This window comes from Notamacropus eugenii, chromosome 4, assembly GCF_028372415.1.
Source record: "Notamacropus eugenii isolate mMacEug1 chromosome 4, mMacEug1.pri_v2, whole genome shotgun sequence".
Lineage (NCBI taxonomy): Eukaryota > Metazoa > Chordata > Mammalia > Diprotodontia > Macropodidae > Notamacropus > Notamacropus eugenii.
In genome coordinates this window covers 299,369,669-299,513,847 of record NC_092875.1, presented here as the reverse complement: position 1 = coordinate 299,513,847, position 144,179 = coordinate 299,369,669, and the positions used below count along the sequence as shown (strand labels likewise).

At 36.0% G+C, this 144,179-nt stretch overlaps 2 long non-coding RNA genes and 1 pseudogene across 2 annotated transcripts; 1 reads left to right on the top strand and 2 right to left on the bottom strand.

Moving 5' to 3' along the window:
• Positions 1-38,024: 38,024 nt before the first annotated feature.
• LOC140501375 (uncharacterized) lies at positions 38,025-63,546 on the bottom strand. Its single transcript, XR_011966161.1, has 3 exons — positions 60,958-63,546; positions 44,851-45,050; positions 38,025-38,548 (listed from the first exon to the last, which is right to left on the bottom strand). It is a non-coding gene; the product is annotated as an uncharacterized lncRNA (long non-coding RNA).
• Positions 63,547-75,813: 12,267 nt separating this feature from the next.
• Positions 75,814-81,084, top strand: LOC140502515 (B-cell CLL/lymphoma 7 protein family member A pseudogene; annotated as a pseudogene).
• Positions 81,085-97,246: 16,162 nt separating this feature from the next.
• Positions 97,247-113,747, bottom strand: LOC140501374 (uncharacterized). The gene is made up of 3 exons (XR_011966160.1): positions 113,562-113,747; positions 113,049-113,116; positions 97,247-109,897 (listed from the first exon to the last, which is right to left on the bottom strand). It is a non-coding gene; the product is annotated as an uncharacterized lncRNA (long non-coding RNA).
• Positions 113,748-144,179: the final 30,432 nt, after the last annotated feature.

Here is a 144,179-nt window from a genome sequence, read left to right as displayed (position 1 = left end):
CCATAATTTTTAAATTGTCTCTCCTGGATCTATTTTCCAGGTCAGTTGTTTTTCCAATGAGATAGTTCACATTATCTTTCATTTTTTCATTCTTTTGGTTTTTTTTTGTGATTTTTTGGTTTCTCATAAAGTCATTAGCCTCCATCTGTTCAATTCTAATTTTGAAAGAACTATTTTCTTCAGTGAGCTTTTGAACCTCCTTTTCCATTTGGCTAATTCTGCTTTTGAAAGCATTCTTCTCCTCATTGGCTTTTTGAACCTCTTTTGCCAATTGAGTTAGCCTATTTCTCAAGGTGTTATTTTCTTCAGCATGTTTTTGGGTCTCCTTTAGAAAGGTGTTGATCTGCTTTTCATGCTTTCCTTGCATCTCTCATTTCTCTTCCCAGTTTTTCCTCCACCTCTCTAACTTGATTTTTGAAATCCTTTTTGAGCTCTTTCATGGCCTGAGCCCATTGAATATTTATTTTGCCTGTTTGGGATACAGAAGTCTTGATTTCTATGTCTTTCCCTGATGGTAAGCATTGTTCTTCCTCATTTGAAAGAAAGGGAGGAGATATAAGTTCACCAAGAAAGTAGCCTTCTTTGGTCTTATTTTTTTTTCCCCTTTCTGGGCATCTTCCCAGTAGGTTACTTGACTTCTGAGTGTCCTCTCCACCCCCACCTCGCCTCCAGATCCATCCAGCCTCCACCCAGCCAGTGCTTGGGGTCTGAGATTCAAATGCTGCTTCCCAGCCTTAGGGCTTTGGGAGGTGGGGCTGCTATTCAGTGTGAGATTAAGTTCAGGTGCTAGGGTGGGGGCAGGGCCACCACAAACTTCCCTCAGGGAGTTTATGTGGAGACCTTCAACAATGGATCCGAGCTCCTGCCTGCTCTGGGAGCCCTGTCTGCTGCTGCCTCAGCTGCTGCTTCCCAAGGGGGCCTGAGTTATGGGGGCACCCCACTCCCCTCTCTGGGAACTGAAAAGCCCCTCTCACTGACCTTTGCCACCTGTGGGTGGAGGGACCTGCTTGGCCACTGGATATTCTGTCCCTGAAGGCTGCTCGGATCCGCTCCTCTCAGCGCCCTGCGGCCAAGCCAGGGCTGAGCTCTGCTCCAGGTCCAGTGTGCGCGGGACCTTTTGGGTCAGTTTTTCAGGTCTCTCTGTAACAGAAATCTCCTCTGCACCATTGTTGTGTGGTTTCTGCTGCTCCCGAATTTGTTGGGAGTTCTTTTTTATAGGTATTTTGTGGGCTCTGGGTTTGGAGCTAACATATGTGTATCTTTCTACTCCACCATCTTGGCTCCTCCCCCACACAATTCTTTATAACAAAATATTAATCCTGATAACATCCACTTTTGCTAACATAGTAACCATGAAATAACCCATAAAATGCAGGGGAGAGGAGAGGTGATGCCTTACCTGACAGGTAAGGGCAGGGGTGGCAATGTCAGAAGAACCTCAAGGGAAAAGAGAAGCCATCATCTCTATTCCACTCCATGGTTAAATTGTTCCCAGATGAAAAGTACATGAGTCCCTGGTCCCAGATCTAAGCTCAGAACTCCAAGCCCAGCTGGATTTGTCCAACAGGCCTTTGTGCTCCAATCTGCACAGCACTGAATAGGATACTGAGGATTCCAGCTGCCAGGACAGCAGAGAGGCTACACTGTTCAGCAGTGGCAAGAGGGTGGGGATGAGCACCACTACATTTACCACAACTTTAGTTGCTTTTCCATTTTATAAATTCCTTTATTATACACTTAAGAGTGTACTGTAGCACTTTGTGGAGTGGATTATTGAACACTTTTATGAATGACTTCTTCCTTTTTGCAGACAGAAATTTGCCATATTCCACCTCAATTTTTTTCCCCTATACTTTGCATAGCTAGGAATCTGCACAGTTGCTAATTCAAAAGTGAAAATTAAGTTACTAATAAAATCATGTGAATGCTTGAAGTTGTAAAAAATAAATATGGAATGTCGAGGATTGACTCTTATCTACCTTTGGCAAATAGATTGGATTAGAAGCACACAAAGGGCAGAGGACTATTATCCAGTTAATTCACTTTGTGTGATATTGTACAAAGATAAACACTTAGTCTTCTAGATGAACTTTGGTATCCAAGCCTTAGCTTCAGCTCACTTCCCTTGATTTTCCAATTTCTATCAAAGGACATAATATTATTAGATAAATTGTTCATGAAAGCTTTGTGTATTCTGAGCATTTATTGATCTATATTTTGATAGTACAAACAAGCTCTTAAATCAATATACTGTAGTCATTTGAATGATATATGTGAGGTTGGAATTTATACTAGCTATTAACTAACCATTAAATTAACACAAATATTGAGTATGTTTCGGCTTGCTGTATCTAAGGCACTTGAACATCTTTTTTATTATTTTACAAGTGTATCTGAACACCTTTCCACAATGTTATCAAAGGGAATTACAATAGACTTTAGAACTCATACTCATCCTTTGCGGCTATTGAAAGTACATGCCTATAAACAAACATCTCTATTTGACTTTAATTCATCAAATTTTTTATTTATCAAATTATTTATCAAATAATCATTTATTTATCAAAAAGTTTGCAGCTTTTTTTAAAAAAGATCTTTAAAAAAGATTTTAAAAATTAAAAAAAAAAATGACGGACTATAATTTCATCTCTATACATAATGTCAAGGGAGGAAATTCTTTCTACCAGTGAAGGGTGGTACCTTTGTAATGTATACTCTTAGAGATATGGCCAGAGCACTGAGAAGTGAAAAGATTGTCCTTAAATCAGAGAGTCAATACGTGTAATGAACAAGATTTTGAACTAGGTTTTCCTGGTTTCAAGGTGAGCTCACCATCCATTATGTCATGTTGTCTCTCACAATAAAATAGCACTATTCTTTTTCTGTCTATTTTTTCTTCCATTTTAGTCAATATACTCAAAGAAGTTTAACCCATTGTACCCAGTGCTTCAAATCCTAGGTTTGCCTGGATCAAGCTTGATTTGGGGTTGTGCACCTAAATCTTACTAACTCACTGTAGCATTGTGTCCCTACCCAGAGTTGGTCTGGGGAAATTCCATAGTGAGGCTTGTGCCTGGATTGAAATACATAACGGCAAATGGGGTTACTGGCTCCTGAACAAGTATTAAAACTGACTAATTCTTTTATCAGGAATAGAATAGCTTTTATTTTTCCTCTAGGAACTGCAGAAGACACAAAGGGAATTATAAAAACGCTATCATTTTTATATGATCATTGGATCATAGAAGTAGAGCTAGAAGATATCCAAGAACATATAGTCCAACCCTCAGATTTTATAGGTAAACAAAGTGAGACCCAGGGAAGTTTAGTGAAAAGTTTTTTAGGTCACAGATTAAATTTTCCCCTTAAGATTTCTAAAAATTCATGGCATAAAATGCTGTAGTGAATAGAAAGTTGGACTAGGAGTCAGGAAAATATCAGACAAAATATTGCCTCAGATAATTACTAATTAGCCAGCTAAGAAAATCAATCAACCTCCTTGATCCTCAATTTCTCCATCTATAAAATGGGATTAACAACAATACCCACTTATTGTTGTAAGAAAAAATTGAGATAATATGTATTAAGAATGTTGCAAACCTTAAAGCATTGTATAAACGTCTACAGAACATAAATTGCCTAAAGGCAAAGTGTGTTGAAATATTCCTTTTTATATCCATAATACCTTGGACAGTGCCAGTAAATGGAAGGCATAAATGTCTTTCCATTTTGGTGCCTCCCTTTGTAAAACTACCTTTGCGCATATTGGTTTATATGCACATGTATACATAGATGGGAAAACATATGCCTCTGTTTGTGTTTTCTTCCCCATGGTAATGCAAGCTCCTAGAAGACAGATACAAATTTCCCTTCCCTTCCAAAGTGCCAAGTTTTCTCCTTCTCCCTCACTTGCTCCCTCCCCAAGATGGCATGCCATCTGATATCGGCCCTATGTATACTTTCACACTAAAAACATTTTTACATTAGTCATGTTGTGAAGAATTATAACCAATGGAGAAAATCATGAGAAAAAAGAAACAAAATAAAACAAAGAAGAGAGAGTAAATAGTATGCTACAATCTTCATTCAGACTCCATAATTTTTTCTCTAGGTGCGGAAAGCATTTTCCATCACAAAGCTTTTGGAAGTGTCTTAAAACTGCTTTGCTGGGAAGAGTCATGTTTATCAAAGTCAGTCAGCATATAATGTGGCTGTAATTGAATAATTGTTCTGCTCTCTTCACTAAGCATCAGTTCATGTAAGTCTTTCCAGGTTTTTCTGAAGTCTTCCTGCTCATCATTTCTTATAGCACAATAGCATTCCATTACATTCATATAGCACATTTTGTTCAGACATGGCCCAACTGCTTGGCGTCCTTTCAATTTTCAATTCTTTTTTTTTTTAATTAATTAATTAATTTTTAGTTTTTAACAGCTACATTATGTGATGACTGACTTTGATAGGCATTGTTTATTAGTAACACAAGGATCTAAGACAGCTCCAAAAGATTCATGATGGAAAATGCTGTCTACACCCAGAAAAAGAACTATGAAGTCTGAATGCAGATTGAAACATATTATTTGCTCTTACCCCCCCCCTCTCTTTCTCTCTCTCTTTTTCTCTTTCTCCTTTCTCCTGCTTTCTCCCATTGGTTCTAATACTTCTTTACATATTACATGCTGTCTTGGGGTGGGGGAACAGGAAAAATGGAAAAAAATTTGGAACTTACAATCTTATGGAAGTGAAGGTTGAAAACTAAAAATGAATGAATGATTAAATTAATGCATGAATAAATCAATAAATAAAAATAGCTCATTTATTAGCAAATTTTACAAACTTCTTCTGCCACTTAGTATACAGAAACTCAAATCTTCAACCTGAGTTTGTTTATAAAGCTTGTAGAGTGGGACATTTTGAAACAACAACAGCACATACATGAAATAAGGCTACAGTATTACAGAACAGAAAGTGCATTTGGGAGGATTTTTTAGAAAATCAGATGGACAGTATTGTCCATCATTGTTTCTATGTCTACTTACCAGGGGTGAGTTAATTTTAATGCAACAGAGTCAGTGTTACAGAAGGAGCACTAACTTGGGTGTTAAGACCTGTGGGTATGTTTGTCAAAGCTATGGCAGTAACTAGCAGTTTTCTGTCAGTTCATAAAATGAGAGGACTTGACTAGATGATATTTAAAGCTGTTTTCAGTTGTAAAATTCTATAATTAAGTTAGAATGTGGAGATACTTGTGAAGACAAATGAAAAGGGAAGGAGGATCCTGCAAAGAAATTCTAGGGATTTAGAACCTGTGGTGAGAAATTGAAGGAAAATTTAGCTGCATTAGCAGTTCCTTCATCAGGAATACCATTTGAAAGTAAGGACTTATGAGAAAACAGGCTCTGTTAAAAAAACATCTGGCTAAGAATAGAGTGCTTGGTCTATTGGATCATGGGGATATTTGTGTGTGCTTATGTGTATACACACATATAGACATACATATATGGAAGTATACACATATATGTGTATGTGTCTATATGCATATGTAAAAAATAGACTCTTACCCAAGTATAGAATACATCTGGTGAGGTGATTTTGGGAATAGGAAGAGCAGCACTTGTAGTGGCAGATGCCCAGTTACATCTCTACATTGTTTGCCCAGACAATTGCTTTGGAGGCTAGGCTAGAAGCAGAGCTGCTCTTCTCTAGAGAAGCTGCTATTTCCAGGGATCTTGGGTTCAGAGGGTTGGTCATTTCTACTAGTGAGTAAGAGGAGATAGTGATCAAGATGATAGTAGGAATTTGACCTGCCTGACACATACCACCTCTTGTCTCTCCATCAAGGACTTCCTGTTTCAGTTATACTCACCACAGTGGTGCCAGTTGGTTCATAATTGGTTTAATTTCAAGGATGAAGGGTCCCTTCTCCATAAGAGTTGCCCCCATTCCTTTAGATGGTATCCATGACTAAGATACTGCTTATCCAGCTAAAACTTCATTTTCCCAATACAAATAGTTGAAGCTTCAGATTAGAAGCAGTGATGGGTTCTTGCAGTAGTCTAGCCTGCTTCTAGATTCTAGTTCCCTGAAACCTGTTCACCTCCAAGAAGTCTTGAGACCCCAAGGCAATATTATTTCACCCTAATGTAGTCAAGAAGAATAGGTTTATTTGAAGAGATGACATAGCTTCCGCAGCAGCAGCAGCAGCAGCAGCAGCAGCAGCAGTTTGATACCCAAAAACTGATTGGGGGAGCTAAAGTAGAAAACATTTTGGTAAGAATCAGTAGACAGACTAAGAGAGGACATGTACTGGGAGGAGGCCACTAAGTTAGGTTGGATAATTCAGATTTTAAGTTTCTGAGCCATATTTGACTGATATGAACTCAGGAAAAAGCCATGAGGATCAAGACTAGCATTGCAAAATTCAAGAGATCTGAGTGCAAATTCTAAATTGAACAATCATTAACTGAGTGAAGATTAAGACTTTATCTCTCTGAAGTTTTTCTCATTAATAAAATGGATAGAATAGTACATTATTTCACTGGGTTATAAAAAAGGCACCTTATGGACTTTGAAGTGGCAGATAAATGTAAATTATTATTGTGGTTAATTTCAGCTACTTAAACATTTGTTTGAGACATATGTTGCCAAAAGCAGAGTAGCTGATAAGTATTTGACTTGCCTTGAATATTTTTTTGTCTTTTAGAAGAGGGAGAGAATGACCGAAAAATTGCTATGGTGGACCTAATTTTAATCAATAACAAACACCTCATTGGCAAAGTAGACATGCCCAGAATCTTGAAGTGTAGTGATTTTCACTGGTGATGACTATACTAACTGGATGGGGAGAAACACAGAATCTAATGTATTTTCCCTGAAACTTAGGTGAGATTATTTCAAAGAATCCATAGATGGGCTACAGAAGATCTCATGACATTTGATTAAAGAAGGATTGGAAAGGTCTTAAGAAAAATAAAATTCAGTTTAAATTACAAAAAAAACCCCAAAAAACCAAAGGTATAGGATGGCTTTCAACAAAGACTGATGTGGCTGATGGGGAGTTCACTTACAGTGAAATTGTAAAAGAGTGTGGAGAAAAGATAAAGTGAGAAGGAATTTTGAGGTCTAAAATTCCCAACTTTTCTCCCTTTCTGACTCCTTTTCTGAATAGATGTCAGTGTCAAAACACCTCAGACTTGCTCAGTCCAAGATGTGGTAGCCACAGGAAAGGTGAAGATTCCCTACAGAAGTTCGTAGCAAATGCAAACATGCATGTGGTCACACAGCCAAAGAGGAGAGTCCTAGATATGGTGTTGCCTGATGAATAACACAAAGTTTGAGGTCCTCTAAATTCAGGCGTTGTAACTTTCCTGGAGAAAGAAAAGTTCAATTCCTTCATTTATTCTGGACAATTATGTTTACTGAATGAGATCCAGTGACTCCCTATTTACTTCTGGATCAAATATAATCTCAGTTTGACATTTAAAATTCTGTATTACCTGATCTCCTATTAAGTCTAGGCTTCTTACACTTTACTCCTCTCCACTTACTCTAGTCCCAATAATACTGGTCTACTTGTTATTCTTAATCATGACACTCCTTATCCCATCAACATTACTTCGCATTGGCTGTCCCGTCAACCTGGAATGCTCTGCCTCTTCACCTCTGCAGCTTAGTTACCCAGAATTCCTTCAAAAATCAGTTTAAATTTCATGTTCTACAAGAAGCTGTAAAGGCAAACACCCAGACATACACAGGAAGGTGTGCTGTACAGGTTCTTTGCTCTACTTTTCTAAAAGGAAAGGAACTTTTGAGGTGTCAACAATCACTTTAATCAAATACATACCAACGGAGAAAATACAAGTAGAGAAATAAAGACCAACAGACAGAGTTTCCAACTGTCTGACAATAAGTAATGCATACATCACAGTTAATAGAGAGATTCAACTGCCTGATCATTACATTCATCCATAGGGTGTGTTCAGGGAGTACCTTTGGTGTGATGGCTGCTGAGCCTTTTTTCAGGGCTGCTTTCTATCTTTGGTGTTCATCTGTTCCACCCAGCTCTCACCTGTGGCTCTAAGAAGCTGCAGTATGAGCAGAGGCCACAACTTGGTAAACTGTTTTGGCAGATGAGCCAAACCAGGTTGAGGGTAATCAAGGTGTCTCAAATCCATTGGTGAGTTAGTGGGGTGCCTACCCCAAGCATGTGAAGACCTCCCCTGGTGGAATGGGTGGATGAGAACATTTTGTTCCAACAGCCATGAAGGCAGCTGAAGCAAGCAATCAGGAGTGCTTAGAGCTTGGTTAAACATTGAAGATGTCATAGTCTTCCAGTGCATCCTGAGCCATCACAAGTCATCTTGATTCTGCCCTGCCATTGGACTATGATGACTCTGGAGAAGAGAATGAGTCTGACAACTTCATGCAACTCTGCCTCACTTAAATACAATTTATACACAAATCAAAAGACATCACCCATACCATTTTGCTATTATGCCTCAAAGTCCTGTGACAATAGGCAAGTGATGAAGCAGTAAGTGCTGATACACTAGGAACTGTAGGCACAACCCTGTACATAGGCATCCCAGGCCATAGGGTCATTTCTCACTGGAAGCATCAGTTGGATTCAGCAGCCCCCTAGGTGTCTGAGCAGCCTTTTAAGAATTATATTGCTCACCTCTTGGTGTGAGGAAGGGGGCTAGAAAAGGTGCCCAAAAATTGTCTGCTTACCTAACCCTGGCTTGATTACTGCAGCAGATGGGGAATCCCACCCTGTGTTCAAAACACAAAAAGAAATGTACAAAGTGTACAAAAATATCGGCAAATATGATTCCATTCACTACAGGTACATGGAATGTGCACACACTTATAGACAACACAAAATTCAGTAGACCTGAAAGATGAACTGGCCTTGTTGCAAGAGAACTCAACAGGTATCACATCCAAATAACAGCCCTGAGTGAAACAAGGCTGGCAAATACTGAAGTTGGATCTGGATACACATTTTTCTGGTGTGGCCAGTGAAAGGGAGCACCATGAAGCTGGCATAGGTTTTGGAATCAAAAGTAATTTAGTCAGCAAGTTGGTATGCCTGCCAAAAGGAGTGAATGACAGGCTCATGAAAATGGGATTGCCACTCACAGGAAAACATCATGCCACTGTCACCAGTGCTCCCACCATGAAGAACCCTGATGAGGTCAAAAAAAACTTTTATAAAGACATAGCGACCCTTATCATCAATGTGCCAAAAGAGGACAACCTTATAATTCTGGGTAACTTTAATGCTAGAATAGGCTTAGACTTTCAGACTTGGCAGAATATCCTATGAAGGAAGAGCTGGAAACAGCAAAAGCAATGGTCATTCCCTTCTGAAGACTTGTGCACATGACCTTCTCATCACCAACACTGTTTTCTGTTTACCTAAACACAATAAAACTTCATGGATACACCCTCACAGCAAACATTGGCATCTAGTAGACTATATGAGTATAAGGGGAAGAGACAGGCAAGATGTGAGAATGACAAAGGCCATGTGTCATATAGAGTGCTGGACTGACCATAGACTTACCCTTTCCAAGCATAAATATTTGCACTCATCAAAAGTGCCACTGCTAAGGCAAAATGACTACCAGAAGAATTAATGTCAACAAAGTAGAGCTCTTATCTGAGCATGAACAATTTGTTGCTAAATTCGAGGGAAAGTTGAGTCAACACACAGTTGGCAACAGTGGAGCAGAAAAAAAGTGGGCAGCTTTCAGAGATTTGGTGTACAGCACTACAGTTGTTCATCTGGGTCAGAACACTCGCAAACATCAAAACTGGTTTGATGAAAATGATAAGAAAATTCAGAAGCTGGGGGGCGGAGCCAAGATGGCGGAGTAGAAAGACGCACATACACATAGCTCTGAACCCACAACCCATAGAATGGCTACAGGGAAGTAACTCACGGCGAATTCCGCACCCAGAGGCCACGGAACATAGGAGCGAGGGAGATTTCTGTTCCAGAGAGACCTGCAAACCTCTTGCGGGGGGTCCTTCGCGCCGCGGACTGGGCGCCGGGACTGGGAGCTGAGTGCAGCCCTGCCGCGGCCGCGGCACCGAGAGGAAAAGATCCGAGCAGGCTTCACAGACAGGATCTCCAGCGGCCACGCGGGTCCCTCCACCCACAGAGGGATCTGCAAACCTCTCGCAAAAGGTCCGTCGCGCTGCAGACACAAAGCCCAGCCCAGACCTGCTGCGGCCACGGCTGCGGCACCGAGAGAAAGAGATCTGAGCAGGCTTCAGGGTCGGGATCTCCAGCGGCCGCACAAGTCCCTCCACCCACAGGTGACAGGGGTGGGTGAGAGAGTCTCTTTGGCGGGTCGAGAGGGGAGTGGGGTGCCCCCATAATTCAGGCCCCCCCCGGGAGGTAGAAGCTGAGAGGCGGCTGCAGACAGGGGCTCCCCAAGCGGACGGGAGCTTGAATCCATTGCAGAAGGTCTGCGCATAAACCCCCTGAGGGAACTGAGCCTGAGAGGTGGCCCTGCCCCGATCTCAGCACCAGATCATAATCTCATACTGAATAGCAGCCCTGCCCCCGCCAAAAGCCCTGAGGCTGGAAGCAGCATTTGAATCTCAGACCACAAACACGGGCTGGGAGGATCAGGAGGTGAGGTGGGTGTGAGGAAAATATTCAGAGGTCAAGTCACTGGCTGGGAAAATGCCCAGAAAAGGGAAAAGAAATAAGACTATAGAAGGTTACTTTCTTGGCAAACAGGCATTTCCTCCCTTCCTTTCTGATGAGGAAGAACAATGCTTACCATCAGGCAAAGACACAGAAATCAAGGCTTCTGTGTCCCAGCCCACCCAATGGGCTCAGGCCATGGAAGAGCTCAAAAAGAATTTTGAAAATCAAGTTAGAGAGGTGGAGGAAAAGCTGGGAAGAGAAATGAGAGACATGAAGTCAAAGCATGAACAGCAGATCAGCTCCCTGCTAAGGGAGACCCAAAAAAATGTTGAAGAAATTAACACCTTGAAAACTAGCCTAACTCAATTGGCAAAAGAGGTTCAAAAAGCCAATGAGGAGAAGAATGCTTTCAAAAGCAGAATTAGCCAAATGGAAAAGGAGATTCAAAAGCTCACTGAAGAAAATAGTTCTTTCAAAATTAGAATGGCACAGATGGAGGCTAATGACTTTATGCAAAACCAAGAAATCACAGAACAAAGAGAGAAGAATGGAAAAATGGAAGATAATGTGAAATATCTCATTGGAAAAACAACAGACCTGGAAAATAGATCCAGGAGAGATAATTTAAAAATTATGGGACTACCTGAAAGCCATGATCAAAAGAAGAGCCTAGACATCATCTTTCATGAAATTATCAAGGAAAACTGCCCTGAGATTCTAGAACCAGAGGGCAAAATAAATATTCAAGGAATCCACAGAACACCGCCTGAAAGAGATCCAAAAAGAGAAACTCCTAGGAACATTGTGGCCAAATTCCAGAGTTCCCAGGTCAAGGAGAAAATACTGCAGGCAGCTAGAAAGAAACAATTCAAGTATTGTGGAAATACAATCAGGATAACACAAGATCTAGCAGCCTCTACATTAAGGGATCGAAGGGCATGGAACAGTATATTCCAGAAGTCAAAGGAACTAGGACTAAAACCAAGAATCACCTACCCAGGAAAACTGACTATAATACTTCAGGGGAAAAAATGGTCTTTCAATGAAATAGAGGATTTTCAAGTATTCTTGATGAAAAGACCAGAGCTGAAAAGAAAATTTGACTTTCAAACACAAGAATGAAGAGAACCATGAAAAGGTGAACAGCAAAGTGAAGTCATAAGGGACTTACTAAAGCTGAACTGTTTACATTCCTACATGGAAAGACAATATTTGTAACTCTTGAAACATTTCAGTATCTGGGTACTGGGTGGGATTACACATGCACACACGCTCACATACACAGAGACAGAGTGCACAGAGTGAATTGAATAGGATGGGATCATATCTTTAAAACAAAATGAAATCAAGCAGTGAGAGAGAAATATATTGGGAAGAGAAAGGGAGAAATTGAATGGGGCAAATTATCTCTCATAAAAGAGGCAATCAAAAGACTCATTAGTGGAGGGATAAAGAGGGGAGGTGAGAGAAAAACATGAAGTCTACTCTCATCACATTCCACTAAAGAAAAGAATAAAGTACACACTCATTTTGGTAGGAAAACCTATCTCACAATACAGGAAAGTGGGGGATAAGGGGACAAGCAGGGTGGGGGGGATGATAGAAGGGAGGGCATGAAGAGGAGAGTGCAATTCGAGGTCGACACTCATGGGGAGGGATAGGATCAAAAGAGAATAGAAGTAATGGGGGACAGGATAGGTTGGAGGGAAATATAGTTAGTCCTATACAGCACAACTATTATGGAAGTCATTTGCAAAACTACACAGATTTGGCCTATATTGAATTGCTTGCCTTCCAAAGGGAAGGGGTGGAGAGGGAGGGAGGTAAAGAAGGTGGAACTCAAAGTGTTAGGATCAACTGTCGAGTAATGTTCTTGCCACTAGGAAATAAGAAAAACAGGTAAAGGGGTATAGAAAGCTATCTGCCCCTACAGGACAAAAGAGAAGATGGAGACAAGGGCAGAGAGGGATGATAGAAGAGAGAGCAGATTGGTCATAGGGGCAATTAGAATGCTTGGTGTTTGGGGGGGAGGGGATAAAAGGGGAGAAAATTTGTAACCCAAAATTTTGTGAAAATGAATGTTAAAAGTTAAATAAATAAATTTAATAATAAATAAAAAAAAAAGAAGAAAAAAAAAAAAAGAAAATTCAGAAGCTGCTAAATGAAAAGAACTCCACAGAATTTACCAACAGGATAGTTCCTCCATCTCCAAGAAGGCAGCATTTAATTTCATCAAAAGTAAAGTACAAGCAAAGCTTAGAGAGATGCAGGATTCCTGGCTCTGTAAGAAGGCAAATGAAATTCAGCTTTATGCTGATAGTAACAATAGTAACAATCCAAAGCTTTTAAGATTCCCTGGAAGCTATTGATGGATCAAAAACTTGGTGTGCATCACAGCTACTTAGTGCTGATGGAGCCACATTTCTTAGTGAAAAGGATGTGATCTTAGAGAGATGGGCTAAACACTTCCAATCAATGCTGAGACCATTGACCTTTTACCTCAGGTTGAAGTCAATCTCTCCTTAGCTGAAATTCCAACTGAAGAAGAGATTTTGAGGGCCATTAGGCTCCTTTATGTGGCAAAGCACCTGGTGGTGATTCTATTCCAGCTGAGATTTACAAGGTAGGGGGACCATTGCTCACACAAAGTTGACTGAAATTTTCCAGGTTATATGGCAAGAGGAGGTTATCCCTCAGGAATTCAAGGATACCTCCACTGTTCATCTCCATAAAGGTAAAGAGAATAGATTGTTCTGCGACAATCACAGGGGGTTCTCTCTCTTATTCATTCCTGGCAAGATTCCTTCTAGAGTCCTCCTAAATAGGTTGATCCTTTACCTGGAACATGGTCATCTACCTGAGAGCCAGTGTGGCTTCGGAATTGGCTGAAGAAAAGTTGGTATGGTTTTTGCTGCCTGACAACTTCAGGAGAAATGCCAGGAGCAGAATAGAGGTCTATGCACAATGTTTGTAGATCTGACTAAGGCCTTTGACACTGTTAGTCATGAGGGCTTATGGAAAATTATGTCAAAATCTGATTGCCCAAACAAGTTCATCAGTATTGTACATCAATTTCATGGTGGCATATTTTGCCTGGGTTCTAGATAGTGGATAATTCTCTTGTGCCTTCCCAGTCACTAATGGAGTGAAATAGGGCTGTGTACTTGCTCCCATGCTTTTTGGCATGATGTTTTTAGCCATGTTGTCAAAAGCTTTCAATGAGGATGAACAAAGCATCCAGGTCAACTACCGTAATGATAGTAAACTCTTCAATTTGAAAAGGCCAATACCAAAGTGGAGGCAATGTTGATGCATGATTTTCTGGTTGCAGATAATCATGCACTCCATGCAGCCTCTGAAGCTGAAGTGCAACAAAGTGTGGATCAATTCTCTGTTGCCTATTCTAATTTTGGCCTAATAATTAACACCAAGGAAACGCAGGTGCTCCATCAGCCACCACCACACCATCCATATGTGGAATCATCCATTATAAATGGAAAACACTGTGGATAACTTCACTTACCTTGGTAGATTATTTATACTTTCTAGGGATGTACATATTGATAAGGAAGCTGAAGTAAAAATTGCCAGAGCTAACTCCATGTTTGTGAGGGTCCAAATAAAAGTATGGGAGAGAAGAGGTATTAGACTGACTACCAAACTGAAAGTCTACAGAGTTGTGCTGACCTCATTGTTGTATGCCTGTGAAACATGGACAGTCTATCAGTGCCATGTCAGAAAACTTAATTTCTTCCATTTAAACTGTCTTAGGAAGATTCTCAAGATCACCTGGCAGGATATGGTACCAGACACTGAGGTCCTTGCTTGAACTAATTATCAAGCATTCAATCAGAGAGTGCAACTTTGATGGGCTGGCCACGTTGTTGGAATGCAAAATGTATGCTTTCCAAAAAGACTATTTTATGGAGAACTCATATGGGGCAGGTAATCACGTAATGATCAGAAGAAGTGATACAAAGGCACTCTCAAGAACTTTGGATTTGGTTGTGTGACATGGGAGACACTGGCACAGGATCACTTGACATGACATGCCCACATCAGAAAGGGTGCTGTGCTCTATGAGCAAAGCAGAATTGAGACAGCACAAAGTAAGCATAGGGTGCACAAATTTGGAGTATCCACCCTAAATTTTCACAGGGACTATCTGTGCACAATCTGCAGTAGAGCATTTCAAGCTCATATTGGTCTGATCAACCACAGTTAGACACATTGAAACTTGAGTTTATCATGGTGATGTCATTTTGGTCCTCTTCAAGAAAGAAGGACAGCAACCAACCAACATAGTTACCAGAGAGAGAATCACCAACATATGAGTTTTCAAAGTTGGGAGGGTTCCTTAACAGTTACACGGAGTCTCATCTGGCCAAAAAATCACTTCCAATGAGTAAGCCCCAGTGGAAATCCTCACCTCAGAGTATTTATACACTCTTCAGAGTTGGAGGGCAGGACCCTGACTCAGTGCCTCAATAGAACTTAACAAAGGGTATTGAAGCCTATTAATAGGCAGGGAAGATCTCTAACTCTTTCCCACCCACTGTAAACCTTACATTGACATTACAGAAGTATGTTCTATTCCACCCACCTGCTTGTACTTTGCCTTCCCATTTTACTTTCTATGCACTTAGTATGATTTTATATGTACCTAGCTATTTGCATGTCACTTCTCCCATTGACTTATGAGCTCCTTAAGGACAGGTATCGTATTTCTGCCTTTATTTATATGTCTGGTGCATAGCACAGTGCCTGACACATAGAGAATACTTAAGACATACTTTTAAATTAATCAAAATATTATATATTTATTTGAAGACAAGGAAGCTTAATAATTTTCTAAAATTAAAGTACTGGCTGCAATAAGTCTTTCAATTCCATGAATGTATTATTGATTGGCTTTTATTTTTAATAGTATTTTGTATTATTTAATTATATATGAAAGCAATTTTTTACATTCTTTTATTGGCAAAATTTTGAATTCCGAATTTTCTCCTTCTTTCTCTCTTCTACTCCCTCACTAAGATGGTAAATAATTTGATACAGATGCAGTAATTATATTAGAAATGTTTTATAAACATTTCTATGTTAGTCATGCTGAGAAAGAAAAATTTAGAAAAAAATGGGAAAAATCATGAAAGAATAAAGTAAAAATAGTATCCTTCAAACTGCTTTCAGACTCCATCAGCTCTCTGTATGTGAACAGAATTTTCTGTCATCAGTCTTTTGAGATTGTCTTGGAACACTGTATTGTTGAAAAGACCTATATCAATCATAGTTGATCATTGTACAATGTTGTTGTTATTACCTAAGATGTACTCCTGGTTCTACTTGCTTCAGTTTGCATCAGTTCCTGAAAATCTTTCCAGGTTTTTTTCTGAAATCCACCTGCTCATCACTTCTAATAGCACAATAATATTCCATTACATTCATATACCACATTTTGTTCATCTACTCCCCTTTGATGAGCATCCCTTCAGTTTCCAAGACTTTTCCACTACTAAAAGACCTGCTAAACATATTTTTGTACATGTCGGTACTTTTCCCTTTTTTATGATCTCTTAGGGATAAAAACCTAATAGTGGTCTTAAGGATGAAAAAGTATGCAAAATTTAATTGACCTTTGGGTACAGTTCCAAATTGCTCTCCAGAATAGTTGGATCAGTTCCCAACCTTACCAACAGTGCTTTCATTCTATAAGAGTTCATTCCATTTGCATATATGGTTATTATTACTGTGTATTCCCCCTCCTGTACTATTTTCCTACTGTTTATACTTTTCTCTCTCCATCTCTCTCCCATTTCATCCTGTCTCTAAGATAGAATCCTTCAGAGTTATAAGTATCATCTTCTAGTTTAAGGATGTAAACAGCTTAATCTTGTTTAACAACATGTATTTTCTTTCCTGTTTGCCTTTTTATGCTTCTCTTGAGTCTTGTGTTTTAAAATTAAATTTTTTGTTCAGCTCTGTTCCCATCAGGATTGTTTGAAAGTTTCCTATCTAATTGAAAGTTCATTTTCCTTCTGAAAGATCATGTTCAGTTTTCCTGGGTAGGTGATTTTTGTTTGGAAAATTATTTGCCTTCTGGAATAAAGACCTCTAATCCTTTAATGTAGAAGCTACTAAATACTATATAATCCTGACTGTGATTTCTCAATATCTTTCCAGCTTCTTATTTGTCTATAATATTGCTGGTAGTTTTTGTTTTGGAATATTTCTCAAGAGGTGATTGGTGTATTCTTTCAATTACTATTTTACACTATTTTTTTCTAGGAAATCAGGGCTGTTTTCCTTGATAATTTCTTGAAAGATGCTATCCAAGCTCATTTTTTTTAATCATGGCTTTCAGGTAGTTCAGTAATTCTTTAATTATCTCTCCTAGATCTATTTTCCAAGTCAGTTGTTTGTACAATGAGGTAGTTTACATTTTCTCACATTTTTTTTCATTCTTTTGATTTCATTTGATTGATTCTTGATGTCTTCTAAAGTCATTGGTTTCCACTTGCCCAATTCTAAGTTTTAAGAAATTATTTCCCTCAGTTATTTTTTGTGTCTCCTTTGTCATCTGGCCAATTCTTTTTAAGTTCTTTTCTTTGGTGAATTTTTCTACCTCCTTTTCCATTTGATCAATTCTACTTTGTAAGGAGCTGTTTTCTTCAATCAATTTTTGTACAACTTTTTTGTATTTTTCTTTGTGCTTCCTTTACACCAGACAACTTTCTATTTTTTCTCTGCCATCCTGCCTCCACCTCCAATTTTGTTCTTGAAATTAAGAACTGTAATAAAAAAAATTGCCATATAGTTACTTGAAAGACAATAAAAAAGTGTGTGGGGGAAACAACAACCTTTCCCATGGCTCCACCTACATTTGATGAAATTCTTTTCTTAAGGTTAAAATTCTGAGGTTCTGGGCATCAAGTATTTTCTTTACCTGTATTTTATGTAAAAAATACGGGTTTACACACCAGAGACATGCTAACAGGGAAATTAAGCAACTGTTCTATCTTATAGATCTATAGGCACTGGAAAATTTTTCAGTGAGCTCACTTGGCAAGCTAAGTTCAAAGGGCTCTTCTGGGGCCATCAGATCTTTGCACTAGAAGGTACCTTGAAAATATTTTCTTCAATGGCCTCCTTTCATTAGTGAGGAAGCTAAAACCCAGAGAACTTAAATGAATTTCCTAAGGTCGTATTACTAGCAAGTGTCTGAGGACTGAAACATATTTCCTAGCTTCCTACTACATCATGTCTAAGAAAATACAATTGTCTACTACTTCTTTCTGTTATAGAAAGACATTGAGATATAATGGATAGAGTACTTGGATTTAAGATCTGACTTCAAATCCTACCTCTGAGACTTACTACTTGCATGGCCTTGGGAATCTCACCTCTAGCTCAAAACCTATGATCATCTCATTTTGAAAAATGGCATGACCCTATCATTCCATGAGCTTTCAGCCTACGTGATCTTATTGTAATTTCTCTTTCTGACGGAGGTCCCTGAAGGCTAGCGAGTTCCGTTCAGGATGATACCAGCAATCAATACATGTGAGGAGCTATGCCACATGGCTGACACAGCATATTAGCAACAACTGATTCTTACTGTTCTTCTCCCTAGAAATTTTGATTGTAAACCTAGAGACTTCAACTTGACATTAGTATCAACCATGACTAAGTCCTAAGAAAGGTGACGCTATGATTTTATATAAAGAGGTTAAAAAATGTCACCCATTTCCAGTAAAGCTGAGGTTGATTTCTTGGTTGAAGTTTATACTGAGTAATTCTAGGCAATTAAGTTGGTTCAGAATTTTAGTTTCTCTTGATTAAGAAAACTGAAAATATTCTCCCTGGGAAATCCATCACTAGGGGAGTGACAAACCAGCTCAATTTTCCAGAATCCTTCTTGTTTTCCATAGATAAACCTTAAGATCAGGGTTCAGGCACCATCATTGGATTAGATACACAGAGCAGAGGTAGAGTTCTGCTAAAATTCTTTTTTTGTCGCTGTTAAGTGTATCCTAATGCCATCTAGCTATAGTGAATTGATGAATACCCAACAGAATCAGGACTTGATGGGAATGGGAAATTAGGTAGTAGCCAACAGGCAGAGGTTCAGTCTGAAAGACAGTATCAGTAAAGTTTGTTTCCAGACAACTAATTACAAGTGGCATTTATGCTTAATGTTTCAGAAGTGCTGTATAAATATTATCTTATTTGAACCTCCCAACAACCCTGTTCCATGGGGAATCTATGTTCCTTGAGAGCAGAGACTGTTTTTGCTTTCCATTGCACATTATTAAGAAATATTATTACTTTCATTTTACAGATGAGGAAACTGAGACTAAGACAGGTTACTTGCCTATGATCACATAACTAGTTAATTCCACAGGCAGAATTTGCAATGAGGCCATCTTAGGGACAGCAAGGTAGTACAGTGGATAGAGCAACTGACCTGTAAACAAGAAAACCTGAGTTTGAATCTACCTGAGACACTTACTAACTGTGCCAGCCTGGTCCAGTTCTGTGACCTTTGTCTGCTTCAGTCTCCTCAAATATAAAAGAGGGAAAATACTAGTGCCTACCTCCTGGGATTGTTCTGGTTATAAAATGAGATATTTGTAAAGTGATTTGAAAACCTTAACCTGCTTTATCATCATCACCATCATCATCATCATCATCATCATCATCAATTATTATCATTATTATCCTTGATTCTAGTTCCAGCTCTCTAGCCACTACACAACGCTGTTCCTACAGATATAAGCAAAACAATGCTCTGGTCCCAAAGGAAATGAAACAGCCAGGCAGAGCTTAGAGAAAGGGACTTAAGCACAGAGGAACAAGATAGGAATCCAGGTACTAGAAATTGAGTGGAAGGATGGGATCAGCTGCAAAGGTGATGATGCTGAACCACCAAAGCTATGAATCGATGGGTCCCTCTATTCACTTCCCCCACCTAAGGGCCAGATTGGTTCCAGAGCCTGGGGCACAGGCTGTCAGTAAGTGTGGGTTAAGTGGCCCCAGCTGTGAGGACTACAAGTTTGCAGGGGCAGGGAGCCAGGAGAGTCATTATACTTCCACTGCCTTTGAGGAACAACGGAATGCTGTACTACTGCCTCTCTCAAGGGATGCCTGTTTTAAAAAATGAATTCTGATTTAATCAGTTTTATGCATTGACTGCCTAAATAGAGTTCTTTCACATATCAGATTCTATTTGGATTTTAATGAATAGTCACATGCAGTAAACAAGGGGCAGGCCATTGAACATGTTAAAAAGTACACCTGATGAGCCCATCCTATTGAATATATACATATATATATATATATAGACACACATGCACGTATACACTTAAAAGTATACATATATGTATATGTGTATATGCATTTGTATTTAAAGGAAAAGGTTTACCTGAAAAGGAGTACAGATTAGACTACCTAAATATATACCAATGTAATTTTCTGTGTGTGTGTGTGTGTGTGTGTGTGTGAGCATGTGCATGTGATTAAGAATTATAATGGCATGTCAGAAAATGACAGAGTTAAAAGTCCAGCATTCAAATCCTTCAATAACTGTGTGATTTGGGGTAATCATATATCCTCAATCTTCAGGTGTGCTTCCTCATTTGGAAAGGGAGAAAATTGGATTAGATGGTCTTTTTCTTTTGCTAAACTTGCATAATTCAATAATGAGAATCACTTATTTGATGAAGTTCACCTTAAAATACCCATTAAATTAGAATAATTAAGGCAGTGCTCAAATAATTACTTTTGTTTGAAAATGGATTACTTTTAGAAGTGATGTACTTAATTGTAAGGGATATGTATTTGTGTTCCTAATTAAGATTTTAGGAAATTGTGATTTTTTTTTTCCATTAGAAAACGTATACCACCCAGAAAAATTATGTTGTAATGATATCAAAGAAATATCACAATATTAGTTCTTATAATAATTTAATTATTTTAGACAGTTGTTGAGGTATTTTATATGACATTTGCAAAGGGTCCCAGCGTCTTTCGTTCAACTTAATTTAATTGAATAGACAAAGTTGATTCTGACTTTTGCATTAGAAAATAAATGACAAATTATGTTAAATTTGAGGAATACAGTTGAATATACAGATAACCATTTGATTTCACTGGACATGTCAATGAATGTTTAGAAAACCAATTTTGAAGGAATATATATATTGCTCTAAGTAATGCTATGCTGTATGAGGCATGTGAGGTTGAAGAGTCAATATACCTAAATATCTAGAGTTTTCAGTGGTTGTGTATCTTGGTCTTCATTGACAAAGGGAAAAGAGAGTACCATGTTTTTCTCCTTAATAATGATCTAGGACCTCTTAAAATTAAGAGGTTAGAGAGAATAAACCCAATTCAACTAATGAATTCCATAATTATTAGATTAAACTTAAGATTTCCAAAATATGTTTACAGTTTTAATTGTGATCTTCACTGCTTAAGATGTTCGGAGGTAAAAGATACTAGGTTATATTTATATCTGAATCTTAAGAACATAGACTTAGAAATGAAAGAATTTTAGAGATCATAAGTCCAATGTTATAGATCAGAAAGAAGTCCAGAGAGCTTAAATGACTTACCTACAGTCCCACAAAATAAAAAGCAAAGCTAGAATATGAACACCAATTCTCTTACTACAAAAATAGCATTCTTTACACTGTACTGTGGGTCATTCAGTTAATTATTGGTGGGTTTTTTTTAACAACAATGTATGTGTACATACATATGTGTATGTGTATATATGTATATATAAATATATATATATATATGTATATACCTGTGCTAAGTATCCTTAGACTTGGCTCATAAGTTGGAAGATAACTGGTAGGTACTATATAGCATACATACACATATACGTGAATATACATATATGCATTCGTATATACGTACATTGAGTGACTACAAGAATTGGAGAGATATAAAATAGCAATTAAAGAAAATTAATTTTTAAGAAGAATTCATTGTGTTTCAAGAAAAATTAAGGAAAACAATTTTAGAGAAGAAAAATTTAAGAACCTGCTTAACTAAGTTAAAGAATATTAGAAAAAATAACAGCCAAGAGTAGGGTAATTTATAGATTTTCTCATGAGTCTTATGAAGTTTTAAGCAATCAAAGCTGTATAATTGAATTGACTAAATAAGTGATTGCCCCAAAATGCTGGTGGTTTGGGTCAAAACAAGCTTGTTGAGACAGAGAAATATTAACTGAAGCACCAATGTCAAGAAAATACAGAGAAAATGCACCGAAATAGTTAACTTGACTAGCTAAAAAGAAATTACATATGCCATACCCAGGAGATGCAGTTTTGTAACTTTTTTAGTTGGTTATATTGGTTTTATGATATCATGAAACCCCCTTGTATTCAATCCACCTATATGGAATTCTCAGATCTATCAATCAAATTTAAAAGTCTGGCCTCAAATCCCCCAGGCCCAATGTTAAATTTCTCCACATTTGTCAAACCCGCTTATATTGAATTCCCACCTATATCAATCTATTAGTTTCACCAGCTATGGAGTGTTCTTAAATGACTTTACATCACTTCCTGGTGCCTCAGAGAGGACTGAGAGCAATGAGGGGGAGTAGATACTACCTAAGTGGTTTCCTACATATATCATATTACCAGTTATATCAAAATTTCCACCTGGTCCCTGGAAATTAGATATATGGTAAATGATTTTACTTTCTATAAAGTTACACTGAAGTTGAGCTGAAATGTTGATGATACCACACTAGATGAAGTGACTATTTAAAATACGTTGCTTCCTGAATTAGGAAATTTAAATAAAACCCACTTTTTTATTATGGAATGGGGGAGAGAGGGAGGAGTTCAGAATACTTTTTCTACTCATGTAATAAGAGCATTGGTTGAATGGGGATATGTATGAATACCTTTGTGTGTCCTAACAAGAGATCAAATATAGGTAAACATGGTCGGCTGTGTCCTAATACTCAGTACATCTTATACATGCTTTAATTTTCATAGCCCTGTGATATAAGGAGGTCAGGTACTAGTGACATTTTATATTTGAGAAAGCATTTAATTTAGTAGAGCAGATGTTGCCTTAATGATAGCCCCAGGTATATGTCAAAATCATGCACGATTCCTAGAAATATACAGAATCAAATATGGCTTTTTACTATGACCCCTTGATCATTTATAGCAAGTGAGACATAATAGAGACATGTATGCTCACCAAAGGTGTTTGCTACCATCATAGGACAGTCTCCACACAGAGATAGTATATAAGAAGGGTCAAATAAATTGACATGTAAATCACTTTGGAAACCATAAAGCCCTATATAAAATATCATCATCATCATCATCTTTATTTCACCTAAATGGCAGTTCTTGAGAGAAATGATTATTAAATAAATAATTGTTAAAATAGAGGAAACCCAAGATTTTTCCCTTCTTAGATCTTCATTCTCTTCTAGGACATGCCAGCATCTGAAGGACAGTATTGATGGATGAGGCTGCTCAAATCCCCAGGGTGCTTGCCTTTTGATCCTGGATGGAAGTTGTTGCTCCACCCAAATAGAGAATTTAATCTAAAGTGAATTTTGGCCCATTGTGTTTTGCTGTGGCAAGTTTGGGCAGGGTTGGGGGAGGGGAGGGTAAATCCTTCTGTCTAGATTATTGTAGAGGGTTGATAGGTTTAGAGAAGTCTCATTGACCAAGACTAAATGATCAGACTCATGTCCCCCAGCCCCTCATTTGAATAGGTTCACCTTTCATTACAGTATTCGTTCCACTATTAACCAGTCAAGGCTGACTGCCACCCTCAGGAGCACCCACTCTCCCTAGAGCATATAAGCACTGAGTGGGTTCCATGTCTTTGGCATTAGATATTTTCACTGATACCCCCTATTAATTATTGCTAGAATGATGAATAAAATTATTAATCACCCAGAAACTATATCTTTCAGACTTTTGATATATCACAGTACCTCCAGATTTTCGTGTTTGCAGATGATATGCTTCTAATTGCTTCAGAATGTGAAATACTACTGACCCTCTTACATGAAATATGTGATAGCTCAAAATTATCTGTTCTAACTTCAAATAAGTGTAACATTGGGTGATGGATTAGAACAAATATGGAGTAGTGGGTAGAAAGTTAGTCTTGGTCCCAGGAAGATCTAAATTCAAGTGCTACTTCTGACACAAGCTGGCTGCAAAACCCTAGACATGTCAGAACTTCTCAGTGCCCTAGCAACTCCCTAACATAGGATTTGTTAAAAATTGCCAAAGTGAATCAATAGGGAAAGTTTCTTTATCTGGGAGTTCCCATTCCAAAGAAATCCCAGATCAAGTGCCTACCTCCAAAGGGTGCTAAGGTAAGTCCCCTGATCTGCCAAAATGATACATATCCTGTGGAGCTGTGTAGTCATGCTTTAGCATCACAGGCAAAAAGAGACATCTGCTCTGGCTCAGCAGAGAAGGAGTGATCTTTAGGATGGTTCACCAATCCATTATTCATCTCCATAGTTTCTGCAACTGAGGGCAATGTTGAGGATGAATTGGGACTGAATAGGAAGAGTATCCTACTCTAGTTTTAAAAGAAGAAAATGCTCTCTCCTATTTCCTACTTTGGGACTGCTAGATAGTAGGGTGGCTACAACTCTGGCCTGGAGTTAGGAACACCTGAGTTCAAATCCAGGCTCAGACCAGTATTATCTGTGTGATCCTGGGCAAGTCATCTAACCCAGTTTGCCTCAGTTTCTTCATCTATAAAATGAGCTGAAAAAGGAAATAACAAAGTGCTCAACTATCTTTGCCATTTTCAGCATAGGGAGCCCCAAGTGCTGACTGTGCCCAAGGGAGGGGGAGGTAGGAAAGGATGCCCCATCCCACTCCCAGCAGATGTTGATAGGAGACAGGATCCTTCAGGCAGAAGGCATAGCCAGCACCATGCCATGAAGTCAGGGAACACACCCAAGTGGTAAATATGGAAGGAAGGGGTGGTACCAACCCACTGCACCCCATCAGTTGTAGGAAGTCAGGGAGCCAGAGGCCTCCTTCCCCTTCTCAACCTCACCAATGATCTCTATGATGTCAGCGCGGGGCTAGCATTCATTCCCTTTCTCAGTGCCTCAGCTTCCTCATCTGTAAAATTATGCACTAAAAACACCAAATGGGGTCAGTTGGACACAAATGAATAACAACAATTTCCTGTTTCATGCATATAGAATTGAGTGCACATCTTTCTCTAGTAGGAAAGAGTCCCCTCATTCCTCTCCTGCTTTGGGATTTTTTCCCTGAGTACAGGTGACAAAACAGTGATCCTGGGAGATGGATGCTCCTAGCTTTGGCACCTACCTACCAAAGAAGTGTGAATAATTGAGAGATCACATGTTAGTTGCTTATAAGGAGGTTTTCCCTGAGGTTACACCCTTCTCAGAGAAGTCAACCAGCAGCAGCCAAGCATGTTTGGGTGGCCAGTATACAGGGACCTTGGGTGGATTTTTATTTGAATAGCCCATATTGTGAAAGGAAAATCAACCTAGTAGTCTCACAAGTCTGCCAGTAATCTTTGGCTTGTGAAAAAAGTATAATGTAATGGGCTTCTATGAATCTCATTATAGTCTCATGTGTATTATTCTACATGTTATGGGCCCTTCTATGTTATTTGTTATGGACTCTTGTTTCACATTTTAAGTATTTGTGAATGTGTGCTTATGGGTCTTTTTCTTTTAAGCAATTCTTGTGGGATGGAGCAAATTAATAGCTGTCCTACAACTGTACTTTGAATATCAAATAACTTCCTAGAAAGGATTATAATAACGTTTCAGGGGAGCCACTAGGCATAAACCACCTCTAAATTTTTACTTGAGAGATTTTCACCCAGGTTTCTAGAGTGGGTACATTTAGATCTAATGACCTCTATGATGGTAGGAAAGAAGGAAGGTAGAAAGGGAGGAGAGAAGGAAGGAAGGGAGGAAGGAAGGAAGGAAAGAAGGAAGGAAGGAAGGAAGGAAGGAAGGAAGGAAGGAAGGAAGGAAGGAAGGAAGGAAGGAAGGAAGGAAGGAAGGTAGGAAGGAAGGAAGGAAGGAAGGAAGGAAGGAAGGAAGGAAGGAAGGAAGGAAGGAAGGAAGGAATTCTTAATTCCCTTTTTTGCTTTCAGACTTCTCCAGGATTGAAAGAGATCTATGTGAGTCCAGCATAGGAGCTTATTTCTTTATATGTCTGTTTGTTTATTTTTTTGCGGGGGGAAGGGAATGTGAGGGGAGAGGGGATAAGGCCTGATCTTACAAGAGGGAAAACAAACAAAGTAAATGAATGAATGGGATGACATATAATTAGAGGAAGCTCATGCCCATCATTATAGATATAGATACCATAAATGATCGATAATTTTTACTCAAAATTGAACTAGAGGAAGAAAGCAGACTGGATCGCCTTTGGAAAAATTTTCAATACTTTTAATAGTCTAATATTTCTCTTAGAAACCAAGGCCTGTTTCTTTAGTGTATATTTTTCTGGGCATTATGTGTAGTTACAAATCATGAAATACTACAGTCTCTTAAAATTTACTAAAGTAGGACATTCAAAGGATAATGGAGAAGCCCAAGATGGGGGAGAGCTGGCTGAAACACATTACCAATATGTCTATACACATCAAATAATTATACAAATTAACATGAAGAAGTTCACAAGAGAAACAAGATCAATGTAAAGGATTTCATAAGAATGATACATAAACAGAAAACAAGCTAGACAAGCCATGTGATTGATAAACAGCCCATATACTCCTTTGAGATTCCTGCCATATTTAGTTCTCTAGTGGAAGGTTCATGGTCCCCCAGAGGGAGGATTAAAGAAAAACTTGAACAAGATTTATGTGGGATTAGAAGGCATAGGTGGTTTGAGATCTGTATCTCTGAATTATGTCACACAGCTTTATTTTTTTTTTAATGAGAAGAATGGACAAGTCAACTGTTCCTCAGACCTCAAGAACTAGGACACCATAAAAGCAAGCAGAGAAAATCAAATGATTATTCTCACTTAAACCTGAGACATAATTACATTTCTTATTGGAAAGATGTGACAATTAATTGTCCTAAAGTTAGTAAAGTCTCCCCTTTGTTCTCTTTACATCATTGTCCCCAGTAATTTAAAGTTGGAGCTTCCCTAGGAGACAGCTCCCTAATGCCAGCTCCTTTTCTTATTCCTATCTACCTCAACCAACCTTTCTCTTCCTTCTGCTTCCATCGCACACTCCAAAAACCTAAGATAATATTACAAATTGTCTTATAACAACCTTCTTATTGGACCTTTTGTACTTATTCTGATTTCTTAAACTCAGATTCCTGACTCCCTCCAACACCAAAAGATAACTCATCCGAAGATACTATAACAGGGACTGATTTCTTACCCTGGTACCTCACATATGAACACTATAGTAGGTCAAGAGAAATAGAAATACATGATCTTTGTTCCTTGTAGTCACTTCCATTTCCTCTCCCTGGATCCATCTCCTACAACTCAATTCACTTCAATTCATTTCAATTTAATTCACCCAATTCTATTTGACAACAATTTGTAGTCATTATGGGCCTGGCACTATGCTAAATGCTAAAGATATAAAGAAAGACAAAAACATGAGACCTTCTCTCAAGGAACTCACATTCTAATGAGTGGAGGGAAAATCCCCAGGAATAATTGAAAATATACACAATTGTGCAGTTTAAATGGAGGTGATTTTAGAGGAAATGCATTATAGTAGGAAGTGGAGTTGAGGAGAGAAGGCAGGAAGTGAGAACTAACCTGAGTTTTCAAAGAATCCTGGATGCAAAGACAAGGAGGGAGAAGATGGCAAAAGGAAGCCAGTGAAGATGAGTGGATATGAGAAATATAGTGGTAAGTGAGAACAGCAGTTAGGCTGGTATAACTGGATCATAGAATAAGTACAAAAAGGGACAGTAAAATGTAAGAAAACTAGCAAAGTAAGGATAGGTCAACTTCTGAAGGACTTAAAATGTAAAATAGGATGTTATTTTTGATCCTGGTGGTAATAAGTCACTTTAATTCATTGCCATGAATTGTACTTTAGGAAGAACATTTTGGCAGCTGAGAGGAGGATGGGGACAGACTGGAATGAGGAGAGACTTGAATCAGGTAGACTAACCAGAATGCTATTGTGATAGTCCAGCATGAGGTGATGAACGTCTGCTCCAGGATAGATAGCTATATGAATAGAAAGAAGGAGATATGGCAGGGAGATGTGAAGGGAGAAATAACAAGATTTGATAATAAAATGACCACATGATATAAGTGTAAATGAGGAATTGAAGATGACATTGAGATTGGGAGTCTGGGTAATTGGTAGGATGTTGGTGCCCTTGAGAGTAACAGGGACATTTAGTTTCTTCCAAATGGTTGGTGGTTTGCGGGGAAAAGTAAGTTTAGTAACTGACTAATGGCCACTGTCTGCCCATCCTTAATCTCATACTTGGGGACTTCAATTTCCATGTTCATATCCTTTTAAAACATCATGACTTTACTTGATCAACCTCCAATATTTCCATGACCTATAACTTTATTCCATCTTAGTTGAATGCCAAACTGATTATACCCTTGATTTCATCATTATTCAAATGCATCCTACCTCTCTCATCCATAATTCTAAAATATTTATTGATGTGCCCTAGATAAGATCCAGACTGGACTGAAGTGAGTTATAGAGATTGTGTAGGCTGGGAGACAGTAGGATATTTGGACAAACAATTCCCAGATTTCTACATTTTCCAATTCCTTTATCCATGGAGACACTTCTTTCTATCTAGGTTTTTTGTCAGGTTGAGATGGAAAAGGCAGAATGAGAAGAATCTCCAACCTCCAAGCCTGTCCTGCCACACACAGAAAAGAGGAAAAGACAAGTATGCTGCCTCTTCAGACCAAGTACAAGGAGATACAAAACAAAACCTAAGATATCTTTGTGGGAACATCCATGGAATTGTGAAGGCAAGAAAAGACAAACAATGATGACTTGGGCCAGGAGAAGACTGAAAACTGCTGTAGGAAATGGAGAGCAGCCAAGTTCAAGAATGTGCTTAATACTAGATCAGAACAAAATTAATAATTATGGTTGCTGAAGTCAAACAGACTAATCCATAAATTCTTTCTTCTCCAGTTTCTTCAGAAGACATTCTCAGAAAGCTACTTCTTCTTTTTTAATCTATCCAGTATATTTTCTTTTTTTTCCTTTTCAGACAAGTTGGAATTAGAGGTAGTGGAAAAAGATAATTAAATCAAGATTCCACATGTTTTTTGAAATATTTCATTTTTTATTTGAGTTTCCCATGCTATATTTAATAGCAATTTAATTGGAAAGATCTTTCTCATTCATTCATAGGCCTATATGACCTGCTTAAATCACCTAGAAGCCTGAGTCACACATGGTGGGAGGAGCTTTCTGAATAGGCAGAACAGGAAGAGTGGAGCAGAGGTAGGACAAAGTGAGTCAGGGCAGAAAAGAAAGGATGCAGGCAGTCAGGCAGAAGCAGCAAGGCTTAGGCTCTGAGTGTTTGCTTGTGAGAAGGCACCAGCAGATCAGGACAGGCTTGGGAATGGCTTTGTCCCCTGAGGTGATCATGTTTATTAACTTCTTAGTCACCATGACAGATTTAGCTTTCTGGTTCTGGAATTTGGCTTTCTGGTGTCTAAATAAATGTTTTTCATCTGCTTTCCGTACAGAGAATCTTTTATACTTTGCAATTGAGAACTACACTGGCATATTCAGTCACCACCAGTGCTGTGAATATTGCCTTGGTGATACACTATCTAATTATGTTAGCCATAGGATCACTACCAGTTACTTGTGAAATCCTACAATACAGGCATTAAGCAGGGTGAATTCAAACCATAGAAAGATGGGAACTTGAGGCAGATGAAGGTGCTGATATCACTGCTTTTATTATCATATCCAACTCTTTATGACCTTATTTAGGGGTTTCTTGGGAAAGAAAAACCCAAAATGGAATCATAAAGAATCAGACATGACTGAAGCAACACAATAACAACAAATGGCAAAGACATTGGAGTGGTTTGCCATTTTTTTCCAATTTTTAAAAGTGTTATTTTCTTCAGCATTTTTTGGAGTTTCCCTTAGCAAGCTGTTGACTTATTTTTTGTCATTTTCTTGCATCAGTTTCAGTTTTCTTCCTGATTTTTCCTCTACTTCTCTAACTTGATTTTCAAGATCCTTTTTGAGCTCTTCCATGGCCTGAGAAAAATTCATATTTTTCTTGAAGGATTTGGATGGAGGACTTTTACTCTGTTTCTTTCTTCTGGTTGTGGGTTTTGATCATCCCTGTCACTAACAACACTGGAAAATACCTCTTTATCTAGAAAGTAAGAATACATAGTCTATATCTTTTTCTCCTCTTTGTTTATTTTCCCAGCTATCACCTAACTCCTGAGCTCCTTGTTAAGTGGAGGCCTCCAGTAGCAGCCTCCACTTCAGCAGGGCTAGGGCTAGGGCCAGACCTGGGGCTGGACCACACTACCCTCTTGGTCAGGTGAGAGACCCTTGCCACTGACCTTTAAAGCTGTCTTTAGTGTTTGTGAGTTGAGAAGGCTGGAAACAATAGCAGCCACCAGCGATTCAGTCTCCTAAGACCTGCTCTAGCTCTGTCCACACTGTTGGCCCATGCTGAACTGTGTTCCACTCCCAACCCAGTGTGATAGATCCTTCCCGTTGAACTTCCAGATAGTCTTGGACTGAAAATTTGCTTCAGTCTTTCATTTTTTGGCTTCTGTTGCTCTAGAATTTGTTTAGAGCCATTTTTACAGGTTTTTTTAGTGGTTTCAGGGGAAAGTTCTAGCAGATCCCTGCTTCTATTTTGCCATCTTGGCTCCACCCTGCCATTTTTTTCTCCAGCTCATTTGGCAGATGAGGAAATTGAGGTAGTTAAGGGAGATTAAGTGACATGCCCAGGGTTACACAGCTAGTAGTTTCTGAGGCCAGATTTGATCTCAGGTAGATGAGTCTTTCTGACTCCAGGCATAGCATTCTATTCTCTGGCTGTCCCTGCTGATATCACTAAGTAGATCTTAATCACTGCATTTGATTGACCACAATCCTTATTAAATGACCATAATCTTGTGTGACTTTTACTGACTTTTTGCCCAGACAACTGTTAGTACATAATTACCTTGTATGCGTATGTACAGATATGAGCCTTGCATATTTAAATGGTTTATACTGTCTTCTGGGAGAATGTGTAAGCTCCTTGAGGGCAAGGACTGTGATTCTGTCATTTTTTGAACAGAACCTATCCTAGTGGCTGGTACACAGTTGTCCCTAAATAAATACTCACTGAATTAAAGCATCAAAATATAACTGTGGGCCTAGGGTGATGACACAGCCATAACTGTTCTACTGACTCCAGTACAAGTATTCTTCTTCCTAAATTAAAACATTTTATGTTTCATTCTGATCTAGTCTTAAGCACATTCTGGAACTTGGCTGTTCTCCATTACCCACAGCAGTCTCCAGTCTTCTCTTGGTCCAATTCATCATTGTATGTCTTTTCTTGCCTTCACAAATTCATGGAAGACTTCACAAAGCTATCTTAGGTCTTGCTTTGTATCTTACCTCACAGGGTAAAAGGTAAAGGAGAGACATAGAGTGAGTTCAGGTAGCTTGTAGCACATTTCTACCTATGACTCATGCTCACAGGACATCATTCAATACTGGAAAAGAAAATAGGACAGTAATATAATTGGTGGATGAGGTAGACAACCCACATGCTACATCGATATGCAGGAAATGTAAAGAGGTACAGAAGCCCCTGCACCATCCTACCTTAGGTACTGCTGTGGAGTATCAAGGAATTCAGGGTCACAAAATTTTGCAATACATATCTGAGTGATGGATGGCTAGGCTATTCAATGTACTGATTCTACAAGGTCGATAATTATATGTACTACCTGCCTCCAGAGAGGTGATGAACCCAGGATAAAATATGAGCCATATATATTTTGACGTGGTGACTGTGGGATTTTGTTTTGCTTGACTCTGTTAGAAGGGCTTTGTTTTCTTTTTGCCTCACAGCCCATGGGGCAAAAAGATTTTTCCTAATTGAACAAAACCAATTAATTTTTTAAAAAGCTGTCTAAGGTGGGGCCATGTGAAGCCACTGGCCAGTGGGCTGTTGTGGTTTTCTTCTAAGGCCAGAGTTTTAGGCCTTCCTATGGGATCATCCATAATGAAAGAGAAAAGCTCTTGCTGTTGCCTTATTTGACCTTACTGAGTGTATATATGTTGTATGTTTCACATTATCTTCATTTTGTAGGAGGGAACTATGCAAGAGATTTAGTGTTTTTGGAATTTAGTTGGAATTATACCTTAGGACTATAGATAACACAAATGAAAATAGGCTCATGGAGTTAAACTTGTAAAAGATTATGATGAACAATATGGCATGTCTTAATTTATCTGTATCTTTTAAGTAAAATAGCCAAGATGCAAAATGGTAAATTAGGGTCAATATAGATAAATGTGATTTACCCTTATAAGGAATTAAAAGCAAGATAATTTCAGAAAATATATCTTTGAAATGCACTAAAGCTTTACTAATTCTAGGTAATTGGAGAGAAGGCTAAGTCAAATTAATAAAATTCTTAGTGGGTTTTTAAAGGAATTTGAACTAGCCAAGGAACATCAGCTTCTAGGAATAGATTTTTTAAGTATCTGTAATTATAAAATCGTTTTGGGTATCAAAACTTGTCCTTTTAGAGTGCTTGAAAGTTCTCCTTTTTCTTACAAAGACTACTTGTTTCATATATATATATATATATGTATGTATGTATTTCTTGAAATTTTATTGTTAATTACTTCCTTTTCCTTTTATTCTCTTCCCCAGTGCTTACAACAATATTTTTTTTGGATGAAGGGGTATTTAATCTTATGATTTCATTAATATGCAGAGTATCATACTCAAATAGAAAGGGATCCCTGCTGGGCCGCAGATTGACTTAGAAAACCATAAATCAACATTATCCATGTTTTATTGTGTTTTTATTTATTTTGTTACATATTTCTCAATTTAATTTCAATCTGGTTCAAGCTGAACACTGGAGCTGTATTTTGTTTTTGCTGGCCCCCAGGGGCTGGCTGACAACTATTCCACTCTAGATCACCACTGTTATGCAATTTGAGAGTTTCAGATGGTTAACTATGGGCACTAAGGAGTTAAGTTACTTGTCCCATTGGCCAGTCAGATTTTGTCAGAGGTGAGACTTCGATGCTGGCTTTTTTGATTCCTAGACTATTCACTGTGCACAATGTTCTTCATATGTTCTTCACAAAGAGATCAGTAAATATGTGCTGAATTGAATTGTATAGAACTCTTATGATCTATATAAAATATTACTTTGATATTATTCAGTCTGATTATTTTCGGTGTTCAGGGAGAACTAACATCTCCGTTAGGAGGGTTCTTTGAGCCCTTTACAAGACTGCTCCTCTACCTTTGGTGTCCACCTGTCACTGAACTCTTACTGGAGGTTTTAGCAAGCTGAAGCATGTGCAGTAGCCACACTATGGTAGAACCCTCTCAAAAAATGAGCTGAATCAAATTGAAGGTAACAGACAGGCCTCAAATTCATCAGTGAGTTAGGGGAATGTTTATCCTAAGCATGTGAAGACTTCCCCTGGCAGAATGGCCAGGTGAGAACAATTTATTCTAAAGGTCATGAAAATGGCAGAAGCAGGTTCTGTGGAATAGTGAGAGCTTGGTCACATATAGAAGATGTCAAGGTCATCCATTACATTCCAGGTCATAGGCAATAGTCTTGACTTTTGTCTTGTCACTAGACTTCAATGACTCTAGAAGAAAGAGTGAGACTGATGACTTCATGCAACTCTGCCTCACTTAAATCCAATTCCTGCATGAGTCAAGACATTACCTCATGATGTCATCAGTACTCTTAAAAATGAAAAGCAAACAACAGTACATAGTTCCCCTCAATCACCCCCATTAGATGAGATCCCTTCAAGGCAAGGAATGTAACCTTTTTCACCTCTGAATTTCTCACCTGCTGTATTAGCCTGTACATATTTGCCATTAAAAAATGTTTGCAGAATTGAACTGAAATCTTCTATTCAGCTATGAGACTACTTAATTTGTTTCAAGATTAATTTCTTAATCATTTTTTCCATGACTTGAAAGAACTGTGGTATTTTTAAATGGATTCTTCAGTCATTAAACAAGTATTTATTAAGTGCTTATTATGTGTTAGATATTTTGCACAACGCTGATGATGCATTCATTAAAAAGACAAAGAAGGAGAAGAAAAAGAAAACAAGGCGGAGGAAGAGACAAAGAAGGAAAAAAAGAAAAAGGAGGAGAAAAGAAAAACAAAATTCTTATAACAAATATGCATTTTTCACACAAAACAAATCCCTGCATTTTCCATTTCCAAAAAAATTATTTTTTATTTGAACCCTTAGTCCATCAGCATTTACAGAGTGAGTATATATCATATTTCATCATCAGTCCTCTGGAATTGCATGAAGTTATTGCATTGGTAAGAGTTCTTAAACATTTCGAAGGTGCTCATTTTTTAAATTTTGTATAAATTCCTCTCCTGTTTCTGATTACATCACTCTGCATCAACCCATGCAATTCTTCCCAGGTTTCTCTGAATCCACCCATTTCATCATTTCTTATTGTCCAGTAGTATGCTATTATAATCATATGCCATAACTTAGTTCATCAATCGCTAATTGATAGGCACCCCCTTGGTTTGCCACTAAAAAATAAACAAGTAAACAAAAAAATCTTACTATAAACATTTGTGTCAATATCTTTTTTCTCTCTCTTTGATGTCTTTGGGAGTGTAGGTCTAAATGGGAAAAAAGAGGCATTAACAATTTAGCAAAATTGCGGGGCAACATAGTTCGAAACTGCTTTCTAGAAGAGCCAGATCAATTCACAGCAAGGAGCTTACGTTCTGGTGAGGAAGAGAAGAAAAAATCAAATATATAATTAGTTACATACACAGGAGATAGACAGGAATAAGAGGGAAGCAGAATATCTTCTAGGGAATTTAGAAAGGACTTCTGCAGAAGATGGGATTTAAAGTGAGTCTTGAAAGAAGCTAAAGGAAACTAGGAGGTGGAGATAAAGATCACAATGTTCCTGTCATGGATGACAACCTGTACAAATATGTGCAGGCAAAAGATGGAGTGTCTTGCTGAAGAGCAAGTCAGATACTGTAGGGTCTATGGAATACAATACTATTAAAGGTCAGGAAAGTTAGGAACCAGGTTATGGAGAACTTTAAATGCCAGGAAGAGTTGATATTTGATTCTGTAAGTAATAAAGAGTCAGCAGAGCACCCTGAGCACAGGAGTATCATGGTCAGATCGAAGTTTTAGAGAAATTACCTTGTCAGCTGAATCAAGGATGGATTGGGGCAATGGGAGACAGGGACTCCAGAGAGGAAGCTATTTCAATCTTCTTGGTGTGAGATGTTGAGGGCTTGAACAAAGATTGTGGCTGTGTGAATGGAGAGAAGGAACATATATGAGAGACGTAAAGGTAGAAAAGACAAACTTTGGTGACTGATTGGATATGTGGGTGAGAATGAGAAGTAGAGGATGACACTGAAGTTGTGACCTGGTAGATTGGAAGGATAACATTATCTTATAATATAATAATGATAATAATGAAAATCAGAAGAGGGGAGAATTTGGGAAAAATACAGTTTTATATTTTGGATATTTTAAATTCAACAAACATTTACTGAGTGCCTACTGTGTACCAGGCACTGTGCCAAGCACTGGTGATACAGATAAGACAGATAATCTCTACCTTCAAAATGCTTACAATCTAGATAATACACAAAAGGAAGCTGGAATGGGGAGGCAATAGGTGGTACCTGACACTGGACCATTATATTCTATGGAGTTTAAACCAAGCAGAGCCACTGATGGAATATGGAGTGTTAGCTGACACATATTGAGATTAGGAATCCTATGGTACAGGTAGATTTCCCTGAATTTTGTAATATTAGAGGAAATTGATGGCTGTTAATGATATACACACATACATATACATACATGCATAATTATAGACAGATGAAAGGAGGGAGGAAGAGAGAGACAAAGACAGAATAGGAGAGAGAGAGACAGAGAGAGAGAGAGAGATCTAAAAACCATCTGCATAGAGATAATTGAATTTATGAGAAATGATTGAGATAGCACAGAGTAAAAACAGGTATCTTGTCCAGTGAAGACTTGCATGTCCTCTTCTGGTCAGTAGATAAATTATACATCTCTCTAGGTAGATCCAATGTGATTGTAGCCATTTTTTTTTTTATTCTGCATGATCCTTATTTGAAGATAAGCCATCTATCATTTTGTTTTCTTCACAAGTGAATGGATAAAGACAACTTTCAAAATGATTCACTGACAATTTCCTGGTAATGATAACTCACTATTTCTCATCTATTCCCTTTTTGAAAAGCTCTAATTACTAGAATTGTGTTCTCTATCTGGTGTCCAAATTTCCTCCTCATCATTTCTACCCATTAATTCCCAGGTATGCTCACTGGAGCCACATAATTCCTCTTCTTTGTAGCAACCCTCCTCAATAGCAATTCTTTAGTAAATCACCTGACTGGGATAAGTAGAATTGGTAGCCATGGAGCATAATTAGTTAGTGGGTAAAACGAATTAGACTTCATAAGGAATGAAACCATGGAACATTGATAAAAGTGTGTGATTTGAAATTTGGAAGAAGACTTCATGTTAAATCCTGGTTAATTCATTGTAGGATATTGGCAAATCACTTTTCTTCCCTGGGCCTCATTTCGTTCCTACGTACCATGAAGCTTCCAAGCTTAACTATTTCTAAAGTCTCTTTCAGTTTTCTATCTACAGTCCTGAACTAAATTCTAGTCTCTCTTTTTTTTGTCACTAAGGTCTATCAAATTGAATTAATTAATCAATCAATCAGCAAGCATCAATTGTCTAAAATGTACCATCAATTATGACAAACATTGGGATACAAATAAAAAGAATTAAGTAATCCTTACTGGAAAGATATTATTCTAATGGGGGAGACAAGTATACCTGCACATCTGTGCATGTGTGTATATGTGTGTGTAAACATACACATACATGCATGAATACATGTGTATCTATGTATGTGTGTATGTGTACATATATACATACATACAAAATGCATTTAAAGAAAATTACAAATCAAAACAGGAAAGGGGAAGTGAATAATCATATGTATTGAGATAGAAGATAGATAGATAGATAGATAGATAGATAGATAGATAGATAGATAGATAGATAGATAGATAGATAGATAGATGGATGGATAGATAATACCTACTGTTTGGCAGGTACATTTGTAAATATTTCATTTGATTAAAATGTAGTTTAAGTACAAAGTAGGTAATTTAGGTGGGAGAACACAAGCAGTTGAGGGGACTCCTATAGAAGGAAAGTTTACTTGTGGAAAGAGTTTTTATTTCATTTTGAAAGAAGAGAAGAATTCTTTGAGGCAGAAGCGAGGAGGGAAGGCATGGAGGTTAACCCAAGCAAAAGATGTGAGACGAAATGTTGCATGTGAGGGACAGAGAGAAAGCCAGTTTGGCAAAATGTAAGTGAGGGGCTAAGGTCCAATGATACTTGAAAGATAAGTTGAGATCAGATTGTGAAGGGCTTTAAAAACCAGAGGCCTTTATATGTAATGCAAGGGACAATAGGGAGCCAGCAGAGTTGATTGCACAGAGGAGTCACATGCTCTTATCTGTGCTTAAGGAAAAATAATTTTGGCTACATAAGGCAGGGAGACCAATTAGGAAGCTATTGCAATAATTTAAGTGAAAGGTGATAAAGTCCTTTGCTCATTTCAAAAGAAAAAAAAGAATTTTTTCTTTATCTTCTCAGATTACTTTCATGTGAAAAATATTTTTTGTTGTTGAAAATCCTTTGACTCCTTTTTTCTTTTCAATGATTTATAGATTCATACATAGATGCATCCATTGATCACATACTGCTAGAGTGGCTACTATGGACAACGTTAGCTTTCATTTGAGTTTTTGACATTTTCTTGTTTTAGAAATAAATCATCTGCTCATCTCCAAAATAATTCTCATATCCCCACATTACTCACTATCCTCTACCATTTTAAACAGCAGTTAAAGATGTGATTTACTTCAAGTTAAAAAAAAATTTTAAACTAGTATTAAACAATATAAAGTATTCTATAACAAAAATTCCATGTACAATAAAATATATATTTAAATATTTTAAATATTTAAATATACCAAAATATACCATTTTGACATTTTAATTTACATTTTTAAATGCACAGCCCATAATCTTGGAGGGCTACTTTAAAAAATTATCAATAACTGTAAAGTGATGCACACAGCTTCTCTTTTTGTGAATTCCTTCCCATGTTGTCTATTTTAGTTTTAATACTGGGAAGCAGGGAAAAACACTTTCTTTGAAGATGTAGTCTTCTCTCAATCTTTCATTCCAGGCTCTGTGATTCTATGAATTTAAATTTGAGAATGAAAAAAAATAGCAGTAAGAAAAAAAGTCATAACTCTTACTGGGAACAGTTAACAATACAGTTTACTTGAAGCATTTGCTAATCTCTGAGCATTTGACAGTACTTTTCATGGTTCTAGCAGGATCACACCTCTTCCTTGCTGTGCACGAGCCTTGTGACAGAATCCCTAATTCAATTGTTGCAATTGCCAGCTGCTTCTCTTTATTGACAAGGTCTTCAGTATTTTGGTGATTAGATTTCTAGGGCTGTTTATATACCTCCCGCATTTTGGCTAAATTTTCTTCACTTTTCTGAACCTGGAAGATCAAGAAAACCAGGCAATGTTAAGGATTACCTAATTACGGTATTCATATTTAAATATGTTCTAAGAAAAATACTGAAGATAGATAAGTTTTAAATCATATAAAAATAATTTATATCACAGATTATTGCATTAATTTTTACTTTATGTATCATTAATTAAAATGCAATATAACCTTGTAATATTATAAGTTTATAAAACTATAACCCAACTTTTGGAATATGAAATAATTTTTCCATCTGTTCAGATGACAATTTCCTGGATTAAATAATCAATTTTGATTTCTGTTTTGAACCCCAATGGCAATTCAATTTTGATGCACCTCATATGATTAATTTAGTGCTTCTGCCATTGATACATTCCTAAACAAAAGATATAGCCATTTTCAGTATTAGGTATGCATTTAATAGACAACTTAGATAATAATGCAAAAATAAATATGAGACTTGTCAGTGGTTCAAACTTGTTCAAAACATTACCTGACAATGATCAACTCTGAATCAGGTGAATGTGTGACATGCTAGGCACAAAGTATAACATTTCATTTTTAAAGTTACACATATATTATTAAAGTTATTTTTTTGTCTGGAAAAGTGTACACATTAAAAATACTTGTCCTTTACACTGGAAGAAGGGGAAAACAAAGATTTAGCTGTATCAGCAATTTCTTCAAAGGCAGTTTTCAAAGATCCCCAAAATCAATTTTTGATCTCCAAATGCTCAAGAAAAAAATAAGGTTGGGTTACTTGGAAGGAAAATTGAGTTAAATGTATTTTAAAAAGCAATCAGTTGCTCAAGTTTTGTAGAAATCATGCTGAGAAACAATCAGCATTGTACAGTAAACTGTGGTCCCTGGGTCAGGTTTCCTCACTATAACATGTCCTAAATTTTCACTATATTTACTTAAATTTAATAGCATAAATTCATCTCCATCTTCTCTTGCCTCTAGAATTAAGTGAACCACAAACTTTTGATTAAGATACCTCGGTCATAGAATACTTGGAAAATGCAATCACACACTAAAATTAACTCCTTCCCTCTAGGTGGAAAAAAATCCAGCTGAATTGGATACTCTCTCTAAACCACAGGTGATATTTCAAAAGTTTAAAGTATAGTCTTAAAATCTTTCAAATAATATTCCATGCCGTCATTCAACAGGTAACTAAAACCTTCATAATCCCCAAATGCAGCACTTCAAGGTTTAAAAAAAAAAAAAAGAAAGAAAAAAGAAAAAAATGAAAAGAGCAGTCTCTCCTTTCCACTTGATTTAAAACATCACTAGCTTATTTTCAGTGCACATATGGAGTTACTTTTTTTCTTTTTTTCCAAACTTGGAATGCTGCCAGACTACAGACAGGAAAAGGGTTCTTTTTTTCTCCCCCTCCCTCTAGAGAGGGGTAAAATTCATTATCTGAGGACTGGGATATTCCAACTCAAAAGTTTGGACACATCTTTGCTCATCTGCGATTAGTGATAGTAGTTTGACTCATAAATACGATTCTGCCCTGAGGAGAAAGAGTCCAAAACATAATGTCAAAATACAACAAAAGGTTAAGAATTTAAAATGATTCTTACTGAGGAAACCAAAATCATTGTTGTGTTGAGCTTTAATAATGTAAAAATATTGTGTGTGGTCAGTGTTGCATATTGAATGTAATATCCAGTTTGTAGACAAGAATATCTGAGTTCAAATACTTTTTTAAGGGTGTGAACTTGACTAGTCACTTAATCTCCTTATGGCTTGAGCAATTCCATGTGACTATGTACTATGATAACCAGGTTGCAACCTATGTTGGTGGACATAATCCACATAGTGGGAATTACACATACTGAGGAAATCACAGCTTTTTTTCATATCCATAAATTAGTGCATAATTTTAGACAAGATAGAGAATAAAGAAATATCTATCTTCATTCTGTTATTCTTTTTCTGTATATTAAATGGCCAACTTTTTAATCTAATTAATTGAGAATATTTGTGGGGGGGGGAACATGATCTTTATCTCAAATGAATGCTTGCAAAATGTGATTTTTTTCAATGACTTCAGTACGGGAAGACATGCTTAAAATTAAAGTGTTTGTTTGCCATTGTGAATTATTTGTAAACATTAAACCTGAGTCAGAAGTGTTAAACATAACAGAATTTTTGTTAAAAAAAAGAAGACTAATTGCCTAGTAGAAAATGGAGATCTCTATGGTATGGATTAGGAATATTTCACCTAATTCAAGTAGTAACACAGAAGAAAAGAAAAAGCTAACTTGTTTTCTCTATATCTAATGATAATCTGTATTCTTTGATAAAGTCCTTATATTAACAGTAGTCATATTTATCTATTGTAAAACATTAAATAAGTTGGAGGGTTTAAAAAAGTTTTGTACTTTCTGAGTCATATATGAACTAACCAATGATTACTTTGGGTATGATTTTTTTTAAAATCTCTACATCAAATGTGTTACCATACTATGGATACATATCAAATAACATAGAAATCTCCCAACTCCTAGATTTTTACAGTCTATGTTCGATAAGATTAATACATGAATGGTTATATAGGACATCTATAATAATTTAATAGCCATGAAAGGAGAAGATCAACTAAAAAGATCAGTATAACATATGATCAAAATGAAATTTATATATCCATCTAGGTTGTACAAAAGAGTCAAAGGAACAGATTATTTTTCCTTTCTTTTCTTTTTTTCTTTCCTTCTTTTGTTCCTTCTCTCTCTCTCTCTCTCTCTCTCTCTCTCTCTCTCTCTCTCTCTCTCTCTCTCTCTCTCTCTCTCTCTCCCTCTCTCTCTCTCTCTCCCTCCCCCTCTCTCTCTTTCTCTCTCTCCCTCTTTCTCTCTCTCTCTCGTTAGCCAACGAAGCCAGCATGGAAGAAGTAGGAATTTAAGAGCTGCCTAAATGAAAACAGGAAAAACAAAAGGTTTTATGAACTAAGGGTAAGGGGGTGTGGAATAGAGAGGAAAGCATTTTCAGTTATTTAGGCAAAGAATGCATCCAGGAACTTTTTAAGGACTTTTGTCCACAAGCAGGGGCCATGACATCTTCCAATATCTACATACTTGAATGAAGTCAGTTACTATAAAGTTAATAATGAATTATTTCCAATGGAATATAAGTGTGGGCTCTGCCCAGAAGAGTAATGGTAGAGCTGGGCAGGATTACTTCTGTAAAATGAATTAGAATGCGGTGAACTGCAATATATCAGTGATCAGTCTAGCATATTTCAGAATTGCAGCTATTGGAGAAATGAGTCTGAATCACTTGAGCATCACAAATCCTGGGCCACATTCTTATTCCCCTCCATGCCCTTTATATTACTTCCAAGTGCAGAGCTCCAGTTGATTTCAAAAGGAGCTTTTCACAGAACAATAGATGAGAGGTAAAGAATTGTTCTAACTAAACAATCCATGATCCCCCTCTAATTTTAAAAGAATATGGAGACTCTAGAGTCCTTAAAGAACAGAAATCTATCCTTGACTGTCTTCCTCCCAGGAGAGAGAAATTCTATGCATCCAGTTTACCATAATAAATGATTCCCCATGTACAGAAAAATGCAAAATTCTCCCCCTCAGGATCTCTGAAGAATCATAAAATCAAAATTAAATCTAACTGCCCAACGGATAATTATTTTTCTGTTATGATAACATTTCAAAAAAGAAAACAAAGAAATAATATAAATATATTACATCTGATTTCTATAATGCTAAAACATTAAAATATTTTCTTAAACTGCATCTTTTAATGGGCATTAAATAAGAAGTGCTCTATGCTAAAAGACGCATGTGTCTGAATATCAAATATTTTATTTAAAGTTTTTAAGCAATGATTCCTACATATGTCCTTTCCTTCTACAAACCTTTTTGCTAAAATATGCTTAACCTTTCCATGGCACTATTGAACTAAATTCTTATCAGAGAGACACGTTCATTCATAATGTATCTTTTTTCAGTTATATATGTATACATACATGGTCATATAATATGTATTTATCTATATGTGAAGATATGTGTATATATGTGTATATACACATACATACATGTGTGTGTTTGTATATCTGCATGTGCATATGTGTGTGTTTATGTGTGTGAGCAGCAATGGAAGGGAAGTGTCATAATTGAGAAAAGATATAGGTTGTTTGCAATGGAGTCAATCCTGTGGTCAAAATCCTTTGGTGTGAGATATGTAGCTTGAAGCTGGGTTCCATCGTCTAGAGCATCTAGGTCCCTACACTAGAGACAGGGAAGACAGGGCGAAAGACAGAAGGACAATGCTAAAAGAAACATCACATTCAAGGAATTAGAGAATAAAGATGATTCAAATAATGGATACAAACAGGGAACTAGGAAAATAAAAGAAACTGGAGAAAATAATATCATTGGAAAAGAGGAAAAAACCTGAATCATGTACTGGTGCTGGAAGGGAGGCAATATTAGAACCCAGGCTCTCTACACAGTTCAAAGCTATTTCTATGGAAAGAATATGAAGAGAGAGGGTTTGGTCAAGAGTGCAAATGCTATAGAAGGGTCAAGGAGTATGAGGACTGAAAAAGGAGCATTGCACTCAGTGCCTGTACATGGTCTGGAATACAGTAAGGACAGCCAGAGCATGGACCCGTGATCTCATTGGTACAGTGATTGCCTGTGGTTGGCATTTTCTTTGCTTCTCATAACCTGAAAGAACTCACTGGGGACGCTGAGAAATTGTCTTGCCAAGGATCACAGAAACAGGATGTATCAGGGTCACATAGGAGACATTTAATAAATTCTTGTTGACTGATTAAGACTGATTGATTCATCTGGCAATAAGAGGTAACTGTAAGTCTTAAGGAAATTTTTTCAGTTGAAATTTAGGGATGGAAACCTCGTTGTCTAGCATTTAATGAGTGGTGGTTGGAAGCTGCAAGTGTAGATGTTTAGTAATTAAAGTGGGAATAGTTCTAGGAAAATAACTAGAAGAATTAACAGAACTAAGATTTCTTTTCCTTCCTTCCTGGGAAGGAGAACAGGAGTACGTTCTCTGAAAAAAAAATGAGCTGTGTGGAGTATTTGGGATCTATTGGCAGATGTCTCAGTGTTGTCTGTATAAAGTGAGGGCATAGCATCAAGAATGAAGAAGAGTGGAGTTGAGGTTTCCTGGAAAAAAGAAAATAATCCTATTTTCAAGTGCTGTAATTTTAAAAATTAGCACAATACTTAAAGTTGCTGTTTCTTATAATATTAAAAGTTATGAGAAAAAACCTTTAAATCTTTAGTGCCTTGTGATAATCTAGGCTGCTATTTTTTTGCTATATCTCTAGAAGAGAAAAAAGTGAAAATAGTGGTGGTGTTGGCTATCTATACATACAAAAAGAAAAGTCAGATGGTATCTGAATTATTCAGGTAGTCATATATAAATTTATAAGTGGGATGACTGATAAATAAACACACTTTTGCTTAAAGTGATTTTCTTATAACAATTTTATGACATCAATGTTATCATCCTCATTTTAAATATAAGGAAACTGAGGCTTAGCAGGGCCAAACTACTTAAGCAACATCAAGGAACTAGTATGTCTCAGAAGGGGAATTTGAAGGCACTTTTGTCATGCCCTACCCAGGCCTCTTTTCACTACATAACTCTGCCTTTCCGTTTTTATTTCATTTTTATTTATTTGTTCATTTGTTTTGTTTGTTTATGATGAGAGGAGAGAAAGTGTTTCAGGTTTGGTATGAAATTCTGGAGGGAGGGCTTCATGTGTGGGCTATATTAAAAGGTGGAAAATCAGCAATGCTATGAGGCAGTTTTTACTTAGGGCACTGTTGTATCCAACAATCACGTGCAAAGTATACTTTTATACAATCTTAGAGGTGAAAGCCCTTAAAGATTATCTGTTCCAACAGCCTCATTTAATAGAAGTGATAGCATGTGTTTACCGAGCATTTTACATATATACAAACCCTTTACATACATTATCATTTGATCTTCTCATCACTCTAGGTAGGTAATATAAGTAAAGTCATACGTTTATATCATTAAGTGGTGTTTGGACAGGGACTTGTCTAGTCTATGAGCTCCAGAGTGAATTGAGTTTAAGGTTTAGTCACTTAATGCTAACTTAGGGCCCTCCTGGTTCAGAGTGAAAGTGATAGTAATTGTGTCACTTTTGGCCAGCAACCCTGAGGGTCTTCTCCTCCCAGATTGATTTTTTTTTTTTATTAAAGGGACCATCCCTTGACTCATTTCTTAAAGAGGCCTTTTCACTGAATGGATGTTACCTCACTCAAAGTGAGAACCTGAAAAGATCTTACCTGAAAGGGCCAGGATCTTCCTTTGCATCCAGATCATTTCCAGTCATCCTGATGAATATCTGGCCACTGAACCCAAATGACTCAGGAGGAGAAAGTGAGGTAGGTGACTTTTCACAGCTCTCCCTCACTCAAATCAAAGTCAACTGCCAAGTCATGTCATCATCTCCCTGATGTCATAGATGAAGGATGTAAATGAAGATCTGAGAATGAAGGATGAAGGCCAAATACAACAGTTCTATTATAAGGGGTGCCTAGAACCAGAGTACTTGCATTTTAAGATTACCTCAGACTCTAACTGTGTGATCATGGGCAAGTCATTTAGTCTCTGAATTTTGGTTTTCTCATCTGTAAAATGGGGTAATGATATTTGCATTTCATAGCTCAGGCTTATTATGAGGATGACACTTTTCAAACATTAAAGGACTCTAGATAATAGTGTATTATTATTATTCATCTATACGTATTTTATAATTGAGAAAACTGATGAGTTTAAATGACCTTTCCATGGGCACATGATTAAGCAAGCCATAGAGGTTGGATTTGAAAACAGGTTGTTTTTCTTTATTATTTAAAATTTTTAAATTGTTCTATACACAAAGTAAAATAGAAATTACTCAATTATTTGAATCCCAGATTATTTATGTTAAAATAATTCTTTTGGCTCAATACATTTAATTTAAATGATTTCTTTTAGCTCCTACTATCTAGATAATTTGCTTGATATTTTAAGAAAATGTACACCTATAAATAACACCTGACTGTTTTAAAGAATTTAGCAATATATTTATTATTATTTTCTTACAAATGCCAATAAAGAAATAAATAATCTAAATTGCTCTCATTAATACTGTCTAGACCACTTCCTGCAAGTCTGATTTATTAGTTAGACTTCTAAACTGCATATAACTTAATAATAATGTCAGAACTTTGAGTGTATGGCTAAATCATTTTGATGACATTCTGTGCAAAATTAGAGTGTACAAACCACTTTCACTTCAATTTTTTAAGAGATTTTAATTTCTTTACTCTAGATATTCCTGGTCACCATAGGTTACATTCCCTTTTATTTAGTTGATGAGAATTATTGGGGATGTTAACTTCCTCATCCTTTGGAAAATCAGATAATGAACTCTGATTTTAGCTAGGTAGGACTTTAAACCAAGAGAGGCATGCTGAGCCTTTACCGCATAATGAGATCTGCCAAATCTACTCTGTTGGCATCATCTCTTAGAAACTGAAGTCTTCTCTATGCCTTGGTCATATGTCAGAATATGCGTTAGTAATAAAAGGTCCTTAAATGTGATTGATTGATCTGCTGGAGTCATATTTATTTGCCTTTCCTTGATTAGAAATGAAATGTCATGGCTTTTATTACATTTCTCTAGTTCAGACCCACCATTTCTTATAAATTGTCAGTTCAAAAATAATTCAACATATCCAGTGGATACAACATTGGGCCTATAATAAGGAAGCCTAGTCAAAACTAGCTTTGGAGGGGCAGAGACAAAGTGACAGAATAAAAGGAGGGATTTGCTTGAGTTCTCCCTCCAAGCCCCTTCAAATACCTAAACAAATTACAGAGCTGCAGAACTCACAAAATGACAGAGTGAAACAAATTTCCAGCCCAAGACAGCCTGGAATGCCAACAGAAAGTATCTATTGCACCAGACTTGGAGTGGAGCACAGTCCAGGGTGTGCCACACCAGCACAGACAGGGACAGAGCAGGCCTTGGGAACTGAATCACTGGCAGCTGTGGTGGTTTCCAGACTTCCCAACCCACAAATTCCAAGAACAGCATAGAAGGTCAGTGGGAAAACTCTGTGGGACCTGGTCTGGCCCCAGCCCCAAGGTGGAAGTAGAGGCAGTGCTGGTGGCTGCTCAGCAGTGGTGGTGGTTGCTTCCAGAGCTCTGGTTCCACAGATGGTAGGGGATCAAATAGTTGATACAAGAAGCCTGGGACAGCACACTAGCCCCTACCCCCACTGCAAGCAGAGTCCTACCTTGACAGAGCTGGAAAGTCAAATATTTGGCTGGGAACATGAGCAAATAGCATAAAAATCTCAGACGATATAATCATACTTTGGTGACAAAGAAGATCAAAACATACAACCAGAAGACAACAAAGTCAAAACTCCTACATCAAAAGCCTCCAAGAAAAATATGAATTGGGCACAGACTATGGAAAAGCTAAAAAACGATTTTGAAAAGAGAAGTGAAAGAAAAACTGGGAAGACAAATGAGAGAGAGGCAAGAAAATCATGAAAATCAAGTCAACAGCTTCCTAAAGGAGACCCAAAAGAAAATACTGAAGAAACTAACACCTCAAAAAATAGACTAAACCAAATGACAAAAGGGGTCCAAAAAGTTAATAAGGAGAAGAATGCCTTAAAAAGCAGGGTTGGTCAAATGGAAAAGGAGGTCCAAAAGTTCACTAAAGAAAATAATTCCTTCAAAATTAGGATAGAGCAAATGAAACTTAATGAGAAATCAAGGAATTATAAAACAGAACAAAAAGAATGAAAAAAAATAGAAGACTGTGAAATATATCAGTGGAAAAACCATTGATCTGGAAAATAGGTCCAGGGGGAGATAATTTTAATATTATTGGACTACCTGAAAGCCATAATAAAAAACAAGCCTAGACATCATTTTTCAAGAACTTATCAAGGAAAACTGCCCTGATATTTTACAACTAGAAGGTAAAATAGAAATTGAAAGAATTCACAATCGTCTCTTAAAAGAGATCCCAAAAAGAAAATTCCTAGGAATATTATAGCCAAATTTCAGAGTTCCCAGGTCAAGGAGAAAGTACTACAAGCAACCAGAAAGAAACAATTTGAGTATTGTTGAAACACAATCAGGATAACACAAGATCTAGCAGCTTCTACATTAAGGGATCAAAGGACTTGAAATATATTTTGGAGTTCAGAGGAGCAAGGGTTAAAATCAAGAATCACCTACTAACTGAGTATAATACTTCAGGGGAAAAAATGGAATTTCAATGAAATAGAAGACTTTCAAGCATTCTTGCTGTGAAGACCAGAGCTGAATAGAAAATTTGACTTTAAAAAACAAGAATCAAGAGAAGCATGAAAAGGTAAACAGGAAAGAGAAATCATAAGGGACTTATTAAAGTTGAACTGTTTACATTCCTACATGGAAAGATGATATTTGTAACTCATGAGACCTTATTTAGTATTAGGGTAGTTGGAGGAAATATATATGTAGATAGATAGATAGATAGATAGATAGATAGATAGATAGATAGATAGATAGATAGATAGATAGAGAGAGAGTGAGTGAGAGTGAGAGAGAGAGAGAGAGAGAGAGAGAGAGAGAGAGAGAGAGAGAGAGAGAGAGAGAGAGAGAGAGAGAGAGAGAGAGAGATGGCCCAGGGTGAGTTGAATATGAAGGGATGATATCTAAAACATACAATCAAAGAGTGAGAGAGGAATATATTAGGAGAAGGAAAAAGGAAGAAACAGAATGGGGTAAATTATCTCCCATAAAAGAGGCAGAAAAAGGTTTCACAATGGAGGGGAAGATGTGAGAGGGAATGAGTGAACCTTACTCTCATCAGATTTGGCTTAAGGAGGGAATAACATACCCATTCAATTGAGTATCTTACCCTACAGGAAAGTAAAAGGAAGGGGGTTGGGGAAGAGGAATAAAAGAAGGAAAGGCAGATTGGGGGAATGGATAATCAGAATGCATGCCATATGGGGTGAGAGATAAGGGGAGAGTTGGGAGATAATTTGGAATTCAAAATCTTGTGAAAATGAATGTTGAAAACTAAAAAGTAATTAATTAATTTAAAAAATATCTGCGCTGATAATATATTTTTGTTTATTGTTAACTTAATTTTGCTCCTTAATGGGAAAATCTTTCCCATCCATTAATAGGCTCATGGGACCTGCTTAAGTCACATGGAAGTCTGAGTTACATGCAGAGCTGAGAGGAAATTGTTCAGAGTCTAGTCAGAGGTAGGGAGGATGCACACAAGCAGACTAGCATGAGCAAAAGTGATTTTTTGTGATTTTGTTTAAGGGGACTTGCTTGTGATTTGTTTAATGCAGCTGGTTTGTGGGAAGCCTAGCAGAGGAAGGCTTGGGGATGATGTTGTTCTCTGCATTGTTACTGTGTACAAATTGTTGTTATTATGATGGATTTGGCTTGTTGATGTCTGAATAAATGTTTTGGTTCTGTCTTCCATGTGGAGAGTCTTGTATTTTGTAATTCAGAATTGCGCTGGAATATTCATGGCCACCATGGGCACTGTGAATGTCACTTTGGTGCTACACTAGCCTTGGACACTTCTGAGGTGTGACTCCAGGCAAGACATATAAATTGTATTTCAGTTTCCTCAACTGTAAAATGGGGTTAATGATAGCGGCTGCCTGTTGTGAGGATAAGATGAGATAACATCTGTAAAGAGCTTAGTACAGTGTCTGCTTAATAAGTGTTTATTTCCTTTTTTTCCAGAAGCAAATGTGAAATTCACATTAGGCTCAAATGTATCAATGTATCAATCATGCTGCAACAAGTTCACGTTTTCAAAACAAATGTTATAGCAGAAATGTCTGGATAGATCAATAGATTTTATATATTAAAAATCCAGTTTATTAACATATATATACTTATACATATATGTATGAATGCTTGTGTGTATATGTATATGTATGCATACAGACATACATGCATGCATATACATACACATATTCACATGCATATATGTAATCTCATTAAAAATTTGTTGAAATTAAATTTATGTCCAGTATAATTATTTATTTATTATTTCATCTTAAATACAACAATGGTAATGAAAGCCTACAGTAAATTTGCTCAAACTCAATCAGTGAGAGAAAGAAAAGAAAAGACAAAAAAAGATTGTGGTGCCATGCTCCCACAAATACTAGAACATACAGTGAACTAGAAACTCCCAGCCCCTCAATGGGCGAGTTGGATGTTATAGGTCTGCTACAATGAGAATCAACGCAATTCCCAGAGATAACTGACGCAGACCTAAGGAGCAGTTCAGGTACTGAGATTGTCAGGCTCATTATGTAGCTCTTGGTAATCGGAGACCCTTAAATTCCTAGAACTGAAATAATAAGTTAAAGATGTGCTAGCAGTGACTTGTTTCATTGAAGTTTTGATTTGTTAGGCTCACACCAGTGCTTAAGAGGGGCCAATAGGACCAGAAATGGATGAGGTAGGGGGCATGCAGAAATGTATTCTTAAATCCTCTGAGGCCTACTGGGCATGCAAATCATTGAGTGTTGTATAATATTTATTAACTTAACATCAACAGAGTCCAGTTTTCTATAGTAAATATTTTTTATTCCCTCCTCTGGACTGTGCAGTGTATCAAATACATTTGTTTTTTAAACCTAAAGAATTAGCACTGGGATTTTTATAAAAATATCTTCATCAAATACTTGATGGAAAGAAATTCATAGGACTATAAAAAATAAATTCTATTGTTGAAATAAGGATAATGGCAGTTAAAGAACATGGGTGGAATACCAGTGTATCCATTATCTAAAAGTGATGACTCCAACTTGAATTCAGCTAAAGAGTGTTTGTGTTAAAGATTAATGTGCAAAAAAAAAAAAAAAACCTGTAGTGATTTTTCTTTAAAGCCCAAAACAAAATATGCTTCTGATATTAACATTTTACAATGAATGATAGAATATTTTTCAAGCAACTAGGAATAATCATATGCATATAAACTGAGATATATATATATATATATAAAGAGGTAGTGCACAGTGATGTAAGTCAGGCAGGTTTGGGTTTGGGTCCTATTTCTGTCTCATACAAGCTGTGAGCAAGTCTCTTAAATTCTCAGTTCCACAGGGAACATATGACAATACCTGAAAGACGACCTGCAGACCTATGCTAGTCGAGTCAGATTTTACCAGTGAAATCATTACTTCAACACACCCAAATCCTTTCCCTCCCCCCTCCAAATAAAATAAAAACATGGATGGATAAATAAATAAATAAGCAAGATAGCTACTGGGGAAAGACGGTTGGATATACTACAAGAGAAAATTCTGATGACAAGTTGCTACTAGGTATGTATCTAACCTCCCATTTAAGAATAAATTTCATATTGTGGCAGTTTTCATTTCCCTTTCTCAGAATGTCAAAAGTAACTGACTCTTTGTAAGTACCAATCAACTATCCAGTAAGATTGTTTGTGGGATGTGGATCATGAAAGCAAAAACATGTTGGTTTAAGAGTAAACATATCTCACTCAACTTGAAACAAAAGTAAATTTTAATAGTCATTTTAAAGTCCCTGAGAAGTGGGCTTTCTGTCGGCACTAGTGACATAACATGAAATACTGTGGCACTAGCGAGCATTGCAGTAATACATTTTTTTTTTACTTCTCTTTGAGTAAAAAGAAACCTTTTTTTCCCCTTCTAAGGCACATCGTGTAGCACGTTAATTCAGCATTAATTATAGAACATGTCAAACTGTATTTCAGTCAAAGCTCCCTGTAAGTCTCCAGAGCTTTCTTAATGACAGTAATTATAGGTCATAAAAAGAGTCGTCTAAAATTAACATTTCTCTCATGTCTTGATAGGAAAATGTAAATGGCTGCACAGTACAGATGTTTTGATTAGTAAAATTTACACTTCCTTTTTGGTCTCAATGCTTGTCAAACTTCACTGTGTTAAACCTAGGTGCTGCATTTTTAATCTTTCTGAATAGATGAAGGTGTATCCAAATTGGTTATATGAATTCTTAAAACTTGCTACTTTAATTTACTGCGTTGTGGTATATTTTAAAGCAAATAAATCAATATGTTTAACTTTGAGAAATGCTAGATTATTCCTAAAAGCTGAATTATAGAGACTTATTATTATTTTTTTGCTTATAAGAAATTCAACACAAAAAGCTTTGAAGAAGCGTTTTTGATGTAAGATGATAAAAATGATTTATTAGAATGTTAAAAAAAATATCATGCAGACTAGCATGCTGATCTAACCCTCTTGCTACACCATATTTTATCATATACTTTCAAAAAGAAAACATAAAACACATTGTATTCTGAACTGTCAAAATTTACTTACTAGAAAATGAGAATAGAAACATTCTGTCTTAAACAATGTTAATACCATCAGACATCCAGGGAAATATAGCAAATTAAAAGGGAATCACTTCAAAGAAGAGAAGGCCTACACCTTGAGTAATAATAAATCTAATACTTGACATTCATCTCCCTGGAAAATAAAATTAGATAAACTTTTGCAAGGGCATTCAGAGCAGCCAATCCAGTTTATTAATAATTTCCTGTTTTCACATTGGAAGCTCATATTATCTGGTCACAGCCACAGTAGACCTCCAAAGATATTTAATAAGGCTGCTGTTGGTAATCCTCTCTGATTACCTATAACCTTCCGGCTCTAACTCACACTGTGCTGCAGTTCCATAGAAGGACATCACACTGTCACCTGGTATGATATTTGACAGCTTATTCTGCTACATCAAGCCAGCACAAAATTACTTTTTCCAAATCCATCCTTAGTTAATAACCAAAAGCAATAATGGTATTCAGCATGCGTAATACAACTGAGAAGGCAAAATGAGGCAACAGAGAGAAAAAGATTAAAGAGTGACTATTATGAAGAGGAGATCAAAAAGCGAATCTTGTAACACACAACAGTGTTTCAATTATAACGCCATGCAGAGAGCTCTACGCATCACTCTACAAAACCCATGCTGTACTCCGAAGAAACACAGGAGAAAATTCCTACCTATTGTGTTTACACTAGGTGCATTATTATTCTAGTTCAAACAGGGCGACATTTGAGAATTTCCTTTCTAAATTATACTCAGAAATTCTCCTGGGAACATAAACTGACTTACCTTTAGTGGGGATGTCTAGTTAATGGAAATATATTGCTTTGATCAAAAATATCTTCCTTACAGTATGGTGACAGCAATAAGGTATTTTGCTTATAGAACAGATCAGGATTTTTTTCATCTAAATTTACAAGAACACTAAAACCCATTCAACACAGAAAAAAAATTACCCATATTTTCAATAAGGTATTTTCACGCTATAGACCACAACCAACAGATTTCAATCTTTGCTCATTTGAAAAAAAATGGGTGAATGATCCATGAATGATGATCCTCCTGTAAGATATAATCTGAGGATTTGAAATAGACCTGACTTTTGTTGGAAGAAAAATAAGCAACCCTATTTTCTATCTTTTTTTTAGTTCCAAAATAACTGTGAGGATTATTAACACCTTAGTTGATAAAAGTGACTACATGTTTCACCACTGAACCACCTTTGTAAAGGTAACTAGTGTAGCCCATATCTTTTAGTTAAATTATGCAAGAGTCTCTGTATAATGATCAGTTTAGTGAACTTAATTTTGGCATATATGGCAGTATGCAAGGCTGTTCTAATAGAGATGCATTTGTGGTTGAAAAGGGAGCTGGTTATGGTCAAGTTACTGCTGATTGAATTCTCCTATTTCCCTTTCAGCTTGGTCCCTATGAAACTGCCTAGCAACAGCAAACAAATATGAGGAAAGAGAAAAAGATTTCGGCATCTCACCAGGGTGTGCACCTGCATTCCACCCTTAAGACCGAGCCACAACCCATACTTGCTTATAAAACCAAGGAACTGGAGAAATACACCTACATATCTGAGAGCAATGATTACCTAATGATCTCTTACTGCTTATGTTCCTTCTTGGTATATCATCCATGATCTCCTCATAATAATCTGTGAACTAGGCATTCATAAAGAAACTGAGAGAATAGCATTATTCATAAATATAATGTTCTTTGATATAGGGGACACTCAATGCAAACTCAGGAGAAGGAGAGGGAGAGTAGTATTCAAGAATCAGGATGAAGGCCAGTGTAGATGTTCACAGAATAAATGAGGGGAGTAAAGTATAAAATGCATGGAAAGTGTGATGATTAAAAAAATTTGAGAGACCTAGTTTCTGGGAAATTTAATCATTTTATTAATAAGTCCAGCAAGTTAGTAATAAAAGGATTGTCATTTGGCTTTTTCTCTTAGACCCATGAATGGCAATGAGGTCACAGTTTATATGCCCTTCAAAGAAGTATTCCTAAGGGATGCCTAATCACCTCTGAGTGGTTAATCAAATGAGATGTGAACTATTGTGGGTATGTGATTTAGGTCAAATCTTGGTCAAAGAGACATCAACTTTCATATCACCTGTCTTAATAATAGGGACAATCAACAGTTTTCTAGAATCTGTTTAAGCAAACACAATGAGCAGGAATTAGCCAAAACTTAGAATTTCTTTTACTGTCTGATTAGATTTTGGTCTGGGTAAATCTTTAACAGATTTTTTCCCCACACTGGTTGATTTCTGGATGAAGAAATAGCAAAAGGGAAAAACCTTCATTCTAATACAATAATTACTTATTAAGTATAAGAGAGTATCAGAGTATCAGAAAAAGCCTATTCCAAAAAGTGGGATTTGCAGTGGGACTTGAAGGAACCAGTCAGGCCAGGAGATAGAAGTGAGAAAAGGAATTCCAGGCAGGGGGAACAATCAATAAAAATGCATGAGTATGGAAAACATGAGGACTAACAAGGACACCAAGGTCAATTAATTGTAGAATGGGGGAGCAGTGAGTAGGGTATAAGAATACTGGAAAAATAGGAAGCACCCACAATATGAGGGGTTTGGAAGGTCAAACAAAGGATTTTATATTTGATCCTGGAGATGATACTGAGTCACCAGAGTTTATTGAATGGTGGTAGGAGGGTGACATGATTGAGGATAGCAATGTTATTTTAAGCCTCTCTGACTGGGGAAATGGTGGTGATCTCAATAATAATAGGAAAGTTCTGGGAAAGGTAAGGATTTGGAGTAAGGGAGAAAATTAGTTCTGTTTTGGACAGGTGGAATTTGAGAATCCTGTCAGACATCCATTTCAGGATCTCCAAAAGATGGTTGGTAATGAGAGACTGGACCTTAGGAAAGATATTGATTAAAGCTAAATAAGCAGATCTGATAATCATCTATATAGAGATGTTTTTGATATCCTCAAGTGAGATTATAGAGAAGAGAAAATGGTCCAGGGCAGAACCTTGAGAGACACCCATATTCTGTAGACATGACTTGGATTAAGTTGTAGCAAGATTGAAAAGAAACTTCCTTACCACTCCACCCTTCTATATCAAGCTGAAATTTGCCTCTCAGAAACTTTGATTCATAAAATTTTTAGCTGGAAAGATCTTCAAAGATCATCTGGTTCAAGCCCTTTGTTTTATAAATGAGAAAACTGAGATTCAAAGTGACAAAATGAATCTCCCAGAGTAACATAGATACGAAGAAGCAGAAACAGGAATTAAGCTAATGTTATCTGATAAAATCCAATCTTAAAAAAAATTTAAAAAAACTGCTTTGTATGATTGTTGCTTCATTCTTCCTGATTAAATAGACCTAGTTTAAGCTGCTCTCCAAACAATAGACCATCAAATATGGGAAGATCTGTCAAAACTCCTACTACCCTTTTCCATGCTATTTATCTCCTCTTCTTTCAAATGACTCATCTCAATTCACTTAATCTCCTGGTTGTCTTCCTCTGAACTCACTTTAGGTTATTAGTTCCTCCCCAAAAATATCTTGCCAAAGAATTGAATGCAACACTCCATATATGATGGGATGATAATCTCCTTTTTCTAAATACTTATAGTATCCAATACTGTAGGTACTATAGTACCTTTATTAGGGAAGCCTAACTATGTTTTTGGAAGGCAATGTGCTATAGTGGATAGAGTATTGGTCTCAGACTAAAGAAGACCTAAATTCTAGTCGTGCCTGTGAGACATACTCCTCACATCATTCACATGATCTTTTTTTCATGTGATTCACACCTTGCATCTTCTCCGTGATCTCAGCCATCACCCCTAATACACAAGAAGGGGTGGCCCTTCTCCTTGCCAAAGCAAACACCTCCAGGGGCACCCTTGATCCTGTTGTTTTCCATCTTCCACAGCATATCACCACCTCTAGCATCCTCTCTCCCACTAAAATTTAATCTCCCCCATGGAGAAACTCTTTTTAACTATGCATTCTGATTTCCAATCTATCATTCAACCAAATCATTCTCTCCCAAAATTACCAGTGATCTCTTAATTTCTAAATCCAGTGGCTGTTTCCCAAGCCTTATCCTTCTTAACCACTCTGCAGTCTTGGCCATTATTGAATACTCTCTTCTCCTTGATAATTTCTACTCTATGTTTTTGTGAAATTATTCTTTCCTCATTCTTCTCATCATTGTAAAACTTTTCCTTCTCAATCTCTTTTATTGGATATTTATCTAGGTCATACTCACTAACTGTGGGTGGTCCCCAATGTTCTGTCTTTGGCCTTCTTTTCTCTTTTTGCACTCTTTGATTTGGTGATCTCATCAGTTTCCATAGATCAATTACTATACTTATGCAGATGGTTCTCAGGTCTATTTATCTAGCCCTACCCTCTCTCTTGTTCCTCACCTTCAATTGCCTTTTGGAGATTTTAAATTGGATCATTCAGGCAGGTATCTCAAATTCAGCATGTTCTAATTAGAAATCATTATATTTAGCTTAAACCTTTGCCTTTTCCCAACTTTCCTACTACCATGAGGAGACCACTAGCTTCCCATTCACCCAGGCTCAATTCCTCTTGGCTAATATTTTCCCAAATCTTGTCATTTCAATTTTCAAAACATTTCCCCTATATGTCCTATTTCTCCATTAAAATAGGTGCCATACCAATTCAAATTATCATCATGTCTTGATTAAATTATTTTTTAAAAACCTCCAAATTGGTCTCCCTACCTCTTCTCTTCTTATTCTAGTCTGTATTTCATTCAACTGGCAAGATGATTTTCCTAAAGAAAATGTCTGACCATGTCATTTCCGTACTAATTAAAATCCACTGACTCTCTATGATACACAGAATCAAATTTACATTATTTTACTCATCATTTAAAACCCTAAAACTTTTCCCTACTTTTTCAGTCATCTTATACTTTACTCTTTTCCAAATAATCTATCATCTAGCTGTATTGACCTTCTAGTAGGTCTCTGCATGTGACACTCTCATGACACTCATATGACATCTGCCAACTCTTTGCCTTTTCACTATCTCTCCCCTTTTCCTGGAAGGTTCTCCCTCTTCTTTGCTACCTCCTACCATTTTTTTTCAAAATTCAGCTCAAATGAATCTTTTGCAGGAAATTTCTTGAACTTTCCTCAGAGCTAAAGTGAAATCCTTCTCTTTGAGATTATATTCAAACTGATCCTATATAATAAATATATATATTTATTATATAAATATATATAAATAATAAATAAATAAATCCAATATAATAAACAATGTAATTGTTTGCATGCTATCTTCTTATTGTAATGTCAGCTTCTCGAAGGCAACAGTCACATTTTTGTCTTTCTTTGTATCCTTGGTCCTTAAGCATGGTTCCAGTGATGCAGCTAAATGCTAATCAGCTTGTCTGGACTTGACTTGGTATACTGGTTGTCTGACCTTTGACAAGTCTTACAGCCTTTCGGTACCCCAGAATACACTTTAAGACTGTGAGTTGGAAAACAGTTGCTGGTCAGCAGTAATAAAAAGAGTCTCCTCATCAAGGTTAATCTAAAGAAGTGAATAAATAATAATAACTAATAATAAAGATGATAATAATCTTGATCATGATGATAATGAAAACTTTTGTGCTACATTTTAGGTTTTGCAAAGTGCTTTACAACTATTATCTCACAAAATCCCTGATAAGTAGGTGTTATTATTATCCCTGTTTTACAGATGACAAAACTGAGGCATCCAGAAGTTAAGGGATTTGCTCATATAACTAGTAAATATCTGAGATTGGAGTTGAACTCAGGTTTTCCTGATAGGAACTCCAGCACTGTATTATCTGTGCCACCTACCTGCTAAAATCATGTTCAGATGAAAAAATGAAAAAAAAACCACAATTTAATTAAAATTTAAGGGTGTTGTTCTGTCGCATTGTTGATAGCTAGATCTTGTCATATCAAGATCATTTTTCTTTTGAACTGTTTTGTCACTATTCCTCTACAACTTTTACTTGTGTGCCATATTTGCTTTTCTGAACATAAGAGCAAGACTTTATAGTTATCCTTATTCAATTTTATTTTAAGAGATTTAGCCTGCCTATTTTAACCTGTTGAGATATTTTTGGATACTTGCCCTGTCTTTAAACTTTTCGCCCTTCCTAGCTTAAATGTCATTTGTAAAACTGATATTCTCTACCTATATATAGATCTAAATCACTTATAAAAATATTGAACAAACTTGAATAAAGAGGTAAGATCAAAGAGATCTCAAATACAGACTTCCTTAGATTTTCAGTTACATCATTCAACCAGTTGATAATACCAACTTATATCATCTCATCTGTTCAATTTCTCCATATACTCTTTGCTTCCTCCTTCTCCTCCTCCTCCTCCTCCTCCTCCTCCTCCTCCTCCTCCTCCTCCTCTTTCTTCTTCTCCTTCTCCTTCTCCTTCTTCATTTCTAGTCCTGGAGAACCTTTTCTGTTTCCTATGCTTTTTCAAATATCACTGACAATGACTCAGTAGTCTCTTTTAGTTTTTTTCTGAAAACTGCAATTTAGCTTATCAAAATCTTCAGATTCATGTTCTTTGAGGGTAGCTATATTCTCTCTTTCCAGCTTCTTTCTATTATTTTATCCTTCCCAGTCAAAGGATCATTCCCTTTGGCAGAAAAATAAAAGAGGCACGAAGTAAAAATTGAGTAGATCTGTCTTCTCTTTTCTATTACTATCTGGAGACATAAGTGAGGAAAGGAAATTACATATCAATGAAAAGAATAGTACAATGGTGAATAAATCCAAGAATAACAGTGATAATGATAACAAAGTATAAATGTGGTCTTTACTTAGGTTGAATACTGGATATATAAATATATATATATAGTTATCAAAACATGCATAAATGATAACAGTTTTCGTTATTGATTTTTTCTGAATACATTTCTAAAATAAACATAGTAATTTGTTTCATTAATTGTTTTGTATTATCCATATGCCCAAACAAAAATTGAACACCTTTTATTAACAAGGCACTAAACTTGGAACTAGGGATTCATAGTATCATCCATTTTTCCTCTTGTGTTAGTTCAGACAACTGAGAGTCAACCGAATTGAATTATTATCACGGACTTTGTAATTAAAGCCAAATTTAAAAATGGAAAACATTTCCAAACAGTTAAAATAGAGTATCTATTTTTTTGTCTTTTTATTAATTAATTTTATTTACTTTTAGTTTTCAACATTCTCTTTTGTAAGATTTTTGTACTAAATTTCCCTCCTCCCTCTCCTGTTCCCCAAGACATCACACAATCTAATAGAATATATATATATATATGTATATATATAATCATATTAAACATATTTCCACATTATTCATGTTGTAAAAGAAGGATCAGAATAAAAGGGAAAAGACACAGGAAAGAAAAAAATAAAAAAGAGAATACAATATGGTTTGATCTTCATTCAGACTGTATAGTTCTTTCTCCGGATATGATAGCATTTTCCATAATGAGTCAGAGCATTTATCCATTTATTTAAAAATAGCTTGAAAACTTTTAAACATGGAAGAACAGTCTAAAATGAAATATAAACAGAAATTTGCTATATCCTCACCTTGACATAACTCGTTCAATCTCAATGAATTCCAATGTTATATTTTCATAATTTCAATAACTTAGAGACCTTGCATATTTGTTCTTAGAACTACCAAATCATTCCATGAATATGAAGAATTTACTGAGCTGTGGATGTATGTATTTCTTTTAGATCCAGTTTCTAGAGAAATTTCTGAAAATGTATGTAATCTTGTCCAAACATACACACACACACATTTCTCTTCTCTTATCAAATTTAACACCTAATTCAATTTAAAGGATTTTCAAAGCAAATGTTAAAGGACGCATAGTACTTAACAGAGGAACGGTTACTGAGGCTTCTTATTACAAATATGATTATTTGCATAATATATTGCAACAGTTAACATATCTAAAGAAAAATAACCCAGGATTTTCAGTATTCAAGAATATACTTTTTGAAATAGATTAGAACATTTACTATAGATGTTGTAACAAGATCTGTTTTGTATAAATAAAAGACTGTCTTGAACAGGCATATTTTAGAAAGACAAAGGAAGGAAGGAGAAAAGGAAAGAAAAAAGGGAAGAAAGAAAGAAAGAAGGAAGCAAGGGAGAAAAGAAAGGAGGACAGAAAAAATGGAAAGAAAGAAAGAAAGCAAGCAAGTATTCATTAAAATAAGAAGTTCAGCGAACCTATTCCCACACCTTTTTAACATTATAATTAAACAAAATTTGTTTTTCACCTTTTTTGAAAACAATCACTTTACTAAACTAAACTTTACTAAAATTTTGTGGCAGTTTTACTTCCACTAATTTTCATATTCATCAAGACAAAGAATATAGTTCTTATAATATTACTTATTAATATGTGTTGTCTCTGCAGTTCATATTTTTAGTTGGCCAGCAGCTTTTTTTCTTGGTCTTTGAAATTGTGATTTTAAAAGGCAAAAAATGCAATTTAGAGCAGAGAAAAAGTCCCTCATCCAATTATCATCAGCTCACAAATTTGGACCTTAGTTAATTAACTGTACTCTTTAGAATTTTGCTGAGAAATGAAGTCAATTTAAAATTAAATTAATTAAATTAAAATGTATTCTAAAACCTGATTGATCAAAACCCATTAATTTCAGTTTTGCTGGCTCAGGCCAGCACTGCCTTGTGTTCTGACCTGATATTGTTCTCACCCTAAGTAGTTCTGCAGTTAGCACTAGAATGAACAAGCATCATGTGCTAAAAATGAGAAAAGACAATTAAAATGACCTATAAAATTATATATAATATAACTAACTTATACACAAAATTAGAGATATATACCAGTTTTAGCCTAACAATACAGCTATCTAATTCCAAGATTTTACTGAAGTTACTCTGTGTCAAGGCTATCTCTACCAAGATGATCTATCAGCAACTAAAAACTAACATATACAAATTTACTTACTGCGTTTAGCCCAAAATTTGCTGTTCATTCTTACTTAATTATTTCTTCAAGTAATGGTACAATTTTTCCAGTTTTCTATGTTCAAAATGTTGATATTTTCTTTGATGACCTGGAAAAGGGGAAAACATAAATTAATAGTTCTGGAACTCAATTCCCTCAACTGAAAGGTAAGTTGAAGTAAGACTTGAGATAATTCTTCAGCCACTTAACAGCATGTAGCCCCAGACATATTACTTAATTTCTTCTTACCTCAGTTTTCCCATCTTTAAAAAGGGGATTGGATTAGATTATCTTCAAGGTACTTTCCAGTTACAGATCTATGATCAAATAATCATCGGAATAAATGGTTCTTCTACCCTCCATTGTATAGACACTATCCCAGTAAGGCCTACCTGACTTCTCACCAAGACTTTTATAACTTATTCCTGGTTTCCTGCCCAATCCACTCTCCAAACCACTGATTTGACCATATTTTTATTGTGATTGATATAATTCTTTACTTAGATAAATTGTCCTATTTCAGTCTCATAATTTCTCTGGATACTGGAGATGCAGTGCAACAGGTATTATTATGATTTTCATTTTACAAATAAGAAGATTGAGGCTCAGAGAGGTAAAATGACTTGCCTGACGTCACAGACAATAGGACCAGAGATGGAATTTGACCCTGTTTATCCTGACTCAAAACCCAGCACATTATACATCTCAAACAGCTCAAAAAGTCTTCTATGGCTCCATACTCCCCAGAAAGTTAGATACAAATGTCTTATCCTGGTATTTAAGTCGACTAACAATCTGGCTCCATCCTATGACCAAAATAATTAACGCTACCTATTAATACAGTCTCTATGCCCACCAAACTAGATTGCTAGCTATTTTACCCTGCCCCACCACACATGCACACATAAGACATGGTCAGAAGTTCATAGATCTATAATGGGAAGGAATATTAGAACCATTGAGTCAAACATTGCATTATACATATGAGGAAACAGAGACTAAGAAACGTTCCTTCACTTGTCCAGGGTCACACTGTTAGTAAGTGTCTGAGATAGAATTTGAAGTCAGGTCTTCCTGTCTTTAGGACCAATATTCTCTCCATTATGCCATGTCATATCCTCATAATCTTAGAATCATTTTGTTTTCACTGACAATAATAATGGCTAGCACTTTTTTCATGGCTTAAGGTTTGCAAAAAGATTTATATATTACCTCATTTGATCTTTAAAAAAACATATTTAGTAGCTGTTATCATTATTTCCAGTTTGCAGATGAGGAAAGTGAAGCAGAGATGAGTTAAATGACTTCCTTAGGGTCCATCTGCCAAAACATCTAAGGCAGGGCTAGAACACAGGTTATTTTGACTTTTAAGTTCAACTCTTTCTGCCACGCTCCCCCTACCTGCTGAAGCGTACTGCAGACTGAAGGGACCTGTGTGGTCTTCCAGTCCAGCACCTGAAAAAAAAAATCTTTTTTATTGAATTACTTTTAGTAGTTTTAGATTATGGCCACAGAAAAGAACTGTTTCCAAATTGGGGGTCATGTTTGCAGATATTTAAATGCTTTATCACATTTCTCTTCCCCATTCTCCTTATTGTCATAAACCTGCATTTATAGCAATATGTTTGTGTGAATAGGTATATACATATATCAATACATATATGTGTACATATAGTATGAAGAACAACTGCACAGATTCAGTGAATGATAGACTTGGAAGGAACATTGAAATTAATCTAATCAAGTTGCTTAATTTTGGAGATGATGAAAATGGAGCCATGAGGGGTGAAAGGAGTTACCCAGATTCAAATTTGACACGTCTGGTATTTTTTGCACTATAGGAAACTGCTCTTCAAACTATCTTTGCTCTTTTATATTTTAAGTACCTCTAAAAGGTTGGGAAGGGAAATATACCATTGTAAAGAAGCTAGGAAAAAGGTGAGATTCCCGAACCTCACTAAGCAACAATTTGCAAACTATTTTTCATGCAAGCAAGAAACTTGGACTAGGAAGTCATGGGCTGCACGCTTGCTAAGGCAGTGAGGCAAAGTATTGGTTCATGTTCCTGTTGCATGACCATAGGAAAAAACTTGCAGATCATTTGCCAGCATGGACTTAAATGAAGGCTACATTGGGGAAAGCAAAATAGACAGACAGACGCCAAGACAGAGAGACAGAGAAAGGGTTTCTAGATGACCCTAAACAGTCATAGCTATTTTCATGTAATCTACCTCAGCAACAACAAAAAATCAGCCCTTAAAACCAGGGAATGCAATGTCTATTGTTGGGGAGTTTCATCTACATAGATTAGAATTTATTTTAGAGTTGAGAGTCCTATCTTCTGATATTGGGATGTGGCTTAAATAAATATCCAGGCAAAGGATCATGTGAGAAGATGACTTGCCTTGGGCGCAGGAGAGTTCAGATCATGTTTACCAAGTAGACTGAGTCAATAATAAATGTATTCCAAGGGTCCATATAAGGAGAGAATATTTAGGTTCTCAGTTAAACCTAGTTCTTCAAAAGGTGACAAGTCAAACTTTTTTTTCTGATTGTACAAAATTTTCACAATGAGATGGTTATTCATAGTTTGAGGGACCCTTTGCAAGGACTTCAATAGCTTCACTTCAATAAAGAAAGATGTCATTCAGGAGGATCAAATTCAGGAGGATCTGTCATACTATTCTCAAATACAGAGTCAAAATAAGGCATATAGTAGTGGCCAAAGCACAGGGCAGCTAGATCCTACAGTAGATAGAGTTCCAGATACTCAGGAAGACAAGTTTAAGTTTGGCCTCATTTACTAGTTGTGTGACTTTGGGCAAGTCACTTAATCCTGTTTGTCTCAGCTCCTTATGTAGGCTGAGCTGGAGAAAGAAATAACAAACCACTCTAGTTCTTTGCCAAGAAAACCCTAAAGGGGTCACAGTCAGGCATAACTGAAAGGACTCAATAACAAAAACATGTGAAGCCCTGTTTTCCACCAGTAGGGAGTTAGAATATCAAATCACCACCAGTTCCTAAGGATTTTCCATTCCACATGAAATAGCAGTAATCTGAACACAAGATCCAGGTTTATCATTCTACTCCTAACCTAAATAAGAATCCTATACAAAAAGATCTACTAATCTACCAATTTAGTCACCTGATCTTACCCAGCAACCCAGTGAGCCTGACTTAATTACACTTAGGTGTCATTCATCCTCCCTGAGTGCCTCTTTTTTATTGTGAACATTTCTTCACAATAAAGTTGGCTTCCTCTACTTACTCCCAGGGAGGATATGAATACTTACTATAACTATATCTTATTCTTGGTCCTCACTTGCACAACTCTTCGGAACTTTGAACCACACTTCAAACTCTATGAAAGAACTGTTTTAACCTAACTGAAAGAAGGAATTCAAAGGTATAATTCTAGTAACCAAAACACATCACATGTATGCAAAGACAGAGAAGAGGTACAGTAGAATAAGGATCTTCCTGTTTATGATGAAGACAATGTTATTTTTCCAGTCACCTAAGATTCCTAAACTAATTGATATATTTTCTTCCTCCCACTCCTTCATCATTCATATCCAAACAGTGGTCAAGTATAAGCAATCCCTTCCCCCCAGAGGAAAGACACTATTTTGGAAGTTACTATAATAGTCCAAATAAAACATATTGAGGGTCTAAACAAGTGTGGTGACCATATGAGAAAAGAATAGGGGACAGATGTAGAACAGGACTTGGAAATTAATTGGATATGAAAGTGAAGATGGAATCATGATTAGGAGGGCAGGACAACTTTGCCTTTTCTCCAAACCTAAAATTCAGAGGGTGTAAAAAGTTCAGGCAATGACTTTTAAATTGGACATTTAAAATGTGATATATTTACATTCCACTTCTTCAACAGCATGGAATAACCTAAGGTTAGCACTCAGCAAGAATAATTAATCAAGGCATGCCTCTTTCCACCAGCCACACCAAAAGAGCTTCCCCCTAGAGTGGTCTCTGGCAGCGGGCTTGAAGTGCTCTACAATCTATTCCCCTATAGAGGTTGATTAGTGGTTCAATCCCCCTCCTCTGGGCAGTCTTCGAGAGTGACCCCAATGGGTGCAATGTTAGATAACTCCCAAAAAGGTCATTAGTACTCTGAGGCCCCTACTAAGGACCTCCTTTCCCATTAAAATCAATTTGTATCAATAACTGTTTATATTATTTTCACAAAGTATCACAACATGTGATTTGAGGGCAGCTGATGATAATTACCTTGGATGCCAAACTTGCTAGTTATAGCTCAAAGTGAGGAAGAGAAAAAAGTAAATGATTAATTTAGGGTTTCAAGCTTGATGAGTATGTTGAGAATGTTGGTGTCTTTAAAAGTAACTGAGAAATTCAATGATAGTACAGACTTTAAGGGAAAAATGATGAGTTTAACTATGAATATATTGAGTTCCAGATGCCAACAGCACATCCAAATTGAGATATCCAACAGGCAGTCCAAACTACTGGATCAGTGCTTGGGGGCTGTTGGGTATTGGCATATAGATTTGGGAGTTATTTGCATATAGTGATAATTGAAGTCTTATGAATGTTATACAAAGCCCAAAGCACATTGGTACGGGACTCTCCCCATTGATGGAGATTATTGTGCTATGTCTGTGTGAGAGGAGAGGCAGAGCCAGAAAAAGAAGAGATGTCTTTAGTCTCTTCAGGGATCTAGCCTCCAGAGTTGAAAAAGAAGATTCATGACATTTCAAACTTTCTTCAGAACCATGAAGGGAGGAAGCTCTGAGAAAAAGCTGATATGTAGACTTTGAATCCTGCCTTATTCTCAACTTGCTATGCTTTATACCAGAGAATGTTCCCTTTGGATGAGAAATAGGACTCTCTTTTAGTTAAGGTGAGTTATGTTCCTCCCAAAGGAAGAACTCTTGATCTGTATTGTCTTCTATATATTCTCATTTTTATACTTTCTCTTGATTTCTATTTTGCTATTGACTTGGATAAATTGATTTCTTTACTATTTGCTAGATGTGTTCACTATGAAACTGGTATTTAGTGAGAAAGGAGTTAAGTTTTAGATATCAGCTTAGGGTTCCCTTTTCTCATTAAGAAATAGCAATCAGGAATTTGGGTTAAACCTTAAAATCACATACTTTAGATTAACAATATTTAAGGAATCAGATAGATAAAATTCTAGCACAGTACTTTCTCTCTTTGGGGAGAACATAGGGCCAGCTTCTGTCCTATACTGTTGTTTCTTCTCCTGACAGGATTTAGTCTCCCTTGGAGAAGGGTGGCAGAGGAGAAGCTAGAAATCTGTTCTTCCCTGACTTCCAGTCAAATCAATGGATTTGCTGTATAATTCTATAATTTTACCTAGGAGTAGAAAAGATAAAGAAAGAAGAGGAAAGTTCAAAGGATAGACTGCTGGAGGGCACTCACAGTTAAGAACTAGGGAAATACAATCAGTAAAGAGATTAAGAAAAAGCAGTGAGAGAATAAGAAAAGAAGAGGTGGAAAACAGAATATCAAAAAGGGGTGGTTATGCATAAAGTCAAATGGTACCAAAAGTGAAGATGAATGAAGACTGATATGTACTGCAGTTAGAAAGGAGAAGGAACTTCTTATGAAGAATCATTGGTAAATAAGGCTCCACTGGGAAGTATGTGTAAAAACAGTTATGACTATTACTTACAAGTCTTTTTCACTGTCTAGAAATTGGTTGGGACTCATTTTAGAGCCAGCCCAATTCTAGAACAGCATTAATTTAAATAAAGTAAAGTAGGATACACATAATGTTACATGTTTGTTCAAAGTAGGGTATATCTTTTCAATGTGATTCTGTTCCTTCCTCACTATGGAGATAGATGTTGAGACTATGGAATTCACAAATACTGAATTTCAAGTTTTCTTAATATGAAGAAACAACGGTAGGTGCTGTGTGGCTGCGTGGCAATTTTTCAGCATGTAAAGTCTCTATTTCTCAGTTATAGAGGAATATAAAGTGTAACTCTCCAATGTTTTAACTGTAGACATGGTTCTTTACTTTCAATTTATCAGACTAAATTCCTCTTAACATCAGCAGAAAACTAGCACATAAAAGGGAGGGCATAAGTACATAATAACTCATTCTCTATTGCCAATTTCATACCAAATATTGAAAACAAAGCAAAAAAAATTCCCATGAAACCAAACTTAAAGAACCCATAATTTAATCCTTACCTCTGCAGGATGGTTTTATATTGTTACAAAATTAAGCTTAACTGTAATTTTCATAGTACTTCCACAAGTCTATACAGTAACTGTTTCCATGAAAGAACACTGACTGGGGTGAAATGAAGCAAATTCCTCATGACATCATATACTATAGATGTAATTATCAAAGGAATCTATAGATTTCTATTTTGTAAGATTATGCAAAAATGTACATAGGATTTCTATTTTATTTAGTGAGAAGAAAATTATAAAATACTTTAAATTATGCCCAATATTAACTTTATGTTGCTTTTTTCCCAATGATCTGAAGAAAGAACAAACCCTCAGCTATGGCACCTGGACAATGTAATAAAAACGATATTACTCATCACATTTGAATGGCACAGACCAAATGTATCATTGTGGCCTAATAGTCACTATATGAAAATCAATTCAACTAGACAAACCCTTGTTGGGATTGCTACTATGATGAGTCAAGGTAAATTAATACCCCTTTCAAGGCAAAGCTCTTCCTTAACCATCTGAAGAAAATTACCTCAGATAGTTTAGCTCTACAAAATATGCATTCCATCTGATTGGTAAGATTTTTACCTATTTAACTTGAACTATGCTTTACTATATTAAAATATTATTATAATGTATTGTGATTGTTTCAGATTAGTATGAATAAAGTAATGAGTTAGAAGGTCTGTGATGTTTGAGTCACAGTAGATCAGGGATAATACATGTAAAATGTTTACCAAACTTATTGCTCTACATAAATATGTGTAGCTGTTATAAAGTTGAGGTTTTAGACAGTGATTTTCAGTTCAACCGTATATTCATCTAGGATTAGTTAAATGGTTACTTTTGGACAAAGTTAAGTGCTAGATGTTTGGAGAGATATAGAAAAAAACGTTTTTCTTTGTCCCCAAGGAGATTACAGACAATTACAAGAATTAAAAAATTGTAGGTAAACAAGAATTTTGCAAGCAACAGCATTTATCAAAGAGTTCTTTCTGCCTCCTCTCCCAGCCTATCTCCAATATGCAATCCATCATTCAAATGGTTGCTAGCCTAATTTAGCTTGCACATAGGTCTGTCACATCAGTACGTGCCACACATCAGTTCCCTGCTTAAAATCTTTCATTGTTCCATATTGCCTATCAAGTGAAGGTCAAACTTCTTTGGGCACTCAAGGTGAATTACTTTCTGGTCCCAAACTAACTTTCCAAACTTCTTCCTTTCTGAACACTCTGCTCCATCAAAACTGAACCAATCACCATTTACTACCTTTATGCCTTTGCTTACATTCTTCCGTATGTTGACAATGCCCCCCTTGCCCTATTCATCTGTTGAATTCATGCCCATTCCCAAATCTTATCTCCTTCAAAAAACCCTTCCTTGCCTTCTAGTGTTAATGTGATATCTGTGTTTACCACCAGACCTTATCTATAACATACTTTTTCAACTACCATATATCATTTTGCATTATAGTTTTAGATTTATCATTCATTAAATAATATATACACCACATACACACACACATATGCACACACACACACACACACACACACACACACAGGTCTGTGATGGCAAGGACTATATCTAATTTAAACACTACAGCTTCCTCAGCTCCCAGAGTAATATTATATACAAGTAGGTACTTTTAAAAATTCAGCATTGAACAATGTATGAAAGCCTTATGGAAAGAAATATTATTTATTCTGTCATATGGATCATTCTGCTCACTATTTAGCATTTCAAACACCAAATCATGCTGTTTCTTTGCATCACTAAGGTATTTAACTTTTTCTAAGAGTGAGTATAATAAAAATTTGGTAAAAATCAATTTATTTGTCTAGAAAACATTATTTTAATAAAATGTAACTAACAGCAATAGCTTCTAGAAGATACAGAAAGTCAGAATTATAATTGAGATCAAAATTTCAAAGTAAGAAATCACTGATTACAAACAAATTGATATGCTTTCTTTCTCCCAAACACATTTGCTTTCTATCTTAATAAATTTCATTACTTTCTGGTTATGATAATTATTTTTATATTTTATCGTATAATCAGATCCTCTTGGACCTGGTTCAGGACTCTTCACTTGTTCCCTATGTTTTGGGACCCTATCATCAACAGCAAAGTTGTCCAACATATTACTATGGGTCCTGTATGGCCACAAAGCTCCCCAGAGCAGACAGAATCAGATTAAAATGTAATTGAGAAATATTTAACAAAAATTAAAATACAGTACAACATAGATAAAATACAACAGAACATGGTTTTATAAGTTAATATGAATCCCACAGGGATTTATGTTTACAGCCTCATAAATGGTTTAGTTCCCTCCATTTCTATTAGAGTTTAATACACCTATTCTAGATCATACATTTAAAGCTGGAAATTTAACAGTTATCAAATCCAACTTTCTTGCTTGACCCATGAGGAAACTGAAGCCCTGGAGAGTTTGTCATGTCAAGAGTTAAACAGCTGCCAAATACCTGAGGGGCAATTGGAACAAAAGTCTTTCTTACTCCAAATCTAGTATTCTAGTCACTGTACCATACTGCCTCTAAGCACTGACCAAGAAGCAATAAGGCTGATGGCTGGAGCGGATGGAGTAACAAATGACAGAACTACACTCTATTTTGTGGTTGTCTTATCAACCAAAAATATCTGAAATAAATAAGATAAGAACAAAATGGCTAATAGAAGGTTAAACTCCAAGATAAGTAAAAATTAATTAAAAATACTTAGTTGTGGTTGACAAATTCATGACATTTGTCCTAACAAGATCAGTCTCAGGGTACTGGAAGAAATAGAAAAATGTTTATAGTGTGATCTTTGAATCTTATAAAAGGGAGATATTCTACAGCATGGTAAAAGAATGTTTACATTTGCAGAAAAAAGAATAAAATGTGTCAGCAAATAATGCCAGTACTTCAATACCTGGAGAAAATTTATAATTTGTTAATACATGTGTAGTTAGTAGAATGGGTGGAGGGGAAGAAATACAGAAAGGAAATACAGTTTCATCAAGAACAGTTCTTGCCCCGTCAACCTCATTTCTTTATTTGACAATTTGATTAGACTAACTTATCAGAGGAATTTTGTAGATGTAACTTACCTAGTGAAGATGTTAGGTGAAAGGGAACCCACTTCTTCCTGAGACAGAATATTTTTGTGTGTGTGTGGTTTGGTTCTGACTGTGGGTATGTGTGTGCTATCAAGTAGAAATCTGCATCTCTGAAATTTATACTCATTACTCCTTTTTCCCATTGGCAGCAAGCATTAAAACGCTAATGTGGAAAATTAAACAAAATCTGATTGATCACTTGTCATGGATTCTGTAGAAGGGGAGTTGAGGGTACGAGTTTGGTTGTTTTTGTTTTTTTAAATCAGATTTAGGTTGGACTAGATTTCCGTAAAGGTACTTTCTACTCTTATATTTTTATCTATGTTAATGCATGAGATAGAACAAATCAATGATAAACACACTATTTAGATGACCAGAAAGAGGGCAGATCTTCTTGACTTCTAATTTTTATTTAGAATAATATTTAGTATATGAAAGAGAATACAATGGTTAACCGCAAAATGAAAACCAATGACAGATGATGTGGTAGTTGTAAGAGCACCTCGTTTCCTCCAGTGAGTCTGGGTTCAAATTAATTACAGCTGATGGTGCTGAAACATCTGATATTCACACACCATTGATGGCCTTTGGAAAAGCCTTGAGAATGCAAAGCAGCAATCACTATGCAAAATTGTTTCTAGGGGTATGCTGGAACCAACTTTAAATTATTTGTGAGATCCCATTGTTGAATTTTCAGTGTGAGCTTTTACACCTCAGAAATTTGCAGTCACTACATTTTTTAACTTGATTTAGCATTTTGTTGATTGTCTAGGTTTGAGAAAGTGTTCATAATACAAAATAAAATTAAAAGCATGCACATGATTCTTCCCCTTCTCCCTCTACCAGTTGTTAAACATTTACAACCACATCCCTTATTATAAACATTGCTAGAGCTTAGCAGGAGTACAATAGAAGGCTGAGAGAAGGAAACCATCATGAGACTTTAAGTTTGGAGACTACACAATACTAGTATAAGAACTAAGAGGATAAAATTATCATCATCCAAACAAGAGCAAACAGTGACAGTAGGTTTTCGTGTGGCACTTTTATGTTTCCAGAATACTTAATGTCCATCATCTCATTTGAGCCTCACAAAATCATTTTTTTTCAAAAGCTTAGATTATTTCAGAATTAATTCTCAGTCTACTCTTCTCTAGACTAAACATGCTTCCATAAATAAATTCAACTGTGAAAATCTGATTGCTCACCCAGTAAGATTTTCATAGCAAATATATGGATAATAATTGTCCATCCTAGAAGAGATATCTATAGTAATAGTTGTTTCTGTGTGGAAAAAACTATAAGTAAGCAAAATAATATTTGTGAAACTTGCTTAGAACACACACCAAAAAATGAAGGAGCAAAGCAATTCTAAATGTTTGGTTTCAAAGGAACAGTGGTATCGTCCATTGATAGAACAAACATTTCTTTACTTTGTACTTTATGTCAGGCAATGAAGGCAATGAAAATGAAGATAAACACTGACACAGTCCTCCTTAACTTCAAAAAGCTTATAGTTTATCAATCACCATTTTGAATCTAGTTTTTCTATACTGTTCTTGAGAGTTTCGTACTTTAATAGAAAAGAGGAAAATTGTCCATGAAAAGATAAAGGCATGTAGCTATGTTACCCTTTACAACATATTAAAAATGGAGTTCAGAGTATAGAATCAAGAGCGGATACTATTATATCATCAGTAAGGGACATTTCATGATGTAACTTCTTAGTGGAGAGTTGAGGTCTCAAGTTATTCAGGCCACTAATTGTTCTTTAGCATTCTTTGTACTCCTTAGTTTTCATTACAGAAGAGATAAAAGAAATTTGGTTGAAGCTAGATAGGTAGATTAAGAAATTATCAAGCTAAAATGTTTTTTTAAGCACACTCAGTCTTTCTGGCTGCTTCAATCAAGGCAAAAAATAGAGGATTAAGATGAGATTGGGTTATATGTGAAGGGTGGAAAAAGGAAGATAGGTCTTTCTTTTCTGAATCATCTAACTATACCTGTGTGTGTCTTTCTACACACATGTGTTGTTTGTATTTGTGTTTATATGTTCCAGACCTAAGTTATCATTAGTATAGGGAGTTCAATGTTTGCCAGTTCCCTCTCTCAATATGGATTATTAACTTGTTTACAGTTTAGACACTTATAATGTGCCCCGAGGTAGAAAGAGATTAGATTGCTTGTTCAAGGTTCTACTCCTAGTACATACCAGAACTGGGGCCTGAACCCATATCTTCCTAACTCTGGAGCCAGTTATCTAATACTTCACAATATCATCATACTGTATGTGTGTTTGTATGTATGCATGTCTGTCTGTGTGCATGTTTCTGGGGGGGGAGGAATGAAATAGAAGGAGGAAAGGAAGGAGAGATTACAAAGGAGAAATCTATTATAATCAATAATATAACTTTGTTATTTTACCTTTTATCTATCATGTTATCTATATATGTGAATATTTATTTATAAACATATGTGTGTGTGTATATATATACATATATACACAAATATATCTGTGTTCGTATGGAGAGAAAGACAGAGAGAAAGAAAGAGACATGGAGACACAGAGAGAGAGAGAGAGAGAGAGAAAGAGAGAGAGAGAGAGAGAGAGAGAGAGAGAGAGGAGCAGAAAACAGGAGTCAAGACATGGGTTCAAGTGCTCAAGTTCCAGTTCTGATACTGGATGACTTTTGCTACCATGGATAGGTCACTACCTGACCTTCAGGTAACTCCCTAACACTAGTAGAAGACAAGCAAATGGTCTGAATCAGTGAAGGGAGTTTCCATACAAGGGGTTATTGACATTAATGAAATCACAGATCTGTACAACATCCCCTCTATTCAAAATTAATATGCATTATATGTGGAAAAATTATACAGTTCTGGGGAAAGAAATGTTTAATAACTGTACAAATATTATAATGGTTGATATAATTATCTAATAGGCCAAAGTCATACAGAAATTCAGTCACTAATTATCAACAATTAAATGATGATTAAAAACAGGTTATTTGGTATCCACGTGTTAATTTCTTAACTATTTGTGTCTAATACCAAAGTGAATCTTTTTTAACCATTTTTAATCGTGTAAGACTTGCCATCAGATTTCTATGCTTCATCATACGACTGAACTATCAAATATACCAAAGTGAAATGAAATTACGCAGATTGACCTACCAGAATTTTAGGTACATGATTTTAGCTCTGGCCCTCCCCACTTCTTAGCTCTCATTACATTCTTCTTTCGTTGTTGCTTATTTCTTTTCAATTGTATATGACTCTTTGTGACCCTATTTGGGGTTTTCTTGGTGAAGATACTATAGCAGTTAACCATTTCCTTCTCCAGCTCATTTTACAGATGAGGAAACAGAAGCAAAGAGGATTTAGCAGAGGCAAAAACAGGAAACAGAGGCTCAGCGACCCATAGTCTTTAAGTATCTGAGGCCAGATTTTAAGTCCCAAAGGAGAGTCTTCCTGACTCCAGGACCAGCCCTTTAATCTCTGTGCCACCTGGATTACTTTTATTTACTCTATAATCCCTCAGAGTGACTAATATTTTCTTAAGCTTCCATTCCCAAAATGTTTACTACAAATGTTCTAGCTTCCTATCTTTTAGAACATTGTTCTTGTAATCCTCTTCCATCTCATACACTTTACAAATACATATTATTGATATAGTTTATATTAATATCACCTGTATTTCTCATTATAGCCTTCTCTTGCACTTCCTAGACAGCCATCTCTCATAACAAAGAGTTTAAAAAGAAAACTTCACTAAAGCTTTTACCAATTTCTGAAGGCCATTTTAAAAAACCTCATATTGAGCACTAATACCTGGGAAATCAACAAATGCTACAGTTAAGGCCTATTATTATTAATTATCATTATTAATTATTGATTGTTTAGTCTTGAGAAAGTGAAAGAGAAAATATCAACAATGTATGTTAAATTTAAATTGTGTCCCACCTAACATTTTTCCAAAGAGCCAGTTGTTAAGAGTTTACCAGTACACCCCTGAATAAAACTAACCAACACATTGACAAAGTTTGCTTTTATATGCAGTATCTCACACCCATTTCACCTCCTACCTCTGGAAAAACAAAACAAAGAAAACAAAATAGAGAGGGTGTGTGTGGAATGACCTTTAGGCCTTAAACTTCGATAGCTTTGAGTACCAATTGTTTTGTTGTTACTTTCTAATCATGTTGTAATAATCATTGTGTATTTTGTTTTCTTGGTTCTGCAAATTTCACTTTCCATTAATTCATACATCTCTACTCATGCTTTTCTGTATTCAACATTATTGCTTCATCGCATTCATGTAAAATAATTTGTTCAGTTATTTCTCAGGAGATGGGCATTTACTTTTGTTTCAATTCTTTACTACTACAAAAGTAGACAATGATTCTTCATTCTCACCAGTATTTTTTTGTAATTATCTTTGTTTTCTGCCATTTCAGATAAGAGCTCTAGACACTTCTTGATAATATGCTTATTGCCAAGATAACCTTTAGGATCTTACTCTACAATAGCATCTCTCTTGAAATGTTGAAGTATAAATCCTCAGAGTCCACCACACTACCGACAAAATTATAATACTCAGGAGGAAGTTCTCACAATGAATCCATGCTCCATTGTACAGTTTATGTAATTTTTTCTTTCTGTTTTCAAGGAAGTCAAAGAGAACTGAACTCTGAATTCCAGATGACCTTCCAATAAGAAGTGCTGTACTGCCAAAATGATCTTCCTAATCATTAATAAGGTTCTTAAGAACTTGCCATACCCCACCTCTCTGTTGTTGCTTTCTTTCATTCTCAAAGAGAAATAATGATATACCAAATGTGATGTCATGACCTGTGTATGAACTGGACTTAAGTGAGGCAGAGCTGTGCAAAGTCACCAGTCCATTCTCTCTTTCAGAGTCATAAGAGTCTAGTGGCAAGACAAAGGTCGAGATTAGGACAACGGCCCTACCCTTCCTGTCTAATATCAGATTTACATATCCAGATTGGCTCGGTCTTATTCAGCTCTTCTTGATCAATGTCTTTTTTCTTTAATTTCTTGATTTTCTTCTTCTTGTCCTTTCCTTCATGTAACTCATCTGATGTTAGATCTTTGATCTTGAGTTTTTTCTCATCTTTAGATGTATCCCCCCTTCTCTTTGTCTTCCTGTTTCATCATCACTCATTTCTGTCTCTTATTCTTTCACAAAATAAAGTGTAATGGGTTAGCCAATGAACTTCTTTACAGTTTCTTTGATCCACATATTATTTTTTCTGGTCCATTTTTAAATTTAAGATCATCTTTGTGCCACTACCAACAGGTTCATTATGGTCAACTCAGACTGTGAAGGGACTAACAATAAAAGATTTTCAGGCATACTCTTCATCATAATCATGCTTAATGATGACAACTACCTCTCTTCCACCACATTGTTGTTTTATTTTTTTGTCCATCCTTCATTTTTAAGGAGGACCAGTGACATCACAGGATGATGTCTTCACTTGCATGGGAACTGGATTTAAGTGATGGAAAGTTGCACAAAGTCATCTGCTTCACTCTCTTCAAGAGATATTGGAGTCCAATGGTAAGACAAAAGTCACTATGACAGACGACGATCTGGGATGCAGTGGATGACCTTGGCATCTTTAATGTCACAGGTAAGCAGAATAGAAACTTGGCAATGGTTAGTCTTTGTCATTCTCAGATCAGTGTCTACTAAAATCAGGGTGTACTCCTGAGGGTTTGGGATGATGTGAATATTCAAATCCTTATCATAGTCCATTCTGAGAGGTCTTATCCAGACAATAACAGGAAATTATTACTTGAAGGAAGATTTCCCTTTTGGAATGAAAAATATTGTTGATAAAGGCAATCTTTGTAGGGCAAAATTATCCACTTCCTCCTCTCCATGCTATACTTTTTCTGGTATCTTGAATAGTTTCAGCTTATCAGGCCAGTATAGGGAAATTTTGAGTTCAGTAGCTCCAAGGAGTGAGGAGTGTCAGTAGTTTGACACAAGAGGATCTCTGACATAATATTTCAAATATCTTTAAAGAGGAGTTTATTTTCTCTTGTATATTCAGGATCTGTGTGAGAAAGGAAATCATTCTCTCTGAAGTCAAATATTACAGTTTTATGTATATATATATATGTATATATATATACATATATGTATATATATCTGACAGGTGTATATGTAAAATATTCTATGCCTCTATGTAATTATCTGTGTGAGGCATCACAAAGAATTATCTGGGGCACTGAGAGGTTAAGTGATTTATCCAAGGTAATATAGGTAGCCATTGGCAAAGATATGAACAGAAATCTTCTAAAAGTATTACATTACTATAAATATAACATCTCTAATATATTAAATATAATAGAAGTGTGATATAGAGGTATAGAAAATGCAAAATCTCTAGCATATAGACAGGGACAAACAAATTCCTGATAATGAAATTTGTCTTTGTGATTAATGAGATATAGAGAGAGTTTCACTTATTATAAAATGTGTTGAATGTATTTTGAAATGGAGATGCTTACCTTACCTCCATGAGATTTTCTTTTTTCTGGTTTGACTCCTGAATTATAGTTTCTATAGATTTAAGGTATCCAATACACCCCATTCTTAAGTTAGCTTTGTCCTCCTATAATTTTATTAATACTTTTCATAAATTCAACCTTTGAGCAAAAAGAAAAAAAGAAAAATAAAGGCTATCATTACTTGCAGCAAAAATTCAGTTGCTGTCAATGTTTCCTGTAGGAAAGCCACTTGCTAACGCATTTCCTAGTAAGTGTTTCAAAAGTCTGACTCCTAAAAATGAAAGAGAACAGGAAAACCCAGAGGTAAAACCAATGACCTCTTCCTCTTCCATCCCCTTTGTCCTGAAAATTGGACATAATAGACACCTTGTGAGTGGAAATCAGCCTGGCCTGTGAGAAGGTCTATGGTTTAAAGAACCAATTCTTTACATGATTTATGAGTTTTAGTACCTGCAAAAAATGGTAAAGACTAATGAAGACAGACCTTCTTTATCTATTTCCAGACACAGTTAAAACATAATACCTATTTAAAATCTATTTCCAATGATTCCTGGAATAAAGTGGAACCAATTTATTACTAGACTTTAACAATGTTAGATATCCTAGAATTAAATTCATAGAAAAACATGCACATACACGCAACATATAAGCTATTGATGGAATTTATCTTAAAGAAGGAGGTAGGGAATTAAATGAGGAAAAGGAATGTGTGGTCCTAGTTAGTTAAGGTTGTCCTGAGCAAATATCCATTTCCATGCCTTATTTTATAAGCATCACAAGGAATTCTTTTTTTCTGATTTGCCTTATTCTTTGGAGAGGAAATTTCTGATTTATCACTATTTACAATGTTTTGTTTTTGTTGTTCAGTCATTTATGTTCAATATGATATGAATAGGGCACTTCCTGAACTCTTCTGTTTGGGAAAAGGGAGTACATGGGGTAGGAAAATATCAGGGACCTAGAGTAAGGGAAATGTGTGACTGTGAGGGCTGACTTGATAATACCTAAATTGTCTATAACAAGAGAAAGTTTTAAGGCAGCTGCTCCTGGAGCTTTGGGGGGATGGCTTTCTACCTGATCTCTGAAGTGCTCCGGTCCAACTGGGTCTAGCCATCCTGAAACCCATGGCTTCAAAAAAGTGACTTTGCATGTTCTGGGCAGATTCAAAGTACTCCTTGTGTAAAACAGGCAAGGTTTGAATCTTACCCATACCCATGGCAGACTGCCCAAGTCAGACATGGAGAGATAAATCTCAGGGCAGAGGGGAAATATTCAACTTAGCTCTAAAAGAATCTGAAGACTGGATAGTCCCAATATATTCGACAACAGTTCTAGTCTAGAAGAGAAAACAGCATCAGAACATTCAATGCAAAATGTAGTATGCCAAATAGGCATCCTCCAGTGATCAGTCATCCACGTACCTCAGCATAGCTCCTAGCAAAGATGCATTATCCAGCAGTCAGACCTTCATGTATTTCAATGTAGCCCCCAGGGAAATGCAGATATACCCCTACCAGGACTCAGCACAGATACTACCACTTGGACCCCACCTCAGAACCAGGTAAGTTGCCAGACTCCTATAGCCTCCAGCAACTCCAGTCAACCCCTACTTCAACCACTCAGCACAGCATCATAAATTAGTGTCTCCCAAGGGCCTCAGGGCAATGTCAGTGCAGCACCAGTTAAATATCCAAGGCCTCCATCCACTGGCAAAAGGAGCCTGAGACAGTACCTCTTGCACCCCTGGTGCAGAGCTCAAATTTAAAAGGAAAAAAAAATTCCTGTCCTCACAAAATAAAAAGATGAGCAAAAAATCAATGAAAAATAATCTGACTATACAAAGTTATTATGCTGACAGAGAAGACTAAGACACAAACTTAGAAGAGAATAATAATACCAAAAACCTATGGGAAAAACCAAAAAGAAAAATGGGAAATGGTCCCAAGACCAGAAAGAACTCATTGAAGAGCTCAAAAAGGAGCTTAAAAATCATGTAAGAGAAGTAGATGAAAAAAATGGGAAAAGAAATGAAAGTGATACAAGAACATTGTGGAAAAAGATTAGTGACTTGGAAAACAATTTGTAGAATTGGTTGAATAGAAAATGAGATACAAAAATCCACTGAAGAAATCAACCCCATAAAGAGCACAATTGACTGAATTGGGGGGGAGGGGAAGCACAAAAACTAATTGAAGGAAACAGCACCTTAAAATTTAGAATTGGGCAAGTAGAAGCTAATGAATCTATGAGACATCAAGTATCTATCAAACATATTCAAAAGAATGAAAAAATGGAAGACAATGTGTAATACCTCATGGGAAAAGCAACCAATCTAGAAAACAGATCCAAGAGAGACAAAATCAGAATTTTCAGGACTACCTGAAAACCATAATCAAAAGGAACACCTGAACAGTATCTTTCAAGAAAATGCCATGATGTTCTCCAACCAGAGGGCAAAATTGGCATTGAAAAAATCCACCAATCACCTCAGGAAAGAGATCCCAAAATAAAAACTCCAAGGAACATTATAGCCAAAGTTCAAAGTATCAGGTCAATGAAAAAATTACTACAAGTCACCAGAAAGAAACAATTCAAATATCAGGGAGTTGTAATTAGGATTGCACAGGACTTGGCAGCTTTAACATTAAAGGATCAGAAGTCATAGAACATGATATTACAGAAAGCAAAGAGTCTAGGACCACAACCAAGAATCATTTGCCCAGCAAAATTAAATATAACACATCAAGAGAAAAAATGGTCATTCAATTAAATAAAAGGATTTCAGATTTTCATAAGAGAAAAACACAATTAAACCAAAAATCTGACCTCCAAGGCTCGAGAGAAGCATAAACAGTTAAAAAAAGAAAAAAAGAAAATAGGGGATTCAATAGAGCTATACTATTTACATTCCTACACAGGAAGATGATACTTATAATTCATTGAAATTGCATCATTAATAGTACAACTAGAAGAAATATACATAGACAGAGGGTATGGGTATAAGCTGAATTAGAGGGAATGACATAAAAATATTAAAAGATGAGAAAGCAGAGTACAATGGGTGCAGACGAAAGGGATAGGTAAAATGGGGTAAACTATTTCACATGATGAAATGTGAAAGATCTGTTACAGTGGAGGAGAAAATGGGAGAATAGGCAATGAACATCTCTTGAATATTACTCTTGTCAGTATTTGAAATCATACACAATCAGTTGAATATAAAAATCTTTCTTATCCAACAAGGAAGGAGAAAGGAAAGAGATCAAGTAAAGGGGTGGAGGGGTGGGTGCTGACAGAAGGGAGGGTAGATCATGGGAGGTGGTAGACAGAAGCAAAACACTAGTGAGGAGGGAAAGGGTGAAAGGAGAGAGAGGACAGACAGGATAGATGGAAATACATAGGTCATAAAAATAAGTGGAATGTGAATAGGATGAACTGTCCCATAACATGGAAGTGTATAGCAGAGTGGATCAAAAACCAGAATTCTACAATATGTTGTTTATAGGAAATACACTTGAAGCAGACACATACACACATTGAGTAAAGCTAAGGAGCTGGAGCAGAATCTATTAAAAAGCTTTTGGGGGCCTGGAATGAGTCATGCCAAGAGGCTTTGTGTGTGTATATGTATATTTGTGTACGTATGTGTGTGCAAGTGTGTGTGCATGTGGGCATGTGCATATGTGTGCAAGCGTTTGAGTGTGTAAGTATGTGGCTGAGTAGAAGGACGAGAAAGCGAGAAGGACCAGAACATGCTCCAGCAGCCTTGCTCATCTAGGCAGCACCATGTTGGGTCAATAGGTTCAAGTTGAGATCAGAAGCTGGGCCAAAGATGAATCAAGAGGATCATGATGGTCATCAAGAAAGTGTGCAAATGGTAGAAGAAATGAGTAACTGTAGGTGACATGTCCGTACAGATTTATAAGTGAGTCCCTGTTACAGAGGCAAAGGTAGATGACAAAAATAAAAGCAAGAAGGGAAAGGATAAGAAGTGTGGGTGCAAGGTGATCATCCCAGAGAACAGCTTATACCCAGGGATGATGGACATGCATGATGACAATAGCAACCAGAGCTCCAATGCATCACCAATCAAGCAAGAGAAAAGCAGCAGCTCTAGCCTGGTTCCAAAACCAATCTTGACAGCAGAAGGAGACAGCACTGAAGTGAAGTCCAACGAGGCCCATGCACAGCCTAAGGAGAAAGCTGGATCAGAAGTGGAGCCATAGTAGTGATTACTGAAGTTACCAGGAAGGTCTGTGCCAAAACATGGGATGCTTGTTCTCCTTCTGAAATGTCTATTGCAATCTGACTCCTGTTGGAAGGGTCCTGTCCCTGAGGGTCTGCTGACAGCTTGAGTTTACATTTAGGTTTAGTGGCTTTTTGTTGGCCTTGCTTTCTGCCCAGTCATGAATTAAACTTGCCTTGGACAGGCATAATTCTTTGGTCATAAGGAGATTTTGCACAGTCTGGTTGGAATTCTGAGGTGGGGGAGTGATTACAAAGAAACTATTGATATCATTGCCAAAATTAGTTCTTTTTAAAAAACAAATCAAACTGCAAAAAATAAAAAAAATAAAAATAAAGCTTTTGTACAAACAAAACCAATGCAACCAAGATAGAAAGAAAGCAGAAAGATGGGAAATAGTCCTTCAGTGAGTGTCTCTAAGAAAGTCCTCATTTCTTAAATATATAGACAACTAAGTCAAATTTACAAGAATACAAGCCATTTCCCAATTGATAATTGGTTGAATGATATGAATAGGCAGTTTTCTGATGAAGAAATCAAAGTTATCTATAATCATTTGAAGAAGTGCTCTAAATCATCTTCGATTATGGAAATGCAAATTAAAACAATTCTGAGGTACCTCCTCACACCTGTCAGATTGGCTAATGTGACAGAAATGGAAAATGATAAATGCTGGAGGAGATGGAGGAATATTGGGACACTAATGCACTGTTGGTGGAATTGTGAACTGATCCAACCATTCTGGAGAGCAATTTGGAATTGTGCCCAAAGGGCTTTAAAATTGTGCATTCCCTTTGACCCAGCAATACCATTTCTAGGGCTTTATCCAAAGAGATCCCAAAAAAGTGAAGGGGAGACCTACACGTGCAAAAATATAGCAGCCCTTTTTGTGGTGTCAAAAAAAATTTAAAATTGAGGGGATGTCCATCAATTGGGGAATGGCTGAACAACCTGTAATATATGAATGTAATGAAATACTACTGTGCTGTAAGAAATGATGATCAGGCAGATTTCAGAAAAACCTGGAAAGGTTTGTGCAAACTGATACAGAGTAAAATGAGCAGAATTGGGAAAACATTGTACACAGTATCACAACATTGCGTGATGATTAACTATGAATGACTCAGCTCTTCTCAGAAATAGAATGAACCAAGAAAAGTACAAAGGACTCATGAAGGTAAAGGTTATCCATGTCTAGATAAAGAACCAATGGACTTTGAATGCAGATCAAAGCATATTTTTTTTCACTTTATTGATCTATTTTGATCTGTTTCTTCTTTCATAACTCTATTATGGAAATATTTTTACATGATACTACATGTATAAACTATATCAAACTGAATGCTAAAAATTTTCTTGACATGTGACTGAGGAAAATAAAATGTTATTTAAAAAAAGAATACACTAGGGAATGTGTAGCCCCAGCCAAATTGTGGGAGAAATGTCTAAGACAAAAATGCAGCCCAAGTATCCCCTGAATTCTGTGATGGAAGCTCAGGGTGGGTAACGAACCCTGAATCCCCAATAAGAGGGAAAGACCTCAGGCAAAGCCTACAATAGTTAAAGGTCCCGTAGTCCTTTGGAAAAAGGAAGCATCCACGTAGAGATTAGCATTCTCTTCAAGTATTCAGGACATGAGTAATTACCAATACCATTCACTTGTAGAGCTTGACACAAGTGTCAAATGAGATATCTTCCACCTACCCTAAAGCATCTTCTCTGGTATAGGGAATCTACTATTTCCTGCTGCCACCTGATTTCCAGCATCTTCAAGTGATAAGAAAAATCAATCATTCCTTAGCACTCACCTTACACCTGTGATCTACTACTTGGAACATTATGTCCTTTGACAGAAACATATTTCTTTAACAAGAACATCAAGGGTTGTCTTCCATCCAGTGATTAAATAAGGAACATTACATTTTATTTCAGGCCCTCCATTACCTGTTGTTTGGAGAAAGAAGAAGAGGAAAGTTGGTGGAGAATAAGACGTCTTTTTATTGCTGTACAGGCTTGCCCTCCATCGCCTAATATCCACCCTTTGGATAGAAAAGAGACCTCTCATCTGATATCTGATCCTTGTACCCACTATCTCATACTACTCTTACCTCCAATTCATAATCTGCTGCCTCTTTGGGGGAGTGGATTGATTACATCAGTGATTCTGAAACCCTGTAGAGCTTCATCCAATGTCCATTACCCACACCCCATCCCCATCTTATTCCTACTTCCCTCCACCCTCCTACCCTAAGTTTCAATCAAATACCACCTAACTCTTTCAATGCACCCTTTGAAATGCCTGTTCCATTAGCAATGAATTTCCCTTCATTCTACTCTTTTACTCTTCCACTCCCTCAATTTACTAGCTATTATTGAAATCTGCCTTCCTCCAAGATGATAACAGTCTCCCTAGCAATTGCTTTTCAATTCTGGCTGCACTTTTACTTATTTTCCTCTATTCACTGGTTGAAACAGAGGAGTTAGAATACTCCTTAATCCCCATGGCCACTTCAAGTTTCTCCCCCTACTTCCATCACTCAAGATATAACTTCTCTTCCTTTGAAGTTCATATCACTCATATCTACCACCCAAACAAAATCCTAGAACCTGTTCACTACAGATTCCTCCATTTACTCCTCTTCCTTTTTCATTGAACTTAGTAGACAGATTTGGTTGACAGATGTTCTCTCACCTCAACTCTTGTCCTCATACCAGGGGACTTCAGCATAAATATTTGAACTCTAACCACTCAGCTCCTCATTCTACTCATTTCCTACTATCTATACCTCAATTCTACCTCAGCCACAGAAAAAGATGGTCATATCCTTAGTCTTTCAAACACTTACAAATATGTCATCTTCAGATTCAAGAATTTTGAAATCCCCCCTTTCCAATCACCATTTATTGAGCTTTCGTCTCTGCTGTTTTCCCTCTCAAAAGTCAACTCTTCATCTGCTTTGTGACAAATCCTTTGACCACTCAATTCTTTCCAAGGTCATTTACTCTGCACTAGAAACTATTCTTTTACCCCCATTTTGACTCTTTTAGCCTCTACACTCCCTTCCTCTGTTGAATCCCTAGGTCTCTTATTATTTTGCAGATTTCACCCTGCCAAGCCACAACCTTGGATCATTCCCACCATTTGCCACAGTCACTCCTATGCACTGTGCTGCTGAATGCAGGTGGACGATCATTTTTCTCCTTTCACTGTCATCTCAGCCACTTACAACCTGGCTTCTGAATTTCCCATTCCACCAAAACTGCTCTTATCAGTGCTACCAATGATCTCCTAAACACAAAATCCAATGGCCTTTTCTCAAGATAAATGAAGCAATCATTGTAAAGCACTTAGTACAATACCTAGCACATAATAAGAACTATATAAATTTACCAAAAAACCATTTATAGTAGTTATTTTTGGTAAAGAATTAGAACAATTAGGGGTTTCCCATCAATTAGGGAATGGTTGAACAAGTTGTGATGGAATGATATGGATCCATAAGAATCCATATCCATGAGAAAGGATGAGCAGGATGGTTAAGAAAAACCTGGGAAGACTTATATGAACTTATAAATAGTGCAGTGAGCAGAACATTGTACTCAGTAACAGGAATATTGGATGATGATCAACTATGAACAACAGCTCTTCTAAGCAATACAATGATTCAAAATAATTCAGAAAGATTTGTGATTTTTAAAAATGCTATACACCTACATGAAAAGAACTAATGGAATCTTGATACTTTTTTTTACTTCATACTTTTTTCTTGTTTTTTTTTTATTTTTGGTCTTTGTTTTCTTTTATAACATGGCTAATAACCAAATATGTATTTACAGTATTTCACATAAAAAATAATGTATTGTCTATATCAAATTGAATGCCTTGTCAAAGAATATGAAAGAAAGAAATGAAGTAGAAAAGTTGAACTCAAAATTTTTAAATAATTAATGTTAAAATTTTTACATGTGATTGAGAAAATATAAAATGAAATGAGAATTATTTTTTTTTAAAATTAAATGTATTGTTAGTGTAATTAAAGGGTGAAATAGATAATAAAACTCCAGCAGTGGGGAAACTCATTAATCCTCTATTAGGCTAGATAAATATAACAAAACAAAAAATAAGGATAAGGATAGGAATTCTAAAAATAGTTTATAGATTTCTGTTGTCTAATAAATGGGAATAGAAAGGAATTTATATACCTGTCAGTACACAACTTGTTTACAAAAGTTGACCATGTTTTGGAGCATAAAGACCTCACCAAAGGGGAAGGAGAAAGAAAGAGATTTCACTAGGGTTGAAATGCACTTAATATCACAGAATGGCAATGATATTTAAAAAGAAGTGGCAGGAATGCTCAAAGGGATACCTCACTTTCAGTGATATCCAAAGAATATTTAAGATGATTAGAATTAGCTTCAGGGATGTCACTGGTTTTTAAGAGCCAGGTTAATTGTGGTGAAGAGGGAAGCAATGATTTGACAGAAAATGTTTGTTCACAGTGGCCAAGGCAGGGCACAAAGAAATAGACACAGTTCAATCAAATGAGTTCAGCAAAAGACAGAGTTTCATTATACATTTTGGGCCAGTAATCAAAGGAATAATGGATAGGGAGACAGCAGATTGAGAGTGTAAGTTAGTTGAAGTAACTGATTAAGAGAGATGTTGAATGCAAAGTCAAGTGGAAAACTGGTTCACATGAACTTGACTTTGAACCTTGATCCAAGAAAGACTATATGAAGAAATCTATGTCTTAGTATCCTATGGATAGCTACATACAAGTTTGTACATACCATATATATTAGTAGAAGTGCAATGATGAGAGAGAGAGAGATGATTATATTTGGTGTCAGTGCATTTTTGAACAGGGCACTTTCTCAGATCTTCTGTTTAGGAAAGTAAGGGAAACCTGAAGTAAGGGAAAATGAAAGGACCTAGAATTTAAGGCATGTGACTGTGAATGACATACTTGGTTTACCTAAAGCTCATTAAAATGCATTGGTCCAGGGGGGCAGAGTCAAGATGGTGGAGTAAAAGCAGGGACTTCCCTGAGCTCTCCCCACAAAGCCCATCAAATACCTGTAAAAATGACTTGAAACAAATTCTAGAGCTATAGAACCCACAAAATGGCAAAGTGGAACAAATCTCTAGCCCAAGACAATATGGAAAGTCAACAGGAAGGGTCTTTTGCACTGGGCCAAGAGTGGAGCACAGTCTAGCATGGGCCACTCTGGCACAGATAGGTCACAGCAGGCCTTGGGGGTCTGAATCATGGACAGGTGTGGCAGTTTTCAGAGATCTCAACCCACAATCACCAAAGCTCAGTGGGAAAACTCTGTGGGACCTGGGTGAAAGAGGAGCTCAAGGTCTGGTCAGTCCCAGGGCAGTGAATGGGGCTGGCAGTGGCAGCAGCAGCAGCAGCAGCAGCAGTAGCAGATGTTATTTCCAGAGCTCTGGGTTCACAGACAGTGAGGGATCAAGCAGCTGATACAAAATCCCTGAAGCCTGTGACAGTACACACACCCACACCTACCTCCACAGGAAGCAGAGTCCTACCTTGACAAAGAGTTAGAAAGTCAAGTGTTTGGCTGGAAAGATGAGTAAACATTGTAAAAGAACTCAAACTACAGAATCCTACTTTGGTGACAAGGAAGATCAGGGCATAGAACCAGAGGAGGACAATATAGACAAAATTTCTACATCAAAAGCCTCCAAGAGAAATATGAGTTGGTCACAGGCCATGGCGGAGCTCCAAAAGGACTTGGAAAATCAAGTAAGAGAAATAGAGGAAAAATTGAGAAGAGAAATGAGAGTGATGCAAGAAAATCAGGAAAATCAAGTCAACAATTTGTTCAAGGAGAACAAAAAATACTGAAGAAAGTTACACTTTCAAAAATAGAGTAACTCAAATACAAAAGAAATTGAAAAAGTTAATGAGGAGAAAAGTAACTTTAAAGGCAGATTTGACCAAATGGAAGTGGAATTCCAAAAGCTCATTTAAGAAAATAATTCCTTCAAAATTAGAGTAGAGCTGAGAAGATTCTGGGAAGATGGTGGAGTAGGTCAGAAAATTCCAAGCTCTCAAAATTTTGCCCCCACAAAAGAGTTGAAATAGCACCTTACGGTGAAGAAAATGTGGGTGGAGATAAATAAAAATAGGGGCACATCAGGCATCGTCTTGGTACAACTGAAGGAGATAAGAAGAAAAATTTCAGTATGAGGTTTGGTCCCTGTGAATAGTAAACACTTCCAGGCTAGGTTCCATTTTAACAAGCCACAAGACTCTTAAATAAGTGACAAGTCCTGAGGATAGTTGGTTGAAGAAGCTGCCTTAGCCCCAAACACAGGAACATTCACCCCCGGGATAGGGAGGCAGGAGGGAGTTGGATGTTTGAGCCTGGGAAGATTGAGATAACCTCTGTGCTATGTACTGAGGAGTGGTGGGGTGAGAAGGATCTAGCACACACCAGGTAATGCAGAAGCAGCGGGGCAGAAAGCCTCTGGCTGTGGGCACTTACATGAGTCTGGAAGTTTGACTTTGGTTCCAAGCTAGAGGGGAGAAATGAAGATTTGGGGCAAGAGGCACTGTTTCCCATACCCCTGGACTAGAAGTGATTACAAAAATTAAGCTATTATCACAAAAAAAAATCACAGGCAAATGCAAAAGAATTCAACAATAGAAAGCTATTATGGGAATAGAGGTGACTAGGGTTCATCTTCAGAGGAAGATATTGAAGTAAGGAAACCCCCAAAAAGTAATGTCTAGTGGTCACCTGCCCCAAAAGAATTTATAGAAAGTCTTAATAAAAAGAAAACTTTAAAAGTCAGATGACAGAGTTGGAGGAAAAAATAAATAAATATATATGCACACACACATATATATAAAGAAAAATCCAAGAAAGGAGGTTACAGAAGGCAAGTTAACCAATTAGAAAAGGAGATCCAGAATCTTAAGGAAGAAAATGACACCTTAAAGTTAGAATTGGGCAAAATGAAGCCAATAAAATGATAAGATATCAAGAAATAATTAAATGAAATACGAAAAATGAAAATATACAAGAGAAAATGAAACATCTTATAAGAAAAACAGCAGTTTTGGAGAATAGAACAAGAAGGGAAAATATAAAAATAATTGGACTAACTGAAAATTATGATAAAAAAACAATCTTGATATAATAATATAAGAAATAAAGAAAATTGTCCTGAAGCATTAGAACAAGAGGGGTGGGGGGCAGTAGAAATAGAAAAAGTCCATCAATCGCCACTTAAAAAAGATCCTATGAGGAAAACTCATAAGAATATCATAGTCAAATTTTAAAACCTCCAGTTCAAGGATAAAATATTAAAAAATTCAAGATTAAAGCAATTTAAATATGATGGAGTCACAATTAGAATTACATAAGACCTAGAGCAGAGACCCTAAAGAACCACAGATCTTGGAACATAATATATCAATGAGCTCCAGTTAAAAATATCATACCCTTCAAAGTTAAGTATTCAGAATGAAAAAAAGTGGACATTTGATAAACTTTCAGACTTTTAAGACTTCATTAACAAAAATCCTAAACTTAATAAAAGATTCAACATACACGAACCAAGAGAAATATAAGGCACATACCGAAGATTGATTATAAGGGATGCATAAAGACAGATTTTGTATTTTACATATGTAAAATGTATGTCTAAGATTCTCATTAATAATTGGGTAGTTCATAACAAAGAATCGGGTAAACCCCATTATGGTATTAATTTTAAAAGTAAAACCATTTCAGAATAGCTAAAAAGAGTGATTATTTTATATAAATGAGGTGCAAGATTAGATGGGGGAGAATGGCTGGTGGTTCTGGTAAACTATTTTCGTAAGGAATGGCATTAAGAGGGAACAATGCACAAATATTTAGAAGAATATAAAAATCTTCTAAATTCAGAGGAAAAAAATGGTAAGGGCATAGGAGGGGGAAGACAAGGGAAGGTTCATTAGAGGGGAGGATGAGGGAATAGGCAAAAGGGGATATAGAAGAGTGTTTAGGTTTATGGGAATGGGAGGATAGGGGAAGGATCCTAGGAGGATAGGAGGTCAAGGTAGTGGATAGAAGTTAAGTAGATAACAGAGAGGAAACAAGACATATGCACAAACATAAAAACCAAAGTTCAGGCATAGAATAGGTTTGGGAACATATATATCTATATCTATATGCATATATGTATATATGTAAATATTTGTCTGTAGCTATAGAGAAACATATCTAAGCCTTTTGGGAATATGGGGAGAGGGGAAAAAAGAACAAAGTAAAAAAAAGTGCACAACAGAGAACAAAAGAATTCATGGAGAAGCAAAAATGGACAATTTTCATCACAGATATTAGTTATCATAAAGGCTTTCTTGAAATGAAAATATATTGTTACATAATTTGAATCCTCTCTTATGTTCTGCTATGCACATATTTTTTATTATTTTTAGCTTTGTATTTAAGTTTCAATATTTAAGTTTATTACATGTTTTTGTTTCTTTTTTCCATTCTGTATTTGTGTTCTGGCATTTGAGTCGAAAATAATTTTTAAAAAATAGAATGGAGCAAATGGAAGCTAATAACTTTATGAGAAATCAAGAAATTATAAAACACAGCCAAAAGAGTGAAAAAAATAGAAGATAATATGAAATATCTCATTGTAAAAACAACTGACCTTGAAAATAGATCCAGGAGAGACAATATAAAAATTATTGGACTACCTGAAAGCCACAATAAAAATAAAAGAGCCTACACATCATCTTTCAAGAAATTATCAAGGAAAACTGCCCTGATATTCTACAATCAGAGGGTAAAATAGAAATGGAAAGAATCCACCAATTGACTCTAAAAGAGCCTAAAAGGAAAACTCTTAGGAATATTGTAACCAAATCCCAGAGTTCTCAGATTAAGGAGAAAATATTGCAAGCTGTCAGAAAGAAACAATTTGAGTATTGGGGAAATACAATCAGAAAAACACAAGATCTAGCAGCTTCTACATTAAGTGATCAAAGGACTTGGAATATGAGATTCTGGAGGTCAGAGGAGCTAGAATTAAAACTAAGAATCACCTATCAGTAGCAAAACTGAGCATCAACCTTCAGCAGGGGGAAATGGATATTCAATGCAATTGAGGAGTTTCAAGCATTCTTGATGAAAATACCTGAGCTAAATAGAAATTTTGATTTTCAAATGCAAGAATCAAGAGAAACACGAAAAGTTAAATAGAAAAGAAAAGCCATAAGAAACTTGTTAAAGTTGAACTGTTGACATTCCTATGTGGAAAGATAATATTTGTAATTCATGAGACCTTGCTCAGGATTAGGGTTGTTGGAGGAAATAGATGATAGACAGACATATAGATAGATAGATGATATATAGATAGATAGATAGATAGATAGATAGATAGATAGATAGATAGATAGATAGATAGATAGACAGACAGACAGACAGATACATAGAGGTCACAAGGTGAGTTGAATATGAAGGGTTGATATCTAAGAAATAAAATTAAGGGGTGAGAGAGGAATATATTGGGAGAAAGAGAAAGGAATAGAATGGAGTAAATTATTTCACATAAAAGAGACAAGAAAAAGTTTTTACAGTGGAGAGGAAGATGCGAGAGGTGATAAGGAAGGAGTGAATTTTACTCATCAGATTTGGCTCAAGGAGGGAATGATATACACACTTAACTGGGTATCTTATCCTACAAGAAAGTAGGGGGGAAGCAAGTCAGGGGGTGATAGAATGGAGGGCAGATTGAGGGAAAGGGGTAGTCAGAAGCCAACACTTTAGAAATGGGACAAGGTCAAAGGATAAAGTGGAATAATTGAGGGATGGGATAGGATGGGGGGAAATATAGTCAGTCTTCCACAACATCACTATTATGGAAGTGGTTTTGCATAACTACACATGTATAACCTATATTGAATTGCTTCCTTTCTCGATGGGGGTGGGTGGGGAGGGAAAAGAGAGAGAATTTGGAATTCAAAATTTAAAGAAAGACAATAAAAATTAAGATATATACAGGCAAGGGGGTATAGAAATTTATCTTGTCCTTCAAGAAAGTAAAGGGGATGGGGGGATAAAAAAAAGTGGAGGGCAGACTAGCCGAAGGGATAATCAGAATGGGCACCATCTCAGGGTGGAGGGAGGGGTATAATGGGGTGAAAATTTGTACTCAAAATCTTGTGGACATGAACTAAAAATAAATCAATAAATTTAAAAATAAAGGAAAGACCAAAAAAAAAAAAAAACCACATTTGGAACAATTGAAGCATATATACCAGAACCATGCCAGAACCATCTCTCTTTCTGATAAACATGAAAGCTGTAACCAAGTTCAAGGAACACTTTTGTTAAGTGCCAATTCAAAACCATATCTCATCAACCCCACAACTAACATGGTTCTCTTACTAGACCAAACCAAGACAGGCATTTAAGTAAACAGAATAGCAAAATAACTATGAAGTCATATTCTCTTCTAAATCGGCATGCATACACATACACAAAGGTATAACACTATTCCATATATTATGACGCAACTTAGGGAAAGGCGGTTACAAGTTGCCTACACAATTCACTATTTTAGTGTTAAACTATATTTCTTGCCTCTTGAACTGTTACTTGATGCTTCTCTCAAAATGTGCTGTCATCTGCTTGTCTGTTTTGTCCACTTAGCTTTGAAATGCTGAGACAATTGACAAAGATTTTTTCTCTATTGCTCTGCTTTGTGTTTGCTCTCTGCAGAGCTAATCCTTCCATTTACTGGTTTTTCAATGAATTATAGTTGCTACATAGACTTTCCTATAAAAAGCAGTATTGGCAGAAATTTTTGCCAATCTAGCCTATAGAGTGAGATGTGATTCAGCTCTTCTGTGAGTCATTTCTATAGTGTTATCCAGCCAACACAGTACTAGTCTTTCAAATTAATGTATAATTTAAACTATCATTTCCCATTCAGGATCAACTTAACCAAGACTAAATTTCAATTTGACATCAGTAGCCTTTTTTTGTAAAAAGAAAATGCTTCATGGTTCATCCTGTCTCACCTACATTCTCCAGGAAAAAAATATCTTTATAAAACACATTACCTAGTGTCAGAGATTCATATCACAAGTATAAATCTTTAAAGGAAAAATTTAAAACAGTATTATTTAGAACAGTTTTGTTCCAGGCACCTCTGGGCTTTTCTGAAATTCTTTCACGGGATCAATGAGGTCAAAATTACTTCTATAATAATACTAACATATTTTAATTTCTAATATGGTAAATAACAATAAAGATAACTCATAAGAATGAAAGCTCTTCAGGGGGAATCTTCAATAATTTTTATACACAAAGGGTTCTGAGAATAAAAATCATGAGAAATATTGGCTAATGCAATCCTATTTGTCTTCAGTGATAGCAACTCTCTATTTAAGTTGCCTCTTCCTATTAGCATATGAATTTAACCACGAACACACACATATACATGTAAGCATATTTTATATATTATATACATATATATAATATATATATATATAATTAATGCTTAGCCCAGGACTTTGCACATAGTAAGCACTAATAAATGCCTTTTAAATCATTCCTTCATGGCCCAATTCATAGAAATAATAATTCTTACACATATGAAAAAGTTTTTCCCAGCGCAAATTATATTTTATAAAAATGTTTGATTTTTTTAAATCATGACATGCCATGTAAATATGAAGTAGAATAATAACTATATATTTAAGCAACAATTTCAATGTACTTTCTTGCACACCCTTAGGTCAGTGGTTTAAGGAACAGACTTATGACTAATAGAAATCAATGAATCAATGGAGTACAGGGTGATGAGAGAGTAAGTAGAACCATATTTGCAATAAGCCTTCTGTGCAAAACCTAAAAGTACACAGTCTTACTTGCAGATCAGGTTCCAAAAGCATAAATATGGAGAACTAAAAATCCACTGGGATGTAGCTGAAGATAAGTAAAACTGTAAAGATTGCATGTTATTAGTAACATTGATGTATTTTAATTTTTATTATTTCTCTTATATTTGGAAACAATAAAATGCAGACTAACAAAGTTGAGAACGTAAGATTTATTTCTGAATGTATTCATTCACCTTAGCATTACTTCTTTCCTCAAACTTATCCAGTGCCCCATTGTACTGCAGAGGTAACCCTGGGTTCTTGAACACAATTCCAGTAGCGTTCATGCTTAGGAAAGTTCTATCAAGCTAGAATATTTTTGAGTATTATCCTGGGAAGTGACTGTATCTGCTTTCTGAGACCAGAGATCAATTTGGTCATAACAATCAATTAAAAATGAAAATTTCAAAATGACCCTCACTCCTATACAACTGCTTTGCTTCACTTATGATACAAGCAGAATGATAGATGGGAGATAAGGGGAAGGAAGTGGCAGAAGTTTGTTAGGATTCATAACTGTTGATGTTCAAATGTTCATTTCTCGAATTACTAACACATGAATATTGAATTAGATGTCCAGAGACATCTCAAATTCAACATGCTCAAAACTCATTTTATTTATCCCTAATTTTACTCCTCAGTTTCTGCATTTGTAGCAAATATAACACCATTCTTGGAATAACCTCAGTGCTATCAACTCCTCAGTTTCCGTCTCCCCATATATCCAGTTAATGAGGGACAGATAGATGACACAGAGGGCAGAGCACAGATCCTGGAGTCAGGAAGACTTGAGTTAAAAAGCCATTCACAGGCACTAGCCGTGAGATGCTGGGTAAGTCACTTAATCTCCCTTTGCTCGAATTTCCTCATCTCTAAAATGTAACTAATAAGAACACCTTCCTTGCAAGTGTGTTGTGAAGATTAAATGAGGAAATTGAACAGTATTTAACAGTATCTGACTTATAGTAAGAACTACATATATATGTATATATGTATATATACACATATATGTATGTATACATGTACATATATGTGTATATATACTATCCATTATATATATTGAATATATACTATCTATTATAATATTAGTGATACCAAACCCTTTTGTCACATAAGCACAGTCAAGCAAAACAATCCTGCATTGATCAACCAAATATGAATTTATTATTTTGCATATTGGTTACTCTGTCATCTGGTCAGCATTTTTTATTACACCACTCAAACCTTGGTTAATCATTAAGTTGATCAGAGTTCTAAAGCTTTTGAAATTATTAATTTTTATAATAATGAAGTTATAGTATTTTTTTCTTCTGGTTCTGCTCACTTCTCCATGCATCAGTTCACATAAGTTTTTCTATGTCTCTTTGAAATTGTCCTTTTTCTTCATTTCTCACATCACTACATTACAATATATTCATATTACAGAAATATACATATTATTGCAATAACTTCCCATTTGGTCTACTGCTTCAGATCTGTCCTTCTCTCTAATTCATCCTTCACATTGCTTCCACAGTGATATTCCTAAATATCCTGACCACACAATTACCCCTCTGCAACAAATTCCAACGATTCCTTATCACCTCAAGTATCAAATATAAACTTCCTTGCTTGACAAACTGTCTCTAATTTACCTTTCAAGGCAGATTATACATTATTCACTTTCACACTCACTCTTTAGTCCAGCTAGCGTGGCCTTCTTGTTACTCCTCACATATGTTATTCAATCTCCTGTCTCCATATCTTTGAGCAAACTATCCCTCATGCCTGTAATGTATTCCCATCTCTTTTCTATATGTTAGAAAGTCTAGGTTCCCTCAAGAGAGCTCATATGTCCCCTCCTGTATGAGAGCTTTCCTGATCTTCCCTCCTTCAGCTCCTAGTTCCTCTTATTAAAAAAAAAACTAGCCTTTCTTACACACACACACACACACACACACACACACACATGATGTTATAAAAGTCAGTTTTAAGCCATACTAAGATCTTTGCAACTCCCTGAATTTACATGTGTACATATTTTTTTCTATAGCAAGTAAATTTCTTGAGAACAGGAGTTGTTTTGTATTTGTTTTTATATCCTTAGACACTAGAATGGTGGCTGTCAAATAGAAGGTGGTTAAAAATGATGTCAGCAGAGTCCAGTGGAACAAACACTGGCTCTGAAATCAGAGGATCTGTATTCAAATCTCACTTCTGACAATTGTTCCCTGTGTAACAATATACAAATCACTCAACCTTTCTGATTTGTTGGAGAAGAGAGTAGTACCTGCAGTCCCTTTTAGCTCTACTTCCTTGACCCTATGATTGACTAATGACCATTTAATCAGACTAACACATCATCAATTTTGATGAAAAGTGATTTATTCACTATAAACACTTGCAGTTGTTTTACTAAACTGAATTTTGTTGAAATTTGAATATTACAATGCCATAGTCTCCAAAGATTTAAAATTCTGATTTACTGAAAAGGCAATGGAGGGACTCACAATGAGCATAAATAGATGCTAGAATAGGAATTGGACACAGAAAGTAGTGAAAAGACATCATTAAAATAATACTTTATTGGAACAGAGATGAGCCATTCATGTAGAAAGAACAAGAAATATTAGAAGCATAGCCATAGCAGGCTGCATTGATAGATTTTCTCCCAACATGTGGGATACAGTCTTTTTAGAGCACAAATGGAGCACAAATTCTGTGGATTACAGACTCATAGGTCAAAAAGGTATGAAAGTGTTGCTTGCACTGATGAGACCATAGATTCGCTGAAGAACTGAAATATTACTTACAAAGCATCTCACTTTGTCCAGGGGAAAATCCCTTGATAACAGTTTCAATGTTGCTAGTAAACATATTGTCCTAGATCATTTTATCACTCAATGTTACCTGAATTTTTCAATCCTTTTCCCCTCGCTTTTTCTGCTGTAGCCAAATTTAACTGAAAAATGTCAAGTCTCGTCAAGTAAAAGTTAGTCTTGAGCAAGGTGCTAAATGCATTTAAGCTGAACCAATTTCTGTTTTGAGATTTGTTGGATCCTTTCCATGGCCTTTGAGCTTAAAATGAGAGGGAAAAAAAGATTACTACATGGTACACAATTTGGCCAAAGTGTTCATCTCAGAAGCATATTTATTTCTCCAGATAAATACATTCACTACTATTGCAGCTTTATTATATGATTTAGAGATTTGGAATTATCAAATTCCCTTATTATACTTTGGATAAACATTGTGATAAATTACTATGAATGAAAATAAAAAGCAACATCTTACCTGATAAACACTTGTTGAATTGAACAAAAATATTTTAACCTCAAGGATAGTAGAAAATACCAGGTAATTCTGTAGAGGAGTTTCCTTCTAAGGTCTGAGTTGAACAAGAGGATATCTGTGGTATCAACGTACTGAGATTTGTGATTTCTAAGGTAGCTAAAGGCTCATTTTAGAGTAGGTACTTTCCTGATTTTACTTTCTTGCTGCTGAAGTAAATAAATTTAACAATCATACTAATGCATGGCAGTCCCCATAAGTCCTTTACGGTTTTTATTTTCACTTTCTAAATTGTCTTAATTTTAGATCACTTAGAAAATAATGAAATCTTGAATGTAGTGTCAATTCTATCATGAATTAATTGTATGACCTAGAGTAGACCATATAAATTTCATGGGCTATTTTATTTAAAGATTATTCTAGTCTATTCTATCCATCTGCATATATACATATACGCATATACTTAAATAGATAAAGAATAAAGTGAGATGTATGAAAAATGTAAATATGATCTTTTAAATGCAACAATATATTCATTATGATTTCCAGATTGATGATTATGATGAGTATAATTCTCAAAGATATTTCCTAGGAAACCCTAAGGTTACAAAAATTTTAAGGTCTGCCTCACTCACCTCCCCCAAAAAAAGTGGTGTACACAGGTTCAGTCTATCCAAATAACTAAAGGACAGATGAAACAGGAGCAGGGGGCTTTGCTTAAGGCTACACTGAACCCTAAGAAGAGGAGACAGGAGGTCATCTGGGGTCCATCCTATACCACCAGAAGACGCTTGGGGAGAGGGATAACATAAATGAAAAGTAAATTTCCCTTAGGGGAACATATCCCATCAAAGGATAAAAAACTACCCTCACCCTTTGATGGGTGAGTGACAGTGGAAAATAAGGAGGAAAAAAGGTAAAATCTGCAAAGATTTCAAATGCAAGAAAATCCATTCAAAAACTTAAAGCATAATTTTGTTGATTATGTATTATAATATTTTTAATGAATGTAGTGTTTAAATAAGTTATCAATACAAATTCTTTAAATTGCTTACATATGCATTTTTGAGCTGGTGTATTGCAAACAACACTAATAAGTAGCCAAGAAACCTAGATTTAATTCTTTTTTGTGACAACTTAAAGAAAAAAAGATAATCTCCCAGCTCTCACTTTAACTCAATGCAGGGGAATAGATTGGTTCTCATACTACTCTTCTAGAAAATCTTAGATTTCCTATTACTCAGAAGCAGCCTTCTCTACCCCTCCTTGATAGAAACTGTTTTGTTGGGCAATATGGCAGTGTGGAATTCATCTCATAGTCTGTCTCCATACACCTCCACACCCCCATTCAATTTTGTACAATGTTGAGGTACACCATAGACACGCCATTCATTCTCAAAGTTCCCTTCTCATGGTTTCAGTCCCATTTAAATGGAATTGCATTCTGGTGGGGATAAGGTATAGCAAGAACCAAAAAAAAAAAAAAAATAGTTGTCACTCATCATGAACATCCTCTTCCTGTCCAAGTCTTACTGCCTGAAGCTGTGAGTCTGTATTTGATCTTTATGCAAGGTTTTCCAACACACAAATCTTTGCTACAGAAATGGAGAATGTATAGATTCAACACTGTAACATCATATTGTGATACACTCAGGGTTAACCAGTTCTCCTGTAACTCTTTACTATCAGAATTACTGTTTTATTTTTCTGACAGATGACTATAGTAGAATTTCATTGCAACAATGCAGCTCTTAGCCAAGTATATTATAATAATCTATTGTTACAATTGAAAACTTCTGGTGGCGTCACAACTGAAAGAACTGTAACTCTCCTGTTTTGGGAGCATTTCACATGCTGCTGTTGTTTGATCATGTGGCATCCAATCCACCTCCCCAAATGTAGTAAACCCATTTGGATTTATATTAATGAGAGTAATTGAAATGAATTGTTGGAGAAAGACAGAGACAGATAAAGACAAAGATAAAGAGAGACAGAGAAAAGAGAAGAGATGGGAGGAAATAAAAGAGGAGGAGAGGGAAGTTGAAGGGAAGTGAGGAAAAGAGTGGGGTCAAATAAGGAGAGAGAAAGGAACAAGTGAGGAGTTACAGGAGGCAGGAATAGGCACTATATTGTTGTTAGTAAGAAACTGGCATCTTAGGCAAGAAGACTTGAGCATGTGCCCTGACTCTAATATATGCTAACTCTGTGACCTTTGTCCTGTTACAGAAACTCTGATGGTCCCAAGGAACCTTCTCTAAGTTGTAATGTAGGTACTGGTCTGCATTAATATTAATAAGTAATAAAAGTTTGCTTCCTTCAGATCTCCCTATAATAAGGAAATTACAGATCCATTAAAAGATATATGTATGTATTAAACTTTATACACACATATAGTTATATATGTGGCTGTGCTTGTTGTTCATTCTTCATTTTCGAGGACAACCTATGACATTGAAGGGTGATGGTTAGACTTATACGTGAATTGGATTTAAGTGAGGCATAGTTGCACAAAGTCCTGAGGATCTCTCTCTGTCTTCCTAAGCCATCAAAGTCCAGTAACAAGACAGAAGTCAGGATGACTGGTGATGGACCTTGATACAGTGGATGACCTTGTTATCTTTGATGTGTGACCAAGCTCTAAGCATTCCACAGTGCCTACTTCAGCTGCCTTCATGGCCATTGGAACAAAGTGTTTTCATCTGCCAATTCCATCAGGGGAAGTCTTCACATGTTTGGAATAGACATTCCCTTAACTCGCTAATGGATTGGAGGCCTCAAACCTTTAGCTCATCTGTCAAGACAGCTTTACCAAGGTCTGGTCACTGTGCATGTTTCAGTTTCTTGGAGCCACAAGCAGGAGATGAGTGACTGGAGGACACCAAAGGTGGATGAGTGACCCAAAAATGGACTCAGCAACCATCAAACCAAAGGTGCTAGTCCTCTCTGAGTACCCCATATGCACCTTTTATATGTTAAAAAAGCCAGACATATGAATATACTTTTATAAGTTTTTTTGAAAAAACTCTGAAGGGTGCAAAATCCAAGGATGGGAATTACTAAAGAGTAATGAACAAGTTTATGTAAAATATTTTGGTTTCTGAGGTCATTGCCACTATCTCTACATTACTCAGCTTCCAAAAGCATTTGGGTTCTCTTTTCAGATATTGCACTTATCTTCCGTGTTGATTTTTTTTAAAAAACACTCTTCATTATTAAGTGAAGCAGCTCCACAAATAAAGACCATTACATTTTATGCTCCTTCAAAAAGGAGAATAGTTAATCTATTGGTTAGAAGTTGCAGTAATGTTCTATCCCAACACAACTTTAAGCTGTTATCTATGATTAAGTTTTTACCTATAGTATTATAATTTTTAAATTTAATCATGCTTGAGAAGTACTCCAACAACTTGCTTTATTTCAGTCAGGCAACAAATATGTCTATCTTCCCCAGTATTTGGCGTAACTTGATGAAGAATGTAGGTTAATATGCACAATCCTAGGTAACTTAACACACTGAGAAACCTTAAAGTTCTTATGGTTTCCACTTCTGGATTTGCTCTTGGCCTTTAAGGATGTTCTGCTGGTTATGCTTTAGTTATCTTGCTAGCTAGACCTTTCCCCTGAGCCCCAAACCTATGTTTCCAATTACTTGCTAGACACCTCCCTGCGGTTGACTGTCTAGCATGCCAAATCTAAAATGTTTGATACAAATTTATCATCTTCTCTCCAAGATCTGTTCTGTCCTCTACCTCCTCTCTTGCTCATTCTACCAACCACTTAGTCTTGAAATTATGGAGATATTTTTTTTATTTGTTCCCTCTTCCTTACTCCTCTTCCATTATTCACTTAGTAACCAAGTAAATGATTATACATCTCATTCACATACTACTGATTCACCTGTATCAGTCAGTAAATAAGCACGTATTAAGTATCTACTATGCACCTCACTTGTTCCATTCTCATTCCCAGTACTCTGAATCCAGGCCATCATCATCTCTTGTTTGAACTATTCCTTACCTGACCAACCCATCTTTTGCCCTACTGCCAAAGAAATTGTCCTAATGCACAGAATTTTGGAGTTAGAAGGAACTTCAGAGGTGATACAGTACAAACTATGTCTGAAAAACAATCCTCTCCTCTGGCTACCTAAACTCTAATGATTGAGAATTCTGTCCTTTCCAAGGCAGCTCATGTCATTTGGGGATATGAATCATCAGGATTCTTTTCTTTGTATCAAGTCTAAATTTGTTTTATGTAATTTCTTCCCATTAATCCTAATTTTGTCATTAGTTCTGCCAAAAGAACAAGTCTACTTCCTTGACCACACTTCAGCTACTTAGAGAAAGCAACTATCCTCTGCCCAACTCTGCTCTCTTCTTTGTCAAGTGAAATAACCCCAATTTCTTCAATTTATCTACTGTGCAATGTTCTCCAGTTGTCTCAAATCCCTGGTACCTTCCCTTCTTTTCACTCCCTTCAGGGTTATCAGTGATCTTCCTACAATGCGCTGCTAAATCTAAAGGCTAAAGTCCAGTAATAAGTTTAAAAAAACATTTCTAAGGCCATCCCTTTCACTATACTGGTTACCTCTTTGTAGATGCTTTCAAGTTTATCACTAAAGATAGTGATTAGATTTATTATTCCATTGGATATCCACTAAACAGGCATATTCTTTGCAATTTACAGTCAAGAAGCTAGTTGGCTCAGCGCATAGATCACTAAGTCTAGAGTTAAGACTTCCTGAGCTCAAATCCCACTTGTATGACTTAGGAGCAGTTACCTAATCTGTCTGTGCCTCAGTTTTCTCAAATATAAAATGAGGTAATAGCATGTACCTTGCAGGGTTGTTGCAAGGATAAAATGAGATAATATTTGAAAAGAGTTGCTTATCATAGTGCTTGGCACATAGTAGGTGCTATATTAATTATAGCAAGTCATAGTGGTAGTAGTAGTAGTAGTAGTAGTAGTAGTAGTAGTAGTAGTAGTAGTAGTGTTACCAAGAACACTGAGAGATTTAGTTACTTGACCCTGGAATGTATCAGAGGCAAGACTTGAATTTAGCACTTCCTGGCTTGAAATCTGTCTCCATATACACTATACAACACTGCCCTTCATGGGCAGTCAAAACTCTTCTTAAAATGTTGCTCCAAGAACTGAACCCAATAACCTAAGTACAACATGTCTAGGAGAAGTATTGGTCTGATAATATCATATGCTTTTTCAAAAGACTGTAGTGGCTCTCATAATTGTTTACATAATAAAAAGAAAAATGTTCTTACTTAGCCATTGGATAGAATCTATAACCTCATTTCAAATTGTCTTTCTAGCTTCTCATTATACCTCTTTGTATATTATACAATTCAGCTCCTTGTTACTAATTTTTCCAAACTTCTCCCTCTGCTATTAATCTGTTCACATCCTTCCCTAGAGCTATGATGGTAACCCAATATCCCTATCTACTAAAATCCTTCTCTTCCTTCATAGAATAATTCATATTATACTTTTCCATGAAATCTATTTTACTTTTCTCCAGCTCCATTTGATTCTCTTTTACTCAATCCTCTCAAAACAAAATGACACTTGTTTTGTCCAATAAATTTAGTAATATTTTAACTTGTCATCTCAATTTGTTACCTACAAAATTGGAATAAAAATACTTCCGCTACTTACTCGCAAGGTTGTTGTGAGGAAGATCCTTTATAAATCTTACAGCAATGTAGAAATATTGGTCATTATCATCAGTTGTGGAACTAGGAATAGAATATATAAAGTTTACCATTTCATCCTTAGTTGAAGATTAATTTAGAATAAAATTATATTGGTCTCTTTTGTTAATCTAAATGTTACATATATTTTTCTTAGTATCTTCCTAGGTATGTATGCTAAACGTTTGATCTCTTGTAGTTCTCAGGATTTGAATAAATTAAAGAACACAGTGAAAGAAGAATCTGAGGCAATCTCCATTTTTGCTTTGGTTTAGGGAACAATGCCCTCTCTTTCTGTTGAGTAAGGATGTAACTGACCAAGAATAATCTGAGTAACCTCCATTACAAGAAAGCAGTGACCAGAAAGTAGAACAGAAGGAGAATGCAAAAGAGTGAAAGGGTAAGAAAAGTCTGTAGTTAGATTTTTCCAATTCTAGAGTCCCATACTCTTCTCAGTAATAGCACTTATGTCCTTTGCTACTTTATAAAAATGAGGCAAAGGGTGAAACTACAGAAAACTTAATATTTATTATACCTATAACAAAACTAAACAAAATAGCAATTATTGAAAAAAATGGACACAAAGTTCATTAAAAATATTATTGATGCCTTTCTCAGGGTCTTTGCCACCTGAATTGTAATTTTTATTTTAATATTCTATCATCTTATCATCCTTAATGACTTCTGAATACAAATGTATAAATCATTTTGAGCTCCATCTTGATCTAATAAGAGAATTTTCACTCACCTGTGAATGTGGACACATCTTAAACTCCTCTGTAAAATTGGGGGGTTAGAATAAGGACTTCTGATTTCTCTTGCAGTTCTAGATCTACTAATAAGCTCCTTTAGGGGTATCTTGTATATTTTGAATTTCTCAAATTACATAGTTTATCTTGCACAGATAGATTACCAATCAATGTTTGTTCAAGAAATATTTTGTTTTTTACAGTCTCCTTCTAAACTGCTCTCTGGGTATTGCTTTTCAGTAAAGGAGGTTACTCAGACTATTCTTGGGCAATTATATCCTTGCCAGATGAAGAGATGGCATTGTTCTCTAAACCAAAGCAGAAATTGAAATTGCCTCAGATTCTCCTTGCACTAGAATGTGAAGTATGCTGAGGCAGGACATTTTCCTTATAAGTTCTTAAAGTAAAGATCTGTGTTGTTCATTGCTACAATTACATTTTCTGCACAAGGGCTTCATGAAAGAAAAGCTGAGTAGACAGCAAGATAAGAATTCCCCATATTCAAGGGTCAACATTAGGAGAGAAGAATAAAGAACTGCAAACAGATGACTCGACATTTTTAGATAAAGCTCAGTAAAGCCAGGTAAAGCCAAAATAATTTATATTTACATGGAATGCTTTTTAGAAGGCTGAAATGTATTGTTTTCTGGGTATTATTTATGACCATAAAGCTATGAAAATAGTCTTGCACTGGATTGGGTTACCTTGTTGACATGTTTCTAATTCTCTGTACGAAAGATGAAGCCTCTGTACAAAACCAACAGTTTATGCACAAAATATCTGCTTGTGGCTTTCAAAATTGTGTCACAAGGGGTGTGTAATAACCCCCTTGGAACAATGACTTTTTATGGTGCTCGTGGTTTAAATACTGCATTTGCCTTTAAATGTTGTTTCTTCGAAAAGCAAGAACAGCTTTATCCTTCTTTTTGAAAAAATTAGAAATATTACAATTGGCATGTGTTTTGGTTCAGAAAGTGTGTCTTAAGTACACAAAACTATCCTTTGTCATCTAGCTCTGCCCCATTTGGAAATTATTCTCTGCTGTTAATTAGAAGTGACTACAATTTGATTAATCTCAAACATGTGTCATATATACCCAATGTGGAGAACTGCATTCAATATTTTTTTCCACTTCGAACATGCATGAAGTGCCTGGAAACAGGCCAAACTTTTTTTTTTTTAACTCAAAACTTAATCTTATCACACTGAAAGAGGATGTTATCAATACAAGGCACCCCAGCCTACTTAAAGCATTAAATTCACAGAAGCGTAATAATCACATGCAGTATTTTGTATAATACAAAGTCATATAAAATTTTAGCATCTTTCTATATTCTGATTCAAATATCAAACACTTTCATTTCCTCAGTCTCTTCTCTCAACCAAAATAACCACTACACTCCTGCTTTCCTTTTTAATTTAGCTTTTCTTACGATGCTTCTCAAGAGCATAGAATGAAGAACAACTGGAATTCATAAAACATTTTAAGATTTACAAAGTATTTTCTTCACAACAGTCTGGAGAGGGAAGTAGTGCAAGGAAGCAGGGGAGAGACAGGGTGGGAAACAGAGACAGAGAAAGAGGAATAGATGGATAGATGGTAAATATATGAATGAATGGATGCATAGATAGCTGATAGATATAAAATATTTAGATATTAAATGGATAAATACTAAGCATTTATTATCATATATTCTCTGCACTAATCACTGGAAGATACAAATAAAACCAATCAAAATAGTCTCTCCCTTCACGCACCATTCAGGCAAATGGGGAAGACGTTATATAATGAGGAGCTGGAAAGGGCCCAGAGAAGGAGTGCTTCATACATGAGCAAGGACAAAGCAGCTTTTGAGGTGGCGCAAAAGTCCAGAGAATAAATTTAAGCAGGATTACGCCCATTTTTATAGTTAAGTTAACCTAGCTAGCATTCAAACAAAAATATCCTTAATCCAAATCTAGTCCTCTTTCTACTATACGCATATCTCATTTTAGGCACTTCACTTTACTGTGGTTCACAAAATTTGCATTTTTTTTTTTTACAAGTTGAAGTTTTGTGGCAACAATTCATTGAGCAAGTCTATTGGCACCATTTTTCCAACCACAGGTGATCATATCAGGACACGTGCCATATTTGGCAATTTACTTAATTTTTTGCAGTATTTCAAATATTTTCATCATTGTTATACCTATAATGGTGAAGTTACTATTGTAACTTGTTTTGGCACACCATGAATTGTGCGTGTGTTCTGACTGCCCCACCAACAGGCTGTTCCCTGTCTCTTTCCTTCTCCTTGGGCCTCCTCATTCCCCAAGACACAAAATTAAAATTGGGCCAATTAATAACACTACAATATGGTATAAGTGTTCAAGCAAAAGAAAGACTCGATCGATGCATGTTGTTGTCTTATTTTAAGAAATTGCCACAGCCACCCCAACCTTCAGCAATCACTGCCCTGATCAGTCAATAGCCATCAATATCAATGCAAAACCCTCCATCTTCAAAGAGATTATGACTCACTGAAGGCTCAAGTTATGGTTAACAATTTTTTAGTATTAAAATATTGTTTTAATTAAGATTTGTACATTTTTTAGACATGATACTATCACATATTTAATAGACGATAGCATAGCATAAACATAATTTTTATATGCACTAGGAAACCTAAAAATTCATGTGACTCACTTTATTGCAATATTTGCTTTATTACAGTGGTCTGAAACCAAACCAGCATTATCTCCAAGGTATGCCTGTAAATTGTATTTCTCTGCTGAGAGTCAAGAATCCTGGATTATAATAGAGTTTCTTTCACTAATTAGATGTGTAATACCATAATATATTTTCTGTTTTCTACATTTATTTTTTATCAAGCATATGAGGAGTTGGGTCGTCTCTAGTTTCCTATGGCTCTCAGACTTTGCCACAGTAATAGCAATAACTCATTTGTGAATTTGATGTGGCAATGATTTTACTTCATTGACCATTCTATGAGGGAGGTAGTATAAGTATTCTTACTCTCATTTTATATGTGACTAAAGCGAGTTCCGTAAGTTGAATGATTACTCGAAGTCATACAAGAAATACACCCTGAAACTGGGACTTGAATTCAGGTTTCTTTTTATGACCCTGGATAAAACATGACTTCAACAATACTACATTTCTCCTTGAGTCAGTGTTCTCTATAATTCTTATTATCTGAAAATCTCATAGTGGGCAAATACGCTCTGAATACATTTATTTACAGACATTAAAGCCATGTGTATCAATTAAAATAAAAGACCATAGCTAATATTTAACTTATTATTGTTGTTGAATGGTGATGAAAATTCTAAAATTTTAAAGCAGTAATTAAATTGTCATAAAAAGTGGTCCTTTAAAATGGATTAGGAAAGAAAACTTGTCTACAAAGTTGTGATTTAAAGAAACCCTGACTTCCGTTTACTTTCTTTGTTCAATTTTCTAACAAAATGTTTTGCTTTCTTATTACACAGCCTGCAGTAATAAGTGAAATATAATTCTAATTAATTTTTCCTACAGCTGTATACAAATCAATAACTGTATGCATCCCGAAGGAAACACATTGCATGGTCCTCCAGGTTCCTAATGAATGCAAATAGACTGACCTTTCTCTGACAACTATGAATATTGTTTCACAATTTTACCACTAAAATTGCTGTTATCAGCAATTCACACTGCAAAACATGGAGGCTCCAAGAGTTGTAAATAGCTATTCATTACAATAAAGGAAGAATTCAATGTAAATTTGAAGTTACACAGGGTTAAGGTCCCATGTCTACTCTTCATATTATTATTTTTTTGTCTGAAGTGGAAATATTGCCTGAAATTTAAGCAACCTCTACACTTAGTTTCTTTTCACCACACTATCAATTACAAGTTTAAAATATTTTAATTGATTTAATTCAGGAGTTCAGTTTAGAAATGATGTTACCAAATATAGTCCAACCTCTAGAAGGAAGAAAAAAACATTCTAAGTAGACGATTGAACTTGCTACAAAAATATGGATGTTTTCCATCAGAAATATTTGCCAATGTTTTGCTTACAGAAAGCTCTCTCCTTACCCAGCAGGCACCAAAGTCTCATTTGTGCAACAATATAATTTTGGAATGATACTATAAAATGGAACTAAGAGAAATAAAGACCCTAAAATGCATGTGTCTAATAAGATGGTTCAGTTCACTCAAAATGAGGTTAGAATTCTAAGCACATATGCTAAATTGTATTCAGTTTCCTACAAAATTCATTACACTCATGAAGATACCTTATTAAGTGGAATGAAGTCTAAACTCAAGTTTTATAGGAATGGATGTTAAATTATTTAGACTCAGTTCTATGCAGAGGTAAATGCCAACGGATTATGCTAGAGTCATAGAGATAGACAACCAATAGAATTCAGACATGTTAATTACAAATAACTTCCTAAATCCCCACCTGAGTCAGAAAGAAATCTCACCCATTCAGCATTTCAGTACAATTCTAAAGGAGAGGAGTTAAGTTCTCCTATTCTTCAGTAGATACCTTTACTTCATCCATGCAGTGGAAGACTGAAGACTGCAGTCTTATGCTATCTTCATTCAAAAATATTGCTTTTATTGACAGGACCTATTTTCAAGCCATTATGTTACTTGTTTTCCCAGGATTAAAAAAATGCCTTATTTTTAAAAGATATGATACTAGTTTGCTCAACTCCTTTTAAGTAAATTTTAAAATTACCAAAGTTAAAGAAGGCAACTTAATCAATTCTGTTTGCATGCCCCACATGCAATGTTTTAAAACTGTGTTAAACAATCTCTTCTTGATGACATCTCCTGAAGATATCTCTACTCACACACTTGTAATTCTTTCATGTTCAAAATGAATCCCTGCTACATCTCACTCAATATTGATCTTTGAGGCATTTCTCCCAATCCTTTTCCCAGTGTGGTCACTGAACAGTATCAAAGTTCAATAGGAAGATCAGCTGCTCATCCACTTTTTGCTAAAGCAATTTGTATTATAGATTTATTTCGGCAGCAGTCTACAGTGGCAGTTGCTGTTTTTACTATTTAAATGCTTTGATTATCCAACCTTGCTTACTTTATCTTTTTAAGTGCATGGGCTCTAAAATTGATCAATAAATGGGGATTCCTCCACAGTATTATGTTGAAATCAATCCCAATTCAGACTATTTGGATTTCACATTTATGATTCCATCTGTCTTAATTGTTCCTTTATTTTGATAAATAATTTGAGAATACAAATTCTGCTATGTCTAAAAATCGGCTGTTTATAGAGAAAAATAAAAGCATTTCCCCCTTTTCATTTTCAGGACACTTTATATTTTCTTTATTTGTCACCTTTATTAACAATAATAAGGAAATCCCTTCCTGGACACATTGCCTCTAAGCAAACCCCTCTATTAATGACAAAACTTGAGCTTTGAATATATCTCACTTAAAAAATCTGAAACTCATTAATATGCTATATTCATCCTTATGTGATAACTGAAAGATCCCAACAGGCATTGTCTCTTCATATGTAAAAGACATACAAAAAGAATAATAAAATTCCTTTATGGGTCAAATTAACGCTTCATGGAACAATGAAAATCAAAGCATGTGGAAAACACAGCAAAAAAATGTTTTCAAAAGTTGACTCCTGAAAATAATTTGGAAACCAAAAAAAACTTGCTGCATAAAGCAAGAAATGTAAACTTGTTTCCCTCACTGGTCCCGTGAAGCAGAAAAGAAACAGGCTTATTTCACACCCTCTTACTCATTGCTGAAGAAAAGATATACTAACATTTGCATTTTGCATGAATAGAAATGTTTAGTTAATTAACCACAATGCCTCCCTTGAAATAATTTTCCAATCATGATTAAATACCTTTTTAGTAAAAACAACAATAACAACAGAAGCATAAAACCAAACTCCTTTAGGTTTGCAGTTATTTGAAGAATACGAGTCTTAAAAACATCGTCTTTGATCACAATACATTTCCTTAAATAGTAATTCTCTTATGAGTATTTAAACATGCCTGTTTCTGCAAACTATTTGCTGTCTTGTTGGTCTGAATTACCTCATGCATACTAGAAGTCTCTTGACTTGAGCAGAACTCCAAGATTTCTAAATCAATCTATCTATCTATCTATCTATTTATCTATCTATCTATCTATCTATCTATCTATCTATCTATCTATCTATCTATCTCTCTGTCTGTTTGTCTGTCTGTGTCTGTCTGTCCATTTACCTTTAATACTTTTTAACTCTAACTTATTTTTACAAAGCTGTTCCATGAATAAAAAAGAACAGACAGTAATTTAAGAACTAAATGAAGAAAGTTAAGGCCAGCATTTAAACAATTATAAAACAATCTTACTTAAAAATAGCATTCTAAAATTAAATATTCAGCACAGTCACGTATTATGACACATTGAAAATATGTAAAGTAAATGATACATTTTGCAATACGCTATAGTGACAGTAGCAAAGAGAAATACCAATATTTAGACAAAGATATATTAAATGTTTAATAGATTAAGTATGAGCTTATCTAAAATTGGTAGAAAGTACATAAACATGGCATTTGCAATATAATCATCTGCGTAGCTATAATTTTCTTCCTAAAACTGCAGGAAAACTGTGTTTGTCTGCTCAATACTTAATACTGTCATCAGTTAACAAATAATTTGAGAATGAATAACTTTTGCTGATATTAAATTGTAGACAATTGCCTCAATACTTTGCTTTTCTCTCCATCTCTGTCGTAAATATACAAGAAAATAAAAAGGAAAACTAAGCTACAAGGGAAGTATCATCATGAGGCAACAGTTTAAATGTTCTTTGTATTTGTAAGGTTTAAGAGTCATGCAGGAATTTAAGAGAAAGAAAACAAATTAAAATATAAACTAGTTATACAAATATTGAAGAAATATCAGGAAGTTTAATGAGAAGACCACTGCTATTTTGCTATTTACAATTTTTTTCATAATTAAATAATACCTTTTACTGTACTGTGGTGTAGTAGAATGACACTGAGAGCAAATCATTTTTTCAGAAAGTTATGCATCTCTGTAGAACGTAACCCTGGAAAGACATGTCCGTACTTTTTTTCCTCAAGTGGGTAAATGTTAAGAGAGAAGAATCCAAGTTTCATGATGCAGCAGCACAAAGCTGGGAAGTGAAAATTATGTTGCAGCAGAGTCTTGAAAATATGACTGTAAAAGTTAATCAATAAAATGTCTATTCCTGTCTATTCACTAGAGGCCCCAGCTGCATAGCTTCACTCAATCGATACTACAAATTATTACGATTTCCCGGTTCCCACTGGACATTCAGAACAAATCTTTCAAGTGTAACAGGCTTACATTGTGTGTGTGTGTGTGTGTGTGTGTGTGTGTGCATGTGTATGGGTTCAGCTTTTCGTTCATACAGAAGATAGTAAAAATAAAACCAGACTCTGTCTCCTGCAAATTTTCCATTTTTTGAGAATGAACAATCTGAGGGCCACACTTCAAAACTAAAGCTTGTCTCCTAATTTTGTCACCTAATTTTGTACTTTTTTGCGAAAATGTGGGCAGAAATAACTGAAACAATTACAAATGATAAGGGCAACTGACTCCATACTTTACTCTTTTCCCTCTCAAAACACCCTTGAGTGACTATTTATACTATTGCTAAACTGTAAATCATTTAGCATGCAATTAATTATTCATTATTTTTTTTTAAATTGAAGAGATGTTTTATATAACAACTCAATCCTTAGCCACCTGATGGGCAGTTATATTTGTCATCAATTATATACTCTGTCCCACACTCTAAGAAATCTATATTTTCTAACTTTTATTTGACAGCTGATACCCTAAACTTGTTTTTTATATAGTGAGTTTTAGTACATTTTCACAACATTTTTCGTAACATATTTTGTAACTGAAGAGCATTTTAAAATAATATGAGGATGAGCTCCTCCTCCTTTGAAAATAATTCCAGAACGCTGTGTGTCAGTGTGAGTCTGCTCTTCACTGCACTATAGAGGCAAGTCTTAACATCTGTATTCTAGTTTGTAGCCATACCTTAGTCTGCGCTGCATATTGTTCCACCACCCACTACTCAATAGGTCAAATGTTCCAATTACCAAGTCTGAAATCAGGAATGTTTTGCTAAGGCGATTGCTACACTACAATTCATGATGTACTTTCTTTCTCCTGTTGGCAAGTGAACAAGTCTACGTCTGTCCTATTTAATGCCAAATCAAGTAACCAAGTGATTCAGAGTCAGAGAATATACATATATGTGTATATAGTTATATCTATGTATACACATAGATATGTGTGTATATACATTCACATGCACATGATATATACTCACATGTATATGTATATATACACATATGGATACACACATGTACATACATGTATATCCTGCATTTATGTGTGTGCATATATGTTTGTATATATGCAGATGCATATCATGGGTAATATAATTCATATATGTATACAAACTATTTCTATTTTTTTACTTATTTTAAAACATTTTTAAACCGGTTGTATTGCTAACTTATAAAATATTCCTTGTGACACCAGATGGTCTAGAGCTAGACAATTCTTAAAGAATAGGTAAATTCATTCTTAGCTATACTTTTCAAGGACATCTCATTGTTTGTTCAAAGCTTTCATATGAAACAGAACATTTCCATTAAAAAAATACTTAAAATGTTGCACTTCTACAAGAGACATCTGCTAAACTGTGTGAATTGTTTTCCTAGTCATAAATTTGCTGGTTCACACTGGTGTAACTAGGAACTCTGAGGTAATAGTCAACATTTTTGTAACTTTTGTGGACTTTCCCATCAGGGAAGAATTTAGTGCTTAACTTTAGCATCAAGAAGATGAACTGCAGGAAATAAATTTGTATAAAAATATGTGTGGAGAGATAAATGGATACACACGAAGCTTTACTGATTTTTAACTTTTTTATTAAATGGGTCATGGTTTATTCTATGTATAAAATTTCAGACTACAAATAGTTTCATTAGATTCTTAATTTTAATTCTAAAAGATTTTGGGGGGGAAATTGTGAGAAATGAGCAGCATTGCAAATGTGGCATGTGTAGAGAATATTTGTATTTTAATAATCTTAACTTTCCGTAAATTATTTTTAAATTAGTATACAAAATAACTTTCTTTGAATTCCCTCTTTTTTCAAGATAAGTCTCATTCAGCTACAGAACCCTTCAACAATTTGAGAGATCCTTTCCTTTTTTGATAACTATCTTATATTCAGTCACTCGCAACAGGACTTTTTCAAAAGTACTGTGGAATTCTTGGCACAAATTTTGAACAAGTTATTCTTCAAGAGAAGTGGAGGGGCATTTGGGTAATGTCTAAGTCTTATTCTCTTGTTATCTGAGTTTCAAACAGCTGTCTGAAGTACTTATTAAGTGAAAAGAAAATTATTCTGAGTTTGACACTGCATTGTTATTTTGTTTAAAAAAAAGAAAAAGAAAGCATCCTCCTAGTGGCACATTTTATTTTCTTCTAAAAAAACCGATATGGAATTAAAGTTGAACAGTTAATAAAATGAGATAGCATTATGTAAAACACTTGGTAAACCTCAAGTGCTGTAAAAATGCTAGCTATAATTAATAAGAATTCAGCAGGCTAAAGTTTAAATTCATATTACTGTATTATACCATAATGATTTTATATATGTAAGGTTCTAAGCATAGAATGTTTCTTTAAGAAATCCAAAAATTTTGATATTGTATCAGTGTATTCAATGTGATATACAATAATACTTTTAATAATCCATGATTTGCAAATGGATCCCATCTCATATACACAGCTTGCTTTCAGCTTCAGGAATATAATATATCTAGTGTTTAAAAAAATTGATAGGATGAATATGTGTATATGCTCACACACATGCACATATGTGCTAGCTTTTTAGCCTGATGATTCAGTGAGCAGAATGAAATACACACACACACACACACACACACACACACACGCAGAGAGAATTCATCTAAAATGTGTCACTTTCTAAATTACCTTTAAAAATACATTTGAAATTAGGAAAGGATAGGATAGGTGGAGCATTTAATTATAAATCTGTGACACACACAAACTACATATATTTCAAGGCTCATTTGAGTAAGTGTACTAAAACCTGAAGTTGAGATTTTTCATTTCATTATAAAGAAAATATTAAGAAAAGCAAATATGGAATGGATACTAGAAAAGTGTAAAATGACTACTTCTATGAATATTCTCATACAGCAACACATACACCTCAACTTACTCTTAATAGTCTCTTACATACATACCTCAGTGGTCTGGCCAGAATTTCAAACTCTAAATGTCCTTTAATTTGGTAGCATCTTACTCAGAGCAGCTGCTTTAACAGAAAAGAAAGGCAACAAGAACCATATGTAACCTTTGGACTCCCCAAAGAGGAAGATGAGAATGCCATTGGCAGATAGGTGCTATATAAATAACATTTATTCTTTTTCTTTAACCATTACCTTTGGAACATTTTTTTTGGAGGGCTGAAAAAGAAACTAACACCTACTTTCTTATAAAGGACCCAGTTCAACATTTCAGCATGTTTATTTGTTTTTAACATGAAGTTTTGGTAAAGTGGTAACATACTCACTTATAAGTTCATCTGAAATTCAAAGTTTTCATTTTCTTGAAGAAAGTAGCAAATTCAGATATTTCTTTAGGCAAAGAATATTAATTGCTTTCAATATTTAAATCTCTACCACAAAAAGGACTTAGTCCTTCTTTCACTATGTTCGGATAAAACTTTTTTGAAATACTGAAAAGCAAAAACTCACTTGTAATCATTAATTTCTTCTTCAGAAGCAATAATACGTTCTCTCACTGTCTTCAGCTCTGCCTGTGATTTTGTACTGTTCTGTTCTTGACGAACTATTCCTGCTCTTTGCTCAGTTAGCTGCTCTTGAGTTGCTTTCAAGCTGGATTCCATTAGATGAAGTTTTTCATCTTGACTGGCAAGTTCTTGGGCTGAAAGATAAAAAAAAAGAAAAGCATTGCCTTTCTTTAAACCAAGCTAATGCATTCTCCCCCCCCCCTCCCTTCTTTTTGGTTCAAATTTAATACAACATAACTTTGAGAAAGCTTTAAACAGATCCTTGTTTTCAGAAGGCAAGCTCATTACTTTTACCCATCTCCCCATGTGAAAAACAGAAGTAAATAAATATACATCTGAAAGAACAGGTGACAGATTTTAGTAACTGAGAATTGATGAACTATTTTTATTCAAAAGACAGGATTTAAGCAGACCTAGAACTTTATTAAGAATGTTTGTATTTGAGAATTGGCAAACAGTTTGCTGAAGCAGTTGTACATCAGAAAGTTTATAAGATTGTTCTTTAAAGTCCTTCATGGCGACTTTTCCATACACACAAAGAAAATCAAACACATATACACTTAAAATTTCCAAAAAAAATCATCTTTCCACCAAAATATTTTTCATGTGTAATAGAGTATTCTCATGAACTGTAAGTATATTTTCCCAAGGTCATCCAATAGATGGCACTCTTTCATTAGACCAAAGCTGACTGTGGCAGAATGCTTCAGGCTCTCAGAAAATAAGTGATTTAAGACAAAGACATTTTTCCTTTGTTCTTTGTTGACCGTATTCCTAGAGATATATGTCTATACATTTTCATTTGAATATTTTCCCCTTAAAAAATGTATGTCTGTCTTTTTCCTATTGCCCCAAAATATACACTTTCAAAGACAAATGTTCCGTCTCAGTGATTTTTTTTTAACCACCAGTACAGAAAGTGAGGAAATTTGTTCACATTCAACTATGCATCCCAATCTTAAGGCATTTTTTGTAATTAAAATGAATTTCCTAAACATTTTGTTACAAGGAAGAGTAGTTGATACAATCCAGCTCCTCAAAACAGATCGTTAAATAATCCCAAACTCTCAAATCAAGAGAAAAACTAGAGGGTGCATAAGCACCCTTTAGAAGCCACAAATGGATAGTCATCACAATGGGGAGGGCCATATTTTCATACAAAAGGAACCTCTCTGCCTTTATTGAATCTCATTTTATGTCCAAAAAGTGGTGTTTATATTGAGCTTCAATAAAGTTGAAAACCAAGGTATTGTCGTCTTACATCAGAAGTATCCTTTACAGGCAACCTCATAAAGAAAATACTCTGTATAAATATTCTGCATTTATCAGTCATCTTTGAAGTTAAATGATGCTTCCCAGATAAATCAGATCTAACTGTATCTGAGTCTCAGTTACTCATTTATAGATTTTTGAGGAACTGAAAGCTCAACTTTCAATGAAAATGTGAACGCATGTTTGCTTTGTTTTCTTACAAATGTTTAAAATGACCAGTTTATTCTTCCTTCACCCCAAAAGGAATTACAGCATCTGCCATTTTTATAACTTAAACCTGCTATATATTAACAGTTTAGATTTGTGCCTCAGGAAACCACAGAGCTAACTGGAACAGCTAAATATTTAACAAGGAAGCACACATCACCCAGAGCTCATCTTTATTAAATCCCAAGTACATGTGAATCTTTCTGAACAAATGAGCTAAATGTTTAATAATTTCAACACATGTTAAAAGTATGGACAAAAATCCAATAAAGAACTTACAACAAGTTTACTTTCCAAATCTAAAATCAATCCTTCAGGCAAAATAAAAAAAACTAAAAAGTAAGGGTAAAGCTTTACTGCTTCTTGTCCAATAAGAAAATGTAATCAAATGAAAGAAAAAAATCAATACTTTTTGGTGACATGTTTTTAGCATTGTTAATGCAGAAGCATGAATATTTCAAGTGCAATACTTTTATTTTACGTGCTTCTCTATGTCTTAGTGCCTCTGTTTTTTCTAGAGTAAAACAAAGCAAAGACAAAGCTATGAAAAATATAATTGGGGGTAGGGGGGAAGATGTGCAGATTTTTAAACTGGCATGCTAAATATCCTAATTTTCAAGGTAGTTTGATCAATGCCATCTCCCAAGAGAAACTATATAGGTTAGGCCATTTCAAAAGGTTTCTTTTTTGAAAAAAGCTACTCCCAAGGACAGGTTTCCTTGAGGATGACAGGGGCAACTTGTGGCTCATGCGTATACACACACAAAAACCTTTCCTTTTCCCAAACATATCAATGCCTTGTGAATTTTCTAAGTGCTGTGTCCCATCAAAATAGCTAAGCAGATTTATGTTTCCCAATTCTTGAAAGGACCTACTCTAATTCATTATATGCTGGTTAAAAAGGGGTAAATTATTTTAAGTTTACCTATGCTTTGGACTGGAGCCTGAGCTGATCCCAAGCCAGAGGCGCCAGCAGCTGCATGCTTTATTTACAATCTCTTTGTCAGACTTACAACTGCCCCAGGCTATAACATAGTGTACCTAATGTTCAAACTGGCAGGTAATCTTATGTCAAACATACTTCTTTGATTTAAAGTGATCAATAGATTCTTGTAAAGAGGTAATTTCTCTGATGTTTCCACCTTGCCTTTCTTACAGGTGATTCACACAAAAGCCTGCTTATAGGATGTACGAACAATAAACAGAAAGCTATAATCATGTTTTTTCAGATGTTTCCGGTGCACAACGATTTGGGATCGATACCCTGTGTAATACAATTATCTGCAATGATCTGGGTGTATTGAAAAAGAATTTGCAGCAGACCTCTAGGGGGTTTGATCCAGAAACACATATCTGGCAACGTGGTGAAGAGTGGAAGGAAAAATTAAGGGTTTGACGAAGGCTTTCTGTTATATACCAAATGACTTCGTTAATACTTTATTTGGTAAAAAGTAATGTGCCACAAAGTTTTATCACATGACTTAAAAGTATCAATAATGGAAATAATACTCCTGCTTTTGCTTCAATGTTTGCTTGTTTGAAAAGGCAGGCTATAACAATATTAATAGATATTGAAGAAAGAGGATCAGCCTTGTCCCAATAAAATGTAAAACAGAGCATTGTTAAAAGTAAATGCTTGAGTGTGGCAGAATGGATAGATTGGACTGGAGTCAGGACAACCTGGTTTCAAATCTCATCTCTGAAACCAGTTATGACATTTGACTTTGTTGAATTTGAGTTTTCTCATTAGTAAAATGGGATAATAATCAACCCTCAAGGTTGTTGTGAATATAATGGTAAACATTTGCTTTCATCATAAAATAAATTCCTAATTTTTGTTCCATCAGAAATTATTTGTATGAATATTTTCAGGTATAAACAACGTTGAATGTCTTACTTTTGACCGTTTTCTACTAGAAAGGTAAAATAATTTATATTAGGAATTAATTTGTAGCAGTTCAACCAAACTATTCCCTAAACCATTTTCCTTCAAGCTTCTTAAGTTCAAAGGACGGTTTGCACTGTTAGCAAAGAGCTAGCATGTTCAGACTGAAAAAGGCCTTAAACAAATTTTCTGCAAACATCTGTTTGTGTGGAAACAACCCAGTCTTGTTTATTTGCTTTGGGTGAAGATGCTGACTCTGTCTCTGCATCCACTCTAAAGCTAAGACCCATACTGTTGTTTTTTTTTTTCTATTTCAGCACTCTAATCATATGTCCGTAAGCTGGGAAATTCTCTTTCGACAGGCTCCACCACCTTCCCCTGAAGTAATGGCACAATTTGGGGGGGATGGGTGGTGGAGAGTGTTGGTTTGTTATTACCTGCTTCGCCTCAAAGCACTGCTGATGCCCATCCAGCAGTTCCTGATATTAGCTGCTGAATCTCAGCTCTGACTATGGTAATATCTTTTTCCCTGGTTCTTTTCTTTCAATGTGTCCTGGATACTGGCTTCCAGTTTCCTGACCACACTGTCAAGATGCCTCACCTCAAATATTCTGACTTTGATACCTTAGCTTGCCTGCAGGAGACCAACCTCTGACTTTCTTAGAGGGTAACATCTTTTGCGTATAGCCTGTGAAGACAAAAAAAGCATTCCAATAGTGCCTTTTATGATGTACTTTTTACATTGCATCCTGCTATTTTGAGCTATAGGATACAGGAGATTATACAGCACCTCATTAGCAACTAGGTCAAGTATCCACATCTCCTCCAGCATCAAAAACTTAAAGGGACTTTCATTTTTTAAAAAGTCTGCTAAAGAAGAGATTCACCATTACACTAAATACAGTATTAATCAATACTTAAAGGTTCAAAGGCAAAAGAAAATATTCCACATAATTCTCAGGGAAAGAGAAGGGAGACTAGTTTGATCAAAATGAATTCTTTTCTTTTAAAATATGAAGAGGGATTTGATGAATAAAAAAGTATATTTAACCTCTGTGAGCCAACACCTACAGAGCCTGGAATGAGCTCTAAAGCAAACCACATTAATGTGACACATGGGGAAATCCCCACACCATAAAGATAATTATGAGCCCCTACTAATTACTTCTCTTCACTGCTTAAACTAATTAGCTTTATAAAAATAAAATATTCATCATTTCTCTTTTTTTCTTCATTATTATCATACAATCTCCAGGAGAGGAACTTTGCATTCAGTGTGACTTAGGAAAGCCTTACAAGTCTACAAGATGAAAGGTTTCCACATAAACAACTATCAGCTTTAAAGGGAACTAAGTTTTCTAAACTTTATTCGTGTTCGTTTCATATCAATATGGGTTTTAATGACTGGCTGTTTTTTTATTGGCTTCATGCCACCCCTTGAATCTCTATCATGCTCCATCATGCTTCTTTTAATCTGAAGATTTAGTCCTCTTTCATGTCTTAATTACAGCAAATTGCGCACAGTTGGCACCATTTCTTGAAATTAATCCCAGAGTACTTTGTTTCTGTCAAGCAGTCAAAGCCTTAGAGAATAATAGTAAATGTTATTGCAGATCTAAATTTAAATGACTGTCTATGTATTTAACTTAAGCCTTTAATTATTCGTGCTGTACTGTTTTTGGTTCAAATGTTAAACATTCTTCATTGAGAATCTAAAATTACTTCAGACAGTTTAAAACCAACAGCTATGTTTGGCTGCAGTTTTAATGTAACAACAATTATTTGTGTTAATGTCTTCTCACATATACAAAACTTCATGGATGGGATTATGATATCATTTTTATAAAAATGTGTTTCTATCTCCTCCATCGCTTTAGTCTCAATCAATGAGAGTCATCAATTTAAATCTATTACCCCATCTCCAACTCCTTACCTCTAAATCAAGATCACTGGTCAAGATCACTATAAACTAAACTCAATAACCATCATGATCAAAATATAAAGTCATTAGTCTCTGGACAACTCCCAGCAAAATAGCTCTTCAAAAACAAAAATTCATGGCAACCACAGAAACAGTGATATTTATTAATTCAACTAGTCATTAATGCACTTTCCTTTCTTCCTTTGCTTTTCTTTTTATTTCTTCCTTCTTTCTTTTCTTTCCCCAAATTAATTTTGAGGAAGAAACAATACCAAAAATTCTAATACCTCCTCAGTATTACACAGTTTCACAATTCTCAACAACCTTAGGAATCGTGCAAATCTTAAATGACGTCAATACTCTATAATATTGAATACTATGAGAAAAAAAGAATCCTATATATGAGAATTCAATTTTTACATTTTATGGCTATATATTTTATAGAAATTTGAAGCATAGAGAAGTATGGAATATATATTCACTGGTCAGCTACAAATAATGAAATATTTTCACTTTTTTGGGGGGGTGGAGGATGAGGAGGATGATGAGTGGTTTAGAAAATTCCTGTTAAGGAAAAAAACCTCTACAAAAACTAAATTGAAACTTCTCTGCAACTTAAAAGTCTTAGAAAATTTTCTAGAGCATCGAGAGATTAAGTGACTTGCTCATGTTCAAATGAACAGAATATGTCTGAAATGAAACTTTAACAGAATTCTTCTTGAATTGCAGTGCTGACTGTCTCTTCATTCTGTTTTCAGTGCTAAAATAACAAACTGATTTTGTAAATTATTTCTTTTTAATGGCATGCTTAATGCATTATTTGTGAATGAAAACTACATAAAATTCATTAATAAAATGCATCTGATTGTACCGTCGTGTGTATCATATCTACAGAGTTAATTTCAAAATTTTCGTCTGTCTTTTCTTCTTCATTATAATAAATAAGCAGTATTTACATAGCATTTTAAGGTTTGCAAAGTGGTTTGTATGTATCATCTCATCTGATGCTAATGATAACCCTGTGAGGTAGGTGTCATTTTCATCCGCATTTTACAAGTAAGGAATGATTGCATTTTATCTCATCTTTTCCAGCGGATTGTCCTATCTATTGCCTCCACTTCCTCTCTAATCTTCCCTTTCTCTGTCTTTGTCTGCCTTCTGTGTCTCTGCCCCACCCCACCACATCAACAGGCTGCTTCCAAACTGTCTACAAACATTTGTATGTCTCCTCCAGCATCAAAACACCTTCATTTGATCCATCCATTCTCACTAGCCATCTTTCTATATCTCTTCTCTCTTTTCATGGTTAAACTTCTTAAGAAGGCTACATAAAATTGGTGCCTCTACTTCTTACTTTCTGCTTAAATTTGGATTCTTACCTCATCATTCAGCTGAAACTGTCTCCTTAAAGTTACCCACGATCTGGTGATTATCAAATGTAATGGCTTTTTCTCAATCCCTGTCCCTTTTTTTTTTTACCCCTTTCAGTCTTTGACACTATCAATCAACCTAATCTTCTTGATTCTCTCTTCCTTCTGGATTGTCAAAATAGTACTCATTCCTGGTTCCCCTCCTAATGATCCCATCAATACTTCTTCATCTCTGCTGGACTTAAATCCAGCTCATTCAAGCCATGGGTATTGCTCAAGGTTCTCTCTTGGGCCCTCTTCACTATTTTGCATAGTGATCTTATCAAGTCTAACTTCTCTCCTGACTTCAAGTTTTCTATCTCTACCTATTGGGAGTTGGGTGCTAGGATCCTCTAACAGGGTGTTTCATAGACATCTTAATCTCATTGTTTCTGAAACTAAACTCACTATCTTTTTCCCAAAGCCCTTCTTTTTTTTCTCTTAGCATTTGTTCTACTGCCAAAAATCCCACCATTCTCCCAGTTGGGCAGACTTATAATCTATGTGTCAGCCTTGATTTCTTACTCTATTATGCTCTAATCTGTTTTCAAGATGCATTAGTCAATCGGTCATTGGCTACCTATTACTTCCAAAATCAAACATAAAATCTGTTTGACATTCAAAATCCTTTATATTTTGCTCTATTCCTACCTTTACCATGTTTTTACACTTTATTCTCCCCACATACTCTTCAGTTAATCAAACTGAATTCCTTGCTGTCAATCCCACATGATACTCCATCTCCCAAACCTGTGCATGTTCATTTATCCCCTATGCCTGAAATTCTCCCTTCTCATTTCTCATTTCTCTCTCCTGACTTCCTTGCTAAAATCTTAACCATCTAGAGGAAGCCTTTCCAATTTTCCCTTAATTCTAATATCTTCCCTCTATTATTATTTTCAGTTTGTCCTGTGTACATAATTGTTAATTTGTACATAATTGTTAGTACATAGTACAAAAGTTAGTACATTGCACATGGTACATAATTGTTAGTACATAGTACAAAATATGTTAGTTTCCTCATTAGATTGTGAACTCCTTGAGACTGGAAATTATCTTTTGCCTTTCTTCATATTGCCAGCACTTAGCATGGTACCTCAAATTCAAGGATATACAGGTACTTAATAAATTCTTATCAATTATAGAAAAGAGAAGCTAAAAAAGAGAGATAGTTTGCTCATGGTCACATAGTTACTAGGTATCTAACAGAGAATTCAAACCCAGGTCAGTCTGACTCCCAATCAGTGTTTATCCACCTTAGCCTGTTGCCTCAATAAAATTTCACTTCATGGGAAGAAATGTCTTCAAGTTTGTTCAACAAAACTGCATAAGAAAAGGACTTATGCTTACAATTTTGTCAATTTTATCTTTTATCAATTTTATTTACCATAGCATAATCTCATAAATATAATTTTAGTCACCTTCTAAATGTAATTTAATGCCATGTCTATCACCATTACAGCAAGGTATTGTATTTAGAGATAAATGCCAAGAAAAAAGAAACAAAGATCAAAAATTTATAAAAAGACACTTTTTTCTTCAAAAATTCAGAGAAAGAAAATACATCAAGGAACACATTCATAGTCTGCTCTTTTGTGATTCATATTATGATATTTAAATAGACAGGTGTTCCCTATTTCTCACAATCTCATAGCAACAGTATACCTGATCTTTCTCATGATGAAGTTTCCTGACACATCTAAGGTCCCTTTCACAATGTGTAATCTGTTGTTCTAGCTGAGCAAGTTCCATTCTGTGTTTCTACTAGGAAGTTATTACATCCAAATGCGATGATTCTGTGGTCTTTTCTTGTTTTTCAATTTCAAGAACAGAGTGGGATCTTTTTTTCCTGTTAGTCAAGTATATTAGAAGCTTAATTTTTTTTTCTGGTGACTGTTCCTATGTGATCCACTTACATTCATCAAATCTTAGAGGTTGTTACATTGCCTCTAGGATAAAATACAAACTCATCTTTTTTGGCATTTAAAACCCTTCACAGTTTGCTTCTTCTGACCTTTTTCAGATTTATTATTTACTCTACTTTGGCCATTTTAATATCCAAGTAACTTGGCCCATCTCCTATCTATCATGTGACATTCCAACTCTTAACTCTGCTTTGATTGTCCTCCACACCTAATGTTCTGCCTCCTCACTCCCATCCATCCCCAAGCTTCCTTCATGATTCATCTCCTACTCATGGGCTTTCCCTTTTCTCTTAGCCATTAGCACCCCCAGCTCCAAAGTACTTTGCATATATTTTGTATATATTTCATATTTGATTTTGTGTACATATGATTACTTCTCTATTTAAAATGTAAGCTTTTTGAAGGCTTGAATCATAGCAAAGCTTGCTTTGTACCTCCAGCACTTAGCATAGTCTCTTGTACATAACACACAATAAATGGATAATGATTGATTAATTGGTTGTTTACAATATAAAACTATTATGGAAGCTGTCAGAAATATTCATTCATTTCGTTCATCATTTCAAAATATTTTTTGAAGTGGGATATAATATTCAACTTTGTATCTAACATACTAGTTAAAGCAAATGAAAAGAGTGAAGAACACCAAAGTGAAACCAAGTCTCAAGGTAACATGATTTCAAAACACAATTTGGATACTGTAATGAACTGAGGAGCTTTCCTGTATATGACACCACTTCTGAAAGTGCATCTATATGTTTGCTATGTCATCAAGAGATTTGTAGTCCAACAAGATACTTTCATTCACTTGGTTAACAAGACTCATGCTATTCTTATAATTCATCTAGATTCATCTGACTTGTAAAAACATGAAACAGCAATGTGTATTTACACATATACTTTCATGGATTATATATGTATACATATATAATATGTATTTACACATATACTTTAATGGAACACTATGTGTGTAATAGCATTCATTTTCTATAATACAAATTTTCCTTAAATATATTATTTTTTCATGAGAATATTTAGAATGCATTCCCTTGTAAATTATATCAGCTTCATAGAATGGAAGCATAGGATACTCAGTGTAGAAAGCCTTCCAATCCAACCCCATCCCTGACATAGGACTGTCCTCTGCTACATTCCTGACAGGTTATCTTCTAGTCACTCATCAGGCTTGGGCTTGTGATGAGAAATTTCCCACCACAAGAGGCGCTCTCAATTTTATGCACAGCTCAAATTATAAAAATGTAGTCCTTAGATTAACCTTTCATTTCCCCTCCTCTCACTACAACTCTTTGCTTCTTGCCTGCCTTCTGAAAATGAGAGTCAAATGCCTATTGCCTTTGTAGAATTCTCCAAACTGTCTTTGACTTCTGACAGCCTAGATGTGATCACCATTCCTTTTGTGCTTCATTGGTGCCCTCCTGCTATTCATGAGTTCATTCTGGCCTCTACTTCCCATAGGTGTTTCCAGGAATTTCTCCTAGAATATGCATTTTGAAAAAGGACCAAGATCAAAGTTTCTTAAGTTTTTTTCTACTTCAGTTTCTGACTCCAGACTTCACCACCTCTTCTCCACATATTTTTTTCATCTCCTTTTTATATACTATCTTCCTCTATTTAAGTTCCCAGAGAGCACAGATTATCTTGTGTGTTTGAATTACATCCACAGTACTTTACATATTACCAGGAAGATAACAAGTAACTCGTAAATATTTGTTTTATTGACTGATCAAATAAAAATCCTTCAAATATTTGAATACAATTAAAACTAATTTGAGTCTCTCCAAATAAAAATAAAAATGTTTCTTTCTCTTTATAATCTACTTTTTGTGTTTTTTTAACCATTCTGGTTGTAGCATGTCAGGTTGTCAATATTTCCTCCAAAATTTTTTGATCAGAATTGACCCCAATATCACATATATCATCTGAACAGAATAATGTAGAATCCAAACTTTATCTTTTTTTCATAAGCTTTTGGTCTATAAAGGGAAGATGACAATTTGATAGAGCTTCTTGTAGAAACAGTATGTTTTTAATTAACTTGTTATTAACTAAAATTGTCAAGACCTTTTAGCATACAATACTGCTGAACCATTTTTATTTCATACGGCTATTTAACCATTTGCTTTTTAAATATGATACAGGATTTTAGAGATTGCCCAATTTGGAGAGATTTGGATTTGAATCCTCAGTATGTAACCTTAAATCATTTAACCTTTGTCAGCCTTAGTTTCTTCATCTGTAAAAATGTAGTTGGACTTTACTCAATCTAAAGCTCCATCTTTGTCTACATCTATGAACCTATGGTTTTGCATTTATCACCATCATCTTTTATCTTATTACTTAATTTTGTCATTTCAGTCTTCAAAAAAGGTGAATCCTGAATTTTTCAATCCTGATTCAATGATTCTAGCACAGTAGCCATTTTGTTTAGCATCGATTTCAATACAAAATTATCAAGCATGCCATTTATTTCTTCATCCAAATCATTGTAAAGGAAGAGGACAAAGCAAGTATAGGGCCTAGCGATATGCCAATAAAAATCTCCCTTTGAATTGACATTGATCTGTTAATTGCAATCTTGTCATTGTTTTTCAGTTCACATGACACTGGTGAAGAATGATATAATGAATGATTGTGTCAAATGCCTGTATACTAGGTCTATAGAAGTCCCCTAACACAGCAATATAGTAACTCTGACCCAAAAAAAGAAAATGAGTTTGGTTTTGTTTCAGATGTTCTCTATTCTTCTCTTAACACCTTTTTGAATTTCAAATCTTATGTTTAACTCTGATCTTTTAATCAGGAATGTTTGGCAGTCCACAATTCCATTAAAAATATATCCTTCCTACCCCCACCCTCATTACCCCAAGAATTATACCATTTTACTCAGTTTTGCTGGGCAAGTAATTCTTGGAGAACATTCAAGACCACTGGTAATGACAGGATTTAGAGGGCATACATGGGCAGCTTCAGTCCCTTATGGTTGTTCATTCATGATTATCTCATTCTTCACCATGTGTCATGAGAAACAATGAAGAGAAACTCAGAATGCTATGTGAAGACTTTATGAATTAATGAAGAGTGAAAGAAATTGAATAAAGAGAACATATAAAACAATGACTATAATAATATAAAGAACAAAATTACTTAGACATTCATGAATTATTAATGGCTAACCCTGATACTGGAAAATATATGATGAAACAGATCTTTTTCCACTAAAGAAATGGGAAGTAGGATGTGGATGTGAGATGTTTATATTCTAAGATGGAGGCCATGTCAATTGGCTTGCTTTAGCTATTTTTCTTTGTTTTAAGGGAAGGTTTTGTGCTAAGATATATTTGGGAAATGATATACTACAAAGGAAAAAATGGACCTAACCAAAGAAAGAAATAATTTCTGACATATATAAGCATACTGAGTAGATCCTCCATTCAGGAGTTATGGGAAGAAATGGTTAAGGATTATAGAGAATGTTAAGTCAGGAATGGTTGCAATATGCTCCCTATGATCCAAAAAATTATATTTAAGATTATGTTTGGCATTCAAAGCCCTTCACAACTTGCCCCCTCCTTTCACATTTTTTTCACCTTATTCAAACCCATTTACACTAAGAAACAATTATACTAGTGATACTAGTCTGCTGTTTTTTGAGCAGACTCCATCTCCACATCCCAGACATTTTCACAGATTGACCTACATTCCTGTAATTCTCTCCCTTCTCATAGTTTCCTGACATCTTTCAAGTTGCAGCTAAAATACCACATTCTACAGGAAGCATTTCGCAATTCCCTTTAATGCTAGTGCCTTCTTTCTGTTGGTGATTTCCAATTTACCGTGTACATATCAAGCTTGTACGTAGTTGTTTGTACATTGTCTCTCCAATGAGACTGTGAACTCATTGAGAGAAGGGATTTTAATTCACCTTTTGTTGTATCCCCAGGGCTTAGAACAGTGTCTTACACGTAGGTGGTTTGGGAATGACAGGCACTATGCCCAATTCGTGTTGTATAGTTCTCTTAACATTCCTTAAAATTGTCTCTATCCAAAAAGGACTGAATATAAACTGATCAAGAGGGGCCAGTGATGGGATACCATTGTGCTGAAAGAAATAATAAAAAGAATGGTTTCAGAGAAATGTCAAAAGAATTTTATGAACTGATTAAGATTGAAGTCAGCAGTACCAAGAAAACACTTCATACAATGACAAAAAGTATCATAAATATAATTGATTCAATGACCTAGGAATTCTAATCAGAATAACAAATAATCACCATTCCAGAGGACTCATAATGAAACGTGATACTTGCCTCCTGAGGTAAAAAAATTAGACTTCAAAAAGGGAAGTATTTTGTTTCAGGGATAGTCAATTTGAGAATATGTTTTGCTTGAATATGCATGTGTGTAATAGGAACTTTGTCTTTGCTTCTTTTTCAATTGAGGGAAGGTACTGGGAAGAAAACAAACAAAACTAGTTGGAAGAGAAAGTCTACACTTTTTCCCTCCTCTTCTCTTCTAAAACCTTTTCTGTCTGATTTTTCAACCAATGTTTTCAAGTGAAACTTCTCATTCAAATATTACCAATTATCTTTTTTGACATTTTTAATAAATATTGTTGATATATTTTAATGGTCTAGATTTCCTCTGAATATCACCTCCTGCAAAGTCCCAGAGAACCATTTCATGAGACAAAATTTTTTAAAAATACAAACAGGAAGAACAGGAAAAAAACAGCAAAATGAATAAGTACATCCAAAAACTGAAAAACACTCTATACAGTGTTTCCCAACTGAGGGCCCTTTACCACTACAAAGGATTAGGAAATTATTTTCTCATATGTCTTACTTAGGAATGTGAGAGTGAAAACTTACTTATTGCTATGACCCTAGCTCCCAAAATACAAATCTTCTAAGCCTCGTTCCATCTAAATACAATATATCATCACCACACCATCCTCAATTGCTTATGTGATAGACTCGTGTTTCCCCTATCTCTACCCCTCTTTCCTCATTATGCAATTCAGGAAATAGCCTTATTTCAGTGGCCCAGATTAACCTATTATTATGATGTAAGGGTGAGCAATTTTAGTCTCTTAATACTGAAAAATCAGCTCTTTGTATAAAACTTTATATAAATTTGAGACTTGAGTAGTTTGAAGCTGTGGATTACAGGGCTAAGTTTGTTCCATGGACTAAGAAACTGGCTCAGGCATGGCACTGGAGGACTGCAGGTAGAAGAGTGCCTACCTATATTACCTATTGTCATATTTTATTCTAATGATTTCCATTCCTGTGTGGGAAATGTTACTCTTTAGAAATAGGTTTCTCCCCTTTTGCCGTGTAAGGGATAATATTAACCTTAATAATTTAGTAACATTTATATTCAATTGTTATGTGATTGCTTTTCTTTCCATTTACATTATTGTAGTCACTATATATATTTTTCCTGGTTCTATGTAAATCTTTTCATTCTTCTCCTATTTAATATATTCATTATTGCTTGTTCAAAGTAATATTCCATTACATTCCTGTACCACAATTTGTTTAACCAATTAGCAGTGAGATGGTCAGAAGCAAAACACTGGTGAGGACAGACAGTGTGAAAGAGAGAGAAAAGTGTAAACAGAGGAGGAAATAGGATGGAAGGAAATACAGTTAGTAAACAAACTTGTGAGTGTGAAATGGGATATATTCTTCCATAAAATGGAAACAGATATCAGAATGGACTAAAAACCATAATACTAAAATATGTTATTTACATGAAATACATTTGAAAGAGAGGGTAAAAGAAAAAGGTATATTATTCTTCAGCTGAAATAAAAAGAAAGGAAGGGTAGCAACTTTGACCTCAGACAAAACAAAAGCAAAAATAGATCTAATTGAAACAGATAAGGAATGAAACTCAACTCTGATAAAAGATACCACAGACAATGAAGTAATAGCATTGCTAGAAATATAGTTACCAAGTGGTACAGTGCTGGGGTTGGAAGCTCAATTCCATGTGGACAGTCTTGGGCGGGTAAAGGTGGGAACTTCTAAATCTTAGAGTTCTCACGAGACCCCCCAGGAAACGACTGGGAATCGAGGTGAACCGAGCTATCTCGTGTATTTCCGCCTCTTCCCGTGAGAAACGTGATGGGAGAGAGCTCTCCCCCCCCTCGAGATTGTCCCGGATCTGGGCACACTATTGTTATCTAACAGCACGGTATTCAGATGCAAACTATGCTGCTGGAGAGTTTAAGTAGGATCAGGAAAGCCTGAAAGCTCTCTTGGGCGGAGGGGCGCGGAGCGGACAGGACAACAAGGCTCTGCTTTTCCTCTCTCCTCTCTCCCCTCCCCCTCTCTCCCCACTTACACTTCTACTTCCAATCTCTTATTGTAAGATCTTTGCCTCCTTGGGAGATTCTTCACTCCCTCCTAAGGAAGAATTCCCCTGCACTTGTAACTAGACCCTGAAATAAAGCTCAACCCTTGTTCGACTCTGGAACGTCCTTTCTCTCATACGAGCATCCGGTTTGGCCAACCGAAGACCTCGGGAGGTGAGGTAAGGGAAGACTCGGGTAGCCCTCAGGCCTCTAGGCCTGGCAGTACAGCATCCAAATTCTTAGAGGAGAAGTTATAAGGGAGTTATAGAAAAAAATATCAAAACTATAGTAAGAGGAAATCTCAATCTCCCCCTCTCAGAACTACCTAAATCTAAAGGCAAAGTAAACAAAAAAGAAATTAAGAAGGTGAATACAATTTTAGAAAAGTTACATATTGTAGACTACTGAAGAAAATTGAATGAGGATAGAAAGGAATATACCTTTTTCTCAGTGACACATGGCACCTACACAAAAATTTGACTACATAATAGAGCATAAAAATCTCAAATCCAGTGCAGAAAGGCATAAATTTTAAATATGTCCCTTTCAGATCGTGATGCAATAAAAAATATGTGAATAAAGGGACAGGGAAAGATAGACTAAAAATTAAGTGGAAATGAAATAATCTAATCCTAAAAAATGAGTGGATCAAGCAACAGATCATAGAAACAATCAATATCTTCATCTGAGATAATGACATTAATGAGACAACATACCAAACTTATGGGATGCAATTAAAGTAGTGCTTAAGGGAAGTTTTGTACCTCTAAATGCTTACATGAATAATGTAGAAAAAGAAGAGATCAGCAAATTGGGTATTAAATACCAAATAAGAAATATTGAAAACCAAAGGAAATTAATAGAATTGAAATGAAGAAGACTTTTGAACTAATAAATAAATAAATAAAGCTAAGGATTATTCTTCGAAAAAAATTAAAAAAATAAAATAGATAAACCTTCGGTTAATTTAATTTAAAAAAGACGGAAGAAAATCAAATTATCAACATCAAAAAGAAAAGGCTGCATTCACCACCAGCATAGAGGAAATTAAAACAATAATTAGGAACTATTTTGCCCAATTACATGCCAATAAATTTGACAACCTTAATGAAATGGATTGCTCAGAAAAATGGAAGAGGAAATAAAATTCTTAAACAACTCCATTTCAGAAAGAGAAATTGAACAAACCATCAAATGACTACCTAGGAAAAAATCTCTAATGTATATAGAGGCAAAAATTTTGAATAAAATATTAGCAAAAACATTACAGCAACTTATCATGAGAATACTATGACCAGGTAGGATTTATACCAGGAATACAGAATGGTTCAATATTAGGAAAATTATCAGCATAATTGATCATATCAGCTACAAAACTAACAGAAATTATAAGATTGCCTCAATAGTTGCAGAAAAAGCTTTAGAGTACCCATTCCTGTTAAAAGCACTAGGGAGCATGGGAGTATTTGAAGTCTGCCTTAAAACTCATAAGTGGGTTGGTGGTTGTCCTTTGTTCTTGAAGAGGACCAAAATTACATCACCATGATGAAATTTCAGGGTATCCTACTGTGACTGATCAGACCAATAAGAGCTCGGAATACTCTAGTACAGATTGGGCACAGATAGTCTGTGTGAATATTTGGGGTGGATAATCCAAATTTGCACATGTTATGTTTACTTTGTGCTGTCTCACTTCTGCTTTGTTCATAGACTGCAGTAACTTTTCTGATGTAGGCATGCCATGCTGAGCAGTCCTGTGCCAGTGTTTCCCATGTCACACAATCAATTACAAAGATCTTAAAAGAGACATTGAGAGTGTCCTTGTATTGTTTCTTCTGCCCACCATGTGGTCACCTGCCCCATACTAGTTCTCCATAAAATAGTCTTTTTGACAAGTGTACATTTTGCATTCAAACAATGTGGCCAGCCCATCAGCTCTCTGAAGCATAATCTGAATGCTTGGCAGTTCGGTTCAAACAAGGATTTAAATGTCTTGTGCCTGATCCTGCCAGGTGATAGTCACAATTTTCCTAAGATGGTTCAAATGGAAACAATTCAATTTCCTGGCATGGCGCTGGTAGACTGTCCATGTTTCACAGTCATGTAATAATGAGGTCAGCATAAAGGCTCTGTAGACCTTCAGTGTGGTAGTCAGTCTAATACCTCTTCTCTCCCAAAATTTCTTCAAATCCTCCCAAACACCGAGCTAGCTTTGGCAATGTATGCATCAACCCCATTGTAAATGTGTACATCCCTGGAAAGTATACTACCAAGGTAAATGAACTTATCAACATATTAGCAAATAATCAACAACAAATTATTCAAAACTGCACCATTTGTTGTAACTGATGATTCCATGTGTGAATGGTATGGTGGTGACTGATGGAGCACCTGTGTTTTCTTGGTGTTAGTTATTAGGCCAAAATTAGCACAGGCAGCAGAGAATTGACTCATATTTGCTGCATCTCGGATTCAGAGGCTACACTGAGTACACAATCATCTGCAAACAGAAAATCATGCATCAAAACTGCCTCCACTTGGTCTTGGCTAGTAGCCTTTTCAAATTGAAGAACTTACCATCAGTACAGTAGTTGACCTTGATGCCGTGTACATCCTCATTGAAAGCATTTGAAGCATAGCTGAAAACATCATGAAAAAAACCTGTGAGCAAGCACACAGCCCTGTTTCACTCCACTGGAGACTGGGAAGGCACAAGATCTTTGTCCATTATCCAGAACTTGGGCAAACATGCCATCATGAAATTGACTGATGAACTTCTCTGGGCAACCAAATTGTGACATAATTTTCCATGATCTGTCATGAATAACAGCATCAAAGACCTTGGTCACATCTAGAAACATGGTGTACAGAACTCTATTCTGCTCCTGGCATTTTTGCTGGAGTTGTCAGGCAGAAAACACCATATTGACTGTTCTTCGGCCACTTCTGGAGCCATTCTGGCTCTCAGGTATATGACCATCTTCCAGGTGAAGGATCAACCTATTAAGGAGTACTCTAGCAAGAATCTTACCAGCAATGACTAAGAGAAAGACTCCCCTGTGATTGCTGCATGACAAACTATTTCCTTTACCTTTACAGAGATGGACAATGGAGGCATTCTTGAAATCCTGGGGGAAAACCTCCTCTTGCCATGTAATCTGAAAAATTTCAGTCAGTTTTTGTATGATCAAGGGTCTCCCTTCCTTGTAAATCTCAGCTGGAATAGAATCAGCCAAATCACCAGGTGCTTTGCCACATGAAAAGAGTCTACTGGCCTTCCAAATCTCTTCTTCAGTTGGAAGTTCAACTGATGAGGAATTTACCTCAACCTGAGAAAAACAGCCAATGGCCTCAGCATTAATTGATGGTCTGTTGAGAACACTATGGTAGTGTTCAGCTCATCTCTTTAGAATCATGTCCTTATCACTAATTAATGTGGCTCCATCAGCACTGAGTAGTTATAATGCAACATAGGTTTTTTTGTCCATTAATAGCTTTCAGGGAATCATAAAAGCACTTTGGATTGTTACTTTTAGCAAAAAACTGAATTTTATCTGCCTTCTTACTGAGCCAGGAGTGCTACATCTAAGTTTTGCTTGCACTTTGTTTTTGATGGAATTAAATACTGCCTTCTTAGAGGTGGATGAACTATCCTGCTGGTAAATCCTGTGGAGTTCTTGTTTTTCATTTAGCAGCTTTTGAATTTCCCCATGACTTTCATCAAACCAGTCTTGGGATTTATGAATGTTCTGACACAGATGAGCAAATGCAATGCTGTACATCAAATCTCTGAAAGCTCCCCACTCCTTTTCTGCTCCACTGTTGCCAACTGTGTGTTGGTTCAATTTTACGTCCAAGTTAGCAACAAATTTTTCACACTCAGAGAAGAGTTCTAATTTGTTGACATTAATTCTTCTGGTAGTCCTATTGCCTTGGGGCTGGCACTTTCAATGAAGATGAATATTTAGCTTGGAAAGATAAGTCTATGACCAGTTCAGCACTCTGCACCACACATTGCCTTTGTCACTCTCATATATTGTGTGTCTCTTCTCCTTATAATCACATAGTCTATTAGGCGCTAATGTTTGCTGTAAGGGTGCATCCATGAAATTTTATTGCATTTAGGCAAATGGAAAACAATGTTGGTGATGAGGTCATGCGATGCACAAGTCTTCAGTAGTAAATGACCATTGCTGCTGCTGTTTCCAACTTCATTCCTTCCTAAGACTCTCTGCCAAGTCTGGTAGTCTGAGCCTACACTAGCATTAAAGTCACTCAGAAGTATAAGCTAGTCTTCTTTTTGGCATACTGATCATAAAGGTCTCTAGGTCTTCATAAAATATTTCTTTGACTTCATCAGGGTTTGTCATGGTGGGAACATGGGCACTGATGAAGGTGGCATAGTGTTTTCCTGAAAATGGTAATCACATTGTCATGAGCCTGTCATTCATTCCTTTTGGCAGGCATACCAGCTTGCTGATTAGATTAGTTTTGATTGCAAAACCTACACCAGTTTCATGGTGCTCCCCTTCACTGCAGCCACTCCAGAAAAATGTGTATCCAGCTCCAACTTCACTAAGCTGGCCTTCATTTGCCAACTCTGTTTCACTTAGGGCTGCTTTTGGCCTGATAGATGCTTCCCATCAACCTTCCAGGCTGTACTGAGCTAGAGATTTGTTTCACTCCATCATTCTGTGGGTTTTACACCTCCAGAATTTGTTTAATTATTTTTAAAGGTATTTGATTGGATTTAGGGAGAAAGCTGTAGCAAATCCCTGCTTCTGTTCCATCATCTTGGCTCTGCCTCCCCCTTCCCAATGTCAAATTGAAAAAGTTTTGCACAAACAAAGCCAATGAATAAAAGATTAGGAGAGAAGCAGAAATCTGGAAAAGAATTTTTACAACTGGTTTCTGTGATAAAGGTCTCATTTATAAAATATATAGAGCCATATTTACAAGAACACATCATTCTCCAATTGATAAATGGTCAAAGGATATGAACATGTAGTTTTCAGAGGAAGAAATTAAAGCTATCTGTAGTCATATGAAAAAATGCTCTAAATCACTATTGATTAGAGAGATGCAAATCAAAACAACTCTGAGGTACCCACATCACATCTATCAGATTGGCTAATATGATAAAACAGGAAAATGATACATGCGGGAGAAGATGTGGGAGAGTTGGAACATTAATTCATTGGTGGTGGAGCTGTGAGTTAATCCAACCATCCTGGATAGCAATTTGGAACTATGCCCAAAGGGCTACAAAAATGTGTATATAATTTGACCCAGCAATATAACTTCTGGGGCTGTATCCCAAAAACATCATTAAAATGGGGAAAGGATCCACATGTACACAAATATTTATAGCAGCTCTTTTTGTGGTGGCCAAGAACTGGAAATCGAGGGAATGCCCATCAGTTGGAGAATGGCTGAGCAAGTTTTGGTATATGAATGTAATGGAATGACAAATAGGTGTACTTCCCCCTCCCAATCTGAGTTAACTGGGAAAGCTGCTTGTCTGGTGGGCCTCAGAGAGGGGAGGGGAGCCAGAAGATGATATTTCAGCTCTTTAAGGAAGTAGAGTGAAAGGGAGAAGCCTATTCAGAACCAAAAATGTCCCGCCACATGTTCCTTCAAGGGAAATTTTCTTTTAAATAGCAAGAGCATTTGATTTAAGGAGAAAAAACACTGAAAATGTTTATCATTAAGGGTTATAAATCAAGGTTTGATGTACTTCAAGTTAAAATTTGTCCCAAAGGAATACAAAGCAGCATCTGAGAATGCTCTTCCTACAACGATTCAGCAGAAAAAGATATTGTTATTTGGCATTTATGATTGGAAAGTGCTTGACGCAAGGATGGGCGTATGTTAGATGCAACATTGATCTAAATGTGATAGTTACACAATTTTCAAATTTGAATTCCGTCATATGTAGATTGAGATTTTAATAGGATGTGGTAGAAATTTGATCATTTGAAACTTATATTTGGCTGTAAATAAGCAGTGAAAAATGATTAATTTGATTTAATAGTTAATAGCTCAATCAAATTTGAGATGACTATCTGATCAGGTGATAGAGTGTGGCCACATGGTGGTAAGGAGATGCATTCCTGTGCAAGGTGATGTGGAAATTCATGCACCTGAATGGGTAATGCCTTGTTTTAAGTTTTAAGTAAACTTAAATAGTTTAATTATTTTTAGGTAATCCATCTAAATTATTATAAATGTTGTTATAATAGAAACTGCATTGTTAAATTAAGGATGACTTGCTTAAGAAGTTGTTATATATACTGTCTTAGAATTTCTTTGTTGTATAATTCTTATTCAGAAAATGAGAATCCTTAAAAAATAATACACATATTTCCATCTAAGGATGCATTAAGTATGTTTAAAAGTTTATTTCTACTATTAAGAAGAAAGTTTTACCTAAGATTGTTTTTGCTATAAATCAAGCATTTACAAAAGTTTGTTTTTGATGTGATAAATTGTAAAATGTTCTTAAGAGAGGAAAATATTTGTTGTATGAAGAAATGCTCTGTACAATCTTTTGTATGATTTTTGGAAGGCCTATCCAATTTGTATTTGCTAGTTAATTGATTCCAATGGGTCACTCCTTTGCAATTCCCAAAAATTCACCTTTGGGAATTTTACAAAATTGGGAAAAATTTAGTCTCTCCAAAGAACTTAAAAAGAAAAAGTGTATTTTTTGCAACACTGTTTGGCCTCAGTATCGTCTAGAGGGCTACAAAGCATGGCCCTTTTGGGGGACTTTAAAAATGAATACTCTCTTGCAGTTAGAATTATACTGTCGCCAAGAAGTTCCTACCCAGTGGCCTTTGTTGAGTTCTCTCTCAGACCTTTGTTCTCAGAAAATTTTGTGAGATGCTTGTAGCTAGAACTTCCTCAAAGGAGCAATGGGAGTCAACCTGGATATTGTTGATGATGGCCTTCTCATGGTGTCAGGGCTTTGACCCTTTCCCTCTCTCCCTGGGCCCAGCCACAGGTTTTGCTGAGGTGTGTTCCTCTGCAGCCACTCTGACTAGACAGGCACTCAGACCTCAGACCCCATTCCCAGAGCAGTCTTTGGGCTATCTCCCTCTCTGACACCTCCCCCTCCTCAGGTGTCAGCTGATCTTTCTGCTTGTCAGGCAGATGCCTCGGCCTTTCAGCCTACTCCAGTTCAGCAGCATTCCTCAGCCCCTCCCCAACAAGAAATGGGACGTCCTATCTCTTTTCCCCTGAGGGAAATGCCTGCTTCTAGTGGGAAAATTAGAGTGCATGTTCTGTTCTCCATCTCAGATCACATTCAGGTTAGAGAGAAACTGTGGAGATACTTGGAAAACACTACTACTATTGAGGAGAACAGGAGAATCTGGAAACAAGCTCTAAAGTTTGGGAAACGTGTGGCTGGAGATGATCCCCCAGAAGCAGCTGCTGTTCCCACTAGTAACCCAGGAAGGGATTATCAGAGAAGTGAGAATAAGGGAAAATGAGATCATATGATAATTTGCCTGTTAGAAGGCCTAAGAACTGCATTTCAAAAGTAAGTAAACTTTTATCAATGAGGGAAATTACTCAGGGAGAAAAGGAAAACCCTGCCCTTTTTTTAAAAGATCTATTGGTAGAAGCTATTAAAAAGTGTACAGATTTAGATACTGACTCTATAGAAGGGGAGGGCAGCTACAGCCTGGATGTTTCCAGGTTCAGCACACAACCACAGATGTGGCTAGAGGGTGAAGGGGGATGGGTCAAGATAAAGAAGCCAGCCAGTCTCTGTCTGCACTTGGTAAGACAGCCCATCCTTCTGTCAATAATTTTTATATGATTTGGAAATGCAACTGATGTCATCTTAAATTTATTGTTCGTGTTTGTCGCAAAAACAATTTTGCTATCACTTATAAAAACTGTAAGTTTGCAGTTTATAGTTTTAATGCTAAAACCTAAAGCTAGTACCCTGTGTGTATGTGTGGAAAGGAACAGTCCTCAGACTAGTCAAAAAGTGCAGCCCCAAAGCTCTAAGGAGATTATATAAAGAACTTGCTTTGGTGAGAATTTGAAAATGTATAGAAATGATCTCTAGTGATAGACTTTTAGGACAAATTTAAGATCTAAGATGTAAGTCCTGGTAATATTCTTGATTAGTGAAACCTGCCATCAAATGGAAAGCCTCTGGTACCACTATAAAGTCTGCTCTATTACTCAGAGAGGAATCTGACTGTTACAGTCAGAAGTTTGCCTTGGAACAATTGTGTCCTCAACCTGGGATGAGATCCTTCTGGCTCAGTTTCCCCATTATGTTCCTCTGAAAAGGGATGTTTTCCCCTTGGCTATTTCTGAGTCTGGTTGTAAGTTGGATATAATATCTTATTAAGTCCTTGCTTTTCATCTACATGGCATGTTTCTATAATCAAAGCAGACAGTTTAAGAGGTAAACACAGTGCAGGTAGTGGAATCTTGCTGTTTTCAATTAATTGGGTAAATGAGTACTCTGGTGTGAAAGATAAAATTCCTGAAATAGAACATTCTTTCTGAATGTTATGGGAATGATGAGGTAAAGAAAAGGAAACCAAAGTATACATGTGATGTTGTATCATTATTCCATAGAACAAGACTGGGACTTCAAGTTAAATGTAAAGGTATGGAATTGTTGAGGGTAGGCTTGGGACCCCAAAATAGTGACACATTGGGTCCTGCTCAAATGAATTCAACCCAAGTCTTCTTTCAGCTGAAGAAGGTCAAAGTTTGTTATTTTATTTACAGAGGGACTGAGGAAGGAGTCTGGGGGTGGCCCCAGGTGATCTGGGGGTTCCAGGTATGGTCTTGATGGGAGTGGCCAGTAATCTGGAGATTTGGATTGATAGGATCAAGTGTGGGAAATAGAACAGAGATTTGGGTATAATGAGAGGGAAAACCGGAGAGAGCCCAGTTCATGTGGGGAAATCCAAGAAGCTTTCAAGGTGAGGTTTTCCAGGGCCCTTTTGGACAAATGAGATGAAAACTCTTTTGGGCTAATGGACTTGGAATAAGGTCTTTACATATAACAAAATGATGTAAAAGCAATTGGTATTAAAACAATTGACTGAAGTAATTACTAAGACTAAATCAAAGACATCTTTAGTTTGGAGAAAAGAATTTCAGTCTGTTTCTTAGAGGCAGGTAACCTCTGGTAATATTTTGCATTGATGGAAAAGTTAAATGTTTCTGCTTTGATTTGAATTCATTTCATGAACATAAGTTGAAGTTAGTGTTTGAACTTATATGTGTAGCTCATTCTTTAGACTGAGCAGGGTTAGAAAGGTATAGGGAAGTTTGGGAAACATGTAAATCTTTTAGAGCAATAACTTGTGGTTTTAATGGTAAATTTGATTTTATGATTGTTATTTAACAGGAACTAGAACAAGTATAGAAAGGCATGTAAACTACTTAAGACATGCTTCAAAAGATGTTCCTTAGTCAATGTGAAATTATAGTCATATCTGAAACTGATTTTTGGAGCCTGCTGTTTTAAGATTTTATGGGACCATTAACTGACTGTTCTTCTGAGTCTAACTCCAGGTGTGGAGAGTAAGAAAGGTGGTCTGAGACACTTTTCCATGATGCCAGACAGCCTGTGAGATGCTGGTATGACCTGCAAAGAGGTGATCTCATGGGAAAGTTGGGAGAATGGCTGTTCAGCCTGAGTTGAGGTAGGATTCTCCTGACTCAATTTCCCCACTGACACCTGACAGACTCTAAACCTGTCTGGATGCCAGTTGATAATGCACTCCTGCCTAGAACTGACATGAAGTTAGGGAGATGTTGTTTCTCTGAAATGTCCCAACTCTCAGCAGCAATTTCCTATGACAAAAAGTTTCATAAGCAAAATACCAGATCTATTAAATAATAGATTGTTGATAAGGGAACATCTGAGGTTAACTCTAAAATTAAGCTATTAGGCTTAGGATTTTAGACCAACAGAAGTAAGTTAGAGTCCTTTAATTCTTAGTAGTAACTTGGAAACAGTTAGATTCAGTACCTATGAGGTTAGCATACATAGTCATTATTATTTTGTCTCAGTAAATGTTAAAAGAAAAATGGTTTGTGGTCTATATTGTAAATGCTTTAAAAGAATCATCACATGACCAGAAGTTGGAATTGTCTTACAAGGTAATATGTACTGTGCTAAAAATGATTATTTATTGTATTTATGTAAGTACTGGAGCTTATTATTGACTCCTTAGTGAAATATTCTCCTCCTCTTGAGGGAAATGTATATCAAAGTAAGATAAAATGTAAAAACTGGGTTCTAGTGTTAATTTTTAAACATGACAATTGACTAAAGTCCCAATTTTGAATTTGTAGGCAAATTTAGCTTATAAAGTTTAGGAATGGTAATCTAAAATTGTACCCAGGTCAGTTTTGTAGGAGAGTGGACATCTGGATTTCTACAAGATAAAGAGAAGAAGATGCAGAACTGCTGGGCTGAAGATGGCTTGAAGGAGCATCCAGACCAGAAAACTGCATCAGATGAGGTTCCTCTCCAGACTACTGTATGAAATGGAACTTCTGATTGGACAATTCATTAATTTTTCTTTTCCTTTTTAATCTCTGTATCTGTATCAATGTGTCAGTCAACTTTACCCCCCTCCCATATTCATATAAAGCAGAGAAAGAAGAAGGGAAGAATTCATAGGGGAAAGAAAGTAAGTAGTGATTTACTGATTGGATTTAGGTGTGGAAACAAAAATTTTAACAAAGAGTAAAGGGGGGAGTTGGTGGGAAACAGGAAGTAAATATTATTTCCACACTTCCCGTTGATTGGGGGTATGATCTAGTAAAGTGGGGTGAAAGTCAGAAAACTTCTGTGCATACTCAGTAAGTCGAGGGAAAGCCTGTCAAAGGAGAACATGAAGTCACATGGTCAGAAGACAGAGGCCCAGGAGGTTCAAAGTTCAGAATTCTAAAAGGGTTCTGCCCCATCCTGACCTGGCTGTAGTCCTCCCAGTGACCCTGCTGGAAGCTACTTGATCCTTCAGGGTAAGGAATAGAGAAGGTCTTCCCTCTTCTGAACTCCATTTCAAACGAATTTTTCTAGATACCTTTTCTGAGCATAACACCCCTTACCCCAAAAGAATTTGAATCTCATCTGTTTTGAGGGGGAAATAATGGGATACAGACTCTGCAAACCTCCTTGAACTCTCCTTGAATCTTCCTACTTAATCTAGCCTTTCATCTGTTACCCTTAACCTAGTCTGGCCCTCCATTTTCTGTTACCTCCCAATTGCCTCCAACTGTTTCTCACCCTTGATTACATCACTAGTTACCCCAGCCTCATCAAAATCATCCTTAGACTAGACCACCTCTAGATCTTTCTTACAGTCTTTCTGTATACAAGTTCCATCTTGCCTCCATGAAGGTGCTCAGATTCAATCTAGCTCAGATGGTATTTGGTCAGCTTGTTAATACAAGCATTACAAATGCTTAGGGTCCTTAAGAGTCAACCTAATATGGTTCATGCTTAATAAACTTTGTTTTACTTTGGCTGAAAAGAATGAAAATCAAAATACCTCTGAGGTACCACATCACACCTATCAGACTGGCTAACATGACAAAAGAGAAAAATGATAAATACTGGATAAGATGTGGGAAAAGTGGAACACTAATGCATTGTTGATGGAGTTATGAACTTGTGCCACCATTCTGGAGAGAAATTAGGAACTATAAAATGTGCATACCTTTTGACCCAGCATTACCACTTCTAGGTCTGTATCCCAAAGAGATCATACATATTGGAAAAGAATCCACATATACAAAAATATTCATAGCAGCTCTTTGTGTGGTGGCAAAGAGTTGAAAATTGAAGGGATGCCCATGAATTGCCCATGAATTGAGGAATAACTGAATGAGTTCTGGGATATGATTATAAAATAATACTGTTGCACTATAAGAAATATTGTGCAGAATGCTTTCAGGAAAACCAGGAATTACATGACCTACAAAAAGTGAAATCAGCAGAACCAGGAGGAGAGTACAATGATCAACTGTGAATGACAGCTATTCTCAGCAATACAATGATCCAAGACAATAATGAAAGACTTGGGATGAAAAATATTATCAAGTCTCTAGAAAAAGAATTGATGAAGTTTGAATGCAGGTCAATGGATACTTTTCTCATCTTTGTTTCCTTTTTTATTCTAATTTCTAAATATTTATTTATGTTTTTATTTTTTTCTACTTACTAGTGTTTTATTTATCCAATTAAACGTAATGATAGTTTTCAACATTCACTATTCACTCCAGATTTTTCTTCCCCTCTCCTTTCCTCCCTTCCCCCCTTCCCCAAAAGGGCAAGCAATCTGATATAGGTCATACATGTGCAATCATGTTAAAGATATTTCTACACTAGTCATGTTATGAAAGGAAAAAAGCACAACCGAAGGAAAAAGCATGAAAAACAAAAATATAAAAATAATGTTTTTATCTGCATTCAGACACCATAGTACTTTCTCTGGATGTAGATAGCATTTTCCATCATGAGTCATTTGGAATTATCTTGCTGAGAATAACTAAGTCTATCATAGTTAATAATCACACGATGTCGCTACTGCTGTGCAAAATGTTCTCCTGGTTCTCCTCACTTCACTCAGCATGAATTCATATAAATCTTTCCAGGTTTTTCTGAAATCTATCTGCTCATCATTTCTTATAACAAAATAGTATTCCATTGCATTCACATACCACAACTTGTTCAGCCATTCCCCAATTGATAGGCATCCTCTCATTTTTAAAATCTTTGCCACCACAAAAAAAGAGCTGCTATAAATATCTTTGTATAGGTGAGGCCTTTTCCATTGTTTTATGATCTTTTTGGATACAGACTTGGTAGTGGTATTGCTGGATCAAAGGGTACACACAGCTCTATAGCCTTTGATCATAGTTCTAAATTACCCTCCAGAATGGTTGGATCAATTCACAACTCCACCAACAATGAATTAGTGTCCCAATATTCTCATTCTTCTCCAACATTTTTCATTTTCCTTTTCTGTCAATCTGATAGGTGTGAGGTAGTACCTCAAATTTGTTTTAATTTGCATTTCTCTAATCAATAGTGATTTAGAGCACTTTTTTCATATGACAATAGATAGCTTAGTTCTTCATCTGAAAACTACCTGTTTATATCCTTTCACCATTTATCAATTAGGGATGGTCTTTGTTTTCTTTTGCAACATGTCTAATATGGAAATACATTTTGCTTGACTGCACATGTATAATCTATATCAAATTGATTGCCTTCTCCATAAAAAAGGAGAGGTGGGAGCGGGAGAGAGAATTTGGAATTCAAAATTTTAAAATTAAATGTTTAAAAATGTTTTATATGCTGTTCATAAAAACAAATTGAAAAAGAAAATGATATTTATTGAAATAGAGAACTTTTAAACAAGAATTTAATAGAAAATTTGACATTCAAATGCAAGACTCAAAAGAAACAAAAAGGTAAACATGAAACCAAAATCATAGAGGTTTCAATAAGATTAAACTGTTTATATTCTTATATGAAAAAAAGATTACATGTAAGTCCTAAGGTTTTTTATCATTATTGGGGCAGTTAGAAGGAGTCTCCTTAGATAGAAGCCATTGGTGTGAGGCAACTTTTTTGTGAGTCTCATTTTTCTCAAATGAGAAAAGGGGATGCGCTGTGACAACAGAAAAGAGAATGGTATAATGGAGGAAATTTTCTTGCATAGAAAAGATTTTTAGAGTGAAGAGGACAATGGATGGCGGGCAAGGCTCGAACCTCACTCTCACTGATTTTGACTCAGTGAGGGGAGAATGTGTATACATGCTGCACTGAGAATAGAAATACCTTACTCAACAGAGAAATTGCCCACAACTGTTCAAAAATATTTACAGTAGTTCTTTTTCTGTGGCCAATAATTGAAAATTGAGGGGATGCCCATCAATTAGGAAATGGCTGAAGGAGTTGTGGTATTTGATTGTGATGGAATACTACTGTGCTATAAGAATTGACAAGCAGGATGCTTCCAGAAAAAAAAAAAAAAACTGGAAAGACTTACATGACCTGATGCAAGGTAAATTGACCAGAACCAGGAGACCATTATACATAACAGCAGTAATATTGTACAATGATCAACTATGAATGACTTGGTTATTCTCAGCAATAAAATGATATAAATCTGAAAGATTCATGATGAAAAATGTTTTGCACCTCTAGATAAATAATTGGTGGTATTGATGCTGATCAAAGCATACTTTTAAAAAAAAAAAACATTATTTTGCTAGGTTGTGTGTGTGAGTGTGTTGTTTTCTTTCCCAACATATCTAATGTGGAAATGTTCTTTTTTTTCAAAAATGCACACTTGGAACCGATATCAAATTGCTTACCTTCTCAATGATGGTGGAAGGGAAGAAAGAATGGAGAGAATTTGGAACTCAAAATTTTTAAAAGTTAATGTGAAAGTTTTTTACATGTAATTAGAAAAAAATAAATTTTTTGAAAAAATTGGCACTGAGCATTTAAAATTCTAAAATTCAGCATCCCTGGGGTTACAGAAAAATAAGTATACTCTTGCATAGCTTAGAGAATTACAAACTGTGTAATATTTTTGGAAAGAATCTATGTTAAAGTATTATGATATTAAGGGGCAGAGCCAAGATGGCGGAGTAGAAAGACGCACATACACATATCTCCGAACCCACAACCCACAGAACGGCTAGAGGGGAACAACCCACGGTGAATTCTGCACCCAGACGCCATGGAATATTGGAGCAAGGGAGATTTCTGTTCCGGAGAGACCTGCAAACCTCTCGCGGAGGGTCCATCGTGCTGTGGACGCGGAGCCTAGACCAGACTTGCAGCAGCCGCGGCTCCAAGAGGTACAGATCCGAGCAGGCTTTAGGGACGGGATTTCCAGCGGCTGCACAAGCCCCTCCACCCACAGGTGAGGGTCGGTGAGAGAGTCTCTTTGGCGGGTCGAGAGGGGAGTGGGGTGCCCCCATGGCTCGGGCCCCCCCAGGAGATAGAAGGTGAGAGGAGGCTGCAGACAGGGGCTCCCCAAGTGGGCGGGAGCCTGGATCCATTGTGGAAGGTCTGAGCATAAACCCCCTGAGGGAACTGGGCCTGAGAGGCGGCCTTGCCCCAACCTGACCATCTGAACTTAATTCTCACACTGAATAGCAGCCCTGCCCCCGCCAAAAGCCCTAAGGCGGGAAGCAGCATTTGAATCTCAGTCCCCAAACGCTGGCTGGGAGGACCAGGAGGCGAGGTGGGTGTGAGGAGAATATTCAGAGGTAAAGTCACTGGCTGGGGAGAATGCCCAGAAAAGGGAAAAGAAATAAAACTATTGAAGGGTACTTTCTTGGAGAAAAGACACCTCCTCCCTTCCTTTCTGACGAGGAAGAACAATGCTTACCATCAGGCAAAGACACAGAAATCAAGGATTCTGTGTCCCAGCCCACCCAATGGGCTCAGGCCATGGAAGAGCTCAAAAAGAATTTTGAAAATCAAGTTAGAGAGGTGGAGGAAAAGCTGGGAAGAGAAATGAGAGGGATGAAAGAGAA